Genomic DNA, 144,179 nt, shown 5'->3' with positions numbered 1-144,179 from the left:
ACAGAATCTCTTCAAAGGGATAAAGCTGCTATTAACAAGATGCCTTCTACAGCTGGTGAGCCATCTGAGGAATTTAGAGTAAATTCTGATGATGATGACTCTGTTTCTTTTGATGGAAGCATGAACTTAGGGGGAGATGAAGGCCCTAGTTCAATTCCAAATCTACCTGAATGGGCTTTGACAAAGGAGTATAGATCAGGGGAATTCAATGTCTCCTTAGTCAAACAAATCAACACTATTCAACAGGCCATTCAGAACACTTCACATGCAAGTATCAAGGCTATCCTTCAAGCTCACCTGGACTCACTGCATCTCATGAAGTTGCAGCAAGTAAAGCAGAATCTGAGTATGGATGATCTCAGGAAGGATATTGCTGACTTGAAATCCTACAGTTCTGAAAAATTGGATTCAGTCATGCCCTATGGTACATTGCAGGACTTGGTTTTGAGATTGAAAAAGGAATCAGTTACTGAGAAAAGGCTGGCCAAGTTGGAAGACAGAGTTCAAGTTATTGAAGATTCTGTGGCCACCATTCTTCACAACCAACAATCTCAAACCAGTCTCCTAATGCAGCTGGAAAAAGCACAAGGCTTGACCCCTCTCCTTGATGATAACAAAAAGGGGGAGAGTAAAAGGGAAGGGGAAGGAGAGCCATCTACAAAAATCAAAATATCTAAAGTGCTAGTTCCTGCCATCACTACTTCTCCAATCATTCAAATCAAAGGAAAGCCTGATGGAATTGATTTGATTCAGCTAGCAGCAGCTGAAATTCAAGTGAAAGAGCAAAGGAGGAGAATTGATGAAAGGTTGCAACTGTTGTTTGGCTCTACACAAGATAAATCAACATCTGTGAAATATAGCACAAAGATTGAACCAATCAACATGGAGCTCAAGCCAGTAGGGAGACATAAGGATGGAGAAGCTTCTTCCAAAGAACTACAAGCTATAATTCTCATGCCCAATAAAAGATCCAATAAGGACTCTACAAAGAATCCTTTAAAAGAAGTGGACTTTCCTCCTCCAAAAGCTGATGAGAACAAGCTTTTAGGTAGGAGTATTGCTTATCTCAAAGAGACCATGGATGAGGCTGTAAGGAGAAATAGGGCTATTATCTCTAGAGAGGGAAAGAGCATATGTGTGATGCAAGGACATCCCAAATTCTCAATAGCCAAGAAGGAAGAAGTCAAGCAACTAAAGGCTGACAAAAGAGCACAAGCAAAGCTTGAACAACAGCTAAAGTCAAGTCAAGTTGAAGAAGAGAAAGGAATTGAAGTCAGGGGTGAAGACAAGATTGCAAACCTAGATGAGGTTTTTGGGAGTATATTTGGTGAGAGTATGGAAGAAAGAGAGGAATGGCAGAAGGGAAACAGAAGAAAGGCCAAGGCATATAGAAGGAGTGAAGATAATATTGAAGTAACCAAATCTATATCTAAACCACTACCTTCCATACCTGAACCTCTTGTTGCTAATCCCACTATAAACATCCATGGTGAACCAATCATTCCAAAAGAGGAACCTATTGATTGGGACACCATCAAATTGCCTACCTTTCTAACCACTCTTCCACTACCAAAGAAACAGAAAAGAAAACCCAAATCTACACCTCCCATAACCTCTAAGAAATTCACTCAAAAACAAAAGCCTAAGCCTAAGCCATCCATTTCTAAAGATGATTATGTTCACATCTGTGACATAAAAGAAATTTCAGACATTGAACTCTATCTGGATGAGCTGGAGGATGTAAGAGGAATAGCTGCTTACAGACAGCTACCAGAGAGATTAGTGTTCAGATACAAAGGAGCTGGGGAAAGAACATGGCCTCTCCACAGGATTCTGAATGAAGGCTACTCTACCTTGATTAGAGTCTTTTCAGCTATACAAAAGGATTCTGGCTTTACCAGAACTGCCAAGACTGAAATTATCAACAAGATTGCCAATATAAGGAAAACTTGGAGGGAGCCCAATGCTTTACCCAGGACTTTACTCATTCAAGAAAGGGGAATTACAATTCACAAATCACCTCATTGGTTGATGGAATTTAGAGATGATAAAGGAGTCAGAAGATTTTTCAGACTTGAAGACCAACTCAAGATTGCCAGCAATGAAACTCTCAAGGAAATGCAATCTAAGTTGGATATCAGTGCTGAAGATGAAGCTGAATTCTTCAGACAACTCCAACTCCAAATTGAGGAAAATGACAAAGGGCTAGGAAAGAAAACCAGGGAACAAAGAAGAAAAAGATGATTTGCTCAGGCTAAAGGAGTATCCTTGGAAATACTGTAAATCTTCAATTTCCTCCTAGTACATACATTTTTGCAGCATTTTCAAATTTCTACTTAGTTTCAATTCATATATCTGTTAAGTGTTTTGTTATCATCAAGTTAACCCTGAATTTATGCCTACAATTCTTATAGACATAAATAGGGGGAGATTGTTAGGAATATATGTGCATTAGTTTGATGATATGTTTAACAAAACACTTAAGTAGAAATTCAGTGTCTGTAGCCTCAACGGATAAGACCACTTTGGCTATCCGTTGATGGTGTAGCTTTACTTAGAAATAAGTCTAGTGTTGTAGCATATTTCAGTCTCTGTATTTAAGATGTAATTCTTAGAAGTTGAGAGAAACTATGAGTCATGTTGACTACTAGAAGATATGCAGATAGGAAGGCCAATTGTAAATATTTCATGCCTTGTAATTTTGTATAAATGAAGTGGTATCAACGGATGACTTAAAGACCTTCAACGGATGAGAAGCTAAGCTTCAACGGATGTCTCTAAAGCTTCAACGGATAACATCCTTCAACGGATGAGTGCATCAACGGATGAAAGCTTCAACGGATGTTCTGTTGATTAACCGTTGATAAGTGGTAGTTGTACCTACAAACAGAGGCACGTGGGTGAACAGAGATAACTGAAATGTGGCAGCCTAATTTCAGGAACATCAGAAAAAGCAGCCGTTCTACTCTAGTATAAAGAGACATTAAGTCAACAAAGTACTGGAGTGAACTGGAGAAGAAACAAGTGGAGATCTTACTTTATTATTTTATATATCCTTGTCTTCACTTGTAAACTTGGTAATATATAAACCAAGTAGTAGCTAGTAATTAGAAAAGAATTTTTCCAGAGCTGTTTAGAAAAATCTTGAGAGAAAAATTATCTAGTTTGTACTAGGATGCAGCTGTGATCAAATTCTTAGATCACAGAATTTCTGAAATACCATCTCTGGTGGAACAACAAATCCACCAGAAAAGTTTTTAAAGGTTTATTGTGTTCTTTACATTTGTGTTTGAATATATATCTGTCTGTATCAGCTTAAAGCAATTCACACACTTGTTCATCTTGAACACACAGTCTTTATAAACTGCTCAAAACTTGAAAAAGTTTTGAGATTTACATTCAACCCCCCTTCTGTAAATCTCATTGTTAGTTCTCTAGAAATAACAAGTACTACTACTATGTGCACCAACAAATTATGATCTTTTGGGGGCCTGTGGTGGGCTAGTCGTTGCCCAAGTTGGCTGTATTTGGGACAGTAGGCTTCGACTTATTTCGGACTCGGAATCGGGACTTGACCCGATTTTCGAAAAAGGCTCGGGATTTGACTCGGGTTGTCATATATGGTATCAGAGCCGACTCTCGAAAGCTTGATGCGTCAAGTTGTCGGAAGTGGGGACACGAAGGCTGGTGGTATTATCCCACAATGGCAAGAGGTCCGGAGGTGGGGACACGAAGCCAGCCGGTATTATCCCATAATGGCTAGAAAGGTACGATCTGAGACTTATGGGATGTCTGTTTCGGTCCTGACGAGGACGTCAAGAGTTTAAGTAGGGGAGTTTGTAACACCCCGTCCCACATCGAGGAGATTTAGGGCTTCTGTTCAGTTTATAAGGTGAAGTACTACAACTATGTGTACCAACAAATCATGATCTTTTGGGGGCCTGTGGTGGCTAGTCATTACCCAAGTTGGCTTATTTCGGACTCGAAATCGGGACTTGACCTGATTTTCGAAAAAGGTTCGGGATTTGACCCGGGTTGTCATATCTGCAACACTCCTCATCAGGGGGCTCTGGATTTTTTAAATCAAGCCCATTAATTCATTGGAACAAATGGCCACCTATAGCAAGACTTTTGCTAAGAGGAACATACAATGCTATCGAGAATCACATAAGTTCTACTCTGAAGCGTCGGGTATTGAACTTGGCAGCTCTAAGTTGGAGCCTGGTAATTGGCCTCAAGATGCTATTTTAGACCAATCAAAAGCATCACCAGAAGAAACAGTGACAAATTTGACTTGCTTACAAGAACATGTGTTCCTACCCTCAAAACTATAATCGATGCTTTTAAATACAATTCAAAGCACATTGCATAAGATCATCTTAAGCAGAAAATAAGTAAAGATGCAATTAGTTGTCTCTCAATTTAATAACAACGGAGAAAGTATAGACTATAATAGATACTTTCAAACTTAAATTAATATACATTGCATACGATCTTCTTAATAAGAAAGCACTCAAACTTGTAATTAGTTGGCTGAAAAGGAGAACTAAAACAAAAGTTTTTAGGCTATTCGCCCAGGCCACCAGTTACGATTGCCGATAAACGCTAACCATAGACCCATTTGTTGCGGATGTCTTTCATGGTGATCAAAATTTTGGAGAAGGAAGTCATCTCTGTACATGCAGCCAGCCAAATAATCACTACATTTGACATACATTTCCAGTAGCTTTAAAAGGCAGGCATAATAATGCGACAAATACAAATGAGATATATCATTTCTCTCATGACAGCTGTAATAATCGCTACTCATGATTGGGATTAGGTTTTTATTACACATTTTAAAGCTATCTGTCAACCACTGAACACGGCTTACAGTAGAAAACAGCAAGAACCGGGCCAATCACAAGACATAAACTTTTATGAGATCTCCCTTTAATCTAAGTTGATCTGAAGTTTCATTATTCTTCTTACACAGCCTTGTCAGCATTTATTTCTCATAAGGAGATGTTTAATATTCTCATAGCAGACACTTTAAAACATAAAGTACGGTCATGAAAATTACCAACACAATTGTGCGGGAAGCCTTTAAAATCGAAAAACAAATAAAAATTAAAAGGTTCAAATCAACAATATTTATTAATTGTTTGACCGAAGAGTTTCAGAATGAAATAAATTTCACTGGTAGAGGCTATTTTTGCAAAATAATAAAGCAGTGTTTTTTTTAAATTTCAGCTCTCTGCAGCTAGCATGATGGGGTTTGATCTAAGGGGTTCGGCCCGCGACAATTTTGACAACTTCGATAACAGGGGATAACTTCCTCTTACGCTCGTTACTAGTCTTCGGAACACTGGTAGTCGAAGATCCTGCCAGACTGGGAGCAACCTGTAGGAAAGGACAATAAGAAAACACGAAAATGTGGTCATATTGGTTGGCATACTGGCTGAATGGAGACCACTTACTTGCGCAAGATTTTTAATTTTCCGTGCATAAGCAATTTACAGATCTTCCACAGGGGTGAAAATTGCTGACACCCAGTAATCTTGCAATCCGTCAACCAAATTATACTTGTTCAACTTCATCTTGGACACATATTCCTTGCCCAAAATTACCTGCAACTCAGGGGGGGGACCGAATCATCTCCAGCTGGCATTTCGTTCATTAGTTTCCAAGCTAAGGTGCTCAGTGAGCGCTTAACAGTATAATTGAGCAAAACAACAGTTGTAGTTCCTGTGCCATCCTCCACTTGAATATTAATGTAAAATTGTTAGATATATTTGATAATGTCATGGCTAATATGATTTATGTTTAGTTTTCAGATCTTACTTAACAGGACAAATAAGTACTTAACTGGAAATCAGTACTTATACTGGAAGTCAGGACTTAAGGATATCAGTACTTATATTATCAGGAGATAATCATCAGAAGATAGATATAAGAACTTAAGTGCTGAAGGACGTTCGGATAAGGACAGTAGCTGATTAAAGGAAAGAAGATCGAGATAAACATAAGAAGAGATATACATGAAGAAGGAATTCTATGAAGAATAGAATACTTGGAAGAAAAGATATCTGATTGATATATTTTAGGAAGTAGAATTATATTCCATATCAATTAGCGATTATCTTGTAACTGTGTAGTATATAAACACAGACATAGGGTTTACACTAAAAGTGTTATCATATTCGAGAAGATTATTCATTGTAACCCTAGCAGCTCTCGTGATATTTGTTCATCACTGAGAGGTAACAGTTCCATACTGTAACAGAGTTTATTGTTTCAATAAAGTTTGTTTTCTGTTACTTGAAATATTAAAAGTTCGATTTGATTGTATTTTACACTGTATTCACCTCCTCTACAGTGTGTGACCTAACAAGTGGTATTAGAGCCTATCTGTTAACACACATACAGTTAAAGATCCAAACACAATCATGTCTGACACAGAAACTCCAACTAAGCCTACCAAAACTGAAGAACCTCTAAAGACACAAATTCAAAGTCGGTATGAAACCATCAGAGTTCCCATACTGAGACCATCTGAATATGCCATATGGAAAGTGAGGATGACCATGTTTCTGGAAGCTACAGATCCAGGATATCTTGATAGAATCAAGGAAGGGCCTCACAAACCAACCAAGCTCGCAGTTGCAGTTGCAGGTGAAGCAGCAAAGACCGTACCAAAGGAGAAGAGTGATTATACTGCTGAAGATATCGCATCAATTTCTAAGGATGCTAAGGTACGACACTTACTGCATAGTGCCATTTATAATGTAATGTCAAATAGGATAATTAACTGCAAGATTGCTAAGGAGATATAGGATGCTCTGGAAACAAGGTGTCAGGGAACTGATACAATTAAGAAGAACATGAAGACAATACTCACTCAAGAGTATGAACATTTTGACTCAAAGGCTAATGAATCATTGACTGATTTATATGATAGATTTGTCAAACTCTTGAATGATCTGTCACTGGTTAATAAGGAGTATGATCTTGAAGATTCAAACCTTAAATTCCTGTTAGCTCTTCCTGAATGTTGGGATTTGAAGGCAACAACAATAAGAGACAATTACAATCTTGATGAAACAACTCTTGATGAAATTTATGGAATGCTCAAGACTCATGAACTTGAGATGGAACAAAGAAGCAAGAGGAAAGGAGGAAAGTCAAGGACAGTTGCTCTTAAGGCTGAAGAAGAATCCCTCAAGGTAGCTACCTCAAGGAAAGACAAGGGTAAAGCTCTTTTCACAAAGTCTGATACTGAGTCATCAAATTCTGAAAGTGATGATGACTCAGATTCTGAAAGCTTGCCTGAGACTGATGCTGATGAAGAGATGATGAAGCTGTGTGCTCTTATGGTGAAAGGGATCACAAAGATTGCATACAGAAAGTTCAGGAAGGGAAAGAAGTTTTCCAGGAAAGGCATAAGTTCTGATAAGAAGAATTTCAGAAGATCTGAAGGCAGAGGAGGAAAGTCTGATAGAGGAGATTATACCAATGTCAAATGCTATAACTGTGGTGAGAAAGGCCACATATCTCCTGATTGCAAGAAGGTAAAGGGTGACAATGGCAAGGCTCTTGTCACAAAGCAGAAAAGCTGGACAGACACCTCAGACTCTGAAAGTGAGGAGAACTATGCGTTGATGGCAAATGTTGATAAAGAAAGTACTGAGAGCAGTTCTGAAGCTGTTGAAACAAAGGTACCTCAGACTACTTATGCTTTTCATACTGATAATATTAATGAGTTGAGAAGATATCTTAAAACCATGTTTGTTAGTTATAGAGATCAAACTTTAACATGTGAAAGATTAACTTCTGAAAATCTTGCTTTTAAGAAAAGAAATGATTTCTTAGAAAAAGAGTTAGTTATGTTCCATCAAACTCAGAAGGATAGAGATGATGCTTTTTATGTTAGGGATGAAGTGCTAAAAATGAATGAATCTCTAAAAACTGAGTTAGAAAAGGAAAGAGAGATAATCAGGACTTGGACTAACTCTGGCAGAACAACTCAAAATTTGCTAAGTAGTGAAAATTGGAAAGAGGGCTTAGGTTATGGAGAGGATAAGAATGATAAAGGAACTGTAGAAATTAAGCCTGTTGTTAAGCAAAAGGCAAAGTTAAAACCTGTTAAGTTTGTAACTGTAAAGTCTGATAATGAGAAATCAGAAGTTAAAGTGGAATTAACTTCTGACAAACTAAAACAGGAAAAGACAGCTGAAGTAAACATAGGCTTAATGACCAAGAAGCAGCTTAAGCATAAGCTGAAAAATGTTAAGAATGCAAACAAGGTTAAATCACCTAGGAAAAATAGGAATGGAAAGGAAGGTGTGAATAAAAGCAATGATTATAAACCTGTTCCTGATGCTCCTAGGAAAACATGTCATAACTGTGGAAGTTCTAACCATCTGGCTTCTTTTTGCAGGAAGAATAAGAATATAAACTCCTTACCTTCAAAATCAGGAGTTAAGAGTCAGTCTGTTAGATATAAACCATAAAATCCTTGTTTTCATTGTGGTAGTTTATGGCATTCCATTTATACTTGTAAGGAATATCATAGTTTGTACTATGATTATTATCAATTAAAACCTTCTTTGAAGAAAGTTTCCATTGTTCCTTTTAGTGTAAATTCTGATTCAAAGTCTGATAGTATAAGTTCTGATAAGAAAAATGTTAACATAAACTCTGATGCTAAATCCGCTGCAAATGTTAACAAACTTGATAAGGCCAAAGGATCCAAGCAAGTCTGGGTCCTTAAAACTAATCATTAGTGGTCTTTGTGATTGCAGGGCAATAAAAAAAATATTCTAGTTCTGGACAGTGGATGTTCAGGACATATGACTGGAAATAAAGCCATGCTATCAGACTTTGTGGAAAAAGCTGGCCCAAGTGTTTCTTATGGAGATGGCAACATCGGAAAAATATTGGGATATGGCAATATCAATCTAGGGAATGTCATCATTAAAGATGTAGCTCTGGTCTCAGGACTTAAACGTAATCTGCTGAGTATAAGTCAAATTTGTGACAGAGGTTATCATGTTGATTTCTTTGAAGAACACTGTGAAGTTGTGAGTAAATCCAAAGACAAAGTTGTTCTAAAATGATACAGGCGTGGTAACATTTATGAAGCTAAGCTTTCAACAAGTACTGATGGTTCTGCAATCTGTCTGATGAGTAGAGCATCAATTGAAGAAAGCTGGAATTGGCACAAGAAACTCTCTCATTTAAATTTCAATAATATAAATGATCTAGTCAAGAAAGATCTTGTGAGAGGACTGCCAAAGTCAGTATTTGCTCCTGATGGCCTTTGTGATTCTTGCCAGAAGGCCAAACAAAGAAAATCTTCATTCAAGAGCAAGACTGAATCATCAATTCTTGGGCCTTATCATCTACTACATGTTGATCTATTTGGTCCAGTGAATGTCATGTCTATTGCAAAGAAGAAATATACGTTGGTCATAGTGGATGAGTTCACCAGATACACATGGGTGTATTTCTTGTACAAAAAAAGTGAAACTGCATCTATCTTGATTGATCATGTCAAACATCTGGATAAATTGGTCAAAGATTATGTGAAAACCATAAGGAGTGATAATGGCACTGAGTTCAAGAATTTGATAATGGAAGAGTTCTGCAAAAACCATGGAATTAAGCAGGAATTTTCTGCTCCTGGAACTCCACAGCAAAATGGAGTTGTTGAAAGGAAGAATAGAACTCTCATTGAAGCTGCACGTACAATGCTTGAAGAAGCAAAGCTTCCAACCTATTTCTGGGCTGAAGCTGTGCAGACTGCTTGTTTTACTCAAAATGCAACACTCATTAACAAGCAAGGAAAAACACCATATGAGATGGTGAAGAAAAAGAAGCCAAATCTGAAGTACTTTCATGTATTTGGATGCAAGTGTCTTATTCTCAAGACTCATCCTGAACAGCTATCTAAATTTGATCTAAAAGCTGATGAAGGAATCTTTGTTGGATATCCACTTTCCACAAAAGCCTTCAGAGTCTATAATTTGAGAACAAAAGTGGTCATAGAATCTATCAATGTCTCTTTTGATGATAAGAAAATTACTGGTCTTGAACATTTTATTGACCATGATCAGCTGAGATTTGAAAATGAAGACTCAAATTCTGATAATGAAAATCCTAACAGTCTAAGTCCTGATACTGTAAACTCTGATGGATTAAACTCTGATGTTATTGAAACTGTGGTAACTATGCCAAAGGAAGATGCACCTCTGCAGGGGGAGCATACTCAAGATCTTACCACATCTCAAGAAGCATCAGAACATACATCTGGCTCTTCAAGTTCTGATAAGCCAAGTTCTGATAGTGCTGAAAATCTAAATTCTGAAGAATCCAACTCAGAGAGCATAATTTCAGGGGGAGCATCAGAAAATGAAATTGAAGACAGCATGGATCATGGGGGAGCATCCAGTTCTAGAGAAAACCTTCCATCTGCAAAGAAGTGGACTAAATCACATACACCTGATTTGATAATTGGAAATCCTGATGCAGGTGTCAGAACTAGAACAGGTACTTCAAATGAATGTCTTTACAATTCTTTTCTCTCTCAGACTGAGCCAAAGAAAGTGGAAGAAGCTCTTCAAGATGCTGATTGGGTGCAAGCAATGCAGGAAGAGTTAAATAAATTTGAAAGAAACAAAGTCTGGACCCTAGTGCCAAGACCAAAGAATAGATCTGTTGTTGGTACAAAGTGGGTATTCAGAAATAAAACTGAAAGTGATGGCATAATTACAAGGAATAAGGCAAGGCTGGTTGCAAAAGGATATTCTCAATAGGAGGGAATTGATTATGATGAAACATTTGCACCAGTTGCTAGGTTAAAAGCCATAAGGATATTTTTGGCTTATGCTGCTCACAAAAAGTTTACTGTCTTTCAAATGGATGTGAAAAGTGCTTTTCTCAATGGAGAATTGGAGGAGGAAGTATATGTTGAACAACCTCCAGGCTTTGTAGATTCCAAACATCCAGATTATGTCTACAGGCTTGATAAGGCACTTTATGGACTTAAGCAAACTCCTAGAGCATGGTATGAGACTTTAGCTCAGTTTCTTCTAGAAAGTGGATTCAACAGAGGAACAATAGATAAAACACTGTTCTACCTCAACCATGGAAAGGACTTACTTCTGGTCCAGATTTATGTTGATGATATCATTTTTGGGTCTACAAATGACAGACTTTGCAAGAAGTTTGCCAAACTGATGCAGTCAAGGTATCAGATGAGTATGATGGGGGAACTTAGCTATTTTCTGGGCCTTCAAGTCAAGCAGAATGAAGAAGGCACTTTTATTTGTCAAACTAAGTACACCAGAAACTTGCTGAAGAAATTTGGAATGCAAGATTGTTCAAGTGCATCCACTCCCATGGCCACTGCAATAAAACTGGATAAGGATACTGGTAAATCAGTAGATATTACTGATTACAGAGGTATGATTGGCTCTCTACTCTATCTAACTGCTAGTAGACCTGATATCATGTATGCTACCTGTCTTTGTGCAAGATTTCAAGCAGATCCAAGAGAACCTCACTTAACAGCTGTGAAAAGAATTTTCAAGTATCTTAAAGGAACAGCTGATCTGGGATTGTGGTATCCTAGAGAATCAGATTTTAAACTAATAGGTTACTCAGATGCAGATTTTGCAGGTTGCAAAATTGACAGGAAAAGTACAAGTGGAAGCTGCCAATTTCTTGGAGGCAGATTGGTTTCTTGGTTCAACAAGAAACAAAAGTCAATTTCCACATCAACTGCAGAAGTAGAGTATATTGCTGCAGGAAGTTGTTGTGCACAGATTCTTTGGATGAAGAATCAGTTACTGGATTATGGGTTAACATATTTCAAAATCCCTATTTATTGTGATAATCAAAGTGCTATTTCTATGACAGGTAATCCAGTTCAACACTCTATGACAAAACACATCAGCATCAGGTACCACTTCATAAGGGAACATGTGGATGAAGATACAGTGGAATTGCACTTTGTTCCAACAGATCAACAACTAGCAGATATCTTCACAAAACCATTGTGTGAAGCCACTTTTACAAGATTGGTAAATGAACTTGGAATGGTTTCAGGTTCTTTCTCTAAATCTGCTTAGTTTTGTTCTGTTATATCAGACTTTATGATCAGTATTTATAGAATTTAATCTCTTTGTGTATTCTGTGCTTAATTGACAAATGTGTTTAAGTACTGACTGTTGTCTGATATATGTTTCTAAACTCTGATAAGTGATATGTCTGTTTAAGTAACTATTCAATCCTATGAGGATAACTGTGCTAGATGCTGACCCAGTAGTCTTCAATAAACAAGGAATCCCATGTAAGAAGTAATTATTTCTGTGGACATCTAATGACACAAGCAAATTCTGATAATTGAGCTTAGTTGAGTTTACTTTGTCTATCTTATTACTAAGTCATAAACTAGAATAATGCTACTCATCTGTTAAGTTCTGATGCTAGTAAATCTGTTGAATGTACTAAGTGCTGATAAACCTCACTTATCAAAAGAAAAAGCAAAAAAATCAAGGATTAAAAATCAGGTACTCCTTTGAGATCTAGAGTAAAAATGTGGAAGGGAAGACCCAAGTGCATTGCTGGTATTAAGTAATATGCATCAGAAAAGCAAATAAAATATTTTCTTGGTGACTTTTCACACTCTATGATTACTGGAGAAATACTCTGATAATAGCATAAATTCTGATAAGCAGTCGTGACTCACTTACACTGAGAAGCCACTGTAAAAAGGAATTTAAAAAGATGCACAAAATTAGTACACAATAGTTGAGGTGGACTCAAGCATGAACTCATTCATCAGTAGGTTTCAGGATAATGACAGCTCTTTAGCAAAGTTTTAGTTATGCTTTATTTCTAAGATGTACTGAAGTGAATCAGACTTTACTCTTTGTCTGATATTTAGCTTAATGCACACACTAATCACTCCATATGAATGATGAAAATTACTGTGGTGATCTATGTTGTTTTAGATAAACAGTCATTGTGTCACATTGCACAAATTCTGAGGACAAGTTCTGATTACATATTATGATGATTAAGTTCTGAAGAATATAAATCAGAATTTGTGAGAGGACTTACTAAGATAGGTATTTCTTTTTCAAGTTAAGAAATTATGTTCTGATGACTGTTAAGTTCTGATATAAGTCTAAGTTCTGATATTAACGTATGATTCCTTACTTGACTTATTTGTGGATAAAATTTGGAAACAGTCTCAGTTTAATCCTGAATATGTTGAAGTGGAAGATTAATAGTCACTATGGTTAGGGTTAGTGGTACTCGTACTTGAACAGTCAACTTTTACTTGCTTCTTGTGCGCATTAAATCATGTTTTCCCTTTCCAATGAATGTTTTTCTTTTTCCAAGTCCGGGGAGACGAGGTAAAATTAATTCTACCTGTCAGCATTAAATTTCTTTGCGTCTCCTGGCATTCTCCTGCCTATATAAGCAACCACTTCACTTCAGCCTTCCCATCAAATCTTTTCTCACAAACTCATCTTCATACTTTTTCTATCAAAAACACCATAGTCAGATATAATATATTTTTGAACTATGAAACCTTCAACATGGAGCTGAGCTGTGCCGATTGGCAGCAGGAATGGCACGTCACTGCCATTCCTGATGAGATATGGGACTCTGTCCCACAGGAGGTACTCACCCACCTACTGTTCTTCTACATGGACTACCATCGCCATCTGGAGTGATTGGAGGAGGAGAGGCTGGAAGCTCTCCGCCACCAAGAGTGAATCATTCGACTCACCATTCTGTTTGTCGAGAGTAGGAAGAAGAAATGATTTATTTTCTTCTTCCTGTTTTTCTTCATCATCAGCCTTGCCCTGCTTCCTGAGCTAGGACTAAGGCTGTTGATGTTAGGTTTAGCAGCTTAGGGAAATCTTGTATAAATTCTGATGTAATTTCAATTTCATGAATGTATTCTCTTGATATATTTATGAAATTTGTTTTTGTTTCAAAATTCTATCTCTAAGATATTTTGTAATGCATTGATAAATCCTGATAAATATTCATATTCTGATGACCATATAAATTCTGTTTTAATTTAAGTTCTGATTTTACTTTATCAGTACTTACTCATCTGATTTATTTTGGTCATTTTCACTTGATTTATTTTCAGAATATTAATGTTGCAGTGAAAAATAATTAAATAAGTGGGAACGGTTTCAATTTTGAATTAAAACTGTTTCACCTTGATTAATGGAATATCTGGGTAAGTGGAACGGTTTTTCCTTGAAAAACGGCAAAGTGGGTAAGTAATGATTACTGTTTTCTCGAGCCCAGTAACTATCCGTTATTACTGCATGTCTGACAGGTGTCCAACGGTAACATTTTTTTTCAAAGTATAAGTAAGAGAGAGAGAAAGGATTTTTTTTTAATCTTTTATTTCCCTTCATACTTTTTCTCTTTACTTGCTTTTACTCTCTTTCTTCTTCTCACGTTGGTTTTTCATACAGATATTTTATCAAACACCTAACAGGCACTCTTAAATCTCAATTTTTCACATGGCACCTAAGGATTTAATCATTGATGGAGCTAAATTTGTTCCAAATAACTATGCTGCAATTCTTGATCATGCTGAAGCTCCATCTGAACTGCATTTTGTGCAAGATCTTCTTGCACATAGTGAAATTGGGTATGCATTGACCCAGTCTTCAGTCTTTTCGAGCCAACAAGTTCTGACATTTTGGCGGACTGGGCACTTTGATAATGGTGGTACACATGGCACTCCCAGTATTGTTTTCGAAGTGGGTGATTCTTCATATGCAGTCACTCCTGGTACAATACGCAAGGCTCTACATCTCCCAGAAGGATGTACTTTTTCAATTCCAGAGAAATCAGCTCTTCAGGAGTTAATGGCCAGTTTGGGGTATGAACAGAGTTTGGCAAAGCTTGGGCAGTTGAAACGGGCTCATATCAGAAGGGAATGGAGCTTCTTCTTCGACTGCATCACTAAAGCTTTTGGGAACAAGTGTTCAAATTTTGATGCTATTCCTATTATGAGTCAGCACATCGGGTATGCAATTATAAACCAAACTCATTTTGATTTTGTAACTGCTATAATTGGTTTTATTGGGGATAGGATGACAGAGGATATGAATGTTGTTTACTTTGCTAGATTCTGTCAACTTATATATACTTTTTGTACTGATGAACCTCAATTAGTCAGTTCCTCAACTCCACCTTTTAAGGTTGCAAAACGCTACTTTAATGACCTGATAAATGCTGACACTAAGAAATCAGTGGTTAGACCTTTACAGATTCCTCAGTCTGTAAAACAGATCTTAGTAAATGCTGATCCTAATACTTATAGATCTGTTTATTCGGATGTCCAACCAACAACCATCCAAACACCACAACAACCATCAGCACCTACCACTCATTCTACTCAACCAACCCTCAGGCAATATATCAAATCCTATCTCTCCACTTCACAGACCGTTCAACCCTCATCCTCAGCACCTACTGTGAAGCCTTCATCTTCCAAACCTAAGAGGACAAAGACTGTTCCTCAAACACCTCAAAAGAAAAGGAAGATTGCTTTGAGAGATGAATCTGATACTGAGGAACAGGTTCCTTCTTTAGAACCTGTTGTTAAAGAAGCTGAGAAAGTGACTTCTCAGAAGGATTCTGAAATTGGGGGATCTAGGATTCTCAAGAGGCTTAGAAGAATGACAGTTCCTGAAACTCCCAAAGAATCCAAATCTTCAAAGAGATAACAGAAGCAGAGGGCAAAAAGACCTGTTTCAGATGATGAAGAAGCAGCAACTCAGGAAGGGGATCAGGAATCTCTGATCTCACAAGAAAAGGAATTTGCTAAAGTCACTTATTCTTCATCAACCCCATCTCAGGAAGCTGTTTCTGAAAAGGTCAACACACCATCTGTATCTCCTGTTGATCCAGGCACACGTGCTGATATTGATGTTCAAAACTTGGTTGTGCCTGAAGTACTTCTCTTAGAAGCTACAACAGCATATAATCCATCAACAACACCTGTTACTGATGTAGTTCAAACTCCAGAGTTATCTACTACACCTTCTCTGCATCTAGATGCTGATGATCAGAATTTAGGTGAGCATCAGGATATGGCTGTTGATCAGAACTTAGAACCAGATCAGCAATTAGAGGATGCTGAAGCCTCCATTGCTACTCACACTGTTGTTTTATCAGAAGATACTGATTCTGTAAGTTCTGATGCTACAAATGCTGGAGATACTGGTGATGCTGCTCCAAATGCAGATGCTGATGAAGCAGGTCCTTCAGGACATGCTCCTCAACAAACTATTCTTAAGTCTGAACTTGTTAAGAAGTTTGTTACCAGAGAAGCACCAGTGCCTTGGAGTGAAACTCCTGCAGGACAGGAGTGGACTAGGGAATGGAAATCAGTTTCCTGTGTTCCAACTGCAAAGCATTTTGCTGAGCACTTGACAAAAGCTGATGAAATGTTAAATTCTGATGATTTCAAAACACAACTTAGAGTCACTGCCTTGAGTACTAAACATCTACAAGGTCTTCATTCAACTACTCATGCAGAGCTATACAAGATTCAGGAAGAATTTATCAAACAGGAACAAGTTCAAAAAATTGATAAGAAAAAGTTCTTCCAACCTACCTTTGATAGGATTGCTTATATTGAGAAGACTCAAGATACTCAACAAGCTCAGATTGATGATATTCTGAAAAATCAAGCTTCTCATAATCCACCTCAGTGGAATTGCTTGTCTCTCTTCTACTACCTGCTGATGCCAAAAAGGGGGAGAAAGTAATCAAGTCCAAATGCAAGACTGACAAGACACTGAAAGGGAAGGATGATGAAAAGGATGATCAAGGAAACTCTGGAATGGGTAGAGGTCATAGTCAAGGTAGAGGATTCACATCAAGAAAAGCTGAAATCACAAGTCACAGGACAAGTTCTGATACTGGGAAAAGAATTAGTTCTGCTACTGGTAAAAGGATAAGTTCTGATGAACTTTTAGATCTTGATGAAGAAATGTCAAGACAGTTATTTCTTCAGGAAAATCCAGGAATGGACTTGGAGAGTTTAATGGAAGAAGAAGCCAGACTTAAATCAGAGAAAGTCACATCTAAATCTGAAGCTTCTGGTAAAAAGCCACTTCCAAAACTCAAAGGCATTGTGATCAAAGAAAGGACACATACTGAAGCAACATTGGCTAAATCACAACCGCAGATAGATCCAAGATCCAAGGGTAAAGAAAAGGTTGGTGAACCTATCAAAGTTTATGTGCCTCCTGAGAATGAAGAAATCACTGATGAAAAAGGATGATCTTTCTCTGACTTCAAGAAAAGTTCTTAAAACAACCTCTGACATGGCTTAAGTTTTTCAGAGTCAAGAAACTGTAAGTTCTGATATTCAAAAGAAGCAAGTAACCTCTGACACAGCTCAAGTTAACTTGATATCAGAAGATAGACCAAAGACACTCCTACCAAGTTTCACTAAAGCAAAACAGACTCAACCTTTGAAGACTGCTGCAAGTGGTTTTGAAGCAAGAGTAGTTACTGGAAAGGAAGCAAGAGATAAAACTGGATTGGGAAGTTCTGATGAAAGAAGAATATATAACACTACCAATGATCCAACTTCCTTTAGTGAACCAGGTATTGGAGCAACTCCTGAGAGATTGAATCAACTGGAATCTGTACAAATGGTTTACCATACCTACTTGAAAGAATACATCTTGTTGTACTTCATGACAGATGGTAGGGTTTATCATATAAGGCAAAATGCCATTCCATTGAAGTATTTTGAAGAATTGGAGCATGTACTATTCTTACTTCAAGTGGATGACAGATTGACAGGAACTGCTGCAAACTATTTGAAGGATCAGATTCAGAGACAGAAAAGGGTTTATTCTATTAAGTCTGACAGCACATATGTTCCAAAGTACAGAGATCACAGGGGTGATATAGTTGAAATGAAGCCCAATTCTGCTAAAATTATAACTACCTTTCTAGGTTACAGGGCTGTGGAATTCAATCTTGAGTCTGATAAAGCTTATTTGATCAGAATGGATCAGGATATAAGAAAAACAAAGATTAATGATCTCAGGGCTGCAATTTTTCAAATTGGTGAAGATAATGCAGAGTTTAAAGATGCTAAAAGGAGAATGATTGATGAACTTAGATATGCTGAGAGATGTTTGTTGAAGAACTATCTCAGAACAACTCCGGACATCAGAGAGATCAGAAGATGAAGCCAAGTCAAAGATCTACAACTGCTTAAATTCTGATATTTGTACAGACTGAAGTTGTTATCAGAAATTAAAGATTGGTAAAGCTTTAAGGACTGTAAGTTATAGTTATCTAGTCTAATTCTCATGCATTTGTACTTAATATTTTTGACATCATCAAATATCTGTTAAACTTGTATATTTTGCTAATTTACAAGTTGGGGGAGATTGTTAGATATATTTGATAATGTCATGGCTAATATGATTTATGTTTAGTTTTCAGATCTTACTTAACAGGACAAATCAATACTTAACTGGAAATCAGGACTTATACTGGAAGTCAGGACTTAAGGATATCAGTACTTATATTATCAGGAGATAATCATCAGAAGATAGATATCAGAACTTAAGTGCTGAAGGACGTTCGGATAAGGACAGTAGCTGATTAAAGGAAAGAAGATCGAGATAAACATAAGAAGAGATATGCATGAAGAAAGAATTCTATGAAGAATAGAATACTTGGAAGAAAAGATATCTGATTGATATATTTTAGGAAGCAGAATTATATTCCATATCAATTAGCGATTATCTTGTAACTGTGTAGTATATAAACACAGACATAGGGTTTACACTAAAAGTGTTATCATATTCGAGAAGATTATTCATTGTAACTCTGGCAGCTCTCGTAATATTTATTCATCACTGAGAGGTAAAAGTTCCATACTGTAACAGAGGTTATTATTTCAATAAAGTTTGTTTTCTGTTACTTGAAATATTAAAAGTTCAAGTTGATTGTATTTTACAATGTATTCACCTCCTCTACAGTGTGTGTGACCTAACAAAAACCTATAAGAAATTGGAGAGGCTAAAAATTTGGCTTAGTAAAATTATAGGTCATGACTGGACGCATGAGTGAGTGAAGGCAAATATGTTTCTTACATGGCCAGAGGGCGGTCTACCAGTTTGTTGCAAGAATTACAGACAAAAACCCCATCTCGAAGTGTGGCCTTCTTCACACATTCCTTGCACGACACATAATACTATTTGAAGCGATTATTGATGGCAGTTATCGTGGCCTTCAAAGTCACAACATCAACCTGCCATAATATGGAGAAGTTATATCACGAACCTGGGGTAATTTTTTGTGATGTACGTGGACATTTTTTAGGTCATATTTGGGTACTGTTATTTACCTTCAGCTCGTCAGCACAAGTAGCGCTCACCATGGCTTCCACAGTCATTCGATTAACGAACATAGCTTCCTCGGGAGGTAGTCTGACATATATATCCGTTTATACTTTTCTAAAACAGCAAAATGCAACATTTCTCCACAAAGATAGAGGGTGCAATTTTTTTGCATGAAAGCAGTACCAAATTTTAACCAAATGTTTGCAAACATGCAACAACTGAAAAGTTTAGCTTTGCAATAATTTGGAGCCTTTTTTAATTATAGATGTAGCCTCGCATGACTATTCATTTATAGCTTTGTAAAATAGTAAAATGCAACTTTTCTCCACAAAGATAGTGGGTGCAAGTTTTTCATGAAAGCAATACTAAAATTTTAACCAAATACGTGAAAACAAACATGCACCAGAAAGTATAGCTTTGCAATAATTTAGAGCCATTTAGTTAACATTTGTTTTTAAAAATTTTTTGCAGGTAATCCTAATCTATCAAAGGCATATGTTCTCAGCAAGCAGTGTTGAGTTTTAAAATTAGCAAAGCTTGATAAAGGTATGCTGTAATATATGTCAGCATCTTTTACACCTCCCCAACACAGAACATCTTAGGAAATCATGTCTTTTAATAAAATAATTTTTCCACTTGGAGTAAATAAAAGCAAAGTTGGGAACCTGGCAGTAACTGGGGCTTTCAGTAGTGACAATCTTTGGAGGCAAAATGGAGAACCTTTCTCGTATTCTCGTATAGAAGAGACCTTTCTCATATAAAAGAGACGTGGTCAACATCCGGGTTAACATAAATCTTGCTAGCGCTAGTAGAAGCAAAAGTCAGAGCACCTGGAGAACATTATTGGGTGTAAGCATCATACAAACAGAAGAACTGACTTTGCCTATAACACAAATATGTATTTTTTACAACTAAGGAGGTTATTTCTGGCGTTGGAAGGTGTTCACGGTAACAAAGGTCACAACAATAACATAGGGCGCGTCATCTCCAATGTATAGCGTGGGATCAAACATCTCGCCTAGCTTTCCCCATAAGGTAACCGTGCTGGTAATAGAACTAAAACAACATCAAGGGAGTAACATATGTCAGAGTGAATAAGCACCAAATGTTCAAAATTATAATGGGCAATTGTCACTTACTAATCAGTGAAAATTCTTATATCCCTCTTTTTGAAGCCAACCCCGACTACCTCAACCTGACCAAAACCACAAAAGCAACCCACTATGTCTGCAAAGTTTTGGCAGAACTGGTTAGAGAAGGACTATACTCAAATCACTCGGGTTTTAAACAAATACGCTTCTAAAATTGCACAAGAGTTAAATGTTTTAGAAATTATCTTGTTGTCAGCAAGAAGAACGCAACTTAAAGTTATTTTTTAATTATAGTTTTACACGAGTAGCATGCAACTCTTACCAACGAAGAAAGAGCCTACAAATTTTCCGACAAAAGGCAAAAGTAGGCAAAAATAGTACAAAAATTGTATCCAATAATTTGAAGCACTTTATTTAAGCACATACACTATAAGAGGAACTTGCAACTCTTATCCAGAAAAAAAGATCTCACTAGCTTGCTCCGCAGACAAGAGGAGCAACTAATTTAAACCACATGTTTTGACATAAATAGACAACAAAAAATTAGAATACAACACCAGAACTAAATTTAAGCCATATGTTTTGAACCAAACAGGCTATAAAAAATCATGGAATCCTTACTATCAGCAAGCGTGAAGCATTTAAAAGCAAATAAAAACAGCACAAAAATTTAGCCATAATTAAAGAAAATGAAAGAAGTTAATGTTAGAGATATGCCTGATAGAATGGTCATATCATTAGCACGGCTCTGAAGCACGGGCAGACCCACAAACTGGAAATCGTACTTTCGGATCGGTAGAACATCCTCCCCTAACTCTACAACCTCAGTTGTTGGCAAAAAAAACAGTCTTTTGTCGCTAGCAAGGGGCCTGTATTGGTTGGTATTTGGCGCAAGCTTAACATTCCTGAGGCTACAGACCAGCCCCTCACTAACAAGGTGCTTGAAGCGAGGGACCAAATGCTTACGGATAGCGGCATGCATAAGATCCCCTTAAACCCAAAACAAAATCACGCATGTTAAATGAAATAATAAAATTAGCACAGATCATCTCATCTGAGGGTCATAGACAGTACTTTTTTATCAATCAATATCATATCCAGGCTAATCAAGCTGTTCTACTTTGTGTTGTCAGCCTCCCACAACTTACAAACACGTACCTTAATCAACCAGTCCTCCGCATCACCCTCAATGTTGGGAAGATAAGAGAATTCCATAGCTATACCGGTTTAAAATAAAGCTTATATTATTTCATACTGCCATCGCCAAGTCAAGAGGCACAAACAAATAATAGTACTGAGCAGGTCCTGAGAAAATATATAAGCAGAAGCGTACCTTTTTTATGAGGCTGCCTCGTGAAACAACAGAATGAAAGACAACCACATAGATGGTGCCACACTTATATGCTGTAATATATAATAGATGATGTCAAAGCATTATGCCTCAGAAGAATGTTAAAGATTAATGGAGCTAATAATATCATCAACATCTATGATCTGAGTATATCAGAAGATCAGAAGAGTTGAAGGCAGCAGGCAAGAGCAGAATATCAAAGGATGGAAGATTTCTGAATATAAAAGCTGGCTCTTTGTCAAGTTAAAGGATAGGGATGTTAGCTAGATATCCTAAGCCAGATTTGCTCAAACTAATAGAGGCTCTAACTGACACCCCCATCCTAGAAGAATTGGAAATACTTGTGCAAATTAAGAACATAATTGAGAAAGAAGCAGACAGCTCAGTCTTTACTTAATTATTGTAAACTGTCAAATATTCATTGTACAAGTGTTGTATCAGCTTTTGTATCATTTTATTTTCATTCTTTAACTTGGGGTTAGTCTTGTTAACATGCATGAATTTGTGATAATCAATCTTCTCACAAATTGGGGGAGATTATTGTGCAAGACATGCCTGTATTATAACAAGACTAAGTCATACTGACAACCCTAAGATTAGTTGTATTGTAACCTTAATCTGTAATTCATACTTGTAACACTTAATGTCTATAATATGTAAATGGAGCAGACTGAAGCATTTTTCTCTTAACAGTGTCAAGCCTAAGAATTCTATCTGGAAGAAGATCAAGAAGATCATGCCTCAGAAGAATTATAAAGAAGTTTGGAGTTGAATAAATCTATTTGGTGTAAAACATTCTAAGTCAAGATCTCTACAAGTCACATAATTAGTGTTATAGAGAAATCATTCGAGAACTCTAGAATGACCTATCGAGAAGTCTTTTAAACTCCAGAGAGTACCGACGGATGAATAACATCTACCCGACGGATGAGCAATATCTACTCGACGGATGAGCAATGTCTACCCGACGGATGATCAATATCTACTCGACGGATGAGCAATATCTACCCGACGGATAAGCAACATCCACCAGGTGTAGAGAACTCAGGAATTGTTTGTCGAGAACTCAAAGTTATCGACAAGTATACATTCATTAGAGAACTCTGAGTTATCGATAAGCCAAAGTCCATTAGAGAACTTTGAGTTATCGATAAACCAAAATTCACTAGAGAACTCAGAGTTGTCGATAAGTCAAGTTAACAATGAAGTTTCAGAGATATCGACAAGCCAACATGCCTATCAAGATGTCGAGTTCTCTACAGCTTAATTGGAGATCTCGAAGTGAAGAAATTTCTCTAAGTACAGAATTACAGAACAGTTTAATATCCAAGGTTGCAAATCAACAAACAATTCACACGGCTGGATTGACAAGTCTACAAAAAGCAGCTTGAGAGATGTGCAAGATCAATGGCAAAGATTAACTGACAGAGGAGATTAAAGTAATTACGAGAAGCTAAAGATATGCTATGCCAGAAATGGAAGATTTGCTTTTCTATAAATAGAAATGACAAGTGACAGTTTAGAAAAGCTAATAGCATGTTTATTATCCACCGTGTAAACCAGCAGTTAACTGAGTTGTAAAGTTAACACTAGTCCTCTAGTTAATTAGAACAATCATATAGAAAAGTGTGTGTTCTCTCTCAAGAAAGAAGCTAAGTTCTAAAACAAGAACTTAGAGATTTTGTAGCAAAACACTGCTTGATTTTTAATATAAAATTAAGTGAGTTTTGAAGATCTTTGTTTTACATATTTGCACAGTTATTTATGTTTAACATCCATTCTACTAAATCATTAACAACAACCAACTGCTAAAGCCTAAGTCGATCGAAAATCAAACATTTAAGCCAAAACACATTCACCCCCCCTCTGTGTTGTATTCATACCTAACAAGTGGTATCAGAGCAAAATCTGAAAGTAAACAGATTAGATCTTGGAAAAATGAATACACAGAAAATCAGTAGTATCAAGATTCCTCCCTTTGATAAGGCCAATTACACTTTATGCAAAAAGAAAATGTTGCTGTTTATAATAATGGCCAATCATCTTTACATTGGTATCCTCAAGAATGGGCCCTTCACTTCTGTAGTTAGAGTTGAGGAAACCACATATGGAGATATGGTTATTCCAGCTCATTATGCTCCCAAGGATCCTTCTGAGTATACTGAACCTGAAAGAGAGAAAGTTTCCCTAGACAGTGCTTTGCAACTGATACTAATTGAGTCACTTGATAATGTAATGTATAATAACATTGTCAACTGTGACACTGCTAAACAGATCTGGGAAAAGATTGAAATACTCTGTGAAAGAACTGAGGAGGTTAGGTCAAATCAAAGAAGGATATTGATTTCTCAGTATGAGGGTTTTATGGATAAACCAAAGGAGGGTATTACTGATGTGTTTGAAAGGTTTAATAAGCTGATAAATGACTTGCAGCTTCATGATCAATTTTATGATGTTGAAGAAGTGAATTTGAAGTTCTTGCTCACTCTCCCTGACCATTTGGAACAAAAGATCTCTACAATCAGAGAAGGAAGGGATCTGAGTAGAATCACACTAGAAGTGCTCTATGGGGTTCTGAAAACTTATGAACTTGAAATGATTCAAAAGAAGTCATTAAGAGCTGGTCAAGGATATGTAATGGATGGCTCAAGTGCACTGATTGTGAATAATGGCCAGACTTCTAATGATTAGCAAAAATCCCCAACTCCAGCAATTTCTACAAGTGAGAAAAGAGTCAATGACACTGAAGAGCAAGTCATACTGGAATTGGATGAAGAAGATGAGTTCTACACTCTTGATGAGCTTGATGAGCTAGACAAATCAATGGCTTACTTGGCCAGAAAATTTTCTAATATTAGAGTAAAAAAACCAAGATTTTTCAAGAGCAAAGGACAGTCCTTCAACAAAGACAGCAGCTGGAAAGGAAAAGGAAAGTACACTCCTGATAGCAAAACTGGCTACAAAACTGGATATGTTGATAGATCAAAAATAAGGTGCTTTAACTGTGATGAGTTGGGCCATTTTTCTACAGAATGTAGAAACCCAAGAAGGCAAAGAAAGATGAAGCCTATCTTGAATTGGAAGCAAAGTATGATGCTCTTCTAAAGAAGCAATAAGGGAAAGCTTATATTGCTGAGGGCAAGAGCTGGGATGATTCAGATAATGATGAAGATGAAGAAGTTGGAATCTATGCATTCATGGCCTTGGAGCAAGGAGATTCTTCATCATCTAAATCACAGGTACCAACTCTTACCACAATTGGTTTAAATGTGAGTCAATATAAGGAAACTGTTGAAAAGATGAGCACAGAAATGTTCCACATTCATACAAGCACGGTTGCTGCAAATGAGGAAGTTAGCAGATTGAAAAAGATCAATGAAAAACTTGAGAGTGAAAAACAAGAGACTGAATTGTTACTGGTTGAGCTTGATACTGCTAAGAAAGAAAATGCATACTTGAAGAACAAATTAAAGTGTGCAAGTAAAATTGAAGCAGTATTAAGAGAAAAGCTGGAGAAGAATGAAGTGAAGCTGAAATCCTTCAAAAATGCTTCTGATTTGATTGGCCAATATCATGAAAAGAACAAGCCATATGCAAACATTGCCATTGGTCTTGATTATGAGGATTTGAACAACAAGAGGAAGTCTGTCAGTGACAAAGGGAAATCAACTGAAACTGAAGATGTCCCAATTATTTTGAAGAAAGTTGAATCACCTTTGTTCAAGGCATGTGAAGTGAACTTCAGTGAAGAAGAGTTGACCATCAAACATGAGATAGCTGATGAGGACAAGGAAAAGAAAAATGATGAGACAACTCAGTCTTCCATCTCTGTTGAAACACCAAAAGCCAATCAAGAAACTAAGGAGCCTGTGAAGGAGATTAAAGCTAAACAGGTCAAAAAGAAAAAGAAGAATAGAAATGGAAAGATTGGGATAAACAAAAGCAAAAATTTTGCTTATGCTGCAGATGCTCCTAGAAAGAGGCGTGAGAATTGTGGATCAATGAATCACCTAACTCATCTTTGTAAAAAGACTGTTAGCAATTCATCTGAAGGAGTCTGCAAGTACAATGAAGCTAAGGCAAATGATCCCTATTCATTATGTGACAAGTTTGACTGCATTCCCTGCAACATGAAAGTGATGAAAAGTTGCTACAAATTGAGAATTGATCTCATAGAATCAAAAGTTGGTTCTATATCTGAAAGGGAAAATGCTCAACAGTCTATGAATTCCATTTTATCTCAAAATTCTCATTGTACTTCTGCAAAATCAGTTAACAAGAAGAAAGTGCCCAACACAGCTTGGGTAGCTAAACACACTTAATCCTCATTGTGTGCAGGGCAAAGAGAAGAAGGTCATATGGATCATTGATAGTGGATGTTCCAGGCATATGACAGGTGATAAGGTCCTGCTATCACAATTTGAGGAGATGGCTGGCCCTTTGGTGACCTTTGGAGACAACAACAAAAGATTCACAATGGGATATGACAAGATTGTTTCTGGAAATGTTGTCATTGAAGATGTAGCACTAGTTGCTGGATTAGAAGTAAATCTTCTAAGTGTTAGTCAATTTGCAGACAGAGGTTTTCAAGTTGTTTTTAACAAAGAAGATTGTGCTTTTATTAGCAAAAAGACTGGTGAAATTGCTCTTAAGGGAGTAAGAAAGGGAAGTTTGTTTGTTGCAGACTTAGACTCAACAAATAAGGAAGGAGTGTGTTGTTTCTACACCAAGGCATCAGAAGAGCAAAGCAAACTGTGGCATCAAAAGCTATCTCACTTGAATTTCAAAGCAATCAACACCTTAGTCAAGAAGGAGCTTATGAGAGACATGCCCAGTCTGGAATTTACTCAATTGGAAGTTTATGAAGCTTTTCAGAAAGGAAAGATGAAAAGATCAAGTCACAAGTCAAAATCTGTGAATTCCATAAGTGCACATCTGCAACTTATTCACATGAACTTGTTTGGGCCAGTAAATGTCTTGTCCATTTCAAGCAACAAATATGCCTTTGTCATGGTTGATGATTTTTGAAGATACACTTGGGTTGAGTTCATGTACTCTAAAGATGAAACTCTAAACATTATAATTGAGCACATCAAGAAAATTGAGAAGCAAGCTGAAGGAAAGGTTAGTGTGAAAAGATTGAGAAGTGATAATGGAACAGAATTCAGAAACTCAGCATTAAGTGAATTCTGCAAAAGCAAAGGCATTGTTCAAGAATTTTCAGCAGCTAGAACACCTCAACAGAATGGAGTAGTTGAGAGTAAAAATAGAACATTGGTTCAAGCTGCTAGAACTTTGCTACAAGATGCTCAGTTGCCAACTAGTTTTTGGGAAGAGGCTGTTAATATTGCATGCTACACTCAAAACAGATATCTCATCAACAAAGTTCATGGCAAATCACCCTACTCAATCATGTCTAACAGGAAGCCTATAGTGAAGTATCTACATGTGTTTGGAAGCAAGTGTTATATTCTAAAAGACAACTGTGAATATGTGGGAAAATTTGACTCTAAAGTTTTTGAAGCAATTTTTCTGGGATATTCATCGGAAAGAACAGCCTATAAAGTTTATATGATTGATCGAAAGAAAATTATGGAAAGCACAAACTTTTGATGATGACAAGTGTCCATGCTTGGAATGCCTTGATGTAAATGATGCTGAAGCCCTTGCATTTGGAAATCTAACCATTGATAGTGATTCTGATGAGAAAGATGAAGTTGTGACACAACAAGAAACAAATGAAGAAACCTCTGAACAAAATCATGGAAATGAAAGCTCTCTTCAGACACCCGAATTTGATGGCACAAAGACACACACGAGAAAGTGGGATAGGAGTCATACAGTTGAAGCTATTATTGGTGATCCCTCAGCTGGTGTGAGAACTAGAATTGCAACTGCTAATGAATGCCTACATGCATGTTTTCTATCTCAAATAGAGCCCAAGAAAACTGAAGAAGCCCTAATGGATCCTGACTGGATATGTGCCATGCAGGAGGAGCTGGATCAGTTTGAGAGAAACAAAGTTTGGAAATTAGTCCCTGCACCAAAGAACAGAAGCATAATTGGAACTAAGTGGGTGTACAGGAACAAAATGGATGAAAATGGAATTGTTACTAGAAACAAAGCAAGGCTGGTTGCTAAAGGCTACTCACAAGAAGAGGGAATTGACTATGATGAGACTTTTGCTCCTGTTGCAAGACTAGAAGCAATAAGAATTTTTCTGGCATTTGCTGCACACTCAAATTTCAAGGTGTATCAAATGGATGTCAAGAGTGCTTTTCTCAATGGTAAACTAGAAGAAGAAGTTTATGTGCAACAACCACCTGGCTTTGAAGATCCAGAATTTCCTAACTTTGTCTACAAATTACTTAAGGCTCTATATGGATTGAAACAAGCACCAAGAGCCTGGTATGACACACTGTCAGAATTTCTACTCAAACATGGTTTTACCAGAGGTACTATTGATAAGACTCTCTTCTATAAGAAGCATGGTGAAGATATGATCCTAGTTCAAATCTATGTGGATTATATCATCTTTGGATCAACAAATGAAAAGTTTTGTTAAAGATTCTCTAGGCTAAAGCAGAGTGAGTATGAAATGAGCATGATGGGAGAATTGAGTTACTTCCTTGGCCTTCAAGTTAGTCAAAGAAGTGATGGTATTTTCATCAACCAAACCAAATATGTGAATGACTTATTGAAGAAATTTGGTATGGTGAATAGCTCACCAGCATCTACACCAATGTCTACTGCAACCAAGTTGGATGAAGACAAGAAAGGCAAGAGTGTGGATATTTCAAGCTATAGAGGGATGATTGGATCATTACTGTATTTGACTGCTAGTAGACCAGACATCATGTTTGCTACTAGTCTATGTGCCAGATTTCAAGCCAATCCAAAGGAATCACATTTGATGGCTGTCAAAAGGATTTTCAGATACTTAAAGGGAACTCCAAACTTGGGATTATGGTATCCTAAGGGAACTGGTTTTGAAGCTGTTGGATACACAGATGCAGATTTTGCTGGATGCAGGGTTGATAGGAAAAGTACTAGCGGAAGCTGTCAATTTCTTGGTCAAAGACTTGTGTCCTGGTATAGTAAGAAACAACAATATGTGTCAACTTCCACAGCTGAGGCTGGATATATAGCTGCTGGAAGTTGTTGTGCTCAGGTGCTTTGGATTAGAAATCAGCTAATGGACTATGGTCTAGTGTTACACAAAATTCCTATTATGTGTGACAATACTAGTGCCATATCTATAGTAGCTAATCCAGTTAATCATTCTAGAACAAAGCACATTGATGTTAGGTACCATTTTATCAGGGAACATGCTGCAAATGGTACCATTGAGCTCATTTTTGTTCCAACAAAAAAATAATTAGCTGACATTTTTACTAAACCTTTGGATGAAGCAACCTTCACCAGACTTGTGAGTGAAATTGGAATGCTCAATTCTTCATCCTAAGGCAAGAAGTCAGCTAATGTTTTGCAGCAGATTAATTTCTAATAAATCAACCCAGTTTGATTTAATTGGAAATTAATTGAAATATGAATTATAAATATTTCAGAATCTCTGTATATTTATTTTTCTTTAAAAACTCAAAAATTAACTTAGAATATTTTAAATTCTAAGTAAACTGCTTGGTTGTTAATTTACATCTTAAATGTGTAAAAATTAGTACAAGGCAGAAAAACAGTACTCAAAGGTATAGAGAACTGAGTTCTCGATAAGTCAAAATGACTTATCGACAAGTCATTTTGGAGTTCTCGAGTGAGTCCTCGATAAGTCAATTTACAGACTTCTCGAATGACTTCTCGATAAGCTCTATTATGACTTATCGATAAGACCATGTAGAGTTCTCTAATAGTGTTAATTCACAGAGTTCTCGACAAGAATATTTTGAGACTTATTAATAACTCAGAGCTAAAATAATTTAATTCAATGAATTATTTTAGACAAATACTTTTGGAAAATTTATTCTGATTTCAGTTTGATTCAATTCAAATAAATTAGAATTATTTCAGTCCTTTTTGGACAAACTGCGTATTTATCAGAGTTCTCGATAAGTCATCTTTGACTTCTCGTAAGTTTAATATCAAATGTTTATTTGACTTCTCGATAAGTATTTTACCTTTTTCTATAAATACCCAGACTTCTCCTTTAATATTAACTTGGAACTTCTCAAAATTCTAAGTAAACTGAATATTTATTACGTCATATCCTCAGTATGTGAACTTAATAAATAACAGATCAAAATAAGCAAAAAGTATGAAAAACTGAACAAATTTAATTCATAAATTCTGTTCATAAAAATACTTTTGACATATTTAGTCTCTAAATATCTCTGACTTATTGACACATTTACATGCTTATATGATTTCTTGCCTACGTGGAAATATGTTAGTCCAATGTTAGTAGACTAGTACATTATTTGTGTTGCTTTGCGTATGCTGATAGTGATAATTTTATCTGATTACTTGCTGATAGGGAGAGTTACTTTTTTGTGTAGGGAGTACACGCTTATTTGCATGGGGAATAGTTACTCTTTAAAATAAACTAATATTCTTGAGTACTTGCATGGGTAACAGTCACTAGTCATTTATAGCTGTCTAGTAGGCTTATGTGATTATTACTCTTATTATCCGGGTAACTCAAGAGTCTCTTGATTTCTATCTTTATTCCCTCTATAAATTAAAATGCTTCACTCTTTATCACTCATCACTCTCCTACTCTCAACAAAAACATCAAATTTCAAACTCACCTTCTGTTCATCTCTCTCTCTCATTCAAATGGATGCCCCAGTCTTCTACAAACTTGTAAATGGAGCTTATCAACCGGTCCATCATTTGGATGATGATCAAGTGTACTTTGATCCTTTCGGACTTCGTGTTCGCCTCAAGGGGGTTGTTTACAGTCCCTTTGATATTCCACTTGAGGTCTTTTACGGACTCTCGTGGGATGATCAAATAGACATTCTTTTCTTTGAGATGGAAGCCTCTTTCGAGCAGGAGAGGCGAGCCAGGGTGGCTGAGGAGCAAGGCCTTGCTGCTTTGGAGTTGCAGGAGAGGATCATCTCTCTTGCACACTCCATGTCCAGGGCTTACCAGCGCAGAGCAAGGAGGTTGGAGGCTGAGAAGAAGAAGTCTAAATTAGAGTAGTTAGGATTATGATTTACTTGATGTAATCTGCATCTTAATGTACTCTGTGTTTAATATTAATGAAATTATCTTCTTCTTTATCAATTTGTTTTTATTGCTTGATTGTTAATGTCATGATTGCCTTGTGTTTACAAATTAATTGATTATTAGTTTTCCTGTCATAATGCTTGCAACTGCATGTCTCAATGGTTATGCCTAATCAATATGCTTGCAACTGCATGTCTCAATGGTTATGCCTAATCAATACAGATAAATATGTTCAATACATTACATGTTCAACACAATCCACTCAGACAATAACAGGAGATTCAAATTTCAATCATCAGGTATTTGTGATAAATTGCAGCTAAAACATTTCAAAACCAAATTGCGGTTTACCCAGGCACAACAACATAAACACAAACTCAAACACAATCCCACTCAGGTAACTCTCAAAAGGAACCTGTTTTACAAAAGGACAAAATCCCCAAAATGTTCTTCAGTTATTTTGATTGTTTGAGAAAAAGGAACTGGTATCACAAACATGGAAATTTATCAACTTTTCATGAATATCACTAATGCACCTTCATGTGCACAAACAGTCTTCACAGACTGAAAGGTTTGAGGGTAGTACTCCTGAGGGGGAGCTATCTAAATCCTCTCCAATTCAATTGGAGGTTCCTCAAGAAGGAACAACTCCCCTCATAACTCTAGCAGAAGCTGTCTCATCAGTCAAAGCTAGAAGAATAATTGCCTATGACAATGTCATAAAAAGGGCAATCTTATCACATTTATGTGACAGTGCTCTGCAAGGTGCACAAAGGTTTGAGGCTGGTGTACATGACAGTAACCCAGTCAAATCCTCTCCAATTCCATTGGAGGTTCTCACTACAAGTGGAGGACAACACACTGTCACAACCACAGAGCAATCTGTGAGTCAAACTGTGACCACATTCATAGATGCTTATGCACTCATTTTTCTGGTGAAATGAGTATGATTAGCCCTATATGGTCTTCCTCTAATCATATGATCACAAATTACCTCTTCTCAGCCACCTCTTATTTCTGTAAGTCAAACAATATTTGAGCCTTTCATGTGAGGATAAGAGAAAAGATTGAGTGAAAAACAAAGAATAAGAGAGGCAGGATCCTTCCTGGCAAAAGGAGAGGTAGATGAATGTATGGATTTAGTAATCCTTGTGAGGGAACTTTGACTCTCAAAAGTCATGAGACTAGTGCAGTGAGAATTGGTGAGACTACTTATTCAAAAGAACAGAGAGCTTAGGACTTTTATCACTAACAGATTTTTTTGCAGATCTAAGTGAAACTTCTATTGTTTAAAACTTATCACCATGAATCTCAATGAAGCTTGAAGCTGCAGACAGTGTTCCAAATGGACAATAACAGCAGCTTGAACAATGTGCATTTAGCTGGATTTTTCTTCCTGGAGATAATGTCAAAAAGGGGGAGAATATATCTAAATGCCAAAACAGCTAATGGATGTTGAATAAATCTAAATGTAAATCAATCAAAGAAGACCTGATGGGAAGACTGGTTTTGGTTTCTGCATTTAGTTAAAGTTTTGACATCATCAATCAGAACTTGTGCATAATTTCATAATGAACAAGTTGGGGGAGATTGTAATATATAATAGATGATGTCAAAGCATTATGCCTCAGAAGAATGTCAAAGATTACTGGAGCTAATAATATCATCAACATCTATGATCTGAGTATATCAGAAGATCAGAAGAGTTGAAGGCAGCAGGCAAGAGCAGAATATCAAAGGATGGAAGATTTTTGAATATAAAAGCTTGCTCTTTGTCAAGTTACAGGATAGGGATGTTAGCAAGATATCCTAAGCCAGATTTGCTCAAACTAATAGAGGCTCTAACTGACACCCCCATCCTAGAAGAATTGGAAATACTTGTGCAAATTAAGAACATAATTGAGAAAGAAGTATGCAGCTCAGTCTTTACTTAATTATTGTAAACTGTCAAATATTCATTGTACAAGTGTTGTATCAGCTTTTGTATCATTTTATTTTCATTCTTTAACTTGTGGTTAGTCTTGTTAACATGCATGAATTTGTGATAATCAATCTTCTCACAAATTGGGGGAGATTGTTGTGCAAGACATGCCTGTATTATAACAAGACTAAGTCATACTGACAACCCTAAGATTAGTTATATTGTAACCTTAATATGTAATTCATACTTGTAACACTTAATGTCTGTAAAATGTAAATGGAGCAGACTGGAGCATTTTTCTCTAAACAGTGTCAAGCCTAAGAATTCTATCTGGAAGAAGATCAAGAAGATCATGCCTCAGAAGAATTATGAAGAAGCTTGGAGTTGAATAAATCTGTTTGGTGTAAAACATTCTAAGTCAAGATCTCTATAAGTCACAAAATTAGTATTATAGAGAAATCATTCGAGAACTCCAGAATGACCTATCGAGAAGTCATTTAAACTCCAGAGAGTACCGACGGATGAATAACATCTACCTGACGGATGAGCAATATCTACTCGACGGATGAGTAATGTCTACCCGACGGATGAGCAATGTCTACTCGACGGATGAGCAATGTCTACCCGACGGATAAGCAACATCCACCAGGTGTAGAGAACTCATGAATTGTCTGTCGAGAACTCAGAGATATCGACAAGTATACATTCATTAGAGAACTCTGAGTTATTGATAAGCCAAAGTCCATTAGAGAACTCTGAGTTATCGATAAACCAAAATTCACTGGAGAACTCAGAGTTGTCGATAAGTCAAGTTAACAATGAAGTTTCAGAGATATCGAAAAGCCAACATGCCTATCAAGATGTTGAGTTCTCTACAGCTTAATTGGAGATCTCGAAGTGAAGAAATTTCTCTAAGTACAGAATTGCAGAACAGTTTAATATCCAAGGTTGCAAATCAACAAACAATTCACACAGCTGGATTGACAAGTCTACAAAAAGCAGCTTGAGAGATGTGCAAGATCAATGACAAAGATTAACTGACAGAGGAGATTAAAGTAATCACGGGAAGCTAAAGATATGCTAAGCCAGAAATGGAAGATTTGCTTTTCTATAAATAGAAATGACAAGTGACAGTTTAGAAAAGCTAAAAGCATATTTATTATCCACCGTGTAAACCAGCAGTTAACTGAGTTATAAAGTTAACACTGGTCCTCTAGTTAATTAGAACAATCATATAGAAAAGTGTGTGTTCTCTCTCAAGAAAGAAGCTAAGTTCTAAAACAAGAACTTAGAGATTTTGTAGCAAAACACTGCTTGATTTTTAATATAAAATTAAGTGAGTTTTGAAGATCTTTGTTTTACATATTTGCACAGCTATTTATGTTTAACATTCATTCTACTAAATCATTAACAACAACCAACTGCTAAAGCCTAAGTCGATCAAAAATCAAACCTTTAAGCCAAAACACATTCACCCTCCCTCTGTATTGTATTCATACCTAACATATGCTGATACTGAGCAACCCATGGGTTTTTTAGTTAACTAAGAGTGTAACCGTAGGCGCTTGAATTTTCAAGATGAGAGAAGGCAAAAGGGTGCATGATCATTAACTGTAACATAATGCAGCATGACAGTAATGTAATGTAATGTAAGAAGACACAGAACATATACATATATTATACACAAACACTAACTCTAACTCTTTATATATATAATCATATAATAATAATTAAACCAATTAAACAAATTAAAATAAATAGGTAGAAGTTAGATTACGCCAGAAATTGGGAAAATTAGAATAAGTGCATGCAACTGCGCCACGTCATACACGTGTCATATCCCTTTATATATATATATATATATGATAAATGAAAATTGAGTAATACTTTATATTTAATAAAATTAATATTTAATGATCGCTACAAATATAACTAGATCATTAGATTAACAATGTTTTTATTAATAGCTCGAAATCAGGTTCTACTTGATTATTAACAACTCTTATGAATCGAGTAATTTGAAGTTTGAGTTTGACTCGATAAATAATTCGAATAACTAGAACTTGGTTTGTGCTTGATTAAGTTAAGTTCAAGTAGCTCAATAGGTCTTTAACCAAGAAAAACACCCCAATGGACCCACATATTAGATTCCATGCCCTCGTTTCCTGCTACCTAAATCACCCACCTTAATTTAAAATCAGTTTTTCTACCCTATACCCATGAGCACATAATAAATGCGGAGATTAATAAGTTTTGGACATTTTGATTAGTGTCTTTTTTTGTATGCAGGGGAAAGAAGGAGTCAATCAAAATAGCTTAAACATAAAAAATTTTGCGCTTATTGTGTGCCGATGTGCACATGGTAAAAAATTTGATTTAAAAATTAATGTGTTACGCTAAAATTTCTTCGGTTTGAAGAACAGCCTTCGGCCGGTCAAGAACGACATTCGGTTTCGACCTGAAAAGGAAGAGAGTGCGAGAGATTGTCCCCCTGATTTACCTCAGGCGTGAGAATTAGTAATCTGGATGTAAAGTAGGTTTTTGGAAATACAAGAATGTAGAGAGATTTATGAGAGTATGTATAAAGTTGTTTGTTTCTTACATTCCATGGGGTATTTAAGCCCAAACCTGTCATAAATTTCATCCATTATGAGTAAAATATGGACGAACGTTGAAGGAGCTTGAAGGGCGGGAGCCGTTTTGATTCTGCATTGATAAGTAGTTTGTAAAAGGCTAATTGGGCCTTCGGTCCATAAGTAATGTGGGCCTTAGGCCCAATGATCTAGATGCAAGATAGGCCTTCGCTCGTTGGGCCTTATTCGGCCTACAACTAACATGTCCCTCTCTTTCGACCAGTCAATCGGTCGGTCGATAGACATCGTTCCTGACCCATCTTGGGGTGAAAAACCCTAGGGTAATCCTTCGGTCTTTCCTCTGGTCCGTCCGACCACGTGGCAGCATCGTGGGGGCATAATAATGTGGACAGTTGTCACCCACGTCTTTTCGTGATTACATCGTGGCCGTTGAATCCCAACCGTTTCTATCTGGGCCGTTGATTTCAAAACTCCCATGGACGATTTTTGGCAATCAAAACGCTTGGGTTTTTGGGAGCCTTTATATGTACAAACTTCACAGTCACTTTTTCATTTTTATTTTCACATTCAAGCACCAACAACAGAAAAATTACTCTCTAGTTTCTTCAAGACGGGCAGTGTCAACTCTGTTTTCCGAGATCACCCGATCACAGTAGAGCAACATCTTGAAACCAGTAAGTGGTGTTTTCCCTTTTTTATTTACTTGAAGTGTCCTATTTATTTTTGCATGCAGGCTCTTGGGTTTCTTTGGTAATACATGTTTGTTTATTATCTTTGCTTGTGTTCATGGGGTATTTTCTGGGTAGATAACAGGTACCTTGTTTTTTCTTCTCCTTTTGGGGAACCACTGGGCTTAAAGATGGCATGCGAGGTGCTCTAGGGGCAAGAACTTCCTTCGGGAAATCTTGTATGTAGAACATCCTTCGGAAGCCGACCCAGAGTGTTCGGTTTTTCTTTTCTTTTTCCTGTTGAGTTTAAAAATGACATGCGAGGTGCTCTAGGGGCAAGAACTTCCTTCGAGAATTTTTTGTATAGAACATTTGTCGGGATCCGACTCTTGACATTTAACTTCTTTCTTTCGAGAGTCGTTCGGTCGGTCCCATGACATGTACTCAGTTTCTTTTTTGGTTTTTTAATTTTTTTTCTCATCATTTATCTAAGTACATGGACTAACCTGTCTCTTTATTTTCGAATACAGGGACAAGGACCGAGCGAACATTCTGACGGGGACCTCCACCTCCCAACCCAAACTGACAAAGATGAGACTCTTCAGTTCGATTGTTGTATGCCCAGCGGCCAACAACCGCTTGGAATTATCCGAAGAGAGGGTGGGGCGTATGTACTCTGACTAGAGGTTATTTTTGGTTGTACCCTATAGGTTATTTTTGGTTGTACCCCACAACCTCCCGTGAGCAGATTTACGATATTCCGCTAGTTCTGAAGGGATACGGGGACTGTGCCATTGGCATCACCAAAGTGGCGTTCAAGTGTGGCTTCAGAGTTCTTCTGTTGAAGATTCTGAAGCGACTCTTCAGTTAAATGGGCATCGCGTTGGGACATGTGGACCCGAATGGGTTTATCCATATAAATTGCTTCCACAACCGATGCCTTAAGGCCGACGTTTAGCCGCTTACCCGGCTCTTTTGGTTCCACTATGACTTCCGAAAGAACCCTAAGAGCCCGAATTTTTACAACATTGCTGTTTCTCTGCTTGTTCAATTTCTTTACCTTTGCCCTTCTCCGCGACTGATTTGTCTGTCCGGATCTTTAGAAGCAAAGCTTCTTCTTCGGGAGTCAACTTAATGACTCCGTCAACATCAACCAAGGAGGACGTCTGCCCCCCGTCGTGAGGAGTGAAACCAGGTGGTGATTGTTCGTGGATTGGGTTTGTCATTTTCTCAGTATCTCGTCACAATTCTCGTAGTTACCACAGATGATGCCAAATGTTACGTTCAGATTCCTTCAGTTTGAAGAACAACCTTCATCCGTTCAAGAACGACCTTCGGTTTCGACCCGAAAAGGAAGAAAATGCGAGGAATTATCCCCTCGATTCACCTCCGACGTGAGAATTAGTAATCTGGATGTAAAGTAGATTTTTGAAATTACAATAATATAGAGAGAGTTGTGAGAGTATCTGTAAAGTTATTTGTTTCTTACATTTCATGGAGTATTTAAACGTAAACCTGTCATAAATGTTCGTTTGTTATGAGTAAAATATAGACGAACATTAGAGGAGCCTGAAAGGGGAAGCCGTTTTGATTCCGCATAGCTGAGCAGTTTGTAAAAGGCTAATTGGACTTTCAGTCCATAAGTAACGTGGACCTTCGGCCTAATGGTCCAGATGCAAAATGGGCATTCGCTCGTTGGGTTTTATTGGCCTATAATTGGGCTATAGCTAACATATTGTCCGTTTGAGAAATCTTAAAATAAGTAACTTATGCCTTAAAATTAATAAGTGCTTTAAAAATAATAACTAGATGAATACTTATAAGTTACGTAAGTGTTTGGTTAATTTTACTTATAAGTCAATTTTTTTAACTTAAATGAACTAAAATAAATAATTTTTAAATATGATTATCTTAATTCATGACTTTTAAATTAAATTAACATTTAAAAATATATATTTAAAAACTAAAATTAATAAAAAAAATGAAAAATCAAAATAAGTTGAGAAAAGGTACGACATTAGTAATATTCAAATTATCAACTTATAAGTTATAAATTCAACTTATAAGTTAGGTAAACAAACAGTCCGGTATAAATACTTAGAACTAGCTAACCCGTAGGGGTAAATATTTAAATACACTATTGACGTTACTATATTTCAACTGTCAACATACATCCATCAAATAAAACACACGTAGCAGAATTGTCTAGAGCCCCGTCACTGCTTCGTTACACGCGTACTATTTTTAAGGACTGCACTGTTTACACACAGTCCTAACACACCTGACATAATGTCTCACCGTAAATCCCTCAACTTATTTCCTTTTTTTACCCCCTCAATTTATTTGAATATCTTTAGACAAAATTTGCTTAATTTGATAAGTCAACAAGAACGGTAATAATGGCAGAAGTCTTCGGAATCGATTTCAAAATCATTTTCAGATACTGAGTTGTCTGTATAATAACGATTATTCTCTCGTAAATAACATGATTCGTGCATCCATATTATTTTCACAAATAATTTTTTTTGATTTATAACATTTTTCTATAAAAAATTAATATTTTTGAAAAAGTGAAATTTCTAAACAAATATTTATAAATCTCGATAAATGAATAATCTCGAAACCCGAAAAATTGTTTAGAAATTTCAGGTAGGGCTGTAATTCGAGTTGGGCGGGTCGCGAGCTTGCCCGGCTCGAACTCGTTTAAATAGGCTCGACGAGCCGAGTTCGGCCGGAGGTTCCGGCTTGTGTAATTACTCGAGCCCGCTCGACTCGACTCGAATCGTGAAATTAAACAAACCAAGTTCGGTAGAGATTTAGACTCGATTAAGTATAAAACTAAACAAGACGGTTCGCACGACTCATTAAAATCGGCTCGTTTAGCTAAACGAGCCGGCTCAACTTAAGTCGATTAATGTTGGCTCGAATTACGCGACGCGAGGCTCGAAGCTCACCTTACTGTCCTGGGGCAGAAGACAGGAGAAAGGGCTTCCTCTTGCTGTTCTGTTTACTCCAACCGCCTTGTCATAAACACATGCACTCAACATCCACTTTTCTCATTCATCCTCTTTTTAAATTTTCTCATTCTTTTATTCATTTTCTCTCATCTTCCTTTCAACCCATGTGCTCTTTCCTTCTGCATTCATTCTAATTACCCGGAACATATCTAGCCCTATCTGATTTTCACGCCCTTTTTTTCATCAAAAAAAATAATCTTTTTTTTGTCAAGAAAATTTAGAAAACCCTAATTGGTTAAGTTAAAGATCTTTATCATTATTTGTGTTTTTATCCATTGTTCTGTGCTTTGTGGGTTGATTCTTGATTCAACATTTGATATATATGCACACACATATACATATATTATCTTACATAAAGCAAAGAAACATGTGGAGCTTAACAAGATTTTGTGAGAAAATATATACAATGGCAGAAGGAGGATCTGATTATTGTTCTAAAAAGTCCGATGATTTTTGTGGGAATGCTTCTGGTGAGGTAAAGATTTCATCTTTTATGAAAAAGATTCAATCTTTATGTAAATATAGATCTATTTGTTTTTTGATTGCATTGTTGGGATTTGTTTGTTTTTGACAATTTTTGATTTTTACCATCTGGGTTTTTCTTGTTATGTGTATAGTTTATGTGAAAACGCGTGGAATTTGAGCATGTAAAAGTCTTGTTTATGTATGTTGTTTTTCAAGGCCAAGTCAAAATTGAAATTTGAATAATTTTAATTGCTTAAATGGACTTGTAATTTTTTGTGTTTTTTATGAAGTATCTATGTTTATGTTGATTATTTAATCTTCATCATCTACGTACCTGTGTGAGTGTGTGTGTGTGTGTGTGAGAGAGAGAGAGAGAGAGAGAGAGAGAGAGAGAGAGAGGAGAGGAGAGAGAGGGAGAGAGAGAGAGAGACTGAGAGGGAGAGAGATTTTCTGGGGAGAGAGAGAGAGAGATTTTCTTGATCTAGGTTTTGTTTATGCTTAAATGTTGGGTTACTTGATCATATTCAAGTCCTATGCTCTGTCTTTTTGTAATTATAAATTTTGATACCTTCTTTGAACAACTTAGGATAAGTGTTCATCTTAGTTAATTTATTCCGAAGACAGGGGTTATAAGATGCCTTGTTGTTTGAGGTAATTGAGTTCTAATTTGCAAAATTTTGGTGTTTTTAATGGTGTCTGCATATGTAATTGTACTTGACCAGATTGACGTAATTAGTTATTTCTCTCTTTTTTGGGAGGAGTGGCTGTCTTTTAACTAGCTAAGTATATGCTTGTAAATCAGGCTGTGCTTTTTTGTTTCTTTTTCTTCAGCTAGTGTGCTAAAAAATATATTTGCTCTTAATGGCAGGACTCTGGCCGTGTTTTGAGCATGACAAGATTACGTTGTATTATGCGTGGTCTAGATTTGAAAATGTATGTCTTCCTACTAATATTGATTCCTATGTGTGTCTTTGGTTTATATCTGCACGGTCAAAAAGTGTCATACTTCTTGCGGCCATTATGGGAGTCTCCACCTAAACCATTTCATGAGATTCCTCATTATTATCATGAGAATGTGACAATGAGTAATCTGTGCAAACTTCATGGTTGGGGCACGCGAGAGACCCCGAGGCGAGTGTTTGATGCAGTGCTGTTCAGTAACGAAGTAGATTTGCTTACTGTGCGATGGAATGAATTGCATCCTTATGTAACAGAGTTTGTTCTTCTTGAGTCGAATTCAACTTTTACTGGATTAGCAAAGCCGCTGGTCTTTGCCAGCCATAGAGATGATTTTCAGTTTGTTGAGTCTCGTTTGACTTATGGACAAATTCCAGGCAGAAATAGAAAAGGAGATAACCCTTTTGTTGAGGAAGCGTATCAACGACTAGCACTCGATTATCTTCTTAGGAAAGCAGGTATTCAAGATGATGACTTGTTAATAATGTCTGATGTTGATGAGATACCAAGTAGGCACACCATCAATTTACTGAGGTGGTGTGAAGACATACCACCTGTACTCCATCTTCGATTGAAAAACTACCTGTATTCTTTTGAGTTTCTAATGGACAATAACAGCTGGAGAGCTTCAATTCATAGATATCAGAGTGGAAAGACAAGATATGCACATTTTCGCCAGTCTGATGACATCTTGGCAGATGCTGGATGGCATTGTAGCTTTTGCTTCCGCCGTATCAGTGAGTTCATATTTAAAATGCAAGCCTACAGTCATTTTGACAGAGTAAGGTTTAATAAATTTCTGAACCCTAAGAGAGTTCAGGCAGTAATTTGCAAAGGTGCCGACCTATTTGACATGCTTCCTGAAGAGTATACCTTCAAGGAGATCATCGGAAAAATGGGTGATATACCACATTCCTACTCTGCTGTTTATCTTCCAGGCTATCTTTTGGAGAATGCAGACAAATATAAGTTTCTTTTACCCGGAAATTGCATAAGAGAAGACGGTGGCTGACAACCTCTCATAGGAGTTTAGTTGTCCACATTTTGTAAACACTGGAGATGCAGCTAACATGATTGTGAGGGGGTTTTTGGTCCGATCAACAGATAACTGCAATGTGATCATTTCACACTACATTTTGTCATTACATTTCATTCTTTGCAAACGTTTCGAAGGTTCTATTATTTTCTGGAGTGCTATTTGTATATAACATCAAGAGAGCCGGTTTTGAGTTGGAAATGAGAATACCTCCCCCTCCCTCCCTCCCTCCCTCCCTCCCTCCCTCCCTCCCTCCACGGTGTAACACCGGAGCTTGTGATTATTGGCATGGTTGAATTGCTATGTGATGACTGCCGCTACAGCTTGAAACTTCCCTGATACCCCTAAGAATACACCTCTTGAAATTAACAACATTTTACAGCCCACTTTGTTTCTAGAAATTTTGAGACTAATCTATTCACATGATCTGTACTTTGGCTGTTAATTATTCTTATTATTGATCATGAGTGTGTAGTTGCATTAAGAGGACCAAGTTGTGTCTTTGAACCTCTTTTTTTACATGTTCTTCACAAAACACCTATTCTTATCTATCTTATTCCTTGGGTAACTTCTTCTGTGTGCTTGTGAGATTTGTTATTATACATATCAATGAGGCCAAGCTAGCAAACAGACATGGACAGATAGATTTAAATTATAAAATTGTTAAAGATGAGAAATGCGAATAAAAGGGTGAGTGATTAAGCAACTTGGCTGGCCTGTCTTGTTAGTCTTTTGATGTATTCGATTACCACTCAACTCCATGTGTTCTCCAATTCAGTCTTGTCAGACTCAAACGACTAGGTCAAGTCCTTGTTTTGTAGGTTTGCTGTATTCTTGAATTTGTCAATTTAGGGCGTTTTGCTTGCCATAAAGAAGATATCAAGATGATTTTTGTTGTTTTTTTAACATTTCAATCCAATTAATGAAACATGCAAGTGTGCAAGTAATTGAGAATGTCGAAACTTGGATAGAGACATTGTAATTCTATATGATACAAAAAATTACAAAGTTCTGAATTTGATTTCTCGCAAACCTCGAATTATTATGTATTTGATTTCTCGCAAACCTCGAATTATTATGTTTATAAGATTATTCAAAATAAGAGTTCTTTTTTAAATTTTGATTATTTTTTACATTATAAATGATAGATGAATTCTCGCGTTCACACCAATTTTATCAATAAAAAAATACCAAAAGCCTAAGAGTTAGTGCTCAGTGTATTCCGTGTACATGCTGGATAAAATTAAGAATTTTTTTAATTATTGTTTAATGAGGTGTCCACGACATATTGATGGAGAACGTTAATAATAATGAACCCTACATCCATAAAAATCTCCATCAATAAAATTTTAAAAACTCAACAATCACACAATTCAACGATTACACTTTCTTAGTCTGTGACCATTGTCCGATACTTGACAGACAGTAAAACTAAAAGATCGCAGTGTAAGATTTTCTATACACATAGACCATAGTTCTCGTCATTTGCAAGATTGATGCCGTTATAAAGGGGGTCATGCTAGCTAAGCCATTTAGTTAAAGACCGTGCAAAAAGGGAGCTAAAGGTTAATACCAATTTTTGTTTCGTATTTTACTTTTTTATTTTCAGCAGGTTGTAAATACTGCATAATATTAAAAGTTTGAGGCAGCTTATGGGGATGATGATGATGATGTTTTCTAACTCGGCCCCATAACCTGTCTGGCATTACTTAAATTATATTCTGCGCCTTGAGAATTGAGATGTTCAACATGTGCACATGTTCTTGTGCTGTTTTTTCTTCTTCTCATTTTACTACTTTTTTTATTTCAATTTTCATATAATAAGGGTGTTCAATAATTATAGAAAAAAGAGGTTGATCTTGCTTATTAATATAAGTACATAAGAACATAAAAATAATCCCACCAAATCTTGTTTTGAACTAGCATTAAGAACATAAAGTGGAAAGAATTATTAATACTAATATTTAGTTCTCAGGTGCAAATTGCAATGTAGCCATCTAGAACATATTGCTAGTCTTGGAATTTTAGTATAGATAAGAAAGAAAAAAGAGGCTGCATATACATGAGAACAGAATATAATCCACCAAATGGCGTCTTAATCTAGCATTAAGAACAAATGACATTTTTAAAATAAAGATCTTTAAACTGATTTAAATCTCTAATTAAACTGAAAAAAGATTATACTGCTAGAAGTCTCAATAGATATGTCCTCACTGCAATGATCCCAAAACCCTGAAAAAGTGCTGGTGTGTACATGCATTGCAATCTATTTCATTAGATTGTGTTCTGAAAAATTTAGGATCTAAGCCAAGCATAGGAGAGGGTCAACATCTAATTCTAAGATAAAAGCTTGATGATACAGGATTATATCAGTATCATTTGAAATCAAGCAGACTATCTTGTGACACTAGTTACCACTACTTGGCACATAGGATTTGTAGATATATGTAATCCTGGATATAAAAGCATAATTACAGTGTTTCAAGATGCTGTTGATAGATGATTCTTGACCATGCTCTAGCCTCTGCAAACAATTCAAATAAGACGAGTAAGTTACAAGCCAAAGTAACATAGATAGTAGTTACAGAAAAAACTAGATGAATATTATGGATTCTATGGAGAAAATGCCGCATGATACAGATGAATGGTGGCCTAACAGCCTTAAAGATAAGCATTCCAGATTCTTTCCAAAGGCCAGGAGGGGAATGAGGTTCCAAGGATCTTCTAGTTCGAATATGAAAAAAGATTTGATTCGTGCTACTTTCTAGCCATGAACAGACAGGCATTGGATGCTTCATATCTAATTAGAACTACAACGTAATACTATAAACTAATAAAATATAGAACTCAAAATCACGGAGAAAATGGAAGCCCAATTAACCTAATACTGAAAATGGTTCTACAAGCAGAGATCTTTCCTGTTGGCTACCAGCAAGAACTACTTGCAGGGTGGTTACCATTCTTTAGGCTGTGGCCATGGCCCAAGCACGCACATAGGACCTACTTCGTCTCCCATTACTTCTCATACGATTCATTTTGGTGGACATGGCCCATACCACCAAACCAATACTGAATTCTACAGCAATGGCTCACACTGGCGCATGTCATCAGCTTTTTCCCCTGGCAGCAATTTCAGCCATGGAATGCTGAGCGCCAGCTATGGAAGTTCTTACCAAGGGTCTAGCGGCAATTTTAGCCATGGAGTTCATACGAGCTTTGGAAGTTCTTACCACGGGGCTAGAAGCAATATAAGCCATGAAATGCCAACTGGCAACTACGGAAGCTCTTAACACAGGGCAACACACAGTTCCATGGGATCAAAGGTCAAATGGTAACGATTATATTATGGTCACCCAAGCATGCTCAATAGCCCTATGCAAGGCGGCCACCAGTCAGCACAGTGGAAACTTAGTCGATTGAAGACGATGACTAAAGATGCTATGATGCTTACTAATGCATCATGTCAGAAGTATGCAGAAGTAATACTTGGGAATGACTTGAGAGTCCTGACTAATTCTATGTGGTGGGTATATTAATATGTATTTCCCACACAAGCCAAGGATCATATAGATTCTAATTGTTATCTACTTGATTTGTGTACTTTGTTCCTAATACTACCATAGTAAGAAAGGTAGAAACTTAGAGTTGCTCACTGAAAAGTTGTGTAAAGCTTAACAGATTATAACTTATAAGAATAAGATAGCACACAGAAATCCAATGAAAGCTAAGCAGTCAGCAATAATATCATGACATGAACAAAACTGTATCTGGATTAACGAACGTTTTGTTACAGCTACTCTTCATGTCGAAACAATATAATTATAAGTTACAAGTAACATTTCAGTAATGAACTCATTAATATAGTTGATTATAAGGAAAATAGTCAGCAAATCAATAACATATAGGTTGATTGCAAGTAGTAGAATCATAAGCTTTCTGCTAAATAGTATAACGATTGGTATGTCTACCTACCTTGTATTAAAGAATCCCAGCAAGTAACATTGACACCCACTCTCTTCTATCATCACCAGTAAGACTGTAAAAGAGGTCAAGTTTAGGAGGATCACAGATAATTCTAGTAGCTGCTCGAAGCCTTGCTTGTAAGCTTAGGTTTGGCAACTTCATCAATTCTCCATTCAAATTTTCTCTTTTTTCAGCCAATGCCTTATCCACTGCTGCTTGTTGTCCTACATGTCCACATAAGAGATTAAATTGTTCTCCGTAGCTCTTGAGGAAGGTCTCGAGGATCTTGACCACTTCTTGACTTTCATATAATCTATCACTATACCTCCTCTTTCTGTTAGTTCTTATTTTGGATGAAGAGCCATCTTCATTATTCATTTGAGACCCTTCAGCATCATCAGAAGAAAGTTCAACATCGTCCGATCCATGTATCACATCCTCTGCAAGCTTTCTTCCCTCCTCAAGCGCTTGAAGTCCCATCTCCACTTCCACCAATCTACCTTTGTATCCCCCATTTGAGCCAAGCAAATTCCGAGCATTATTATCTGTTTTCTCACACACTATCTTCCTGCCACCGGATTCAGTCCTAACAACTTTACCATTGGCAATTTCAATTCCTTTACAGGCATTACTTCTGATCAGTTGGTCAGGACTGTTACTCTCCTCTTCACCCTCCAATACTTTATCTGCACCATTACCTTCCTCATTTCCTCGGTTTTTTCCATATATACTACACAAATCATTATAATGAGGAAAACGCTTATTTCTCAAACTTTTTGCATCAGGGTGATCCTACAAAAACAATATTCAACATATAATTAAAGACTAACAACCTATCATACAAATGAAACACGTACTTAACACATAATGAAAAAACGGTTAAATGAATATACCTTCACCCAATCCGCCCATACACGATCATTTTCACACCTAATAGTATGATTCTCATTGTTCCAAAAAATACCACTTGCACCTCTCATATCCGTAATTGCATCACAATGCTTCTTCAAAGTTTTAAGCCTCGAGTCAATATGAGGATTAGCCTTTAACTCGTGTCCAGGAAGCTTAGACCTAAGCTCATTCTCGAGAACACTAGTATAACCACTTCTAAAAGTATTATTACTTCTTTTCCAGCCAGTATCGCATAAATGCATGAGAGTAGCAACCAACACCTCGTCTTCGTTATCAGTCCATTTCCTCTTAGGAGCTTTTGTTCTTTTCACATTGTTATTAGCTTGTTCAGTTGATGCACCAACCATTGCTAAACACATTTTTCATTAACAGTTATTATGACTATAAATTTCGTAAGATACTCCCTCTATACCAAATTTACCGTCCTATTTAACTTCCTGCGGTCAATTTGGCTAAACTTTGACTGAAAATTAACGTGATTCATTCACAATTTCAAAAGGCTCAAAAATACATTTGACAGTAAATTCGATAATCTTTTCAATAATATAATTTTCGTAATTTTTTTAATCATCTAATATACCTATTTTTCAGTCAAATTGAGGGAGGGAGTATTTGCAAACATTAAGCTAAATTGCAGCATCCATACAAATAACACATGAAGTTGTAATTAATGTGTGTGTGTCAGTGTAAAAGAATTAATTTTTTACAGTGAAATAGAATGAGTGTAGGATCATAATTTTACGAAATTGAGAAAAGAGATAGGAAAAAACATACAGAAGCAGTTCATCGGAATGCAGTTGGTCGAAGGGATTAGGGTAAAGAGGCGGAATAGGAATGCAGTGATTGTAATTTCGATTCCGGGGTTGCGGGGAATAGAATTGTGCCCGTTTATAAACACAAAACACACATGATACACCCCCTCTCCCTCAAACCCATGCTATGCTTGTGCTTGGCAGGTTAATTGTGTGTTTTTTTTGGTTTTATATGCCAAAAAAGACACGGGCCAGGAGCCCGAATTTTTGAGAAATGGAACCGGACATGTATTTTCGAAAATCGGATCGGACTGGGTAGACTTTTCACAAAATATGAGCTTCATTTTAAGTTCGTGGGCCAAATTAAATCGAATTAAACCGAGCTTTTAACATTCCGACTTTTATTATTTAAATCCATACTTGTTTATATCATTTATATTTTGACCGAGATGAGTAGTTTGCATGATGAAAATTAAAATATCTTGAATTATGAGAGGTAGTTGTTTAGATACCGGAATAAATAATAAATAATTATTATATTCATGTGTCTTTATTTATTAACCTTAAATTCTAACAGTTATTAATCAAGGAAATATAACTCGTTCTGATTCTAATAGTACAGATTATTTTTAAAAAATTTATCAAAAGTATTTAGCAGACTTTTGATAAAATCAAATTCAACTTAACAGACATGCAAATTTATTAATAGTAGTGACTAAATTGTAAATATATTTGATTAAATTATGTTTTTGTGATTTGTAAGATATTGTGTGAGCCCGTAGGATTTACCAGTATATCCCCGAAAAGTAGCAGTTGCGGGTTATTTACGGAAGAAATTATATTTTTGTGATATTTTTTAAGTTTGACGATTAATTTGCGAGGTGATCCTTAGTCCAAAAAATGCCATTTGTCCCAAAAATTATTTCACGTAGCACGTGAATTGTTATGATTGACCGGAATTATTAAAGCATGATAAATGATTGGGCAGGAGTCATTTTAGTCCTAATTCAAATTTATAAATTGATTGAATGTATTTTTCCTTGCACTTTTGTCCATGAACTCAAAATTTACTGGAATGGTAATATATTATATATTTTTTATATTATTTAGATTGTAGGCGGGGTAATAATAAATAATCCTCACAGATTAAAAATTGAAATACACAAATATTGACCTTGTCAATTTATATGTCAACAGAAACCAACTTTAATTTACAAATATTAAGTTAAGAAAAGAATAAATGACAACTTTATGAATTGGAATCTTAAAAGACTTCTTCTTCTTTCTTCTAGTTTTGTTCTTCCATATCCAACAACTAATCTTTATCCAGTTGATACCTGAACAAGCCTGAGTAATTTCTGTGTGACTCAAATTCATTAAAAGAAGCAACATATGAATCTTTGTTAAAAACAAGTTACAATTTAATCAGTGGTGCTCATTAATTAATCTATACTATATTATAATAATCGAAATACATTATAATTTTTTTATATTTTTTTGGTTGGTTTGGTTATCCACATTTATGACCGTCGAATCTTTTTAATCAAGTGATCAGGACCGTTCGATTCAAAAACTAAAAAAATATACACTACTCAAACTTTTAGTTTCGAATCCCGTCAACAACAAATATTTATATTATTATTTTTATACAATACTAAATCTTTCAGGTTCTAACTTCACCAAAAGCAAATATTATATTAATAAAGTAATGATCCGAATTTTTTTTATTATAATTTTAAATAATATAAAATTATTAATGAATTGTAACACTAGTATTAATAATAAAAATATGCTATTTTCGAAAATGTTAAATATCTTTTTTTTTTAGAAATATGGCTTACAGCACAAATGAGTATCTGTTCTCATAAATCTCGGGATGAGCGAGGATCGAATCCAGTACCCGAGAATCGAATGGATAAACTCTTAAACACTTGAGTTATCCAACCGCGCTAAAATGTTAAATATCTTAGGTTTAACACCTGATCATATGTTTTTTGATCCATACTTTGTAATTCAAATGTTTATAACGTTGTCGAACCAAACTTAACTTTAGGTTTTTTAAGTTTAAGATTTGATGCTTTGTTCAAATTGAAACTTCTTCTGAGCCATTAGAGGTGTGTCAAATATGAGTTAGGTATTCTATTGAAATTTGAAGGAAGATTACTCAAAAATCACATGCTGCCTAAATAATGTAAAAGCTTTAAAGGAGATTATTCTCCCCAGTTTCAACCACAAGGAATAAATAAAGTTTGAACTAGTATCTGTTCTCCAATTATGAAAACTACCTTATCATTGTACTATAAATATGCACATCAACAACAATCAGTTATCATTCCAACATTCTTGCAAACATGACTTTCATAACCTCATACTTTGACAACAAGCACCACCACCACAATGGCAATGTCCATCACAAACTGGTGGAAACGCCACGCAGACTGGTCGATGCTCCTCCCTATTCAAGTATTTACGTGACAGCTCAAGGATTTGAGGCGCCTACACGAAGGAATCTACTGCTGAGTTATGAAAGTGCAAATCGCGGAAATGCTGATCATGGTGTCAAGGTAGGAAACAATATTGATGCTGAAGCTGAGGACTTTATCAAGCTTAAGCATAAGAGTTTTCTAGGTGGTGCTTGATGTTCTGCAGCATGCATTTAGCTGGATTAAAATGTGCTTAACTAAATAATAAGCTGTTTGTAACTTCTTCTAATTTCCTTCTCATATGATTTTAGCTACTAACTAATGTGCCTAAAAGCGGGGCCGGCCCTGAGATTCGAGGGGCCCTAGTCGAAATCAGTTTTTGGGGCCCTAATATACATATATCATGGAAATTCATATATATTTAAAGTTAGAAATTGTTGAGGCCCTTGTGTGTCGGGGGCCCTAAGCGCAAGTCTTGCTCGCCTATAGTAAGGGTCACCCCTGCCTAAAAGATCATTTGTATACTTGCTGTTTCTTCCTTAGAGCTAGTTTGTTTTGATTTTAGTCTCTGCAATTTCTACTCAGATTTGGGCTCAATGTGTAAAGAAACAAACAAAGGAAGAAAATGCTGCAATATAAAACTGGAGTTGAACAAAAATGTGAAAACCTTATGCATATTTTTGTAAATGACCTATACAAAAAGATATTGTAGTGGTAAACTCTCATTCTATCTACAGACTACACTACAAACATTGGATTTACAATCCTATTTATAAAATCTGACCGGGAAGCATGGCTCTGGTTGCAGATGCTCAACTTCTTGTCAGGATTAGTGCGATGTAGTATTGGAAGGATCTTTGTCCATAGAGTTGTAATAATCTTTTTCTGCATTTGCAAGGCGGTTTTGGAACATTTTCCATTCCAGTTTACACCTGTCCCTCACCTGCAACAGAAGAAACGTTACTGGTATGATAAAAAAAATCTTCATCTAGTAGATGCACGAGAAATGTAACTAAAGTCCGCGCACAAATGGAGTATGTTTGTATACTGTTAAAAAAAATAAAATAAAGCATACCCCTTGCCATGGTTGTTTCCCATCTTCAGCTTGCCCCTGCCAGGAACACGAATTTTTTTAAATACATCAGATCTATCACAGAGACGTATGATATGCAAATGTACACACGATCTGCGTTTTTGTGCAGATGCAAAATTCTTGCTGTTTCATTATACCTGGTTTCCGAGTGATGGAATGCCTTGATGGACAATCCATTGTGCATCTACAACTCCTATTTTCTCGTGAGCAGGCTATACAACAGAACCAGCATCAATGGGATTAGATTCTATGACATTAAGAAATCAGATACATCCACTTAATAATGAACAAGAGAAAAAAAGTACACGGAAATCTAACCTCAACACATTTTTGGAGGGCCAAATCGAGACCCCACCCGTGGACTAAGTCATTCTGCAAGGCCAAATCAAAAAAAGTAAATATTAGAAGTTAAAGGCTAAAAGGGTTAAATCCCGGAACATATCACATTCGAGTACATTTTGAACTATAATCAATACCTGAATCATATGCCACACACATCGCCATGCATTTCTAGAAAATACAGGAGCCATGATTTCCACAAACCTGCAACCAGTAGAGTTCAAAGAGTAAAAAACTCCAGACTCCTAAAGCATAACCTAACAAAACAATTGTATCATCTAGTAAAATGTAATGACAATGGTTACATACGCTGCGCAGGGAGGCAAATGAGGATCCTTGCACCATCCTGGTCTCTCCTCTGTTTCCCTATTAAATAGAAAGCAAAACAACACAAAACAAACAAAAGTTGCAATCAGCTTTGAATATTGTCATCTATATAAGAAGGTTTGTGCTTAGTGGGGGCTGCTCATGTAGAAGTGCTATCATGCTTACTTATGAACTTCATGATCTTCTCTTCTCTTTGTCATTTGCCATGTTAGTCCTCTCCGAGGGTCCAAACCAGGCTGTGAAATCTCCAAACCGTGTTTCTTCACAAGTCTGATGTATCTGGAAAAATCAAGTTATGAGGTGAATTAGTTGAATAAGAGTTGTGCCATAAACTGTAACCTGTTGCTACTAGTACTTACTCTTCAGCCATAAAATTTCCAACACCAAGATCCTCATCCCAGATAAATATGTAGTCATAAGCTGCAACAACATCAGGGTGAAGGAATCTTTTTGCATACCACCTTGCACAAAAAGCAGAGTTCAGTATATACTATGAAAGAAACACCTTAGAAAATATCAAGCTAAGATTCTAATAGTCACTCACCACTTTGTTTGCTTCTGGGCACTTATATGGATTGCCTTCTTCGACCATTCAAATTCATCCCATTCGCTTGCTCGATTATCATAATGAAACAGAAGGATGGTGAAGTTCTCTGAAAACTGCAACAGGAGGGCTTAGAGAGAGGGAGTAATTTTTTTTTTTTGTAAGTAGTAACTTATTATTTTTTTGGGGAAGGGGTGCTGCTAACCTTTTTAACAGCAGCATCAATATTCTGCCTCTGATTATAACCAACTGTAAATGTCACAAGATACTTTGGCTTGATAATCAGGTCCTGTAAATGGTATAGAGTGTTCAAACTACAGTTAATATTTTCTTGTTCGAGTATTTTTGCATTTGAGACTTGCAAATGAGGATAAAATGACAGAATTCACAGTACTACAACTCTACAGTTCCTTATTCACACTACTTCAAGTACTTCACGGAAATAAACTTATAATAAACAAGTTTCACTTATATATTCTGATATACTTATTGTGTCTACGATAGTAGCAGTTTCACTTATATATTCTGATATACTTATTGTGTCTACGATAGTAGCTCAGAATAAACCTTTGTTAGCTTCTTTCTTTTTCTTTTATGATACTTCTCGGTAATTATGTATCTTTCTAGTTTCTACAATGCTACATGTCTATTCTACAAAAGTATTCCTATTAATTTTCTAGTAAGAATGTAAATTCCCACAAAATGATCAAAGTAGCCCATTTCATATAAGGTATAGTTTGACTATAAATTTAAACTAGTGACTGTTATAATAAATCAGTGTACTGATACAAGATAATTACCTCACTGGGGTTACCATACAATCTGCGAAGATAAAGGTCTGAGTGAGGCACAACAATTCCAGGCGCTAATCCTTCTGCACCTCGTGGATTTGATGGGACCCAAATCTGCATAAGTTCAGTAGAAACGCAGGCATAGATGAGTGGGAATTATTTATAAAAAAAAATAGTTAACAGGCGTCAAAGCAATAGGTACACTACAACCAGGAAATTATACCAGATTGTGAGAAGCACAACTGGATACACATTTTCAACTTCTACTTTTTCCATGCCAGGATATAGCTGGTTTCATCTATAAAAATTGAGATTATCGATTTCTTTTTTGGTAAGTTCTATAATGAGATTCTGATCTTTCCTCAGTACCATGTCCATGTTACATTGACTTCCAAACATTTTAGCTTTAGTGCATGAGGAAGATATTACAGTTACCGGATCATGTGAACAGACCAACTACTATTACCTTAATTAGATAACATTGGCTAAAATTTTTATTACAGGTAAAAGCCTGCATATGAGTGATCCCGGTTACCCCTTCTTATCTCATTCGTTTTATTTCAAATTCACAACTCCATTCTTGCATGATCTACTTTTGATGCTTAAATTTATGAAGGACATTTCAGAAGTCCAAGAAAATTTAAAGATGTATACAAAATGATGAAGATTTTCAAAAAGTGTTCATATTATAGACGGTAATATGTTTCAATCAAATAACTGCAGCAAGTGTGATACATATAAATAACTAAATAGGCCTCTGACCACCCGAGATTTTACATGTCAGCTAGATTATTCTTAAGTTATATTTTGCCCTCCATGCTTCCACTTGTAAGAAAATGTTCCAAAAGACTGAGTATGTAGAGTAAGAAATTTATCACATGAAGCACTTTTATTTAACATAATTAAAATGAACTAGTTCAATGTAGACTTTGGTTCCTTGTCCAAATAACAGAGTAATACTAAATCATAACAGCATTTAGTAATAACCTACAGAACCAATATCCTCATTATAGTAACACAGTATACCTTCCGTTCATCATTGACATCTTGAGTTTTTGTTTGGGTAGAGATTGTGGCAGTCTCAATGTGAGTGCTAACGGGAAGAATAATGGTTGAAAGAGTCATCTGTCAATTGACAAGTTAGAACAAAATTTGGAATTTAGAGCTAAATGGTTCAAAACAGCAGCAAGGGAGAAAATTGATTCAGAATAGAAAGGGTAAAGAGGAGCTCTAGAACAATATGTCTGCATACCTTATTTGCCAGAAGTATAGGGAATGACACTCCAATCAAGAATCCGAAAATAACTCCAACAAATGTTATCAAGATTAACCTCATATTCTCGTTCTGTTTTTTACAAAAAGCACTGCGCCAAAGAAAGTTTGTTTACGATATTAGCCTACATATAAAACAATGATTTACATTGTTTTGACAACATTAGTAGCCTAAAGTTGCAAACCTGTGACTCAAGTGCTGCATGGAATCTAGAGTCTTCAAATACTTCATTTTCAACGCAAATAACGTGTGAGGGCTGCTCTGCTATGCGTAATCAATTGCAGAAGTAGTTCCTTTTAGGAAGATATAAAGGCGTCTGGGAAGGAAGGCTGTAATGGAACTAAATACAGTAGATTCTAAACAGAAAAATGAAAAAGATAGTTTCAGTTGAAATTCCCAAGTAGAACAGAAAATTATGGTAAAACCGGATTTCAAAGTATTCCTAATCTTTTCAGATCAACATTTTAAGCATAAAAAGATTGTATAATTAATTAGCAAAACAAGAAGATTATGTATATTTCTTACTTTTAGCAGCTACTACACTAATTGATAGTATAAGGTTAAGACAGATATCCTAGATTGTTTGTTGCTAAACCTATGTTATCGAAGATGTACATATCTACTTCTCTTGTGCTATGAAAAAAACCCCGAAAGAGGCAAGAATCACTCAAGTAAATGAACATAATTGCCTAAATATCATGTTATCTACAAAGAATCAAAAATTCAGTTAGGGACATACTGTTGTTTTATCTGGCAATCACAAGACACAGCTAGTTCTGCAAATCAGAAAGCTCGAAAAAGTCCAAACCCGGAAAATCACTATCTACAACTTGCTACATGCACTTTAGCATCCCCCACCAGAAACCACTAGCAAGTTGTTAAGAATATGGTTCCACACTAAATTCTTATAGTACCAAAAAAGCATTGACTTGTAAGTTTCAACTCGACCAATTCAACGACTTCTTCTAATTCTACGTGCTCTTATACGCCCCCTAAAACACTCCACAGATGACTCCAACACAACCTACGCAATCAAAACAAACAATAGTGTTCCACACTTTGAAAATTCTAATTCCAGTTCCGATTCCACTACCAGAAACTTAAGTATCCACACGTTACCATGTACATAATGCGTAACAAAAATAAACAAAAAAACATTAGTCAAGCCAACAAAGCGTGGGTGCACTGGTTGAGCTCGTGGGAGGTCACGAGTTCGACTCCCGTGCGTGAGAAGAAAACATTAGTCAAAAGATGTTAACAAAGCAAAACATGCATATTAACAGAACCAAACAGTACACATGTAAGTTAGTTCAAGAACACCAACTCTTACATAACAACATATGCATTAAAAAAAGAATGAAGTACCTTGAATTCGATACGCAGAACCTCGAAAAATCTTACGAGGGGCTTAATATTTTCTGCTAATATCACCAAAAGAAGTGGTTTCTTGAAGCAAAGAATGGTAGGAGGAAAAATGTAAGGAAAAAAAACAGAATCAATCAAATATGAATAAATAAATAAATAAATAAATAAATAAATAAATAAATAAACAGTTGGCTGGGGAGGAGAAGTTGAACAAGAATGAAGATGCGTGGTGCACCACGTTTGTTTACTTCAAATTTCTCTCAAAAACAAACAACTTGTTTTGTTCTTGCGTTTGTTTTGGAATTTGGAATTTTATTTTTTATATACATCAAACAAAAAGTTGCCGAGTCCGTGTCTGATTAAATATTTTAGTATTATTTTTATATTATTGAATTTAATATTAAAATTAAGGTATTATAATGACAGATTACCAATAACAGAAAGTTATCATTGTATTATTGTGATGATATATAATTAATAAAAATATACTATAATACTTTGGTATTAACAAGTCACCAACCTTACATCTGAACATGTTATGGTTGACTAAACAAATTACAATTTTTTTTTTTAATTTTTCTTGTTTAAGCCTAACATTACGTTTAGATATGGGTAGTAAAGTATTGACATGGACCTTAATTTGTTCTAGATATTTAATACAATTTTCCTCTAATACTCGAAGCTTAGTGATTAGGTTGCACGAGTTAATAACTGTAAGTTAGTTAATTGGTTAATTATTACTAGTAAAAAGTAATTATTGTAGTCTTTAAAGTAAATTAGGATTTTTGACAAGTCATAACAGATTTGTAGTTTAGTGGAATTTGGACACTGAAGTTTGTTTCATCATCAACTCCTCCTCGTAGCAGTTTGATTAAATGGAAGAAAATAATTAATGATTAGTCAAATTTGAGGGAGTCTCCTATTTCCAGTTGGAGCTAATACTTTTATTAACAAATATTGATAATTCTTATTTAATTATCCTAAATAACAAATATGCAGAGTCACTTCGTCTCTAGTACCGACCGACTAGATATATTAATAGTTACAGTTAAACCTCGATTAAGTAATATCCGATAAAGTAATAACCTCGCTTAAGTAATAATTTTCATCGGTCCCAACTTGGGCCAATGTTGTAAAGTAATATTCTCGCTAAAAGCATAAGATAATAAAAAATTTGAAAGTCATTAAGGGCCCAAGTAATATGTAAAGTAATAATTCCATAATTATATATATATATATACTGTATAATGTATATGATTACAAAATTTAATTCTTATTAAAATATGAATCTATTGTAGCTTGTTTCTTCTTTCCACCAAAGCCAAAATTAATCTCGTCCTTGACTTTATGTAAAGCAAAAATAACTCCTGGTATGTTTTGCTCGTGTTGTAACAAGTAATTGTTCAAAGTGGTGAGTGCTTGAAATGCTTCCTTTGATGACACGCTTGGGATGACATTGCTATCGTCGGGTTCAGGATCAGTCCCTTCATCAGTGCTCATTACCGACTCAATGATTTCTTCATCCGTAGGTGATTCCATAACCGCATCATTCTCGTTTGGATAGTTTAAGAGATGCTCGACATCCATCACATTCCTATATCGTAAATTAGAGATAACTTCATTTAATCCTTCGACACCTTCATTTATTTCTCCAAGTTCTTGTTCATCATTTTCTTCTGAACGAATCCTGCAATGCCGAAAACAATTTGCAATTGTGGTTGTTTTCACATCAATATTCCAAGCCATGTTAGCAAAACTAATAGCATTCAAGATATTAACTTTTTGGATATAAGTAATCATAATAAAAGTAATTTTAGATCAAATACATTGCATGTGATTAATTCTAGTTTTTATACGTACATTATATATTATACTGTACCACGTAAACATAAAAATTCGGTAAAGTAATAAAATATTACTTTATCGATAAAGTAATAAAATATTATTATATCGATAAAGTAATAAATTCGGTAAAGTAATATTTTTTCCCGGTCCCAAGGGTATTACTTTAAAGAGGTTTAACTGTAGTTTCTATTGTTAAACTAGTGTTTAAATATCAATGAAGTTAGACAATCAATATTGTTTCTTTAGCCAAGTTAGGCAATCAAAATTTGGTTAATTTAGGTACGTGTCTACCGAAAATTATCAGAATTTGACTTGTCTTTTGAAAAATTCATAATAATAATAATAAAAATAAATCATCAATCATTAATATAGGGGCTTGTAAGTGGTGCATCTCAGATCGTTTCATTCAATTTTTCTAATTTTCTCAATTTTTTGAGTTAATAAATATCAAAAATTATAATTACCTTATATTCTCCTAAATATATTATCACCATTCGTAATATTATCTTAAAATTTCTGTAAAATCTTTAATTAAGATTTTTGAAATCAACGTAACATCATAATAATCTCGTGGAACTTCTACTTTCCATTTAAATCAACTTACTGTATTGATATTCTCCTAAATTTCCTTTTAATATTAATTATGCTCTTTCTCCTTAAAACAAGTTATTGTATTTTATTATTCTATATCAAAAATTACAGTTAACTTATATTCTCCTAAATATACTCTCACTGTTCGTAATATTCTCCTAAAGTTTCTACAAAAACTTTAATTAAGATTTTTGAAATTAACTTAGCATCATAATATTCTCCTAAAATTTATCATTTCCATTTAAATCAACTTACCATCTTGATATTCTCATTAAATTCTTTTTAAATATCGTTTCACCCCTTTCTCCCAATATCAACTTACTATATTATATTTTCCTTATATTTTTCTTTTAATTTTTAGTCTATAAAATATTATAAAGGGAAGTATTTACAAACAAGTTTTCTCAATATTTTTTAAAATCATTATATTATTATTCTATGTTTATGTAAAGGAGAAGACTGGGCGGTGAGGTGGCGGCTCTCAAATTGTTTCAATCTATTTTTTTATAATTTTATAAAAAATTTATATTATTAAATAGAAAAAATATTACATTATTTATTGACTAATACATAATATAATTTTATGATAATTTGTGAATAATGAGAGAGCGACTCATTCGAATAAAATATTTAAAAAGAAAATAATTTTTCAAACTTTTTAATTTATTGTATTTATTTATTATTCATAATTTCCAAATGATAAAAATTAGATAAGAAAAGAAAAAGAAGGCAAAAAATTATTTTAAAATGCCGCTGCGAATCGCGGCTCAATAAACTAGTTCATAATAATAATAATAAAAAGTTAACATATACGGAAAAACAATGCCAATGTTGCTTGCACTAGTTAATCTTTACTAACATAATATAATTCCCTTCACTTGCAGCCTTTGCTCTCTATGTTACCTTCTGATGCAGGGCTTCATTCCTTGAACATAAACTAGGCTAGCCTTATAACTAAAACACTTGATTAACGCCCCTTTTTTGTTGCCAAAATCCTCAACTTTATTCAGTTCAGGATCATAGCACACAACTCTCTTAACTTTTTGCAGCATCAGAGTTCTAGAGTTAGATGCATACCGGACTTCTTCATCACTTCTATTGAACAGAATCATAATCTGGCCACTGTAAGTAAAACAATACGACAACTCTTTCACATAACAATTTATTGTCCCGACATTGTACATCTTTCTCCAAGCTCCACCACTGTCATCCAAACAATATGCATCCACCGAGCACCTGTAAGAGTGAATCTGATATATCAGTGCCGAAATACACTCCTTCACATCGACCAAAAGTAAACCATTATCTTCTGATTTATATTCAAACTCAGGCAAACATGTAAACTCATTCCTCGCAACATCAAACTTAAACGGCAGCACATATGTAATTCGCGCTTTCTCATAGGTACTGGTCCAATATGGCTCTCCTTTTACATTCACAGACGGCACGCAACGGTCACCAGGAGGATTCAAAGTAGAACTAGTGTGTAAAGTCCAACAATCAGATTTGCACGAGTAAACATAGTTTCTGTCAGAGAAAGACATCACCACTTTATAATCGTTGTCCACAGCATCCCAACCGAACCCTAAACACTGAAATCGCATTGACACTTTGCTTGGCATTTTAAATATCTTGGCTTGTCTAATAGCAGGATTCCATATTACAAACTCAGGTAGGTCGAGAAGACCAAGACAAACTAAACCATTCACAGAACCGATCAAACTTGTGTAATATGTAGTAGGGTAAGGGACAATATCACTTAATATTGTTTCTTTTGAATCGAATGAAGAGAGTATACTTAAGTCGTAGTCATTCTCATACTTGGAACCTAAGTGTCTAAGCATTAGGAGATTTTCATCATTCGGATTTTGCGAGGTGCAATCGAGATGAGATTTTACGAAGTCTGGCTCGAAAATTAGAGTTTTCCACAATTTACAAACAGAGCGGAATCGTAGGAGAGATTGAACACGTACCCGGGGAAGTATCTCTGTTTCAATTACTTCTACGGGCAGTGGCCTGGCGGTGGTCCCATATTCCTACAAGTCAGGTTGTTACTATTGCCCAACGCCAACCAAAACAAACAACACATGAACGGATCAAGTGCATTATTTGCTTAGAACCATCTTAGAACCATATACCGCTAGACATGGCCAAACGAACCGGCCTGGCCCGCCGGTTTGTCAGAGCGAATTCGTATTCGTACATGGTCCTGTAACAACGTGATTATTTTAATTAGATGAGATTTTAGATTTTTTTTCAATACAAATTTATATTCAATACGGATTTTAATTTTATTTTTTTTGGATTTTGAAATTTCACTTGTATTCTATTTTGAATTTTAAAAAGTTCATTAATAATTAGGGTATATTTGATTATAGATTTTTAAAAGTCTATTATAATTTGGGTGTATCCAGTTTAGATATTTAAAATTTCATTAGAATTTTGATAATTTTAAAAATTCATCAAATTGTTTGATTTAATAAAATAATGGATTTGAAAGATTTACTTGCATATCTTATGTAATTCGGTTAAATTTCATGAAATTCTAAAAAAATTCACAAAACCCATCAAAATAAGATTTAGTAACTCAATTGAGGTACTGCATTGGATAATATATGATCCTGAGAATTTCTTAGAATAAATATTCATTTGTAAGGACGCTAAGTCAGGAAAATAGCATTTGTCGATCAGTCATGAGTTGTAGGAAATTTTGTATATGATTTCGCAGGTGCATTTGATGTGATAAAAAATCTCGATCCAATACTCAAAAACATTTCACAGGTAAAGTAAATGAGGATGAAACCTCGGGCACCAAATTACTAAATAAGCATCGATGAAAAGAGAGTGACAGAATGTCACCCAGAACTGTTGCTGCTTGGGCTGAGTAGAGATTTTTCATATAGATGCATCTGCAATGCATATTAACACTGCAATGTTCTTTGCACCAGTTAATGTTCATTAACATAAGATGGCAGATGCTCATTATTGAATTTTTAGAATGAGTAATTATTCATACACTTCAAAATAAATAGAGCTAATTTCTTATGTCCGTAAGGTTTCAAATTCCTCAGAAGTCACATAAGCAAATTAATGTCACTTAGTTGATATCAGTAGTAGACTTCTCCAGTCGGAAGGAGCAGCCCCGCACACCAGAGTTATCAATAGTAGACTTCTCCGGTGCTCTCTTTGTTACCTTCCCGGGCTTCACGAGATGCAACTGGCTTCATTCCTTCAAGGTAAACTAGGCTAGCATTGTAACTAAAGCAGTTGATCAACTCCCCTTCTATGTTGCCAAGACCCTCAATTGTGTTCTTATTAGGATCATAGCACACAACTTTTTCATCTATATTGAACACAATCTGGCCACCATATGTAAAACAATGGGACAGCTTTTCCACATAACAAGTTATTCGTCCAACATTGTACATCTTCCTCCAAGTGCCAAAACCCTAATCTAAGCAATATAAATCTACCGAACACTCTGAAGAGCAAGTCTCGTACACCAGCGCTGAAATAGACCCCTTTACATTGATCAGAAGAAAACCATATTCAGGGAGTTCACATTCGAACTCAGGCAAACAACTGAACTCATTCCTCCCTACCTCAAACCTAAACGGCAGCACATATGTAGTTATTTTCTCAGAGGTAAGTTTGGAATGAATAGTAGTCCAATATGGCACTCCTTTTACAATCACACTTGGCAGCCAGCAGTGATCAATAGGAGGATCCGACGTAAAATTACTTTGTAAAGTCCAACTAGTGGATTTGCAGGAGTAAACATAGTTTCTCCCAATAAAAGACATCATCACCACTTTATAATCGTTGTCCACAGCATCCCAACCGAACCCTAAAAACGCATATTGTTAGAAAATTAGGATTTTAGAGCTTAATTTAATTATGTTCTTGATGTTAATCCTAAAATCTAATGATTGGAAATTGTTCAATGATATTTGAACTTAAATTTTCATGTATGGTTTTAAGAATTTTCTTAATGAAATCCATATGAAATGAGAGTTGAAAGTAGCTTGAAAAAACTTGGAAAATTTGAGAATGTTTGTCCCACATTGAAATAAATAAAGGGGGTTGTGTACTTTATATGGTATTACCCACATGAGTAGTATACAACTACTAAGGTGTGTGATGGTCCATTGTGTTGTTGTGTGCTTCACGCGCCCGCCCCGCCATGCACCGGACCGGGTCGAAGGGCGATTTGGGCGAATGTCTCGGTGTCTCGCGTACGTGAGGCGACCTGGGCGAAGATTTTATTTATTTGAGAATTATTTTAATTCGAATTTATTTATCGGTGATTGGATTATTGGGCTGGGTTCTGAAATAGGCTAAGTAGTCTAAATATATTGAACCTGCAAATAATCTGATCTGTAACAAGTTCTGATATTAGAATCAGAACTTAAGAACTGATGAATAAAATCAGAACTTAACAAGTTCTGATATCAGAATCAGAACTTAAGTACTGATGAGTCGAATCAGAACTTAAGTACTGATGAGTTAAATCAGAACTTAACTTAAGTTCTGATAATAATGTGGGTGTTAATGTGAAAAGCTGTTACAAATAATTTAAATTCAAAAGCTGATCAGTTTTGATTTTTTCATTAATGAATTCAAAATCTGATCAGTTTTTATTTTTTATTAATGAAGTAGTTTAATTCAGACATTAAGTGTGTTGACAGTTTCATTTTTCCTCTCCTATAAATAGAGGCTAAACTGAATGAATAAAAAAATACAACACACTACATTCTCATCTCTTCTCTTCAACCTCTCTGCATTTCTCTCCCACAAGAACTGAAGTGCTGATATTTTCCGGCGACTGAGGTGCTGGTCGAAGTGGAGGTTTTGTTGCTGCTGTTAACATAAACTCCGAGCTGTTTTATCCTGGTGGAGATATTGCGCACATCCCAAACGCAGCAGGTAGGGGGCAATAATCTCTTCAAGAGCAGCCAGGACTTCGAGCAAGGCCTGGTGACTCAGCTGTAATCATTTTCTTGGCGTTTTGTATCTGTAAACCTTTATTTCAGTCACTGTTGAAAGCTATGGTTTCGGGTACATCTTTCTTTCTCTCTACGTTATTTCAGTTACTGATTTTGTTTACCTGCATGTTTTGTTTTGTTAACTGTGGTCTTGGCCTAAACTTGTTAAATTCTTTATACACTTGCCTCTATGTTGCTATACTTGTTAGTGAGATTCTCAACATTCTTGAAGAGATTATTAGTTATTTAGAATTTAGCATAATGGTTAACGAAAGTGAGGTTATCGTTGGTGGTGGTAGCAGTTCGGGTGTAACTGCTGGGGCCATTGATTGGACCACCTATAGTTTCCCACAGGCTGTTGAACTAACCGGTTTACCGGAGAAATTCAACGGTGGCATTGGCTTTTCTCGCTGGCAGAAAAGGATGAAGCTGTGGTTGACTATAAAGGGTCTGTGGCCGGTTGTGGAATATGAGAAACCAGTAGTGGATCAAGAGAAGGCTGACACAGTTAAGGCTTTTGCGAAGTGGGCTGAGAAGGATGGAGTGGCTAGAGCGGCCATTCTTGCGGCACTAACAAACACTTTGTTTGATGTCTATTCTTCTGATGCCTACTCTGCAAAACTCTTATGGGAGAAGCTGGACCAGACACATAATACTGACTCACAAGGTCTAGAAAAGTATTCTGTGGCAAGGTTCCTCGAGTTCAAGCTGGTGGACAATAAGTCCATGACTGAGCAGGTGCATGAGTTCGAGATGATAGTGCATGCTTTGAAGGAGTCTGGAATGAATCTCCCGGAGAAGTTCAAGGTGATGAGTGTGATTGAAAAACTCCCGAAGTCTTGGGAAGAGTTCTCTCTCTCCCTGAAAAGACAGAAAGGAGAGATCACCTGGACCAACCTTATGCTGGACATCTCGGTACAAGAACAACACAAGTCCAAACAGGGACATGTGATGCCAACTGAACACGGTACCTCGAAGGTAAACATAGCAACTGTAGGACAAAAGAGGAAGGCTTTTGCTAAGAAAGCTAATAGTAATAAACCTAAGAGTGACAAGGACAAGGCCAAGAAACCCAAGGCAAACAAACCATGCTGGTCTTGTGGGCGGGTTGGGCACTAGAGTAAGGACTGCCCTACGAAGAAAGCGAAGAAAACCGAGGTAGCACAAGCAAATGTTGTGCTTGGAACCGCAAGTGGGCCTGTAGTGAACATGGTTGTTGGTGAGGCTACGGCTTCTGAAACCAACGTTGATCGGTATGTATCCTACAACCCTGTGATATTTTCTACCCATCTGTCAAATGAATGGTTGATAGATACTGGAGCTAATGTACATATTTGTGCTGATATTAGTTTATTTGTATCTTATCAACAGAGTCATAGCCTGACTGTGAAGATGGGGAATGCTAGTGCTGCTCAAGTACATGGAGTTGGAAACGTGGATCTGAAGTTCCCTTCAGGACGTATTCTATCTCTGACGAGAGTGCATCATGTTCCCGACATGCGTAGAAATAAAATAAGTGGAAGCTGTTTAGTTTCTAGTGGTTTTGAAATTTCGTTCAAGTTTAATAAAGTAGTTCTTATTCACACTGGTACATTCTTTGGCAAGGGTTACTTGTCAAATGGTTTATTTGTTATTAATGCGGATCCCGTTTTGGGAAGTTTGAATAATAATGTTATTCCTACTGTTAATTGTATTGAATCCTCAAATATATGGCATGCTAGACTAGGTCATTTAAACTTTGGTGCTCTTAAGAACATGATGAACTTAGAGTTGATTCCAAAATATACCATAGAAAAGAATTCTAAATGTCAAGTATGTGTGTCTGCTAAACAGATAAGGAAACCTTTTCATAACGTTGTTAGGGATTCAGACTTGTTAGATTTAGTACACACTGATATTTGTGAATTTGGTGGTGTGTTGACCAAGGACCAGTTTAGATACTTCATTACTTTTATAGATGATAGTAGTAGATATTGTTATGTTTATTTACTTAGACATAAGGATGAAGCACTTAGTAAATTCATTATATATAAAACTGAAGTAGAAAAACAAACTAGTAAGTTACTTAAAAGATTGAGATCTGATAGAGGTGGTGAGTATACGAGTAATGCTTTTAATGAATTTTGTGCAAACAATGGTATAGTTCATAAAGTTACTCCACCATACACACCTGAGTCTAATGGGGTTGCTGAGCGAAAGAACAGAACATTTAAAGATATGATTAATAGTATGCTTATTAACTCTGGGTTGCCTAAATACATGTGGGGAGAGGCTCTAAATACGGCTTGCCATATTTTGAATAGAGTCCCTCTGAAACACATGGATAAAACACCCTTGGAGTTATGGAAAGGCAGGATGACTAGTCTTAAGTATCTTCGTGTGTGGGGGTGCCTTGCTAAGGTGCTTGTTCCTGAACACAAGAGAAAGAAACTAGGTCCAAAGACTGTTGACTGTATCTTTCTGGGCTATCTTGAAACCACTACAGCTATGAGATTTTTAGTGTTAAAATCTGACATAGATGGTATAGTGGCAAACACGATAGTTGAATTTCGAGATGCGACATTCTTTGAGGATGTCTACCCTATGAAGACTGGAATACCTGAAACGACTTCTGAGGAAGATCCTACTCACACATCAAGTTCTATTCCTGATCATGTGGAAAAGATGACAAATGTGGGGGCGGAACCTAGTAGTAGCTCTATTCCTAAGGAATTAGAGGAACCAAGGAGAAGTAAGCGTGCAAAAATAGTCAAGGATTTTGGAGGTGATTTCATCACTTACAATATCGAGGACGAACCTTTAACTTTCCGGCAAGCTATGGATTCTTCTGAGTCAAGGCACTGGAAGGGCGCTGTCAAGAGTGAAATTGACTCTATTGTTTCCAATGGAACATGGGAGTTGGTTGATCTCCCTCCTGGGTGTTCTACTATTGGGTGCAAATGGGTCTTTAAAAGGAAGTTGAACCCTGACGGCTCAATAGATAAGTACAAAGCTAGACTGGTAGCTAAGGGTTTTAAGCAAAAGGAAGGAATTGATTATTTTGATACATACTCTCCGGTTGCAAGAATGGTAACAATCCGAATGCTTATAGCATTGGCTTCAGTCCATGGTCTTATCATTCATCAGATGGATGTAAAGACGGCTTTTCTTCATGGTGAACTTGAGGAAGAGATTTATATGGATCAGCCTGATGGATTTGTTACATCAGGAAATGAAAGGAAAGTATGTAAGTTGATCAAATCCATCTATGGCTTGAAACAAGCTCCCAGAGATTGGCATAAAAAGTTTGATGAAACTATATTGCCTTTCAGTTATAAGATTAATGAAAGTGATAAGTGTGTCTACACTAAAGTTAAAGGTAATGAGTGTGTTATCTTGTGCCTATATGTGGATGATATTTTATTGTTTGGAACCAATATTGAGATTATTAACGAGACTAAAGAATTCTTGAAAAGGCATTTTGAAATGAAGGATATGGGTGAGGCAAGTGTGATTCTTGGAATCAAATTGATTCAGTCCACTGAAGGAATAACCTTGACTCAATCTCATTATATAGAGAAATCTATACTTGAGAAATATGGTTATTCACAGTGTAGAATCGCTAGTACACCTTATGATTCGAAAGTTGCCCTTGTCAAGAATACTTCAGGAGTGCCTGTGTCTCAGTTAAGGTATTCTCAGATTATTGGGAGCTTGCAGTATCTTGCTAACTGTACTAGACCAGATATTTCATATTCTGTGTCTAAATTGGCGAGATATACAAGCTGTCCAAACAGAACTCATTGGGATGCTCTTGATAGAGTACTTAGATATCTAAAAGGCACAATGTACCTTAGTTTACACTACAGGAGATTTCCTGGTGTGCTTGAAGGGTACAGTGATGCAAGTTGGATAGCTAAGAAGTCTGGTTCCAATGGAGTGACTGGATACGTGTTCACCTTGGCTGGTGGAGCAATATCCTGGAAGTCAAGCAGATAGACTATTGTTACTCGGTCTACTTTTGAGGCTGAGTTGTGTGCACTTGATGCCACAGGGACGGAGGCTGAATGGTTACACGGACTTATGTCTGCAATACCTGTAGTAAGCAGACCGCTCCCTGCTATTGCTATTCACTGTGATAGTCGAACAACTATCGACAAGATTAGCAGTAAAAAGCATAATGCTAAAACTAAGAGACACATCCAAGTTAGACTCAAGTCTATAAGGGGTTTAGTGACTGATAGGATCATAGCTATAGAGTTCATAGGAACTCAGAATAATATAGCTGATCCACTTACTAAAGGACTGGAACCTGCAGTGGTCCTTAAGTCAAGGTTGGGGATGGGATTGTCAACCCATCATAATTCATCAACAGTGGGAACCCAATACACATGAGAGGAGATCCCTCGAAGTGTATTCAATGGGTAATAACAAGCTGTAAGGATGAGTTGGTAGTACCTCTGCTACATAGATGATACTATAGTATCTGAGTCTATCCCCTGTAAACCTAGAAGGTACTGACACTGCCAGAAAAGCAAGAGTGTTAAAACTCTGAATGGGATCAAGTCATTTGACGAGATAGAGGCAGTATATCTCTGGAGATGCCCAGCTAAGCGAATGTAATTGTGTGGTCGCAATTAGAGGATATGGTTAATCCTTGAAGCATTCGACGAACAGGATCGAGACATGACCATTAATGTCTCAAAGCCGTAGATTGGCACCATAACCTTTGACTTGTCGTCATCTATGGAATATGGTTATACTAAACGGATTAAGATTCAAGGTGAAACATTCCATCTGAGTCCGATAGCCATTGAAGTAGAGGAATTAGGAGGGTTCAAACCCGGAAGGGTACCGACTCTGAAAAACAAGTCATGATGGGAAATTGATCACATTTCTGTATGGATTTGTGGGGGATTGTTAGAAAATTAGGATTTTAGAGCTTAATTTAATTATGTTCTTGATGTTAATCCTAAAATCTAATGATTGGAAATTGTTCAATGATATTTGAACTTAAATTTTCATGTATGGTTTTAAGAATTTTCTTAATGAAATCCATATGAAATGAGAGTTGAAAGTAGTTTGGAAAAGCTTGGAAAATTTGAGAATGTTTGTCCCACATTGAAATAAATAAAGGGGGTTGTGTGCTTTATATGGTATTACCCACATGAGTAGTATACAACTACTAAGGTGTGTGATGGTCCATTGTGTTGTTGTGTGCTTCACGCACACACACGCGCGCGCCCGCCCCGCCACGCACCGGTTCTGATATTAGAATCAGAACTGATGAATAAAATCAGAACTTAAGTACTGATGAGTTAAATCAGAACTTAACTTAAGTTCTGATAATAATGTGGGTGTTAATGTGAAAAGCTGTTACAAATAATTTAAATTCAAAAGCTGATCAGTTTTGATTTTTTTATTAATGAATTCAAAATCTGATCAGTTTTTATTTTTTATTAATGAAGCTGTTTAATTCAGATATTAAGTGTGTTGACAGTTTCATTTTTCCTCTCCTATAAATAGAGGCTAAACTGAATGAATAAAAAAATACAACACACTACATTCTCATCTCTTCTCTTCAACCTCTCTGCATTTCTCTCCCACAAGAACTGAAGTGCTGATATTTTCCGGCGACTGAGGTGCTGGTCGAAGTGGAGGTTTTGTTGCTGCTGTTAACATAAACTCCGAGCTGTTTTATCCTGGTGGAGATATTGCGCACATCCCAAACGCAGCAGGTAGGGGGCAATAATCTCTTCAAGAGCAGCCAGGATTTCGAGCAAGGCCTGGTGACTCAGCTGTAATCATTTTCTTGGCGTTTTGTATCTGTAAACCTTTATTTCAGTCACTGTTGAAAGCTATGGTTTCGGGTACATCTTTCTTTCTCTCTACGTTATTTCAGTTACTGATTTTGTTTACCTGCATGTTTTGTTTTGTTAACTGTGGTCTTGGCCTAAACTTGTTAAATTCTTTATACACTTGCCTCTATGTTGCTATACTTGTTAGTGTGATTCTCAACACATATCGCATAAACTCTTTGATTGGCGGTTTGACTATCTTAGCTTGTCGAGTAGCAGGATTCCATATTACAAACTTGCGTATGTTCAGAAGACCAAGACAAACTAAACCATCCACAGAACCGATCAATCTTGTATCTTCTGTAGTAGGGTAAGGGACAATGTCACTTAATATTGTTTCTTTTGAATTGAAGCAAGAGAGTATACTTATTTCATAGTCATAATCATCCTCGGAAGGTAAGCGTTTAAGCATTAGGAGATTCTCATCATTAGGATTTTGCGAGGTGCAATCAAGATGAGATTTTACAAAGTCAGGGTCGGAAATTATTGCTTTCCACAATTTACAAACAGAGCGGAATCGTAAGAGAGATTTTACTGGCAACCGGGGAAGTATCTTTGTTTCAAATACTTCTACGGGAAGAGGGCTTGGCGGTGCTCCCATCTTCCTACAAGTCTGGTTGTTGCTATAGCAACGCCGACTAAAACAGCAACAAGAAGGTGAAGTTCATTGTTAGCTTGGAACCATATATATACACTGCCCGCCAGACGTAGTATTTCAAATCTTAATGGGATTACTCTGGTAGTCTGGTTAATGTAACAACAAAAATACGTAATAACATGGCTATTCTAATCACATGAGATTTTGGATTGCATAAATAAGATAATTCACATGTGTATCTGCATAAAAACACTTCAATGTTCTCTGCACTAGGTAATGTTCACTAACATAAGATGCCACATGCACATTATTGAACCTTTGAATGAAAAATTATATCGAATATTTCAAATTAAATTGAGTTTGATTCATAAATCCGTAAGGTTTCAAATTCCTCAGAAGTCACAAAAGCAAATCACAGTCACTTGGTGGACATCCTCTGGCAAGCTAGCTTTAACGGAATAGGAGGATCTGAATATGAACCATCAACAATTTTTTTGAAAATCCACTTGTTTGCTGCCTCGGTGAAGTGAGTTCCATCCCAGCTAACCCGATGGTATGGATCTTTGCAAGAGTTTGCAAGTACGGTCTCTTTGCCATTTACAATCTTCTTGCTCCCACATTTTATGAACATGTTGTAGTTATATTTTCCACCATGACCACAACAAGCTAAGAAAGGATTTTCAAATCCTGCCATATTTACATTTTGCAGTCGCAAGTTCAGAGCTTCTGATCATACTTATAAAACTAGCATTATATGCATATGGAGTTTGGGATGTAAAAGGAAAACCTGAAAACTACGCGGTTATTCATTTTAAAATTTTATACTTGTTCCTTTTGGAAAACATAAAAGGGTGAATATGAATGCAGAGTACTGGCAAATAATGGTCAGCGCCTTCTGGAGAAAATTAATAAATAAATGTCACTATCAGGTTATGATGTGTGAAAGAAATTACCGAGCTTTTTTGCATGGCTGATAAGATAATACTTCACCGAGTAGATGTCAACATAAGTGATGGCAGCTAAAGGAAGTTCCTCCCTAAGTACATGTACAGCTTTCTTTAATCTATGGTTGAAATTCTGCGCTACCTCGTTGAATGGACTGGCACAACCATACTTATCCACTTGAGCAGCTGTGATTGGAAACCGGTCCATAACATAAGGTAGGCATCCCACTGGTCCAGTATTATGGATCCAGAATGATCTTCCACCTTGAGCGTATATGTACTGCGTATGGGTTTAAAAATTATACAATACGTTTCGAGATTATTGTTAACATATTAGAAATGGAATGCAGCAAAGAAAATTTGAACTGACAGATGCTTTCTTACCTTGATAACATTTGTAAACTGAGCCAATACATCTGGAACATATGCCTTGACGTCTTCAGTTGACATATTAAGTTTGTAACCAGCAGTAAGATCATTTTGGCCGATGTCAAAGGTGTACAATGCACGAGAAAAATCACCCTTTTCTGGCAACAAACTTCGAAACACACCTCCTATCCAGAAGAACAGGGACAGTTTATGATAGTTTCTCATGTAATTTAGTGTAATTATCAATTTATCTTAATTGAAAACATCTTACATACCCTTTCTTCTAAATATCTGGGATCTTGTATGAAAATCAGAAAATTGAACATATTGCACATCTAATGAGATTGGACTAAAGCCACTCTGAGACTTGGTTGTATTTTGAGGTCTAATAGTTGAGCCAGCCGTAGCAAAATTGGCTCCATGACTGAAGTTTGAACCAACGGAATCAAGGTATGCACTAAGATAAGGCAATGTCAAATTCTCCGCTGAAATAAGAAATTAACATGTTTTAGTTCATATTCAAGGTAAGTGCTCAAATGTGTAGCAGCAATCCAGAAGATATATTTCACCTACAGTCATTTTAATGGAAGCAAAAGTTCGTCATACACTTAAACCGGGTAAAACCCCTTTCTTCTTATAAATATTAGAACACAAATCATATGTTTAGCCACTATACCAACTACTTAACGAACTCTGCTAGTTCTTATCCAGCTCTCCCAGCGGTGAATAACAAATTATAGTTTGCTGCATTAAGCACCTAAATAAACTCATTTTTGGGTGCATTCTTAAATACTTAATGCAACATACAATTAAACCATAATTAAAACCTCCGAAAACCCCCAATTTAGTATTAGTATCCGATAAACATATTAAGATACACAATAGCCCCAAAAATCAAAACGACAAAAATTTGCTTTACATGTGCACAAAGCTTCTATTGAAGCATGGTCCGGAAAGATTCAGATTTACTGTCTACGCAATCTTAGTACTTATTTTCATTAAACAATGCAGTTTTAACCTGTGGCAAAGCAAAGCCTAAAATGACCAAAAACAAAACGACTGAAACTCGAGTCCAACTGATCAAGACTTATCAAGAAATCTAAATCAGCATTATAAAATATTTGTACCGAAACAATTCATGAAAAAGATAGGCACTACAAATATCGAGAACCGATAAAAATAAAACCAGTACCTATAAAATCAATAACCAGACGACCATCTGAGTATCTGCCTGCAGGAGCATGAAAAAAAGTCTCTCCATGAGGTGGAGGGGCTTGTCCAAATGCAGCTGACAATCCACCAGTATCCGAATTCGAATCACCGAAGTTGAAAATTGCAGGGAAATCACAATGGTTCCAACACAAGATTAAATTTGGTAGCAAAAATGCAAGTGCAATAGTGAAAAAGAGTGTTTGAAGCATGTGAGTATCCATGAATGTAACTACAAATGTTGATTCCTGAGACGAGAAGAATTATAGTACTTGTGTAATAAAGAATTACATTAAGATATCATTGGTTGTAAGAAACTTTTGGACAGTAGTTTGGTTTTCTAAGTAGTATTAAAAGTACCAGTTGGACTTTGGAGTGCAGAAAATCTGTAACGAGATTTAAATCTTGTTATCAATCATTATTATTGGCGCTTTCTGTGGGGGATGTTTTTTTGGTGTTTTTTTTGTTTTGTTGCGTTTAAATTAGTGGATTGCAGCTTTGAAGCACGCTTCTGACTCCGTGGCCCAATGGATAAGGCGCTGGTCTACGAAACCAGAGATTCTGGGTTCGATCCCCAGCGGAGTCGTAGCTTTTCCATTTGTTTTCTTCTCCTTTTTCCCTTTTTTTTTTCTTTTGTTTAGTGTTGGGGCTCACAGTCACAGCTTCTCTTTTTTGATTTCATTTTTCACTTTCCTACGATCTATTTCTCATGGCAAGTTTTTCAGATGAGTAATACTAAAGGCAAAAAAAATGTTACAAATTTTTTTTCATAAAATGACATGGCATGACATGAGTAATACGGCACAATGAAATAATTCAATTAGTGTTATTAATGTAAATTCAAAGATCTATTTATATTTAGCCAATAAATATGTGATATTTGTAATTATTTTGGTAATTCATTTTATATCTTTATCATTTTCCTTTTCAGATATGTATGTGTTTGGAAGTAAAGCACTGTTTCCAATAAACCTCTCTTTATTAACACTATTTGTCAATTTCAAAGCATTGCACACTTTTCTTCGTGCCATTAGCTCCGGTGCCTGATGGTTGGAGGAATCTCTCAACTAATTCGAAATACTCTAGTTAGAGATGCAGAAAACCCGGATCAGACCGGATTCGTGACGGACTTTAAAGAGTTCCGTATTTTTTGGAATCGGGCCCAGCCGGATTTCGTTCAAAATAACTATGCATGCGAATCGGCTGTCGGAAATTTTTCAAGTGCCTAATATGTTTTAATGTTCTTTAAATAAAGACATTTAAGTAGAGGTTGGTTTGTCCAGTTATGTCACAGTATATTAAGCGAGTAAATTACAAGGATGTGGTTATGATTTACCCGTATTTTCAAAAAAATGGCCGGTTTCCAAATTTACAAAAAAGTGGCTGAATTTCCTTTATGCCTTTCAAATACGTGGCTCCTGTCAAGTGTAGCCTAACGGTTCTACCGGAAGAAGGATATTTTCAGATTTTTTATATTTATAATAATTATATTCTTTATACATTTAAAATATCATATCTTCTTCCCTTTTTTCCTCCCTGGTTTCTGCCATGTCCTCTTCATCTTTCATCTTTTAATTATCATCAACATCATCTTCTTTAATTATACTCGTTAACACCATCGCCGCCACTGGTAGCTTCACCCTCCTTCCTGTCACGAACATATACAATGTATACACCAACTCAACACACTACTTCCTGCCTCTCAATCTCTCTTTCTTCCGATAATCCCAGTTTATACACACAGACGACCATCAATCTCTCTCCTTCTCAGTCTCCGATCATTAAAACTACCAAGTAGCACAAACCTCCTTCTCTCCCACTATCCCTTTCTTCGTCTAAATTCTCCGGTCAACATAAACATCACAAACCCCTAACTTTCCGACCATAACCAAAGCGACTCCGGAAATAACCGCGACAACTATTTTTTATATTCTCTCTAATTGGACTTCGACTTGCACTTTTCTTAGAAGGGCCCTACCTGAACTCCGGTTGATGCTTCTTCGAGATGATCTAACAGGGATATGGGGATTGGGGGAGGGGATGGGGATGGGGATAATTGTTTTGTGTTTTTTGCCTTACCCACGGAAGTAATTTTACCATTATACCCCTTCAATATATGTTTTTTAATTGAGTTAACGGTGTAACTTTCCTGACAGGAGACACATTTTTTGAAGGCAGAAAGTAAATTCAACCACTATTCTGTGAATTTGAAAATTCTGCCATTTTTTTAAAAATACGTGTATACCATAGTCACACCCTGTAATTTATACTCTATATTAAGCCGACAACGTAGCAACCAAGCTAAAAATAATTAGTCATAGTTTTCAAAAACAACCTGAGTGAAGATTAGCAATTTCAAACGACTCACGAGCCGTAAGAAATTCGAAGAAACAAAGTTCAGCACAATAGTAAAACATAACTCCGAAAGTACACAACCAAATAAACAAGATAATCTCTAAAGTTTCTGTCCATTTTCTTGTATTAGTCAATTCAAATGCTCAAAGGGTTTTACCGATAAAGCACACACAAAGTTGGACAGAAGACAGGCATGTTCGCAGCAAATGTAGCAGATAGCAGCCAAAAAATTACATAAAACTTTGTGATAAACAATGCTACCTGGAATATTTAAGCAGCAGTGCAATTACACAACTAAAAACACCCTTACATTCAAAATTAATACTGTATTATGTTGATTACAATTCTATGCTATTTACACAACATCGTTAAATGTCTTTCCAAACATGGAGTTGTCCTGTGAATAAACCGCAAATAAAAAAAAACTCCAAAGTAAAAAGACTTTGCGTGTCAAAACCAATAAATAGACTCCCACATGAATTCAAAGAAAGCATTAAACCAATAAAAAAGCATAGCTATATAGAAAACATAATCTAAAATCATTATTTCCCACTTAGAAGTATCTCCAAACTCCTTAACCGTAAGAAAGAAAATCTATAAAATATACTCTGTGCAAGCCCTTTCAAACCTTTACTTGGTAATTCATATGTCTTATCAAACAATATCTAGCAAAATATAGAGATAGCAAACAATCAAAATAGCATAAATTTCTAAATTGAATCGACTGTTGTCTCAGCTGTTTTATATAGTCCACACCAACAAAAGTATTACGAGATAAAATTAACCTGTTACTGCAGCCAGAAGTAGCTATTGCAGTCCTATTTATACACAAAAGATATGTACCTCTCTTTTTCAATGGACACACACCGACACAACACGTAAACTGAAGAACAGACAAACTTACCAAATCAATTTAGTCAAAACAGTTTGCTACCGCTAAGTTCGGTTTTGTATATATTTGCCTTACTGAAAAAACCGAACTAAATTGGTCGTGTTCGGGGCTCATGCCAGCACAGCAGCACCGACCGAATAACCCGAACCGAAATTAATCCTATTAACCTAATAATTAATTATATCATGCACGTTAACCTAGCACTTAATACTCCCTCTCTCTCTCTCTCGCACACACACTATAATAAAAAACCAAAATCAACCTCCAATACTAGCCCTCTCTCACTCTCCTATCTCTTGCACAGCCTCTTTATCAAGTCATAATTTGCCTTTGCCTTCATTCTCTCAGTAAGATTCTACTAGTAAGGGCATCGGCCGTGGTCTTCATGGAAGTTGAGAGGCGTTGGGGAATCGTGATTTTGGTGGTGAGTGAAATGAAAATAGGAATAACTTTTTTCAAAGTTTTCAAGTTTTTGCTGTCACCAATACACAGCGATTAAATTTATATGTTGAAAGACTACTAATTATTTTGGCTTTTGTTACTTTAGTGTTAATGTGATGCTCGCTAGCTAATCTTCAATAAGGGCCGTCCTTATGATAAGATGGATACTTCTTGTGATGTTCAGTCAGTCTTTGATTATCCGGAGCTAAGAGTAAGGTCAAAACCAAAAACCGAGCATTCCTGCAGTCATTTAGTGGTTAAATTGTTTCTTACACCAACATTATCGCCGTCTGTTTAGTTCTAATGTCCTGAATAACGATCAATTTGGTTTACTTCCTATGCACTACACATACACAAATTAAAATTTAGTAGATATATAGAGTGTTAGAATATTAATATAACAGCTCAGTAAGGGTCTTTCTCTAATACCTCGACCCTCGACAGGTTCCTTGACACGGTATCAAAGGCGGCCGGAGGAGCATATGTATATATTTCAATCAGACTACATCCTAATTATGTTTACCCCTAAGTTAAATCACCAGAGTCTCATCAAGCTATTGCAAATTTGAAACTTGACAAGTATTGGAATATAATCTAAAAAATATGTTATAAGTTTCAATATAAAGCTTCTTATTAAGTTGAACAAAATAGAAATTTACCTCTCAGAGGACTCTCTGAAGGAGACAACATTTTCTTCCAGTTTCCGATAATCAACCTCCTGTTCCTTGCTGTTATACACAATTCGAGGCACAAATAAATTCAGATTATTTAACACATTTCAAACAAGTCCAAAATAAAAGACTACAAACACAAGAAGATAGAACACAGACAGTAAAATGTCCACTTCATTTAGCCGAGATTCCACATCTCGAAAGAACACATCAACAATTTCTTTTAAATATTCAGGATCAGGATCGTCCGGGTCTTGCATCCTGTGCAAGTCTATAAAGTCCTTGGCGAAAATCCCCTATTTTAAAATCAAAAAAGTAACAACCCATTACAAAAAATTCCAAAAGGATACATTAAAACAAATAAGTGAAATTACAAACACCCCACATTAAAATTTACCATAAATCAGTATTTTAGCCTGCTTCAAGTATGATATAAAAAACAAATTATTAGTAAAGGGATCCGGTCTAGACAAGTAATTGTTACACCATACCAAACAATGATTGTAAACAAGATTTTCAATACCAATTATTTGGCCTAGATTATCTTGAATAATAAAATAAAAAATAGTTGAAGCACTGACCTCGCGATAAAAAAAGGTACAAAGATCTGCATGTTGCGGCAACAACCGAGTCAGTGTGTTCACAGTCTCCATTCCGTACCCTCAGTTAGAAAGGAAATTTCGCCTCGATATATCCGCTAGATTTGTTACTCCTTTTTATGTCCCTTTTATTGTTGTGGTAAATAGGAGGCTTGAACCATTTTGAGAACTTCAGGGATATTAGTCTAATTAAATAAGTGAATTTTTTCAATTTACTTAAATTAATAAATATTTCTTAATGTTATTTTAAGTATTCAATAAATGAAAATAAATTATTATTTTGAGAATTGTATACGTTATAAAATTTTAAATAATATATCTCCATAAATTATTAAATTATTAATATATCGATAAATTAATAAATTATTAATTTATCGATATATTAATATTTCCATTAATTAATAACTTTTCATGGTCCCAAAAATATTAATTTATCGAGGTTTTACTGTATCAACATTTAAAAGTTATAAACCAATTAAAATTTGTCACATAATTTTTATTACGTAGCTATATGTGTATTAGAGAAAAATTGTTCTTTTAAATACATATTTATTCTTTCTGTTTTGAATTTTTTTAATACAATTCCCATATGTTTCAATTTCTAGAAACGGGTGAATATTAAAAAACTAGGAATACAAATAAAAACTAGAATCTAACATAAGCCTTTATATCAATCTAATGTAATGATTTCTATAGGCATCACTGAACAAAAATATACATCTACAACTAATCTCAGTTAAACCCATTTGATAAAAATTGTATATACGATTGTATATTAATTTTTGATAAAAATTATTTGGTGTAGACCATAATAAAATAAAAAAATAGTTGAAACTCCCGGTACAAAGATTGAAAAACAAGAGCTAGAACTGCAGCTTGTTGGTCTTGAAACAGTCAAACAAGAAAATGAGTACCTCAAGAACAAGCTTAAGTGTGCTAGAGAAGTAGAGACTGTGTTGAGAGAAAGAATTGAGAAAAATGATTTGAAGCTCAAATCATTCAAGAATGCATCTCAGTTGATTGGTTAGTATCATTTCTAAAACAAACCATGTGCTAACATATCTATTGGTTTGAACAATGAGGCCTTGAATTTTCACAAAAAAGTTGAAGCTGACAAAGTAAAAGAAATTGATAACCAAGATGTTCCTGGGATGCTGAAAATAGTAAATGAACCTTTGTTTAGACTTGTGCTTCAGTGAAGTAGAGTTGGAAATCAAGTAAGAAATTGTAGATGAAGACATAAAAAATAAAGATGCGTAATCCACTCCCATCACTGAATGTGAGAAGAAGCCTGTAGTGAGTTAAGCTACTAAGACCCCAATAAAAGAGATCAAAACTGAAAATACTGGGAAGAAGAAAAAGAAAAGAAATGGAAAAATAGGTGTAAACAAGAGCAACAATTATGCCTATGTTGCAGATGCTCCAATCAAATAATGTCAGAAATGTGGCTCAACAAATCACTTAACTCACCTTAGTAAAAAGGCTGTTAGTGAGCCAAAGTTTGGAGCATGCAAGTACAATGAGGCTCAAGCTGAAGATCCATATTTTTTCTGCGATAAGTTTGATTGCATTCCTTGCAATATGAAGGTTGTGACAAGCTTTCATAAATTGAAGAAAAATCTTAAAGAAGTCAATCTTGGATCTGCAATCAAGAAGGATAATGCTGATCAAACCATGTTTCGCTTATAATAATATAGTATAGATTCGGGTTTTCTCTGTCACCCCCAATATTTCTCACAATTTATTATGGACATGAAAGATAAATTAGTATCCCAAATATGGACTCCGTGATCCACTAGGGATGGCAATTTGTACCGAACCGATGGATACCCGATCTGTACCGATCCGATTGGGTTTTACCGAACCCGAATATCTCGGGTTTGGATTAGAGTTCGGGTTTGATTTTTAAACCCAAACCATTTTCGGGTCGAGTTTGGGTTTAAGGCATACCGTTCCGAACCCGACCCGAAAATCCGAAACCCGTTGCGTTCCCACCCGAACCCGAACCCGGTCCGAAACCCGTGTTAATACATAAATAATTTAATTTTAAAAGTAGTAATATAATATAGAATATAGTATATTTTAAAAATTATACTTTTACAAACTATTCTATTAAATTCGTTAAAATATGTTTTTAGCAATCATGTTCATAAAAGTATACTAAAGGTCAAGATTATTCCATTATTTCACTACAATATTTATTTATAGAGGTACGATCCATTATCTTCTCTGAACCCTCTAATTCAACTCCAAAAATTGTTTGTACAAATTAAGGTGCAATTTGATATTGATCAACAAACCCGAACCCGAACCGAACCCGATGGGTTCGGGTTTTTCCGGGTTCGGGTTTAGGTTCAGTAAAAATGATCTGGTTTGGGTTTGATTTTTGATAAACCCGTTTCGACCGACCCGATTGCCATCCATATGATTCACTCTTTAACCGATAAATAGGCTCTCGAGCGAGGGGGAGTGTTAGAATATAAGATCCTAAAAGAGGCTTCATCTAACAGCTCACAAAAGAAAAGGAAGTCCTGAGTAAGATCTTGTGCTCTTTAACATTTTATGGGCCATCAATGTGACTTCCATCTAACTTCGTATGTATGATATCTATGGAAGAGAAAGGTGCAGTTTATGCCACAATTTGCTCAATTTAACTGAGTCTCAACATAAGAGTTCATAGGCTTACAACTAACTGAATCACCTCAGAAAAACATCTCTAAATTGTGGCGACTTGCGAAAAAAGTGACTTGCACAAAGGTCTTGCCTTAACAGTTAATAGTTTAAAGGCGATAATAACATTATTGTCACCGCAAAAGTTGAATCAATACTCGAGCTAAATAAGAAACAAAGTTCAGCACAACAATAAAACATCACTCTGAAAGTACACCAGCAAATAAACAACTCCCCCAGCTAGAATATTCAAGAATTCTAAATTTCACTGCTCAGCTCTGAAGATCTACATGGGGCTTCTCAACCAAATCCCTGAACACTAACAGACAATAGACGTCAATCCCCGTAAACTCTCTGACGTTTAGGAATTAAAGTCCTCTTCATTTTTTCACGGGGATACTCAATGATTAGATATGTTCCCCCAGCAGCTAGAATTTGATTCTCCAGCTGCATTTAACACATAAGGATTTTTTTTAGAAAGAGAAGTAGGAAATGAAAAGTGAGTGGCAAATATTAAATACAGACAAAACTAGAAATGTTGCAATCCCATATACATATGATTTAGTAAAAGCATACTGGTTCATAATGAATTCACATAGTTGTAATACTGCCTAGCTTTTGATGTTCTGATTTAGAGGATCCAATAGACCTTTGAAAGACGAATAAAGATACTTCCGCAATTAAGATTCACATGATGTCGTGAGAACTTTAGTTACAAAACTATCACTGGTGCTAAATATTGAATAGGAATTTAACTTAATTAGCAAAAAAAAGAATTTAACTTGATTTAAAACTAGTCAAATTACAAATTTAAATGTCTCAAAGTGATGTGCTGTATACAAGTACAAGAGTTGATCTTAGAATCTGAAAAGGATGTAGATGTTGGCTCAAATTGCTTCTGGTTAAAGAATGAAATCTATGCGTAAAGGAAAGATGGAGTGTACTCACCTGAAGCAATGTCCCAAGATTCCTTTTAATGACATAATAGTCATATTTTAGATGTCTCAGGCATCGCACACACCTGCACCAGACACCTTTTGAGTGTCATCTTTATAATCAAAGTAGGTTGCAATCGCTAATGGAAACACCAAAACTAATGGATGACACCAGGAAAACACTGTGTTTTGAACAATAACATGTGTACGAACTTTTTTTAAGAAAATTTCCTCATGTTAATATTAGAAACACAATCTCGTCTATCAGAAATACACTAGTAAAAGTTGATGGTTTGGAATTTTTGGAAACCTAATATGAGTCAAGTTTCCCCACTTGGCCACTGCGCATCATTGTTCCTAAATTACACTTAAGAACAACTAATGTGCATAGTAGCAAAGAATTATGTGCAATTATGTTGTATAAACTCTACATATGAGTTTACAGAAGTCATCTGCAGTACCAGCGATTTTTAAATAGCGACTCAGAAAAAAACTGATATTGGTGTAAGTGGAAAGATATACTAACCCTTCAAAGTTAGCAGCATGGTAGCAGGTTATGAATGCATCACAAGTCATGACCAAGGTACGAAGACCAATGCTGTTACTCAAGATAAAGAAAAATTAGTCAAAACCTTACTAAATAACCAATAAACAAGATAATCTCTAAGGTTTCTGTCCATTTTCTTGTATTAGTCAATTCAAATGCTCAAAGGGTTTTACCGATAAAGCACACACAAAGTTGGATAGAAGACAGGCATGTTCGCAGCAAACGTAGCAGATAGCAGCCAAAAAATGACATAAAACTTTGTGATAAACAATGCTACCAGGAATATTTAAGCAGCAATGCAATTACATGATTAAAAACACCCTTACATTCAAAATTAATACTGTATTATGTTGATTACAATTCTATGCTATTCACACAACATCGTTAAATGTCTTTCCAAACATGGAGTTCTCCTGTGAATAAACCGCAAATTAAAAAAAACTCCGAAGTAAAAAGACTTTGCGTGTCACAACCAATAAATAGACTCCTACATGAGTTCAAAGAAAGCATTAAAACCAATAAAAAAGCACAGCTATATAGAAAGCATCATCTAAAATCATTATTTCCCACTTAGATGTATCTCCAACTCCTTTACCGTAAGAAAGAAAATCTATAAAATATACTCTGTGCAAGCCCTTTCAAACCTTTACTTGGTAATTAATATGTCTTATCAAACAATAATAAAATAGCCTAAATTTCTAAATTGAATCGACTGTTTTCTCATATGTTTTATCTAGTCCACACCAACAAAAGTATTACGAGATAAAATTAACCTGTTGCTGCAGCCAGAAGTAGCTATTGCAGTCCTATTTATACACAAAAGATATGTACCTCTCTTTTTCAATGGACACACACCGACACAACACGTAAACTGAAGAACAGAACGGACAAACTTACCAAATCAAACTAGTCAAAACAGTTTGCTAACGCTTAGTTCGGTTTTGTATATATTTGCCTTACTGAAAAAACCGAACTAAATTGGTCGTGTTCGGGGCTCATGCCAGCACAGCAGCACCGACCGAATAACCCGAACCGAAATTAATCCTATTAACCTAATAATTAATTATATCATGCACATTAACCTAGCACTTAATACTCCCTCCCTCTCTCTCTCTCTCACACACACACTATAATAAAAAACCAAAATCAACCTCCAATACTAGCCCTCTCTCACTCTCCTATCTCTTGCACAGCCTCTTTATCAAGTCATAATTTGCCTTTGCCTTCATTCTCTCAGTAAGATTCTACTAGTAAGGGCATCGACCGTGGTCTGCATGGAAGTTGAGAGGCGTTGGGTAATCGTGATTTTGGTGGTGAGTGAAATGAAAATAGGAATAACTTTGTTCAAAGTTTTCAAGTTTTTGCTGTCACCAATACAGAGAGATTAAATTTATATGTTGAAAGACTACTAATTATTTTGGCTTTTGTTACTTTAGTGTTAATGTGATGCTCGCTAGCTAATCTTCAATAAGGGCCGTCCTTATGATAAGATGGATACTTCTTGTGATGTTCAGCCAGTCTTTGATTATCCGGAGCTAAGAGTAAGGTCAAAACCAAAAACCGAGCATTCCTGCAGTTATTTAGTGGTTAAATTGTTTCTTACACCAACATTATCGCCGTCTGTTTAGTTCTAATGTCCTGAATAACGATCAATTTGGTTTACTTCGTATGCACTACACATACACATATTAAAATTTTGTAGATAGAGTGTTAGAATATTAATATAACAACTCGGTAAGGGTCTTTCTCTAATACCTCGACCCTCGACCGATTCCTTGACACGGTATCAAAGGCGTCGGGAGTAGCACATGTATATATTTCATCAGACTACATCTTAAATATGTTTACCCCTAAGTTAAATCACCAAAGTCTCATCAAGCTATTGCAAATTTGAAACTTGACAGGTATTGGAATATTATCTTAAAAAATATGTTTTAAGTCTCAATATAAAACTTCTTATTACGTTGAACAAAATAAAATTTACCTCTCAGAGGACTCTCTGAAGGAGACAACATTTTCTTCCAGTTTCCGATAATCAACCTCCTGTTCCTCGCTGTTAAACACAATTCAAGCCACAAATAAAATTCAGATTATTTAACACATTTCAAACAAGTCCAAAATAAAAGACTACAAACACAAGAAGATAGAACACAGACACTAAAATGTCCACTTCATTTAGCCGAGATTCCACATCTCGAAAGAACACGTCAACAATTTCTTTTAAATATTCAGGATCAGGATCGTCCGGGTCTTGCATCCTGTGCAAGTCTATAAAGTCCTTGGCGAAAATCCCCTATTTTAAAATCAAAAAAGTAACAACCCATTATAAAAAATTCCAAAAGGGTACATTAAAACAAATCAAGTGAAATTACAAACACCCCACATTAAAATTTACCATAAATCATTGTTTTAGCCTGATGATATAAAAAACAAATTACTAGTAAAAGGATCCGGTCTAGACAAGTAATTGTTACACCATACCAAACAATGATTGTATACAAGAATTTCAATACCAATTATTTGGCCTAGATTATCTTGAATAATAAAATAAAATATAGTTGAAGCACTGACCTCGCGATAAAAAAAGGTACAAAGATCTGCATGTTGCCGCAACAAGTGAGTCAGTGTGGTCACAGTCTCCATTCTGTCCCCTCAGTTAGTAAGGAAATTTCGCCTCCATATATCCACTAGATTTGTTACCCCTTTTTATGTCAGCTGTCATAAAATTCTCATGTATCTACTATATATTTTAAGACAAATATTGTGAATGGTCATATTATCTCGGGCCCACTAAGCATTAACTCTTATTTATTTTTTTATTTTTCTTCTTTTCTTCATTGGTGGAATGGGGGACGGATATACAGTTAAACCTCGATAAACTAATACTCGATAGATTAATAACCTCGTTAAATTAATAATTTTTTGTAACCCAGAGCCGGGTCATTTATGCTAAATTAATAATTCGCTAAATTTATAAGATAATATTTTTTTATTAATACATATAAGTCTCATATAATATATGAATTAATAATTACATATTATATCAAAATTATAAATTTCTAGGATGCACTTTTATAGTAAGCCTCAATTGTAACATGCTTCTTTTTAGAATTGATGTCGCCTTATACTTCATCTTGAATCTTTCTTAATGCATTATGGAGCTCTGGCTTAGTATGTTCATGTTACAAGAGGAAATTAAGTAACTTAGTTAAATAAGGTACCTTTTATTTTTGTGGTAAATAGGAGGCTTGAACCATTTTGAGAACTTAAGGGACATTAAGCAGTCTAATTAAATAAGTGAATTCTTTCAATTTACTTAAATTAATAAATATTTCTTAATGTTATTTTAAGTATTCAATAAATGAAAATAAATTATTATTTTGAGAATTGTATACGTTATAAAATTTTAAATAATATATCTCCATAAATTATTAAATTATTAATATATCGATAAATTAATAAATTATTAATTTATCGAAATATTAATATTTCCATTAATTAATAATTTTTCATGGTCCCAAAGGTATTAATTTATCGAGGTTTTACTGTATCAACATTTAAAAGTTATAGACCAATTAAAATTTGTCACATAATTTTTATTACGTAGCTATATGTGCATTAGAGAAAAATTGTTCTTTTAAATACATATTTATTCTTTCTGTTTTGAATTTTTTTTATTACAATTCCCATATGTTTCAATTTCTAGAAACTGGTGAATATTAAAAAACTAGGAATCTATACTATACTATAATAGCCGGAATAGAGATAATTTGGTTCAACGGTTTGGTTCAATGATAATTCCCTAATTTTGATTATTACAAAAATAGATAAATAGTGTTATATATCTAATAAACTACTAAATTATTAAACTAATACTAAATATAGTATACTTATTCTACTAAACTACGAATACAACTTATCCTATTATTAAAAGATATAAATAATAGTGTTATATATCTGCTAAACTACTAAATTGTTAAACTACTATAAATAGTCTATTTATTCTACTAAATTATGACCACATGTTATTCTATTATTTTTATTATAAATTTATAATCATTATATATTTATATAAATATTTTAAAAATATAATATAACTAGATAAATAAAAATTTAAAATATTAATGGGAACCCGTGCATCGCACGGGATTTATGCTAGTACAAATAAAAACTAGAGTCTAACATAAACCTTTATATCAATCTAATGTAATGATTTCTATGGGCATTACTGAACAAAAATATACATCTACAGCGAATCTCAATTAAACCAATTTGATAACAATTGTATATACGATTGTATATTAATTTTTGATAAAAATTATTTGGCCTAGACCATAATAAAATAAAAGAAATAGTTGAAACACTCATCTTCCGGTACAAAGATTGAAAAACAAGAGCTAGAACTGCAGCTTGTTGGTTTTGAAATAGTCAAACAAGAAAATGAGTACCTCAAGAACAAGTTTAAGTGTGCTAGAGAAGTAGAGACCGTGTTGAGAGAAAGAATTGAGAAAAATGATTTGAAGCTCGAATCATTCAAGAATGCATCTCAGTTGATTGCTAGTATCATTTCTAAAACAAACAATGTGCTAACATAGCTATTGGTTTGGACTATGAGACCTTGAATTCTCACAAAAAAGTTGAAGCTGACAAAGTAAAAGAAATTGAGAACCAAGATATTCCTGTGATGCTGAAAATAGTAAATGCACATTTGTTTAAAACGTGTGAAGTAAACTTCAGTGAAGTAGAGTTGGAAATCAAGCAAGAAATTGCAGATGAAGACAGACAAAATAAAGATGCGTAATCCACTCCCATCACTGAATGTGAGAAGAAGCCTGTAGTGAGTCAAGCTACTAAGACCCCAATAAAAGAGATCAAAACTGAAAATACTGGGAAGAAGAAAAAGAAAAGAAATGGAAAAATAGGTGTAAACAAGAGCAACAATTATGCCTATGTTGTAGATGCTCCAAGGAAGTAATGTCAGAAATGTGGCTCAACAAATCACCTTTGTAAAAAGGATGTTAGTGAGTCAAAGTTTGGAGCATGCAAGTACAATGAGGCTCAAGCTGAAGATCCATATTCTTTCTGTGATAAGTTTGATTGCATTCCTTGCAATATGAAGGTTGTGACAAGCTTTCATAAATTGAAGAAAGATCTTAAGGAAGTCAATCTTGGATCTGCAATCAAGAAGGATAATGCTGATCAAACCATGTTTCACTTATAATAATATAGTATAGATTTAGGTTTTCTCTGTCACCCCCAATATTTCTCACAATTTATTATGGACATGAAAGATAAATTAGTATCCCAAATATGGACTCCGTGATCCACTAGGGATGGCAATTTGTACCGAACCGATAGATACCCGATCTGTACCGATCCGATTGGGTTTTACCGAACCCGAATATCTCCGGTTTGCATTCGAGTTCGGTTTTGATTTTTAAACCCAAACCATTTTCGGGTCGGGTTTGGGTTTAAGGCATACCGTTCCGAACCCGACCCGAAAATCCGAAACCCGTTGCGTTCCCACCCGAACCCGAACCCGAACCCGGTCCGAAACCCGTGTTAATACATAAATAATATTTTTAATTTTAAAAGTAGTAATATAATATAGAATATAGTATATTTTAAAAATTATACTTTTTACAAACTATTCTATTAAATTCATTAAAATATGTTTTTAGCAACCATGTTCATACAAGTATACTAAAGGTCAAGATTATTTCATTATTTCACTAAAAAATTTATTTATGGAGGTACGATCCATTGTCTTCTCTGAACCCTCTAATTCAACTCCAAAAATTGTTTATACAAATTAAGGTGCAATTTGATATTGATCAACAAACCCGAACCCGAACCGAACCCGATGGCTTCGGGTTCGGGTTTAGTGATTCGGGTTTTTCCAGATTCGGTTTCAGGTTCAGTAAAAATAATCGGGTTTGAGTTTGATTTTTGATAAACCCGTTTCGACCGACCCCATTGCCATCCATATGATCCACTCTTTAACCCGTAAATAGGCTCTCGAGAGGGGGAGTGTTAGAATATAAGATCCTAAAAAAGGCTTCATCTAACGGCTCACAAAAGAAGAGGAAGTCCTGAATAAGATCTTGTGCTCTTTAACATTTTATGGGCCATCAATGCGACTTCCATCTAACTTCGTATGTATGATATCTATGGAAGAGAAAGGTGCAGTTTACGCCACAATTTGCTCAATTTAACCGAGTCTCAACATAAGAGTTCATAGGCTTACAACTAACTGAATCAACTCAGAAAAACATCTCTAAATTGTGGCGACTTGCGAAAAAAGTGAGTTGCACAAAGGTCTTGCCTTAACAGTTAATAGTTTAAAGGCGATAATAACATTATTGTCACCGCAAAAGTTGAATCAATCATCGAGCTAAATAAGAAACAAAGTTCAGCACAACAATAAAACATCACTCTGAAAGTACACCACCAAATAAACAACTCCCCCAGCTAGAATATTCAAGAATTCTAAATTTCACTGCTCAGCTCTGAAGATCTACATGGTTCTTCTCAACCAAAACCCTGTGAACACTAACAGACAATAGACGTCAATCCCCGTAAACTCTCTGACGTTTAGGAATTAAAGTCCTCTTCGTTTTTTCACGGGGATACTCAATGATTGGATATGTTCCCCCAGCAGCTAGAATTTGATTCTCCAGCTGCATTTAACACATAAGGATTTTTTTTAGAAAGAGAAGTAGGAAAAGAAAAGTGAGAAGCAAATATTAAATACAGACAATACTAGAAATGTTGCAATCCCAAATACATATGATTTAGTAAAAGCATATTGGTTCATAATGAATTCACATAGTTGTAATACTGCCTAGCTTTTGATGTTCTGATTTACAGGATCCAATAGACCTTTGAAAGACGAATTAAGATACTTACACAATTAAGATTCACATGATGTTATGAGAACTTTAGTCACAAAACTATCACTGGTGCTAAATATTGAATATGAATTTAACTTAATTAGCAAAGAAAAGAATTTAACTTGATTCAAAACTAGTCAAATTACAAATTCAAATGTCTCAAAGTGATGTGTTGTATACAAGTACAAGAGTTGATCTTAGAATCTGAAAAGGATGTAGATGTTGGCTCAAATTGCTAATGGTTAAGGAATGAAATCTATGCGTAAAGAAAAGATGGAGTGTACTCACCTGAAGCAATGTCCCAAGCTTCCTTTTAATGACATAATAGTCATCTTTTAGATGTCTCAGACATCGCACACACCTGCACCAGACACCTTTTGAGTGTCATCTTTATAATCAAAGTAGGTTGCAATCGCTAATAGAAACACCAAAACAAATGGACGACACCAGGAAAACGCTGTGTTTTGAACAATAACATGTGTACGAACTATTTTAAGAAAATTTCCTCATATTAATATTAGAAACACAATATCGTCTATCAGAAATGCACTAATAAAAGTTGATGGTTTGGAATTTTTGGAAACCTAATAGGAGTCAAGTTTCCCCACTTGGCCACTGCGCATCATTGTTCCTAAATTACACTTAAGAACAACTAATGTGCATAGCAGCAAAGAATTATGTGCAATTATGTTGTATAAACTCTACATATGAGTTTACAGAAGTCATCTGCAGTACAAGCGATTTTTAAATAGCGACTCAGAAAAAAACTGATATTAGTGTAAGTGGAAAAACTCAATGGACACACACAGACACAACACGTAAACTGAAGAACGGACAAACTTACCAAATCAAACTAGTCAAAACAGTTTGCTAACGCTTAGTTCGGTTTTGTATATATTTGCCTTACTGAAAAAACCGAACTAAATTGGTCGCGTTGGGGGATCATGCCAGCACAGCAGCACCGACCGAATAACCCGAACCGAAATTAATCCTATTACCCTAATAATTAATTATATCATGCACGTTAACCTAGCACTTAATACTCCCTCCCTCTCTCTCTCTCACACACACACTATAATAAAAAAACCAAAATCAATCTCCAATACTAGCCCTCTCTCACTCTCCTATCTCTTGCACAACCTCTTTATCAAGTCATAATTTGCCTTTGCCTTCATTCTCTCAGTAAGATTCTACTAGTAAGGGCATCGGCCGTGGTCTGCATGGAAGTTGAGAGGCGTTGGGGAATCGTGATTTTGGTGGTGAGTGAAATGAAAATAGGAATAACTTTGTTCAAAGTTTTCAAGTTTTTGCTGTCACCAATACAGAGCGATTAAATTTATATGTTGAAAGACTACTACTTAATTTTGGCTTTTGTTACTTTAGTGTTAATGTGATGCTCGCTAGCTAATCTTCAATAAGGGCCGTCCTTATTATAAGATGGATACTTCTTGTGATGTTCAGTCAGTCTTTGATTATCTGGAGCTAAGAGTAAGGTCAAAACCAAAAACCGAGCATTCCTGCAGTTACTTAGTGGTTAAATTGTTTCTTACACCAACATTATCGCCGTCTGTTTAGTTCTAATGTCCTGAATAACGATCAATTTGGTTTACTTCCTATGCACTACACATACACAAATTAAAATTTAGTAGATATATAGAGTGTTAGAATATTAATATAACAGCTCAGTAAGGGCCTTTCTCTAATACCTCGACCCTCGACCGGTTCCTTGACATGGTATCAAAGGCGGCGGGAGGAGCAAATGTATATATTTCAATCAGACTACATCCTAATTATGTTTACCCCTAAGTTAAATCACCAGAGTCTCATCAAGCTATTGCAAATTTGAAACTTGACAAGTATTGGAATATTATCTAAAAAATATGTTTTAAGTCTCAATATAAAGCTTCTTATTAAGTTGAACAAAATAGAAATTTACCTCTCAGAGGACTCTCTGAAGGAGACGACATTTTCTTCCAGTTTCCCATAATCAACCTCCTGTTCCTTGCTGTTAAACACAATTCGAGCCACAAATAAAATTCAGATTATTTAACACCTTTTAAACAAGTCCAAAATAAAAGACTACAGACACAAGAAGATAGAACACAGACAGTAAAATGTCCACTTCATTTAGTCGAGATTCCACATCTCGAAAGAACACGTCAACAATTTCTTTTAAATATTCAGGATCAGGATCGTCTGGGCACTACTAGAAAAACCGGCTAAATTCAACCGATTAAATTCAACCGGCCGTAAATTCAACCGGATCCAGTTGAATACGCAGTCAAGATGATATGAGCTTTGACCCAAACTTAATTTCAACCGGACAAATTCAACCGACACTAAATTCAACCGAATAAAATCAACCGATGTCAAATTCAACTGTATCCGGTTGATATTGGACAAGCAATTATTTCAGAAAGCGGGAAACTTCCCACCGAAAAGATAAAATCAACCGTTTAAATTCAACCAAAATAAATTCAACAGTTTCTAGTTGAATTTGTATAAAGCTCTTTTCGTTTAAGCGGGAAACTTCCCTCCAAAAAATAGTTTCAGCCGATTAAATTTAACTGAAATAAATTCAACCGTTTCTGGTTGAATTTGTATAAGACTCTTTTCATTTAAGCGGGAAATTTCCCACCAAATTGTAAATTCAACCAATACTAAATCTGGTTGAATTTATATTTGCGAGAGTCTTCCCTGTACTTTATTTTTGGGTTATAAAAACAACAGAATGTGGTTGTTTTTAATAAAAATGCTGATTTTATAAGAAATGACAAATAACTATATATTGATTTCTAAAAATAATGTACTATAAAAAAGACATCTAAATGTACAGTTTAAAATTATATGAGCCAATACTAACAATAAAACTAGTAACCTTTATAATTATGAATTTGTATTCAACTACTCAGTCAACTCCTTTAATAAAAAAATAGCAAGTATTTAATAATTTTTATAAATTCATAAAAAATTAGTATGGAGTTAATTATGCATGTGTCCCCTAAATAGTAACAAAGACTTGATTTTATAAAAAAATAAAATTTTTTAAGGTCCGTGTTACTATTTAAATATAAAAAATTATTCTATTTATTTTTAAAGTCATCAAGAAACCAAGAAATATACTTTAAAGTTTATTCTAACTAATAATAGCAAAAGGTATAGTAATTAGCTGCTCAATGAATCAGTGACACATTTATTTACAAGCCACCTAACCCTTATTTTCAACCATTTTTGGTTGAATTTATTTCATAAATTTGTAAACCCTACTGTATCCTTTCTTTTTCGTTGTCTCCATTTTCCTTTTGCCTCTTTACAATTTTCTCTCATATCTTTGCCTCCCTCAAACTTCAATTTTGTAAATTTTCATGTCAAGTAAGTTTTGTTTCATAATTATTTTAGATCTTGTTGTGATAATTGTATCAATTTTGTTAGTTATGCCAATATTACATGCTTTTTTGTATAAATTGATGTTGACTATCTTACTTAGATTGAAAAAATTATTGTTATTATTACTTGTTATTAAATATGTTAAAATAATTGAGAAATAATGAGCTATAAATTGATACTATCAATTATATTAATTATTGTGAAATATATAAGTTATTATTTATATAAATAAATAATAATTTATATATATAATAATTAGCTTCTTGGTTTTACTACAATTACTAAATTAAATTACATGCAATATTTTTAGATGTCATCCGATCGAAGATGGATGAATGAGAGGTTCGATGCAAGAAATAATATAACGGAGGAATACAAACTTGGTGTACAAAATTTTATTAGAGTTGCTTTAAAAGGGGATGTTGATTCAAAGGGGAGGATAAGATGTCCATGTAAAGAGTGTGGAAATATATGGTATAAGTTACCTGATAATGTAACTTATGATTTGTATCGACACGGCATTATGGAGTCATACACTAGATGGATTTTTCATGGTGAGAAGGATAGCTCCGGTGTTGAAGGCGAGACTTGTAGAGATGATGATATGTATGATGCGCATGACATGCTTAGAGACTTTGCAGATGCACATGAAAATTTTGGGAATGGTGAGGAGGAACCCAATGCAACAGCAAAAAACTTTTATGATATGTTGGATGGTGCTTCTGAACCACTTTATCCAAATTGCTCTAGTTCTACCACTTTATCATTCGTGAACAAGTTGTTGTATTTTAAGAACAAACATGGTTGTAGTAATAAGGGGTTTGATGAGTTACTTCAACTTATTGGATCAGTTTTTCCCGAGAACCACAATCTACCCGAGACCTATTATGATGTGAAAAAGATGATAAGTGGATTGAATATGGGATACGAAAAGATTGATGCTTGTGAGAATGATTGCATGTTATTTTACAAGGAAAACAGTAAGAAGACATGTTGTGACATATGTCATACAAATCGATTTAAGGATCTAAAAGATAGTGAGAAGAAGTCGATTCCAAGAAAGATCTTGCGATACTTTCCACTAGTACCGAGACTACAACGTTTATACATGTCTGAGCAAACTGCTAAGTGTATGACGTGGCACCATGACAGAGTTGTAGTTGAAGTCAATTATCTCATGCAGCAGATGGAGATGAATGGAAAGCCTTTGATGCTAGATTTCCGAGGTTTGCAAAAGAGGCACGGAATATCAGACTTGGCCTTTCTAGTGATGGATTTGACCCATTTCGTGATCCACTAGCAAGGGATTACACTGTATGGCCTGTGGTTATGGTTGTTTATAACCTTCCACCATCTATGTGCATGAAAGCTCCATACATGTTCATGCCTCTCATTATTCCCGGTCCCACTGATCCTACAAAAGACCTACATGTTTATCTCCGTCCGTTAATTGATGAACTGAAGATGTTATGGCATACAGGGGTGGAGACATATGATAGGTCATCACGCACAAATTTTCAGACGAGGGCAGCACTAATATGGACGATTAGCGACTTTCCAGCACTTGCAATGTTAAGTGGATGGTCAACAAAGGGTAAATTATCATGTCATGTATGTAGTGGAGACGTTAAAGGCTTTCAACTCAAGAATGGTGGTAAAACTTCTTTCTTTGGCACTGCTCGATATTTTTTGGAACCGGGTGATCCTTTGAGGAATAGCACAAAGTTTGGAAAACGAGAGGTACGATCTGTTACAGCTCGACATTCGGGAACAAGGGCAAAGACTACATGTGATCTTATACAGTTTCCTCCTCCGGGAAAGTTAACCAAAAGAAGACCCAGGGATTATGGTGTGGCTCATAATTGGACTCATTATTCTCCATTTTTTGAGCTCCCGTATTGGGAGACACTTAATCTTCGACACAATATTGATGTCATGCACACCGAAAAGAATGTGTTTGAAAACATATTCTACACAATGCTGAATGATAAGAACAAGACAAAAGATAACTTAAAAGCAAGGCATGATTGTGAGGAACTTGGTATTAGGCGTGAGTTGTGGACTCCGGATGGGAAGACAATGCCACCTGCTCCATATGCACTCGTGAGGGAACAAGTTGATAAGTTGTTAGGCTGGATTCTAACACTTAAACTTCTGGATGGGTATGTTTCAAATATATCTAGGTGTGTGAATCTTGAAAAACATACTATTCAGAGGATGAAATCACATGACTGTCATATTTTTATGCAAAAATTGTTGCCCATTGTTTGTCGTGACTTGCTACCAAGACAAGTTGGTGATGCCATTATTGAGTTGTCTAACTTCTTTCAAGATCTGTGCTCATCTACCTTGAGATACTCTGATTTGTTAAAAATGGAGAAAGATGTAGTGAGGATCATGTCTAAGTTCGAAACCATTTATATTCCTGGTTTCTTTGACCCGATGGAGCATTTGCCGCTACATTTAGCTACTGAGTGTAAGTTGGGTGGTCCTGTTACATATAGATGGATGTATCCTTTTGAAAGATTCTTGCATGGATTGAAGATGAAAGTAAGGAACAAAGCATATCCGGAGGGTTCAATGGCTGAACGCTACATCGAAGAGGAGTGTGTGCACTTTTGCTCACTATATTTTGAATCTGAAATTGAAGCAGTGCATAATCAGCTCCGTCGTTTTGAGGCACCTAAAAAGTGCATTGATCCCAACTTGTTAAGTGTTTACACACATCCCACGAAACCCATTGTAAGAAAAGGACATAGAATCTTGAGTGTGGATGAAGATAGACTTATCAAATACTATGTTCTTATTAATACACCGGAGGTTGCAAAGTACTTGAGGTAATATTTTTTAACTCATATTATTTTGTTCTTTTCATTTTATTTTATCTTATTAGTTATTGTTATTTTATAGTGAATTTCACAAGTTGGTGCACAAACAATACCCCGAATTTGATGATGTAGCAAATGAAAGATTTCAAAAAGATCGATTCACAAATTGGTTTGAAAAAAGGGTATGTGTCTAAATACATTTATACAAAAAATTTTATTATCTTTAAATAGTGTAGCGCACTTACATATATGGTTCATTCATTATATAACTAGGTAGCGGATTATCCAAAACTCAAACAAAAATTTAAGGATTTGATAAGGGGTCCAATGCGTGACGTTGATATTTATAATGGTTGCCATTGCAATGGTTATAAATTTGGATGTGCAAAGTCTAATGAACGCACTTCACCAAATTCCGGTGTGCTTGTTATTGGTAAGAAATATAATATATTCTTGAATTTTATTTAATATACATTATCATTTTATTATCTTACTCATTATATTGATGTATTATTTGTACTTAATAATGTATTCATTTATATGTAGGAACTTCTTATAAGGAGAGTTTTCAAAACAATTATGGTCGACTTGAAGAAATTCTTGAGCTTCACTACCATAATGGACATAAAGTTGTATTATTCAAATGTCATTGGTTTGATCATACAACACATGTCAAAGTGGATAGAAATAGGATGACTACGGTGGACATTAGATCAACGTTAAATGCCGAAGATGTGTTCATTTTGGCGAGTCAAGCTCATCAAGTTTATTATGCTCAAAGTATTTCAAGTGCAAAATCACCATGGTACACGGTTTTAACAACGAAAAGTCGTTTTGTCAATGAAGAAGTGGCATCAAAGAAGAGCTCGCTCTCAAATGACGATGCTTTACAAAATGATGTTTCAAATGCTTCATCATCTCACGTCGAACCGGTGGTTATTCATGATCCTAAGAATTTTTTTATTGACTTGAGGTTTGTTGAGAATGATTACTCCATGGATGACTACAATGAAGAACAAGATAATAATAAGGACGAATACGTGAATGTTGATGATGAAGAAAGTGAGAGCGATGATGATATGCCTTAGTCTAATTTCTTTTTAAGTAATATCAAATTTGTACTAAGACAGAGATTATTGCAATTATTTTGCTTAATGTTTAAATTTATATATTATAATGATTAGATTTATATATTACATGTATTATTAAACTAATTTATGTTTTTTTAAATTAGCAGGATACAACTTCCCGTAGCTATTCCAGGTTTATGTAGCATATTTAAAACAACCAATTTTGGTTGTTTTAATTTATTGATCTAAACAACTAATGTCCTGTACCCCTAGGTCATATATATTAGGCTTGTATCTTATTCGCCTTTCCTCTCACAGCGCCGCTCTCAAGAACTTTTTACAAATCTCTCTCAAATCTTCCACAAGCTTATTACAAACTTCTTCCAAATATGATGTCCGTCTCAACAGGTATGATTTCAACTTCGTTTTAATCACGATTTTGAATGGTTTTTTGATTTCGATTTTCAACTTCGTTTTGGTCACAATTTTTTTGGATTTGTGCGAATCAATTGGTGTAATAATGGGGTTTTAATTTATTTTAGCTAATTTTGAATTAGGGCTTTTAGCTATTGTTGTTTTATTCTCTAATTACGGATGATAGCTGATTTTATGGGTGTTTCTTATTAGTTTAATTAGGGCTTATGTGTTTTTGGTCAGGGGTGTATGTTTGTGTTCGTGTGTTTAGTCAGGGGTATAGTTTTTTTTATTTTTTATAACTATAAAATGTTTAAGTTGCTAAATCTTTTCTCATCCTGATTATTTTCTCATCTTTATGACAGTTAGGGCTAGTGCTATTGGGAGTGCTATGAGTAGGGTCACTGAAAGAGGGGAAGATAGAAGACAAAGCAACTATGTAGGGGGTCGGGGTGGAGGTCGGGGTCGGGGTCGAGGCCAAGGCCGGGGTCAGGGAGGCACTAGAGGAGTTGCTCGAGGTAATGAAGATGAGCATGAGGAGGATAGTGAAGAAGAAAATGATGACAGTGAGGGAGATGACCTAATTATGGGTAATGCTACTGCATTTGAAAGAGCTGCACGCAGGGTGTCTGATGGTGATTACAAAAAGAAGCCCAAACCTGGAGAACCCAAACTTGGAGTAGTAATCATCATAAACAAAAAAAAGTAATATATATTAAATTTTGCAAAAAATTATTACTCTAATATTTATAGAATTGCCTTTATTTTAACAGCATCAAGCAGTCTCGTTACAAGAAGACACTTAGGGCAATTGTAAGAACGCGTTGGGATTTTGATACTGCAAAACAAAAGGGACGTGCTCGAGAGATTTTTCTAAATGAGTGCATAAAGGAGTTTAAGGTATGAAAATATATACACATTTTCAGCACTTGTTATTTTTCATTTGTAGATTTAATAATGCTTAGCCTTCAAATATATTTATGTAGTAGATAGCATTATATCCTAAGAATTTTGTTTATGAACCTGGATGAATCTCTATATTTTAAAATGATTTGTTTACTACTTACAAGGTGTGTGTCTCTGTTATGTGAGTAGAGTTTTGTTTAATAAATCATATTCATTAAGCGACAGTGATCAAAATTCAAATGATATTGTAAGGTTTATATTATTAAGATATCTTTTTGGTAGTTAAAAAATTTTCTTGTTCCCATCTGTTTACTCTTTGCTTAAAACTGGTAAAATAACACATGGACTTTCTTTTTTAATATTTTTGTTTGAAAGGAATATTATGAGTATCCACCTGAATACAGAGGCGATGAAATTAAAGAGTTGGAAGGGGATGCAGTGGTCAGGCTGCATTTAAAAAATAATGTAAAATGTTATATGAATGCTTGGAAGGCTTACGGTTTGAAAATGGTGGAGGAGGCGCATAAAAGGGGAGACACAAGTGCAAACCTACGTAATTGCATCCCCTATTTCTTATCTGAACGTGCATGGAATGGTCTGGTTGATTACTGGGAGACAGAGGGATTTTCTAAGATGTCAGAAAATGGCAAGAAAAATGTTAAGCAATTAGAGATTAAGCACTGCACTGGAGCAAAGCCATTTGATCATCGTTATGAGGTATAATGTTATATAATTAGGTCAACTTATTACGCTTTTTTGTAATGTGTTTGTTCAAATTTTTTCAGGAACTAGAGGAAAAATTGGAAAGACCTCTCACTGTCTTGGAAAAGTTTGATGCTTCCTATAAGAAAAAAGGAAAAGCAGAAGAAATAGGGAAAAAACTTAAAGTATGTTTTTCCTGCACTTGTTTCTTTCAAAATTATGCTTCAAATTATTCCTCTGTTCTCTATTAGTACATCATAATATAATTTTATTTAATTTTCACATAAATCTGTGCAATCCAGATTTAAAAATTTTCCTACCTATGTGAGTTCTACTACACCTAATTTTTCCTACTGTTTCGGACTTCAGATTTTTAATTAACATTTAGTCCTGCTTATTCTAAAAAATATTGCTTACTCTAGGCTGTTAGTATGTGTTATGATACAATATATGCTCATGTACGTGATGGCTTCTGGTCCTCCAATTGTATTAATGGTTTATGTATTATAGGTTGTTATGGAGCGTGATATGCAAGAGGGAAGTTCTCAGGAGGGCAATGTACCATCTCAGGAATCTCAAAGAAAACGGGAAGTCGAGCAATTATTGGAGGTTAATCCTTCAAAAAAGGGAAAAGTGGTTATGTTTCCACGTCATTCACTTTCAGAGCTTCTTGGAATGGACGGGGTTGTCAAATATACAAATTCTAAGTCTACTCTAGCTTGCATTCCAGAACGCATTCCAAGCAGTGCATATAATATTATTGGGAAAGTCATGACAGAGGTGACCAACATGGTTGAGGCACTAGAGGAGATAGAGGTGACACGTGCTAGACTTGACAAAGAGGTGCAGAACTTGGCTACTCGTGCTTTTCCAAACAGAGATGATCCTGCTTCTAAAATTTTATGGGAAGAGTATATCCGTATAGCAGCACAAATGGCATCTCCTCTATTTGAGCGTTATAAAAAGACTATTCGAGAGGTAATGATACAAACATAATGCTTTTATATGATATTGTAGCCAAGAACTAGTTTTGCTACAAGGTTAATTAAATATTTGATTTAGCTAAATTATAAGCACTTGCAGAAAGATGAACATGGATATGCTTTCAGTTTGAGTTTGTCGTATTTATTCTTTTAGTTGTTGTTGTGTCTTAGAGTTGAAGTGTGATTCTTGCTCATACATGAAATAGTTTGTTAAAATGTTCGCATGTTACTTTAAAATAGTCTAACCTTTAACCAAATTGATCTCAATGTTAACTGGTACCTTCATGATTGAAAAGGTGATAATGTACTTCCATGCGAGAATATGTAATTAGCCTAACACCTTGATGTCATTTTACTTAAATATTAACTCTTTGCATAACCTGCCCCCCCTAACAACTAGTTTTGCTACTACGTTAAACATTTGATTATTATCTGATACATCGAAATTGTGAGCACTCGTAGAGAGATCGATGAACATGTATGTGTTTGAGTATGCCGTATTTATGCTTTTAGTTGCTGATTTGTCTTAGAGTTGAATAGTGATTTTTGGTGATACGCGAGATAGTTTGTTAAAATGTTGTATGTTGTTTTAAAATTAATCTAACCTTTAATCAAATTGATCTCAATGTTACCTCGTACCTTCAAGATTATAAATATAATAATTTACTTCTATCCAAGAACATATAATTAGCCTAGAACCTTAATGTCATTTCATAGCCAAGAACTAGTTTTGCTATTAGGTTAACCATAATGTTGTTATATGTTTTGTAGCCAAGAATTAGTGCTCATAGTTTTATATGATTTTGATATCTCCCTCGCTTTTATATGATTTTTACTAGTTAAATCATTGTGCATTATTTTTGTAACCTGGTTGAGTCTCACTGCTAATTTACCGGAACCAAGTTAATTAGAAGTTGTATTAACAAAATGCAATTCTGGTGTTCAAGTGATAAAGTCTGCATATTATTGTGTACAAAGTTAGTATTATTAAATTTGGAAGTTTTTGAATACATATTTGTGTAATTTCTGTAGTTGTAAAAAATAGAAAATATAATAAAAAGAAATAGAGGAGTTATTTAGGAAGGTTGTTAACAATATTTTCGCCTCAGTGTTAGAACAGATTTTCACTCCAGTGAGCAAAATCTGAGACACTTGGATTTTTAATTTTATTCAGTGAGCTCTAGCTGTTGCAGGTCTAGCTCTTGCAGGAGATATACATATATCAATTCTTTATGTCATTTTTTCTTGTGGTTGTTTTAATAATTTTGTTGTATTGTACATTTTTATTATTTTTTGACTACTGCTGCTTTAAACTACAAGCTAAATTCATTTAACCTGTATTATTTAGATACATATAAGTAGTTAACTATTTTGATGAATATGAGCAAAAGCTGTCTACCTTTATTGTTGGCAACCTAGTCTAAACAGATTGTCTGATTCTTATTTGCAGAATAATGCATCAGATCATGTGGAGCTGCAGGAAGATGACAATGATATCCATTTAGAGGAGTTGGAGACCCGCTTCCCTGTTTAGGCTGAAGATAATTGTTTGTGATATCTTTGGTCTGAGAACCTTTTAAAACATTTTCTTATGTTTAAAAAATTTTAGTACTTATTTTAATCTAGACATGGAAGGTATCGAGCTAATCCAACATTATGTATGATTTGGTAATATGTATGGATTTTATTTTGGACCTATTTCTTGATGGTTTTTGTTGCGGTAATAATCATGTCTTATGTATATATTAGAATTGTATAGGCATCAACTACAAAAAAATTATATGATGTAGTATATGGTTAAGCAACTTCAACATGATCTAGTTGAATTTAACACACGGGGCCTAAAAATTATCAATTACATTTGGTTGTTTTTGGGAGGACTAAAACCAACAAGATTTGGTTGAATATAATATACAGACACATGGTAAGATAATATAATCCACGAAAAGTGGTTGATTTTAAAAAATTAAAATTCAACGATTTTCGGTTGATTTTACCATCATTGGCGGGAAATTTTTTTCAGGGTGAAATTTAAATTTTGAAATTTAAATTTTGAAGTTCAATTTTTTTGAAATGACTAAATTTATTTTCAACTAGAGATGGTTGAAATAAGTCTCACTAAAATCAACGGGAAACGGTTGAATATAAACTTAAATTCAACCGGATTGCTAATTTCAACGGCCTTAAGTTCAACGGGAAGGTTCCGGTTGAATTTATATTAAAATCAACCACTTCCGGTTGAAATTATTCTAAATTCAACCGGATTTTTCCGGTTGCTTTTACCCGCTTTTACTGTAGTGGGGTCTTGCATCCTGTGCAAGTCTATAAAGTCTCTGGTGAAAATCCCCTATTTTGAAATCAAGAAAGTAACAACCCATTATAAAAAATCCAAAAGGGTACATTAAAATTACATTAAAATAAATCAAGTGAAATTACAAACACCCCACATTAAAATTGACCATAAATCAGTGTTTTAGTCTGCTTGAAGTATGATAAAAAAACAAATTACTTTTACTAAAGGGATCCTAGACAAATAATTGTTCCAGCATACCAATGATTGTATATAAGATTTTCGATAACAATTGTTTGGCCCATATCATCTTGAATAATAAAATAAATAATAGTTGAAGTATTGACCTCCCTATAAAAAAAGGTACAAAGATCTGCATGTTGCTGCAACAACTGAGTTAGTGTGGTCACAGTCTCCATTCCGTCCCCCTCTGTGGAAAGAAATTTTGCCTAGATATATCCGCTAGATTTGTTGCACTTTTATGTCCGCTGTCATTAAATTCTCTTAATATCTACTTTACCTTTTTAAGACAAATGTTGTGAATGGTAATAATATTTACGGGTCCACTAAGCACTAGCTCTTAATTATTTTTTATTTTTACTTTTCTTTATTGGTGGAATTGGGCAGGGTATATCAATATTTATAAGTTATAGATCACTTAAAATTTGTCACTTAATTTTTTATTATGTAGCTATGAGCGAAAAAAGTCATTCTTTTAAATACATATTTATTCTTTCTCTTTTGAAAAAAATGTAGTACATATTTTCTATATGTTTCAATTTCTAAAAACGGATGCATACTAAAAATCTATGAATAAAAATAAAAATTAAAAGCTAACATAAGTCTTTATATCAATCAAATATAATGGTTTCTATATGCACCACAATAGACAAAAATACACATTCACGTCGAATGTTAGTTAATCTCATCTGATAATAATTATATATAACAATTGTAAATAATATTTTTGATAATAATTATTTGGCCTAGATCATTTCCAATAATAAAATGAAAAAAATAGTTTAAAGCACTAACCTCCCGATAAAAAAGGTACAAAGATTTGCTTATCTGCATGTTGCTATAGCTACTGGGTCAATGGCGTCAGATCACCTCCAATGTTGCATGCCCACTTTCGATTTTTCTAAATCCCAATTAATGCCACGTAATAAAAAACTGGGCTCGTAAAAGAAGTGATCACTTCCATCTAATAACAAGCCTCATTTCACTAATAAATGGATCCTTTTTAAATTTAATTTATTTTTTCATTTACAATATGTTATACCTAAAATTTGACATTGGATCAATGTGGGTTAAACACGGGTTGATTAGAGTCAAACTCGGCACTGCGTTGTAAGATGGGTGAGGTGCCTAAGTCTATTGGACACGTCCACTTTGGTGGAAGCGTTTACCAAAGTGGTCCTTTGACAAAGGAGATAAAAGACGCGTCCATGTACGTAGGACGCACCCACATTTTGTGAGAATGTTTATTAAGGATAATTTTGTGGTAAGGAGTTTTGAAAGCACCTATCTAGTGTAGAACGCGTCCAGGGAGGTTGGACGCGTCCACCATGATGGAGGTATCTTGCAATTGTGGTCCTTTAGCAATGAAAGTTGGAGCGCCCAGAGGTTTAGGACGCGTCCTGTTCTTGTGGAATGTCATGAGAGGTAGTTGTTGGAAGAACAATACAGGCTTGATGAAAGTCAGGATGCACCCAATGTCTCAGGACGCGTCCTATATGTGGTAAATGCATTCTCAAGGGTGAGTTCAGGACAAAGCATGCATGAAAAGGAGCAATGGAGGGTTATTTCTACTGACGTATTTGTTGCAGGTACTCTTTGAAGAATTTCCTCCTTGAGACGGTCAAGGAGGGGGATGCCCGTGAAAAGCTTGAAGGCCTCCAGGGGTATGCCTGATGACTGAAGGCCTCCTCCTGTATTCAACGGGTGTCCTCGTTGGGGATGCGGGGTTAACTTTGCTGTGTGCTTTGGGAGCTCTGTTCTTGTATTCAACGGGTATCCTCGTTGGAGAACTTTGGTGTCATCCTGCACTTTGCACCCAAGAGCTTGGGATCACCTGTCCTGCTATCTGGTGGGTTATCCTCATTCGGAGGACAGGGCACGTCCGATATTTGGGGTGAACCGTGGCTATACCTGCGTCCGTAAATCAAAGGAGATAGCTGTAGCGGAGTGTTATCCTTGCGCAGGGAGATGTATTATCCGTAAAGTTCTACGATTGCGGACGAGCCTTGGGCCTTCGCGGTTGGGCCTCATAGTTGGACATTCCTAAAGCTAGCGGAAGATGGATTTTGGATGGGCTTCTTCCGGGCCTAGGAATAAGAAGTCTAAGCCCATTAGATTTCTTGTTCCCCAAGAACTACGTCAGGCTTGATCCCTATATAAAGGGTATGCGGGCACATTGAGAGGGGTAAGAAGTTGAGAGCTGATAATGGAGCCACCACTTACTCTGGTTAATCTCAGCCTAAATAACCATAAACCACCACACACTGCTTGATTTTTCGGCGAAGAACCACCGTCATAGATCTTAATTCCGGAAAAAAACCTCAATCTTTGTTGTTACCAGATTCCCCCGTCAACAAATTGCGCTAGAAGGAGGGGTGCTGATTAGGATCATAATCTTGGGAGGAAAAGATATCTTACAATCATGATGGAAGTTCTTATAATGGAAGTGATATCAGATCTGAAGGAGAAGGCGAGGGAGGCTACACTCGCAATGAACCCTACGTGCCCAGAAACATCGCAGATTCTCGGAGAGCTCCAGATGTGGGAGGAACGCCTCCAGTTCTTATCAGCAACGCTGATATCTTAGAGCAGCTGTACCGCATGGGGGATACTCTGAACAATTTTCACTCAAGGCTCAGTACGGTGGAGCGTCGCAGGATGAGGAGGGGTCGTCGTTTCCCCCGCCGTGGGGAAAACACCTGTAGTTGATGGAGATGCCCAGGCCAGTGGAGAAAACCCGCGAATCACTCCACGATGCTTGGAATATTCTGATGATGTAGAGCCTATTGTGGAGCTTGTCGATGAGGACACTGATGGTAGAGAAAGGCCTCGTCTCGGTAATCAGGTTGTACCACACTCACATAGGTCTGGGCGTACGATGGTCAAGTGTCGTCGTGCAGAAGACATTCAGAACCCAGATGAGGAAATAAGAGATTTTTCAACCTTAAAGAGAAGGCTTGGCATAAGGTTGGGAGACGACGATTTGAGAATGATGCTGGTAGAATGGCAAAAAGAAGGAAACTCTGGAGAAACGAGGTCCCGTGCTACAACGCGTGTGCCCCTTACATACCCAAGGAATTATAGGGTGCGGCACCACGAGCACGAGTGTGCCCCTCCATGAGGAAGGTTTGGAAATTATGGCCGAGGCTATCAAAGGAATGGACGAGGAATGATAGGATACCAGCATGGAAGGGCGCCATATAATGAAAGAAGAGATGGCGCGCCCTCCACTGAAGAAGCCCTGTCATTGTTCCTGTAGCTTACCACAGTGCTATGGGCAATGGATCCAGGACGCGTCCTCATGACCGGAACGGCGTGCGAATTCAAGAAAGGTTGCAAAACCATGATGAGATACCGAGACATGGTCAGGAGGAACCTCGTGTGCAAGGGAATGTTCAAAATCAAGATGGCAACATACCACAGCCGCAGCCTCAGGGCGAGGGGCGGAGAGATCCACCGGTACACCCGGGGGGTAACCAAGGGGACAACAATAAGTTGTGGAGCAACCTCAACAACTCAACGTTTAAACCATTCTTGGAGTTGGGACGTTTAATATAAATGATCTTAAGAGGTTGCTCAACCATCTTCAAGGAGGTAGGGTAACAGCAACTGCGCAAGCTCCATCCCCTTTTTCTGCTATTGTGAGGGAAGCGCGGCTGCCTGCAGGATATAAGAACACAACTAATGACTTGCTTTTTCATGGAAACTCCGACCCCGTGGAATTCTTGGGGCGTTTCAACATTTAGATGGATGTATATCAGGTACCAGACCTGGCACGGTACCGTCTTCTGGCGGCCACCTTTAGAGAAGGTGCTCAATAATGGTTCCAAAAACTTGGTTAAGAGGTGATCACATCTTGGGAACAGATAAAAACTTTGTTTCTTACTCAGTTCCAGGCTGCGGTGAAGTATACGCCACCTGTTACCACACTGGCAAATGTAAAACAGAAGGAAGGGGAAAGTTTGACCTCATACTTCAAAAGGTTCAATGCAGAGTCTACCTTAGTGAGAGGCACGAATGATGAGACACTGAAAATACTTCTTATAGCTGGTCTTCGGAGGACATCCATTTGTTGGTGAGAACAATCGGGCGTTGGAAAGGAATGGAAGAGAGGCAAGACACCCACGACTCACCAACATTCATGGCTTGGAAGATAGACCTCAAAAAATATTTAAAGGGGAATCTGCTGATATTACGTTCAGGGAGAGAGAGTCAAGGTGGGTACATCATCCCCATAATGATGCACTGGTAATAACTATGCTTATTGGGGCAATGAACGTGCATCGAGTCTTCTTGGACAACAGGAGCTTTGCGAACATCCTGTATTACAGCACGTACAATAAATTGGATTTCCCGGACAGTGATATGAATTTTGAAGATGCACACGTCTACGGTTTTACTGGAGAGACATTAAGAGTTATGGGTTCAGTTAGGCTTCCTGTCACGCTTGGGGAAAGAGCTCTATCTTTCACTCAAATGATAGACTTCAAAGTGCTGGATCAGGACTCCGCGCACAACGTGTTGGTGGGCAGACTTTGGTTGCGAGTGTTCAGGGTGATAAGCTCGATACATCACTTGATGATAAAATTCCCAACACCTAACGGAGTGGGCAGTCTGAGAGGGTCGCAATACGAATCACACGACTGCTATCACAAGGCTGTCACAGAATTTCGCAGGAGGAGGTATGAGGGAAAAAGTCTTCCATTTGAAGATGCAGCGGACATTCAGGAAAAACCAAGTGGAGAGGTTCATGCCCATTACTTTGTGGAAAAGCCAAAGGAAGAAGAAACTCATGTTACCGAGACCCATGCTTTGACGTTGGGGAATGTTTCGAGGATCCGTAGTGTGGAGGAAGTTGTTGTGAATCATATAGAAGGGATTATGCAGAAGGAGGTTAATGGAGAAAAGTTGGAGGGAAGAAGTGAAATTTTACAAAGTCTCGAAAGCAGCTCAAGGTGGATGCTCCTCAAAACGAGGATGCACCCTTGGAAAGTGAAAATGAAATTAAGGTTGATGCTCCTCAAAATAAGGACGCGCCCTCCACACCTGCACTGCACAATGCCATGCCTTGTCCAGAGGTGGATGCTCCCACATATAGGGATGCGGCCTCGGATGCAGGAATGGAGGTCGAGGACCCCCGGGACTTTGATTTTGATCTAGATCCCAGGATCCCTATGCCTGCAAAGAAAATGGGGCCGACCGAAGACACAATATCTGTTCCGATCGATAAGGATGACCCAAGCAAGGTTTTGAAGGTGGGATCTCAACTAAGTTATGAAATGAGGGAAAGGCTTACCCGTTTTCTGATTAAAAATCTTGATATCTTCGCATGAAATCATTTAGACATGGTGGGAATCGACCCAGGGGTAATGTGTCATCGGTTGAATATTTTCCCTAATTGCACGGGTATACAACAAAAATGTTGCCCGGTGAGCGGGGAAAGGGCGATAGCATTAAAAGAAGAGGTGGACCGGCTGTTGGAAGCGGGGTTGATCAAAAAATCTTACTATCCCGAATGGCTCGCGAATCTGGTGCTAGTGAAAAAGCCGAATGGGAAATGGAGGACATGTGTAGATTTCACAGATCTCAATAAGGCTTGCCCGAAGGACAGCTTTCTGCTCCCACGAATTGAACAGTTGGTTGACGTGACAGTAGGGCATGCCTTGTTAAGCTTTATGGATGCATACACCGGTTACAATCAAATTCCCATATACGATCCTGATCAGGAGCATACATCCTAATTATGTTTACCCCTAAGTTAAATCACCAGAGTCTCATCAAGCTATTGCAAATTTGAAACTTGACAAGTATTGGAATATAATCTAAAAAATATGTTTTAAGTTTCAATATAAAGCTTCTTATTAAGTTGAACAAAATAGAAATTTACCTCTTAGAGGACTCTCTGAAGGAGACAACATTTTCTTCCAGTTTCCGATAATCAACCTCCTGTTCCTTGCTATTATACACAATTCGAGCCACAAATAAATTCAGATTATTTAACACATTTCAAACAAGTCCAAAATAAAAGACTACAAACACAAGAAGATAGAACACAGACAGTAAAATGTCCACTTCATTTAGCCGAGATTCCACATCTCGAAAGAACACATCAACAATTTCTTTTAAATATTCAGGATTAGGATCGTCTGGGTCTTGAATCCTGTGCAAGTCTATAAAGTCCTTGGCGAAAATCCCCTATTTTAAAATCAAAAAAGTAACAACCCATTACAAAAAATTCCAAAAGGGTACATTAAAACAAATAAGTGAAATTACAAACACCCCACATTAAAATTTACCATAAATCAGTATTTTAGCCTGCTTCAAGTATGATATAAAAAACAAATTACTAGTAAAGGGATCCGGTCTAGACAAGTAATTGTTACACCATACCAAACAATGATTGTATACAAGATTTTCAATACCAATTATTTGGCCTAGATTATCTTGAATAATAAAATAAAAAATAGTTGAAGCACTGACCTCGCTATAAAAAAAGGTACAAAGATCTGCATGTTGCTGCAACAAATGAGTCAGTGTGGTCACAGTCTCCATTCCGTCCCCTCAGTTAGAAAGGAAATTTCGCCTCGATATATCCGCTAGATTTGTTACTCCTTTTTATATCCCTTTTATTGTTGTGGTAAATAGGAGGCTTGAACCATTTTGAGAACTTCAGGGACATTAGTCTAATTAAATCAGTGAATTCTTACAATTTACTTAAATTAATAAATATTTCTTAATGTTATTTTAAGTATTCAATAAATGAAAATAAATTATTATTTTGAGAATTGTTTACGTTATAAAATTTTAAAAAATATATCTCCATAAATTATTAAATTATTAATATATCGATAAATTAATAAATTATTAATTTATCGATATATTGATATTTCCATTAATTAATAACTTATCATGGTCCCAAAGGTATTAATTTATCGAGGTTTTACTGTATCAACATTTAAAAGTTATAGACCAATTAAAATTTGCCACATAATTTTTATTACGTAGCTATATGTGTATTAGAGAAAAATTGTTCTTTTAAATACATATTTATTCTTTCTGTTTTGAATTTTTTTAACATAATTCCCATATGTTTCAATTTCTAGAAACGGGTGAATATTAAAAAACTAGGAATACAAATAAAAACTAGAATCTAACATAAGCCTTTATATCAATCTAATGTAATGATTTCTATAGGCATCACTGAACAAAAATATACATCTACAGCGAATCTCAGTTAAACACATTTGATAACAATTGTATATACGATTGTATATTAATTTTTGATAAAAATTATTTGGCCTAGACCATAATAAAATAAAAAAATAGTTGAAACACTCATCTCCCGGTACAAAGATTTAAAAACAAGAGCTAGAACTGCAGCTTATTGGTCTTGAAACAGTCAAAACAAGAAAATGAGTACCTCAAGAACAAGCTTAAGTGTGCTAGAGAAGTAGAGACCGTGTTGAGAGAAAGAATTGAGAAAAATGATTTGAAGCTCAAATCATTCCAGAATGCATCTCAGTTGATTGGTTAGTATCATTTCTAAAACAAACCATGTGCTAACATATCTATTGGTTTGGACTATGAGGCCTTGAATTTTCACAAAAAAGTTGAAGCTGACAAAGTAAAAGAAATTGATAACCAAGATGTTCCTGGGATGCTGAAAATAGTAAATGCACCTTTGTTTAGAACTTGTGAAGTAAACTTCAGTGAAGTAGAGTTGGAAATCAAGCAAGAAATTGTAGATGAAGACATAAAAAATAAAGATGCGTAATCCACTCCCATCACTGAATGTGAGAAGAAGCCTGTAGTGAGTTAAGCTACTAAGACCCCAATAAAAGAGATCAAAACTGAAAATACTGGGAAGAAGAAAAAGAAAAGAAATGGAAAAATAGGTGTAAACAAGAGCAACAATTATGCCTATGTTGCAGATGCTCCAAGGAAGTAATGTCAGAAATGTGGCTGAACAAATCATTTAACTCACCTTAGTAAAAAGGATGTTAGTGAACCAAAGTTTGGAGCATACAAGTACAATGAGGCTCAAGCTGAAGATCCATATTCTTTCTGTGATAAGTTTGATTGCATTCCTTGCAATATGAAGGTTGTGACACTTTCATAAATTGAAGAAAAATCTTAAGGAAGTCAATCTTGGATCTGCAATCAAGAAGGATAATGCTGATCAAACCATGTTTTGCTTATAATAATATAGTATAGATTCAGGTTTTCTCTGTCACCCCCAATATTTCTCACAATTTATTATGGACATGAAAGATAAATTAGTATCCCAAATATGGACTCCGTGATCCACTAGGGATGACAATTTGTACCGAACCGATGGATACCCGATCTGTACCGATCCGATTGGGTTTTACCGAACCCAAATATCTCGGGTTTTGATTCGAGTTCGGTTTTGATTTTTAAACCCAAACCATTTTCGGGTCGGGTTTGGGTTTAAGGCATACCGTTCCGAACCTGACCCGAAAATCCGAAACCCGTTGCGTTCCCACCCAAACCCGAACCAAGTCCGAAACCCGTGTTAATACATAAATAATATTTTTAATTTTAAAAGTAGTAATATAATATAGAATATAGTATATTTTAAAAATTATACTTTTACAAACTATTCTATTAAATTCGTTAAAATATGTTTTTAGCAACCATGTTCATACAAGTATACTAAAGGTCAAGATTATTCCATTATTTCACTAGAAAATTTATTTATAGAGGTACGATCCATTGTCTTCTCTGAACCCTCTAATTCAACTCCAAAAATTGTTTGTACAAATTAAGGTGCAATTTGATATTGATCAACAAACCGGAACCCGAACCGAACCCGATGGGTTCGGGTTCGGGTTTAGTGATTCGGGTTTTTCCGGGTTCAGGTTCAGGTTCAGTAAAAATAATCGTGTTTGGGTTTGATTTTTGATAAAACCGTTTCGACCGACCCGATTGCCATCCATATGATCCACTCTTTAACCCATAAATAGGCTCTCGAGCGAGGGGGAGTGTTAGAATATAAGATCCTAAAAGAGGCTTCATCTAACAGCTCACAAAAGAAAAGGAAGTCCTGAATAAGATCTTCTGCTCTTTAACATTTTATGGGCCATCAATGCGACTTCCATCTAACTTCGTATGTATGATATCTATGGAAGAGAAAGGTGCAGTTTACGCCACAATTTGCTCAATTTTACTGAGTCTCAACATAAGAGTTCATAGGCTTACAACTAACTGAATCACCTCAGAAAAACATCTCTAAATTGTGGCGACTTGCGAAAAAAGTGAGTTGCAGAAAGGTCTTGCCTTAACAGTTAATAGTTTAAAGGCGATAATAACATTATTGTCACCGCAAAAGTTGAATCAATCCTCGAGCTAAATAAGAAACAAAGTTCAGCACAACAATAAAACATCACTCTGAAAGTACACCACCAAATAAACAACTCCCCCAGCTAGAATATTCAAGAATTCTAAATTTCACTGCTCAGCTCTGAAGATCTACATGGGGCTTCTCAACCAAATCCCTGAACACTAACATACAATATACGTCAATCCCCGTAAACTCTCTGACGTTTAGGAATTAAAGTCCTATTCGTTTTTTCACGGGGATACTCAATGATTGGATATTTCCCCCAGCAGCTAGAATTTGATTCTCCAGCTGCATTTAACACATAAGGATTTTTTTTAGAAAGAGAAGTAGGAAATGAAAAGTGAGTGGCAAATATTAAATACAGACAATACTAGAAATGTTGCAATCCCAAATACATATGATTTAGTAAAAGCATATTAGTTCATATTAATATGATTTAGGAAAACACTGTGTTTTGAACAATAACATGTGTACGAACTTTTTTAAGAAAATTTCCTCATGTTAATATTAGAAACACAATATCGTCTATCAGAAATACACTAATATAAGTTGATGGTTTGGAATTTTTGGAAAACTAATAGGAGTCAAGTTTCCCCACTTGGCCATTGCGCATCATTGTTCCTAAATTACACTTAAGAACAACTAATGTGCATAGCAGCAAAGAATTATGTGCAATTATGTTGTATAACTCTACATATGAGTTTACAGAAGTCATCTGCAGTACAAGCAATTTTTAAACTGCCACTCAGAAAAAAACTGGTATTGGTGTAAGTGGAAAGATATACTAACCCTTCAAAGTTGGCAGCATGGTAGCAGGTTATGAATGCATCACAAGTGATGACCAAGGTACGAAGACCAATGCTGTTACTCAAGATAAAGAAAAATTAGTCAAAACCTTACTAAATAACCAATAAACAAGTTAATCTCTAAAGTTTCTGTCCATTTTCTTGTATTAGTCCATTCAAATGCTCAAAGGGTTTTACTGATAAAGCAGGCACAAAGTTGGATAGAAGACAGGCATGTTCGCAGCTAAAGTAGCAGATAGCAGCCAAAAAATTACATAAAACTTTGTGATAAACAATGCTACCAGGAATATTTAAGCAGCAATGCAATTACATGACTAAAAACACCCTTACATTCAAAATTAATATTGTATTATGTTGATTACAATTCTATGCTATTTACACAACATCGTTAAATGTCTTTCCAAACATGGAGTTCTCCTGTGAATAAACCGCAAATAAAAAAAACTCCAAAGTAAAAATACTTTGCGTGTCACAACCAATAAATAGACTCCTACATGATTTCAATGAAAGCATTAAAACCAATAAAAAAGCACAGCTATATAGAAAGCATAATCTAAAATCATTATTTCCCACTTAGAAGTATCTCCAAACTCCTTAACCGTAAGAAAGAAAATCTATAAAATATACTCTGTGCAAGCCCTTTCAAACCTTTACTTGGTAATTCATATGTCTTATCAAACAATATCTAGCGAAATATAGAGATAGAAAACAATCAAAATAGCATAAATTTCTAAATTGAATCGACTGTTGTCTCAGCTGTTTTATCTAGTACACACCAACAAAAGTATTACGAGATAAAATTAACCTGTTCCTGCAGCCAGAAGTAGCTATTGCAGTCCTATTTATACACAATAGATATGTACCTCTCTTTTTCAATGGACACACACCGACACAACACGTAAACTGAAGAACGGACAAACTTACCAAATCAAACTAGTCAAAACAGTTTGCTAACTCTAAGTTCGGTTTTGTATATATTTGCCTTACTGAAAAAACCGAACTAAATTGGTCGTGTTCGGGACTCATGCCAGCACAGCAGCACCGACCGAATAACCCGAACCGAAATTAATCCTATTAACCTAATAATTAATTATATCATGCACGTTAACCTAACACTTAATACTCCCCCTCTCTCTCGCCCACACACTATAATAAAAAACCAAAATCAACCTCCAATACTAGCCCTCTCTCACTCTCCTATCTATTGCACAGCCTCTTTATCAAGTCATAATTTGCCTTTGCCTTCATTCTCTCAGTAAGATTCTACTAGTAAGGGCATCGGCCGTGGTCTGCATGGAAGTTGAGAGGCGTTGGGGAATCGTGATTTTGGTGGTGAGTGAAATAAAAATAGGAATAACTTTGTTCAAAGTTTTCAAGTTTTTGCTGTCACCAATACAGAGCGATTAAGATTAAATTTATATGTTGAAAGACTACTAATTATTTTGGGTTTTGTTACTTTAGTGTTAATGTGATGCTCGCTAGCTAATCTTCAACATCTAGAAAGAACATTAAAACAAATCAAGTGAAATTATAAAATTCCAAAAGGGTACATTAAAATAAATCAAGTGAAATTACAAACACCCCACATTAAAATTTACCATAAATCAGTGTTTTAGCCTGCTTCAAGTATGATATAAAAAACAAATATCTAGTAAAAGGATCCGGTCTAGACAAGTAATTGTTACACCATACCAAACAATGATTGTATACAAGAATTTCAATACCAATTATTTGGCCTAGATTATCTTGAATAATAAAATAAAAAATAGTTGAAGCACTGACCTCGCGATAAAAAAACCTCAGTTCGAAAGGAAATTTCGCCTCCATATATCCGCTAGATTTGTTACCCCTTTTTATGTCAGCTGTCATAAAATTCTCATGTATCTACTATATCTTTTAAGACAAATATTGTGAATGGTCATAATATCTCCGGGCCCACTAAGCATTAACTCTTATTTATTTTTTTATTTTTCTTCTTTTCTTCATTGGTGGAATGGGGAACGGATATACAGTTAAACCTCGATAAACTAATACTCGATAGATTAATAACCTCGTTAAATTAATAATTTCTTGTAACCCCGAGCCGGACCATTTATGCTAAATTAATAATTCGCTAAATTTATAAGGTAATATTTTATTATTAATACATATAAGTCTCATATAATATATAAATTAATAATTACATATTATATCAAAATTATAGATTTCTAGGATGCACTTTTATAGTAAGCCTCAATTGTAACATGCTTCTTTTTAGAATTGATGTCGCCCTCTGGCTTAGTATGTTCATGTTACAAGAGGAAATTAAGTAACTTAGTTAAATAAGGAAATTAAGTAACTTTTCATGGTCCCAAAGGTATTAATTTATCGAGGTTTTACTGTATCAACATTTAAAAGTTATAGACCAATTAAAATTTGCCACATAATTTTTATTACGTAGCTATATGTGTATTAGAGAAAAATTGTTCTTTTAAATACATATTTATTCTTTCTGTTTTGAATTTTTTTATTACAATTCCCATATGTTTCAATTGTTAGAAACTGGTGAATATTAAAAAACTAGGAATCTATAGTATACTATAATAGCCGGAATAGAGATAATTTGGTTCAATGGTTTGGTTCAACGATAATTCCCTAATTTTGATTATTACAAAAATAGATAAATAGTGTTATATATTTAATAAACTACTATATTATTAAACTAATACTAAATATAGTATACTTATACTACTAAACTACTAATACAACTTATCCTATTATTAAAAGATATAAATAATAGTGTTATATATCTGCTAAACTACTAAATTGTTTAACTACTATAAATAATCTATTTATTCTACTAAATTATGACCACATGTTATTCTGTTATTTTTATTATAAATTTATAATCATTATATATTTATATAAATATTTTAAAAATATAATATAACTAGATAAATAAAAATTTAAAATATTAATGGAACCCGTGCATCGCACGGGATTTATGCTAGTACAAATAAAAACTAGAGTCTAACATAAACCTTTATATCAGTCTAATGTAATGATTTCTATAGGCATCACTGAACAAAAATATACATCTACGGCTAATCTCAATTAAACCCATTTGATAACAATTGTATATACGATTGTATATTAATTTTTGATAAAAATTATTTGGCCTAGACCATAATAAAATAAAAGAAATAGTTGAAACACTCATCTTCCGGTACAATGATTGAAAAACAAGAGCTAGAACTGCAGCTTGTTGGTTTTGAAACAGTCAAACAAGAAAATGAGTACCTCAAGAACAAGCTTAAGTGTGCTAGAGAAGTAGAGACCGTGTTGAGAGAAAGAATTGAGAAAAATGATTTGAAACTCGAATCATTCAAGAATGCATATCAGTTGATTGGTTAGTATCATTTCTAAAACAAACAATGTACTAACATAGCTATTGGTTTGGACTATGAGACCTTGAATTCTCACAAAAAAGTTGAAGCTGACAAAGTAAAAGAAATTGAGAACCAAGATGTTCCTGTAATGCTGAAAATAGTAAATGCACATTTGTTTAAAACTTGTGAAGTAAACTTCAGTGAAGTAGAGTTGGAAATCAAGCAAGAAATTGCAGATGAAGACAGATAAAATAAAGATGCGTAATCCACTCCCATCACTGAATGTGAGAAGAAGCCTGTAGTGAGTCAAGCTACTAAGACCCCAATAAAAGCGATCAAAACTGAAAATACTGGGAAGAAGAAAAAGAAAAGAAATGGAAAAATAGGTGTAAACAAGAGCAACAATTATGCCTATGTTGCAGATGCTCCAAGGAAGTAATGTCAGAAATGTGGCTCAACAAATCACCTAACTCACCTTTGTAAAAAGGCTGTTAGTGAGCCAAAGTTTGGAGCATGTAAGTACAATGAGGCTGAAGCTGAAGATCCATATTCTTTCTGTGATAAGTTTGATTGCATTCCTTGCAATATGAAGGTTGTGACACTTTCATAAATTGAAGAAAAATCTTAAGGAAGTCAATCTTGGATCTGCAATCAAGAAGGATAATGCTGATCAAACCATGTTTCGCTTATAATAATATAGTATAGATTCCGGTTTTCTCTGTCACCCCCAATATTTCTCACAATTTATTATGGACATGAAAGATAAATTAGTATCCCAAATATGGACTCCGTGATCCACTAGGGATGACAATTTGTACCGAACCGATGGATACCCGATCTGTACCGATCCGATTGGGTTTTACCGAACCCGAATATCTCGGGTTTGGATTCGAGTTCGGTTTTGATTTTTAAACCCAAACCATTTTCGGGTCGGGTTTGGGTTTAAGGCATACCGTTCCGAACCTGACCCGAAAATCCGAAACCCGTTGCGTTCCCACCCGAACCCGAACCTGGTCCGAAACCCGTGTTAATACATAAATAATATTTTTAATTTTAAAAGTAGTAATATAATATAGAATATAGTATATTTTAAAAATTATACTTTTACAAACTATTCTATTAAATTCGTTAAAATATGTTTTTAGCAACCATGTTCATACAAGTATACTAAAGGTCAAGATTATTCCATTATTTCACTATAAAATTTATTTATAGAGGTACGATCCATTGTCTTCTCTGAACCCTCTAATTCAACTCCAAAAATTGTTTGTACAAATTAAGGTGCAATTTGATATTGATCAACAAACCCGAACCCGAACCGAACCCACGGGTTTTTCCGGGTTCGGGTTCAGGTTCAAGAAAAATAATCGGGTTTGGGTTTGATTTTTGATAAACCCGTTTCGACCGACCCGATTGCCATCCATATGATCCACTCTTTAACCCATAAATAGGCTCTCGAGCGAGGGGGAGTGTTAGAATATAAGATCCTAAAAGAGGCTTCATCTAACAGCTCACAAAAGAAAAGGAAGTCCTGAATAAGATCTTGTGCTCTTTAACATTTTATGGGCCATCAATGCGACTTCCATCTAACTTCGTATGTATAATATCTATGGAAGAGAAAGGTGCAGTTTACGCCACAATTTGCTCAATTTTACTGAGTCTCAACATAAGAGCTCATAGGCTTACAACTAACTGAATCACCTCAGAAAAACATCTCTAAATTGTGGCGACTTGCGAAAAAAGTGAGTTGCAGAAAGGTCTTGCCTTAACAGTTAATAGTTTAAAGGCGATAATAACATTATTGTCACCGCAAAAGTTGAATCAATCCTCGAGCTAAATAAGAAACAAAGTTCAGCACAACAATAAAACATCACTCTGAAAGTACACCACCAAATAAAAACTCCCCCAGCTAGAATATTCAAGAATTCTAAATTTCACTGCTCAGCACTGAAGATCTACATGGGGCTTCTCAACCAAATCCCTGAACACTAACATACAATAGACGTCAATCCCCGTAAACTCTCTGACGTTTAGGAATTAAAGTCCTATTCGTTTTTTCACGGGGATACTCAATGATTGGATATTTCCCCCAGCAGCTAGAATTTGATTCTCCAGCTGCATTTAACACATAAGGATTTTTTTTAGAAAGAGAAGTAGGAAATGAAAAGTGAGTGGCAAATATTAAATACAGACAATACTAGAAATGTTGCAATCCCAAATACATATGATTTAGTAAAAGCATATTGGTTCATAATGAATTCACATAGTTGTAATACTGCCTAGCTTTTGATGTTCTGATTTAAAGGATCCAATATACCTTTGAAAGACGAATAAAGATACTTACGCAATTAAGATTCACATGATGTCGTGAGAACTTTAGTTACAAAACTATCACTGGTGCTAAATATTGAATAGGAATTTAACTTAATTAGCAAAAAAAGAATTTAACTTGATTCAAAACTAGTCAAATTACAAATTTAAATGTCTCAAAGTGATGTGCTGTATACAAGTACAAGAGTTGATCTTAGAATCTGAAAAGGATGTAGATGTTGGCTCAAATTGCTACTGGTTAAAGAATGAAATCTATGCGTAAAGGAAAGATGGAGTGTACTCACCTGAAGGAATGTCCCAAGCTTCCTTTTAATGACATAATAGTCATCTTTTAGATGTCTCAGGCATCGCACACACCTGCACCAGACACCTTTTGAGTGTCATCTTTATAATCAAAGTAGGTTGCAATCGCTAATAGAAACACCAAAACTAATGGACGACACCAGGAAAACACTGTGTTTTGAACAATAACATGTGTACGAACTTTTTTAAGAAAATTTCCTCATGTTAATATTAGAAACACAATATCGTCTATCAGAAATACACTAATATAAGTTGATGGTTTGGAATTTTTGGAAAACTAATAGGAGTCAAGTTTCCCCACTTGGCCATTGCGCATCATTGTTCCTAAATTACACTTAAGAACAACTAATGTGCATAGCAGCAAAGAATTATGTGCAATTATGTTGTATAACTCTACATATGAGTTTACAGAAGTCATCTGCAGTACAAGCAATTTTTAAACTGCCACTCAGAAAAAAACTGGTATTGGTGTAAGTGGAAAGATATACTAACCCTTCAAAGTTGGCAGCATGGTAGCAGGTTATGAATGCATCACAAGTGATGACCAAGGTACGAAGACCAATGCTGTTACTCAAGATAAAGAAAAATTAGTCAAAACCTTACTAAATAACCAATAAACAAGTTAATCTCTAAAGTTTCTGTCCATTTTCTTGTATTAGTCCATTCAAATGCTCAAAGGGTTTTACTGATAAAGCAGGCACAAAGTTGGATAGAAGACAGGCATGTTCGCAGCTAAAGTAGCAGATAGCAGCCAAAAAATTACATAAAACTTTGTGATAAACAATGCTACCAGGAATATTTAAGCAGCAATGCAATTACATGACTAAAAACACCCTTACATTCAAAATTAATATTGTATTATGTTGATTACAATTCTATGCTATTTACACAATATCGTTAAATGTCTTTCCAAACATGGAGTTCTCCTGTGAATAAACCGCAAATAAAAAAAACTCCAAAGTAAAAATACTTTCCGTGTCACAACCAATAAATAGACTCCTACATGATTTCAATGAAAGCATTAAAACCAATAAAAAAGCACAGCTATATAGAAAGCATAATCTAAAATCATTATTTCCCACTTAGAAGTATCTCCAAACTCCTTAACCGTAAGAAAGAAAATCTATAAAATATACTCTGTGCAAGCCCTTTCAAACCTTTACTTGGTAATTCATATGTCTTATCAAACAATATCTAGCGAAATATAGAGATAGAAAACAATCAAAATAGCATAAATTTCTAAATTGAATCGACTGTTGTCTCAGCTGTTTTATCTAGTACACACCAACAAAAGTATTACGAGATAAAATTAACCTGTTCCTGCAGCCAGAAGTAGCTATTGCAGTCCTATTTATACACAATAGATATGTACCTCTCTTTTTCAATGGACACACACCGACACAACACGTAAACCGAAGAACGGACAAACTTACCAAATCAAACTAGTCAAAACAGTTTGCTAACTCTAAGTTCGGTTTTGTATATATTTGCCTTACTGAAAAAACCGAACTAAATTGGTCGTGTTCGGGGCTCATGCCAGCACAGCAGCACCGACCGAATAACCCGTACCAAAATTAATCCTATTAACCTAATAATTAATTATATCATGCACGTTAACCTAGCACTTAGTACTCCCTCTCTCTCTCGCCCACACACTATAATAAAAAACAAAAATCAACCTCCAATACTAGCCCTCTCTCACTCTCCTATCTCTTGCACAGCCTCTTTATCAAGTCATAATTTGCCTTTGCCTTCATTCTCTCAGTAAGATTCTACTAGTAAGGGCATCGGCCGTGGTCTGCATGGAAGTTGAGAGGCGTTGGGGAATCGTGATTTTGGTGGTGAGTGAAATGAAAATAGGAATAACTTTGTTCAAAGTTTTCAAGTTTTTGCTGTCACCAATACAGAGCGATTAAATTTATATGTTGAAAGACTACTAATTATTTTGGGTTTTGTTACTTTAGTGTTAATGTGATGCTCGCTAGCTAATCTTCAACATCTCTAAAGAACATTAAAACAAATCAAGTGAAATTACAAAATTTCAAAAGGGTACATTAAAACAAATCAAGTGAAATTACAAACACCCCACATTAAAATTTACCATAAATCAGTGTTTTAGCCTGCTTCAAGTATGATATAAAAAACAAATTACTAGTATAAGGATCCGGTCTAGACAAGTAATTGTTACACCATACCAAACAATGATTGTATACAAGAATTTCAATACCAATTATTTGGCCTAGATTATCTTGAATAATAAAATAAAAAATAGTTGAAGCACTGACCTAGCGATAAAAAAACCTCAGTTCGAAAGGAAATTTCGCCTCCATATATCCGCTAGATTTGTTACCCCTTTTTATGTCAGCTGTCATAAAATTCTCATGTATCTACTATATCTTTTAAGACAAATATTGTGAATGGTCATAATATCTCCGGGCCCACCGAGCATTAACTCTTATTTATTTTTTTATTTTTCTTCTTTTCTTCATTGGTGGAATGGGGAACGGATATACAGATAAACCTCGATAAACTAATACTCGATAGATTAATAACCTCGTTAAATTAATAATTTCTTGTAACCCCGAGCCGGGCCATTTATGCTAAATTAATAATTCGCTAAATTTATAAGGTAATATTTTATTATTAATACATATAAGTCTCATATAATATATAAATTAATAATTACATATTATATCAAAATTATAGATTTCTAGGATGCACTTTTATAGTAAGCCTCAATTGTAACATGCTTCTTTTTAGAATTGATGTCGCCTTATACTTCATTTTAAATCTTTCTTAATGTATTATGGAGCTCTCGCTTAGTATGTTCATGTTACAAGAGGAAATTAAGTAACTTAGTTAAATAAGGTTTTTTTATTGTTGTGGTAAATAAGAGGCTTGAACCATTTTGAGAACTTCAGGGACATTATGTAGTCTAATTAAATAAGTGAATTCTTTCAATTTACTTAAATTAATAAATATTTCTTAATGTTATTTTAAGTATTCAATAAATGAAAATAAATTATTATTTTGAGAATTGCATACGTTATAAAATTTTAAATAATATATCTCCATAAATTATTAAATTATTAATATATCGATAAATTAATAAATTATTAATTTATCGATATATTAATATTTCCATTAATTAATAATTTTTCATGGTCCCAAAGGTATTAATTTATCGAGGTTTTACTGTATCAACATTTAAAAGTTATAGACCAATTAAAATTTGTCACATAATTTTTATTACGTAGCTATATGTGTATTAGAGAAAAATTGTTCTTTTAAATACATATTTATTCTTTCTGTTTTGAATTTTTTTATTACAATTCCCATATGTTTCAATTTCTAGAAACTGGTGAATATTAAAAAACTAGGAATCTATAGTATACTATAATAGCCGGAATAGAGATAATTTGGTTCAACGGTTTGGTTCAACGATAATTCCCTAATTTTGATTATTACAAAAATAGATAAATAGTGTTATATATCTAATAAACTACTAAATTATTAAACTAATACTAAATATAGTATACTTATCCTACTAAACTACGAATACAACTTATCCTATTATTAAAAGATATAAATAATAGTGTTATATATCTGCTAAACTACTAAATTGTTAAACTACTATAAATAATCTATTTATTCTACTAAATTATGACCACATGTTATTCTATTATTTTTATTATAAATTTATAATCATTATATATTTATATAAATATTTTAAAAATATAATATAACTAGATAAATAAAAATTTAAAATATTAATGGGAACCCGTGCATCGCACGGGATTTATGCTAGTACAAATAAAAACTAAAGTCTAACATAAACCTTTATATCGGTCTAATGTAATGATTTCTATAGGCATCACTAAACAAAAATATACATCTACAGCTAATCTCAATTAAACCCATTTGATAACAATTGTATATACGATTGTATATTAATTTTTGATAAAAATTATTTGGCCTAGACCATAATAAAATAAAAGAAATAGTTGAAACACTCATCTTCCGGTACAAAGATTGAAAAACAAGAGCTAGAACTGCAGCTTGTTGGTTTTGAAATAGTCAAACAAGAAAATGAGTACCTCAAGAACAAGCTTAAGTGTGCTAGAGAAGTAGAGACCGTGTTGAGAGAAAGAATTAAGAAAAATGATTTGAAACTCGAATCATTCAAGAATGCATCTCAGTTGATTGGTTAGTATCATTTCTAAAACAAACAATGTGCTAACATAGCTATTGGTTTGGACTATGAGACCTTGAATTCTCACAAAAAAGTTGAAGCTGACAAAGTAAAAGAAATTGAGAACCAAGATGTTCCTGTGATGCTGAAAATAGTAAATGCACATTTGTTTAAAACTTGTGAAGTAAACTTCAGTGAAGTAGAGTTGGAAATCAAGCAGGAAATTGCAGATGAAGACAGACAAAATAAAGATGCGTAATCCACTCCCATCACTGAATGTGAGAAGAAGCCTGTAGTGAGTCAAGCTACTAAGACCCCAATAAAAGCGATCAAAACTGAAAATACTGGGAAGAAGAAAAAGAAAAGAAATGGAAAAATAGGTGTAAACAAGAGCAACAATTATGCCTATGTTGCAGATGCTCCAAGGAAGTAATGTCAGAAATGTGGCTCAACAAATCACCTAACTCACCTTTGTAAAAAGGCTGTTAGTGAGCCAAAGTTTGGAGCATGTAAGTACAATGAGGCTGAAGCTGAAGATCCATATTCTTTCTGTGATAAGTTTGATTGCATTCCTTGCAATATGAAGGTTGTGACACTTTCATAAATTGAAGAAAAATCTTAAGGAAGTCAATCTTGGATCTGCAATCAAGAAGGATAATGCTGATCAAACCATGTTTCGCTTATAATAATATAGTATAGATTCCGGTTTTCTCTGTCACCCCCAATATTTCTCACAATTTATTATGGACATGAAAGATAAATTAGTATCCCAAATATGGACTCCGTGATCCACTAGGGATGACAATTTGTACCGAACCGATGGATACCCGATCTGTACCGATCCGATTGGGTTTTACCGAACCCGAATATCTCGGGTTTGGATTCGAGTTCGGTTTTGATTTTTAAACCCAAACCATTTTCGGGTCGGGTTTGGGTTTAAGGCATACCGTTCCGAACCTGACCCGAAAATCCGAAACCCGTTGCGTTCCCACCCGAACCCGAACCTGGTCCGAAACCCGTGTTAATACATAAATAATATTTTTAATTTTAAAAGTAGTAATATAATATAGAATATAGTATATTTTAAAAATTATACTTTTACAAACTATTCTATTAAATTCGTTAAAATATGTTTTTAGCAACCATGTTCATACAAGTATACTAAAGGTCAAGATTATTCCATTATTTCACTATAAAATTTATTTATAGAGGTACGATCCATTGTCTTCTCTGAACCCTCTAATTCAACTCCAAAAATTGTTTGTACAAATTAAGGTGCAATTTGATATTGATCAACAAACCCGAACCCGAACCGAACCCACGGGTTTTTCCGGGTTCGGGTTCAGGTTCAAGAAAAATAATCGGGTTTGGGTTTGATTTTTGATAAACCCGTTTCGACCGACCCGATTGCCATCCATATGATCCACTCTTTAACCCATAAATAGGCTCTCGAGCGAGGGGGAGTGTTAGAATATAAGATCCTAAAAGAGGCTTCATCTAACAGCTCACAAAAGAAAAGGAAGTCCTGAATAAGATCTTGTGCTCTTTAACATTTTATGGGCCATCAATGCGACTTCCATCTAACTTCGTATGTATGATATCTATGGAAGAGAAAGGTGCAGTTTACGCCACAATTTGCTCAATTTTACTGAGTCTCAACATAAGAGTTCATAGGCTTACAACTAACTGAATCACCTCAGAAAAACATCTCTAAATTGTGGCGACTTGCGAAAAAAGTGAGTTGCAGAAAGGTCTTGCCTTAACAGTTAATAGTTTAAAGGCGATAATAACATTATTGTCACCGCAAAAGTTGAATCAATCCTCGAGCTAAATAAGAAACAAAGTTCAGCACAACAATAAAACATCACTCTGAAAGTACACCACCAAATAAAAACTCCCCCAGCTAGAATATTCAAGAATTCTAAATTTCACTGCTCAGCACTGAAGATCTACATGGGGCTTCTCAACCAAATCCCTGAACACTAACATACAATAGACGTCAATCCCCGTAAACTCTCTGACGTTTAGGAATTAAAGTCCTATTCGTTTTTTCACGGGGATACTCAATGATTGGATATTTCCCCCAGCAGCTAGAATTTGATTCTCCAGCTGCATTTAACACATAAGGATTTTTTTTAGAAAGAGAAGTAGGAAATGAAAAGTGAGTGGCAAATATTAAATACAGACAATACTAGAAATGTTGCAATCCCAAATACATATGATTTAGTAAAAGCATATTGGTTCATAATGAATTCACATAGTTGTAATACTGCCTAGCTTTTGATGTTCTGATTTAAAGGATCCAATATACCTTTGAAAGACGAATAAAGATACTTACGCAATTAAGATTCACATGATGTCGTGAGAACTTTAGTTACAAAACTATCACTGGTGCTAAATATTGAATAGGAATTTAACTTAATTAGCAAAAAAAGAATTTAACTTGATTCAAAACTAGTCAAATTACAAATTTAAATGTCTCAAAGTGATGTGCTGTATACAAGTACAAGAGTTGATCTTAGAATCTGAAAAGGATGTAGATGTTGGCTCAAATTGCTACTGGTTAAAGAATGAAATCTATGCGTAAAGGAAAGATGGAGTGTACTCACCTGAAGGAATGTCCCAAGCTTCCTTTTAATGACATAATAGTCATCTTTTAGATGTCTCAGGCATCGCACACACCTGCACCAGACACCTTTTGAGTGTCATCTTTATAATCAAAGTAGGTTGCAATCGCTAATAGAAACACCAAAACTAATGGACGACACCAGGAAAACACTGTGTTTTGAACAATAACATGTGTACGAACTTTTTTAAGAAAATTTCCTCATGTTAATATTAGAAACACAATATCGTCTATCAGAAATACACTAATATAAGTTGATGGTTTGGAATTTTTGGAAAACTAATAGGAGTCAAGTTTCCCCACTTGGCCATTGCGCATCATTGTTCCTAAATTACACTTAAGAACAACTAATGTGCATAGCAGCAAAGAATTATGTGCAATTATGTTGTATAACTCTACATATGAGTTTACAGAAGTCATCTGCAGTACAAGCAATTTTTAAACTGCCACTCAGAAAAAAACTGGTATTGGTGTAAGTGGAAAGATATACTAACCCTTCAAAGTTGGCAGCATGGTAGCAGGTTATGAATGCATCACAAGTGATGACCAAGGTACGAAGACCAATGCTGTTACTCAAGATAAAGAAAAATTAGTCAAAACCTTACTAAATAACCAATAAACAAGTTAATCTCTAAAGTTTCTGTCCATTTTCTTGTATTAGTCCATTCAAATGCTCAAAGGGTTTTACTGATAAAGCAGGCACAAAGTTGGATAGAAGACAGGCATGTTCGCAGCTAAAGTAGCAGATAGCAGCCAAAAAATTACATAAAACTTTGTGATAAACAATGCTACCAGGAATATTTAAGCAGCAATGCAATTACATGACTAAAAACACCCTTACATTCAAAATTAATATTGTATTATGTTGATTACAATTCTATGCTATTTACACAAAATCGTTAAATGTCTTTCCAAACATGGAGTTCTCCTGTGAATAAACCGCAAATAAAAAAAACTCCAAAGTAAAAATACTTTCCGTGTCACAACCAATAAATAGACTCCTACATGATTTCAATGAAAGCATTAAAACCAATAAAAAAGCACAGCTATATAGAAAGCATAATCTAAAATCATTATTTCCCACTTAGAAGTATCTCCAAACTCCTTAACCGTAAGAAAGAAAATCTATAAAATATACTCTGTGCAAGCCCTTTCAAACCTTTACTTGGTAATTCATATGTCTTATCAAACAATATCTAGCGAAATATAGAGATAGAAAACAATCAAAATAGCATAAATTTCTAAATTGAATCGACCGTTGTCTCAGCTGTTTTATCTAGTACACACCAACAAAAGTATTACGAGATAAAATTAACCTGTTCCTGCAGCCAGAAGTAGCTATTGCAGTCCTATTTATACACAATAGATATGTACCTCTCTTTTTCAATGGACACACACCGACACAACACGTAAACCGAAGAACGGACAAACTTACCAAATCAAACTAGTCAAAACAGTTTGCTAACTCTAAGTTCGGTTTTGTATATATTTGCCTTACTGAAAAAACCGAACTAAATTGGTCGTGTTCGGGGCTCATGCCAGCACAGCAGCACCGACCGAATAACCCGTACCAAAATTAATCCTATTAACCTAATAATTAATTATATCATGCACGTTAACCTAGCACTTAGTACTCCCTCTCTCTCTCGCCCACACACTATAATAAAAAACAAAAATCAACCTCCAATACTAGCCCTCTCTCACTCTCCTATCTCTTGCACAGCCTCTTTATCAAGTCATAATTTGCCTTTGCCTTCATTCTCTCAGTAAGATTCTACTAGTAAGGGCATCGGCCGTGGTCTGCATGGAAGTTGAGAGGCGTTGGGGAATCGTGATTTTGGTGGTGAGTGAAATGAAAATAGGAATAACTTTGTTCAAAGTTTTCAAGTTTTTGCTGTCACCAATACAGAGCGATTAAATTTATATGTTGAAAGACTACTAATTATTTTGGGTTTTGTTACTTTAGTGTTAATGTGATGCTCGCTAGCTAATCTTCAACATCTCTAAAGAACATTAAAATAAATCAAGTGAAATTACAAAATTTCAAAAGGGTACATTAAAACAAATCAAGTGAAATTACAAACACCCCACATTAAAATTTACCATAAATCAGTGTTTTAGCCTGCTTCAAGTATGATATAAAAAACAAATTACTAGTATAAGGATCCGGTCTAGACAAGTAATTGTTACACCATACCAAACAATGATTGTATACAAGAATTTCAATACCAATTATTTGGCCTATATTATCTTGAATAATAAAATAAAAAATAGTTGAAGCACTGACCTAGCGATAAAAAAACCTCAGTTCGAAAGGAAATTTCGCCTCCATATATCCGCTAGATTTGTTACCCCTTTTTATGTCAGCTGTCATAAAATTCTCATGTATCTACTATATCTTTTAAGACAAATATTGTGAATGGTCATAATATCTCCGGGCCCACCGAGCATTAACTCTTATTTATTTTTTTATTTTTCTTCTTTTCTTCATTGGTGGAATGGGGAACGGATATACAGATAAACCTCGATAAACTAATACTCGATAGATTAATAACCTCGTTAAATTAATAATTTCTTGTAACCCCGAGCCGGGCCATTTATGCTAAATTAATAATTCGCTAAATTTATAAGGTAATATTTTATTATTAATACATATAAGTCTCATATAATATATAAATTAATAATTACATATTATATCAAAATTATAGATTTCTAGGATGCACTTTTATAGTAAGCCTCAATTGTAACATGCTTCTTTTTAGAATTGATGTCGCCTTATACTTCATTTTAAATCTTTCTTAATGTATTATGGAGCTCTCGCTTAGTATGTTCATGTTACAAGAGGAAATTAAGTAACTTAGTTAAATAAGGTTCTTTTATTGTTGTGGTAAATAAGAGGCTTGAACCATTTTGAGAACTTCAGGGACATTATGTAGTCTAATTAAATAAGTGAATTCTTTCAATTTACTTAAATTAATAAATATTTCTTAATGTTATTTTAAGTATTCAATAAATGAAAATAAATTATTATTTTGAGAATTGCATACGTTATAAAATTTTAAATAATATATCTCCATAAATTATTAAATTATTAATATATCGATAAATTAATAAATTATTAATTTATCGATATATTAATATTTCCATTAATTAATAATTTTTCATGGTCCCAAAGGTATTAATTTATCGAGGTTTTACTGTATCAACATTTAAAAGTTATAGACCAATTAAAATTTGTCACATAATTTTTATTACGTAGCTATATGTGTATTAGAGAAAAATTGTTCTTTTAAATACATATTTATTCTTTCTGTTTTGAATTTTTTTATTACAATTCCCATATGTTTCAATTTCTAGAAACTGGTGAATATTAAAAAACTAGGAATCTATAGTATACTATAATAGCCGGAATAGAGATAATTTGGTTCAACGGTTTGGTTCAACGATAATTCCCTAATTTTGATTATTACAAAAATAGATAAATAGTGTTATATATCTAATAAACTACTAAATTATTAAACTAATACTAAATATAGTATACTTATCCTACTAAACTACGAATACAACTTATCCTATTATTAAAAGATATAAATAATAGTGTTATATATCTGCTAAACTACTAAATTGTTAAACTACTATAAATAATCTATTTATTCTACTAAATTATGACCACATGTTATTCTATTATTTTTATTATAAATTTATAATCATTATATATTTATATAAATATTTTAAAAATATAATATAACTAGATAAATAAAAATTTAAAATATTAATGGGAACCCGTGCATCGCACGGGATTTATGCTAGTACAAATAAAAACTAAAGTCTAACATAAACCTTTATATCGGTCTAATGTAATGATTTCTATAGGCATCACTAAACAAAAATATACATCTACAGCTAATCTCAATTAAACCCATTTGATAACAATTGTATATACGATTGTATATTAATTTTTGATAAAAATTATTTGGCCTAGACCATAATAAAATAAAAGAAATAGTTGAAACACTCATCTTCCGGTACAAAGATTGAAAAACAAGAGCTAGAACTGCAGCTTGTTGGTTTTGAAACAGTCAAACAAGAAAATGAGTACCTCAAGAACAAGCTTAAGTGTGCTAGAGAAGTAGAGACCGTGTTGAGAGAAAGAATTAAGAAAAATGATTTGAAACTCGAATCATTCAAGAATGCATCTCAGTTGATTGGTTAGTATCATTTCTAAAACAAACAATGTGCTAACATAGCTATTGGTTTGGACTATGAGACCTTGAATTCTCACAAAAAAGTTGAAGCTGACAAAGTAAAAGAAATTGAGAACCAAGATGTTCCTGTGATGCTGAAAATAGTAAATGCACATTTGTTTAAAACTTGTGAAGTAAACTTCAGTGAAGTAGAGTTGGAAATCAAGCAGGAAATTGCAGATGAAGACAGACAAAATAAAGATGCGTAATCCACTCCCATCACTGAATGTGAGAAGAAGCCTGTAGTGAGTCAAGCTACTAAGACCCCAATAAAAGCGATCAAAACTGAAAATACTGGGAAGAAGAAAAAGAAAAGAAATGGAAAAATAGGTGTAAACAAGAGCAACAATTATGCCTATGTTGCAGATGCTCCAAGGAAGTAATGTCAGAAATGTGGCTCAACAAATCACCTAACTCACCTTTGTAAAAAGGCTGTTAGTGAGCCAAAGTTTGGAGCATGTAAGTACAATGAGGCTGAAGCTGAAGATCCATATTCTTTCTGTGATAAGTTTGATTGCATTCCTTGCAATATGAAGGTTGTGACACTTTCATAAATTGAAGAAAAATCTTAAGGAAGTCAATCTTGGATCTGCAATCAAGAAGGATAATGCTGATCAAACCATGTTTCGCTTATAATAATATAGTATAGATTCCGGTTTTCTCTGTCACCCCCAATATTTCTCACAATTTATTATGGACATGAAAGATAAATTAGTATCCCTAATATGGACTCCGTGATCCACTAGGGATGACAATTTGTACCGAACCGATGGATACCCGATCTGTACCGATCCGATTGGGTTTTACCGAACCCGAATATCTCGGGTTTGGATTCGAGTTCGGTTTTGATTTTTAAACCCAAACCATTTTCGGGTCGGGTTTGGGTTTAAGGCATACCGTTCCGAACCTGACCCGAAAATCCGAAACCCGTTGCGTTCCCACCCGAACCCGAACCAGGTCCGAAACCCGTGTTAATACATAAATAATATTTTTAATTTTAAAAGTAGTAATATAATATAGAATATAGTATATTTTAAAAATTATACTTTTACAATCTATTCTATTAAATTCGTTAAAATATGTTTTTAGCAACCATGTTCATACAAGTATACTAAAGGTCAAGATTATTCCATTATTTCACTATAAAATTTATTTATAGAGGTACGATCCATTGTCTTCTCTGAACCCTCTAATTCAACTCCAAAAATTGTTTGTACAAATTAAGGTGCAATTTGATATTGATCAACAAACCCGAACCCGAACCGAACCCACGGGGTTTTCCGGGTTCGGGTTCAGGTTCAAGAAAAATAATCGGGTTTGGGTTTGATTTTTGATAAACCCGTTTCGACCGACCCGATTGCCATCCATATGATCCACTCTTTAACCCATAAATAGGCTCTCGAGCGAGGGGGAGTGTTAGAATATAAGATCCTAAAAGAGGCTTCATCTAACAGCTCACAAAAGAAAAGGAAGTCCTGAATAAGATCTTGTGCTCTTTAACATTTTATGGGCCATCAATGCGACTTCCATCTAACTTCGTATGTATGATATCTATGGAAGAGAAAGGTGCAGTTTACGCCACAATTTGCTCAATTTTACTGAGTCTCAACATAAGAGTTCATAGGCTTACAACTAACTGAATCACCTCAGAAAAACATCTCTAAATTGTGGCGACTTGCGAAAAAAGTGAGTTGCAGAAAGGTCTTGCCTTAACAGTTAATAGTTTAAAGGCGATAATAACATTATTGTCACCGCAAAAGTTGAATCAATCCTCGTGCTAAATAAGAAACAAAGTTCAGCACAACAATAAAACATCACTCTGAAAGTACACCACCAAATAAAAACTCCCCCAGCTAGAATATTCAAGAATTCTAAATTTCACTGCTCAGCACTGAAGATCTACATGGGGCTTCTCAACCAAATCCCTGAACACTAACATACAATAGACGTCAATCCCCGTAAACTCTCTGACGTTTAGGAATTAAAGTCCTATTCGTTTTTTCACGGGGATACTCAATGATTGGATATTTCCCCCAGCAGCTAGAATTTGATTCTCCAGCTGCATTTAACACATAAGGATTTTTTTTAGAAAGAGAAGTAGGAAATGAAAAGTGAGTGGCAAATATTAAATACAGACAATACTAGAAATGTTGCAATCCCAAATACATATGATTTAGTAAAAGCATATTGGTTCATAATGAATTCACATAGTTGTAATACTGCCTAGCTTTTGATGTTCTGATTTAAAGGATCCAATATACCTTTGAAAGACGAATAAAGATACTTACGCAATTAAGATTCACATGATGTCGTGAGAACTTTAGTTACAAAACTATCACTGGTGCTAAATATTGAATAGGAATTTAACTTAATTAGCAAAAAAAGAATTTAACTTGATTCAAAACTAGTCAAATTACAAATTTAAATGTCTCAAAGTGATGTGCTGTATACAAGTACAAGAGTTGATCTTAGAATCTGAAAAGGATGTAGATGTTGGCTCAAATTGCTACTGGTTAAAGAATGAAATCTATGCGTAAAGGAAAGATGGAGTGTACTCACCTGAAGGAATGTCCCAAGCTTCCTTTTAATGACATAATAGTCATCTTTTAGATGTCTCAGGCATCGCACACACCTGCACCAGACACCTTTTGAGTGTCATCTTTATAATCAAAGTAGGTTGCAATCGCTAATAGAAACACCAAAACTAATGGACGACACCAGGAAAACACTGTGTTTTGAACAATAACATGTGTACGAACTTTTTTAAGAAAATTTCCTCATGTTAATATTAGAAACACAATATCGTCTATCAGAAATACACTAATATAAGTTGATGGTTTGGAATTTTTGGAAAACTAATAGGAGTCAAGTTTCCCCACTTGGCCATTGCGCATCATTGTTCCTAAATTACACTTAAGAACAACTAATGTGCATAGCAGCAAAGAATTATGTGCAATTATGTTGTATAACTCTACATATGAGTTTACAGAAGTCATCTGCAGTACAAGCAATTTTTAAACTGCCACTCAGAAAAAAACTGGTATTGGTGTAAGTGGAAAGATATACTAACCCTTCAAAGTTGGCAGCATGGTAGCAGGTTATGAATGCATCACAAGTGATGACCAAGGTACGAAGACCAATGCTGTTACTCAAGATAAAGAAAAATTAGTCAAAACCTTACTAAATAACCAATAAACAAGTTAATCTCTAAAGTTTCTGTCCATTTTCTTGTATTAGTCCATTCAAATGCTCAAAGGGTTTTACTGATAAAGCAGGCACAAAGTTGGATAGAAGACAGGCATGTTCGCAGCTAAAGTAGCAGATAGCAGCCAAAAAATTACATAAAACTTTGTGATAAACAATGCTACCAGGAATATTTAAGCAGCAATGCAATTACATGACTAAAAACACCCTTACATTCAAAATTAATATTGTATTATGTTGATTACAATTCTATGCTATTTACACAAAATCGTTAAATGTCTTTCCAAACATGGAGTTCTCCTGTGAATAAACCGCAAATAAAAAAAACTCCAAAGTAAAAATACTTTCCGTGTCACAACCAATAAATAGACTCCTACATGATTTCAATGAAAGCATTAAAACCAATAAAAAAGCACAGCTATATAGAAAGCATAATCTAAAATCATTATTTCCCACTTAGAAGTATCTCCAAACTCCTTAACCGTAAGAAAGAAAATCTATAAAATATACTCTGTGCAAGCCCTTTCAAACCTTTACTTGGTAATTCATATGTCTTATCAAACAATATCTAGCGAAATATAGAGATAGAAAACAATCAAAATAGCATAAATTTCTAAATTGAATCGACCGTTGTCTCAGCTGTTTTATCTAGTACACACCAACAAAAGTATTACGAGATAAAATTAACCTGTTCCTGCAGCCAGAAGTAGCTATTGCAGTCCTATTTATACACAATAGATATGTACCTCTCTTTTTCAATGGACACACACCGACACAACACGTAAACCGAAGAACGGACAAACTTACCAAATCAAACTAGTCAAAACAGTTTGCTAACTCTAAGTTCGGTTTTGTATATATTTGCCTTACTGAAAAAACCGAACTAAATTGGTCGTGTTCGGGGCTCATGCCAGCACAGCAGCACCGACCGAATAACCCGTACCAAAATTAATCCTATTAACCTAATAATTAATTATATCATGCACGTTAACCTAGCACTTAGTACTCCCTCTCTCTCTCGCCCACACACTATAATAAAAAACAAAAATCAACCTCCAATACTAGCCCTCTCTCACTCTCCTATCTCTTGCACAGCCTCTTTATCAAGTCATAATTTGCCTTTGCCTTCATTCTCTCAGTAAGATTCTACTAGTAAGGGCATCGGCCGTGGTCTGCATGGAAGTTGAGAGGCGTTGGGGAATCGTGATTTTGGTGGTGAGTGAAATGAAAATAGGAATAACTTTGTTCAAAGTTTTCAAGTTTTTGCTGTCACCAATACAGAGCGATTAAATTTATATGTTGAAAGACTACTAATTATTTTGGGTTTTGTTACTTTAGTGTTAATGTGATGCTCGCTAGCTAATCTTCAACATCTCTAAAGAACATTAAAATAAATCAAGTGAAATTACAAAATTTCAAAAGGGTACATTAAAACAAATCAAGTGAAATTACAAACACCCCACATTAAAATTTACCATAAATCAGTGTTTTAGCCTGCTTCAAGTATGATATAAAAAACAAATTACTAGTATAAGGATCCGGTCTAGACAAGTAATTGTTACACCATACCAAACAATGATTGTATACAAGAATTTCAATACCAATTATTTGGCCTAGATTATCTTGAATAATAAAATAAAAAATAGTTGAAGCACTGACCTAGCGATAAAAAAACCTCAGTTCGAAAGGAAATTTCGCCTCCATATATCCGCTAGATTTGTTACCCCTTTTTATGTCAGCTGTCATAAAATTCTCATGTATCTACTATATCTTTTAAGACAAATATTGTGAATGGTCATAATATCTCCGGGCCCACCGAGCATTAACTCTTATTTATTTTTTTATTTTTCTTCTTTTCTTCATTGGTGGAATGGGGAACGGATATACAGATAAACCTCGATAAACTAATACTCGATAGATTAATAACCTCGTTAAATTAATAATTTCTTGTAACCCCGAGTCGGGCCATTTATGCTAAATTAATAATTCGCTAAATTTATAAGGTAATATTTTATTATTAATACATATAAGTCTCATATAATATATAAATTAATAATTACATATTATATCAAAATTATAGATTTCTAGGATGCACTTTTATAGTAAGCCTCAATTGTAACATGCTTCTTTTTAGAATTGATGTCGCCTTATACTTCATTTTAAATCTTTCTTAATGTATTATGGAGCTCTCGCTTAGTATGTTCATGTTACAAGAGGAAATTAAGTAACTTAGTTAAATAAGGTTCTTTTATTGTTGTGGTAAATAAGAGGCTTGAACCATTTTGAGAACTTCAGGGACATTATGTAGTCTAATTAAATAAGTGAATTCTTTCAATTTACTTAAATTAATAAATATTTCTTAATGTTATTTTAAGTATTCAATAAATGAAAATAAATTATTATTTTGAGAATTGCATACGTTATAAAATTTTAAATAATATATCTCCATAAATTATTAAATTATTAATATATCGATAAATTAATAAATTATTAATTTATCGATATATTAATATTTCCATTAATTAATAATTTTTCATGGTCCCAAAGGTATTAATTTATCGAGGTTTTACTGTATCAACATTTAAAAGTTATAGACCAATTAAAATTTGTCACATAATTTTTATTACGTAGCTATATGTGTATTAGAGAAAAATTGTTCTTTTAAATACATATTTATTCTTTCTGTTTTGAATTTTTTTATTACAATTCCCATATGTTTCAATTTCTAGAAACTGGTGAATATTAAAAAACTAGGAATCTATAGTATACTATAATAGCCGGAATAGAGATAATTTGGTTCAACGGTTTGGTTCAATGATAATTCCCTAATTTTGATTATTACAAAAATAGATAAATAGTGTTATATATCTAATAAACTACTAAATTATTAAACTAATACTAAATATAGTATACTTATCCTACTAAACTACGAATACAACTTATCCTATTATTAAAAGATATAAATAATAGTGTTATATATCTGCTAAACTACTAAATTGTTAAACTACTATAAATAATCTATTTATTCTACTAAATTATGACCACATGTTATTCTATTATTTTTATTATAAATTTATAATCATTATATATTTATATAAATATTTTAAAAATATAATATAACTAGATAAATAAAAAATTTAAAATATTAATGGGAACCCGTGCATCGCACGGGATTTATGCTAGTACAAATAAAAACTAAAGTCTAACATAAACCTTTATATCGGTCTAATGTAATGATTTCTACAGGCATCACTAAACAAAAATATACATCTACAGCTAATCTCAATTAAACCCATTTGATAACAATTGTATATACGATTGTATATTAATTTTTGATAAAAATTATTTGGCCAAGACCATAATAAAATAAAAGAAATAGTTGAAACACTCATCTTCCGGTACAAAGATTGAAAAACAAGAGCTAGAACTGCAGCTTGTTGGTTTTGAAACAGTCAAACAAGAAAATGAGTACCTCAAGAACAAGCTTAAGTGTGCTAGAGAAGTAGAGACCGTGTTGAGAGAAAGAATTAAGAAAAATGATTTGAAACTCGAATCATTCAAGAATGCATCTCAGTTGATTGGTTAGTATCATTTCTAAAACAAACAATGTGCTAACATAGCTATTGGTTTGGACTATGAGACCTTGAATTCTCACAAAAAAGTTGAAGCTGACAAAGTAAAAGAAATTGAGAACCAAGATGTTCCTGTGATGCTGAAAATAGTAAATGCACATTTGTTTAAAACTTGTGAAGTAAACTTCAGTGAAGTAGAGTTGGAAATCAAGCAGGAAATTGCAGATGAAGACAGACAAAATAAAGATGCGTAATCCACTCCCATCACTGAATGTGAGAAGAAGCCTGTAGTGAGTCAAGCTACTAAGACCCCAATAAAAGCGATCAAAACTGAAAATACTGGGAAGAAGAAAAAGAAAAGAAATGGAAAAATAGGTGTAAACAAGAGCAACAATTATGCCTATGTTGCAGATGCTCCAAGGAAGTAATGTCAGAAATGTGGCTCAACAAATCACCTAACTCACCTTTGTAAAAAGGCTGTTAGTGAGCCAAAGTTTGGAGCATGTAAGTACAATGAGGCTGAAGCTGAAGATCCATATTCTTTCTGTGATAAGTTTGATTGCATTCCTTGCAATATGAAGGTTGTGACACTTTCATAAATTGAAGAAAAATCTTAAGGAAGTCAATCTTGGATCTGCAATCAAGAAGGATAATGCTGATCAAACCATGTTTCGCTTATAATAATATAGTATAGATTCCGGTTTTCTCTGTCACCCCCAATATTTCTCACAATTTATTATGGACATGAAAGATAAATTAGTATCCCTAATATGGACTCCGTGATCCACTAGGGATGACAATTTGTACCGAACCGATGGATACCGATCTGTACCGATCCGATTGGGTTTTACCGAACACCGAATATCTCGGGTTTGGATTCGAGTTCGGTTTTGATTTTTAACCCAAACCATTTTCGGGTCGGGTTTGGGTTTAAGGCATACCGTTCCGAACCTGACCCGAAAATTCCGAAACCCGTTGCGTTCCCACCCGAACCCCGAACCAGGTCCGAAACCCGTGTTAATACATAAATAATATTTTAATTTTAAAAGTAGTAATATAATATAGAATATAGTATATTTTAAAAATTATACTTTTACAATCTATTCTATTAAATTCGTTAAAATATGTTTTTAGCAACCATGTTCATACAAGTATACTAAAGGTCAAGATTATTCCATTATTTCACTATAAAATTTATTTATAGAGGTACGATCCATTGTCTTCTCTGAACCCTCTAATTCAACTCCAAAATTGTTTGTACAAATTAAGGTGCAATTTGATATTGATCAACAAACCCGAACCCGAACCGAACCCACGGGGTTTTCCGGGTTCGGGTTCAGGTTCAAGAAAAATAATCGGGTTTGGGTTTGATTTTTGATAAACCCGTTTCGACCGACCCGATTGCCATCCATATGATCCACTCTTTAACACCATAAATAGGCTCTCGAGCGAGGGGGAGTGTTAGAATATAAGATCCTAAAAGAGGCTTCATCTAACAGCTCACAAAAGAAAAGGAAGTCCTGAATAAGATCTTGTGCTCTTTAACATTTATGGGCCATCAATGCGACTTCCATCTAACTTCGTATGTATGAATATCTATGGAAGAGAAAGGTGCAGTTTACGCCACAATTTGCTCAATTTTACTGAGTCTCAACATAAGAGTTCATAGGCTTACAACTAACTGAATCACCTCAGAAAACATCTCTAATTGTGGCGACTTGCGAAAAAAGTGAGTTGCAGAAAGGTCTTGCCTTAACAGTTATAGTTTAAAGGCGATAATAACATTATTGTCACCGCAAAAGTTGAATCAATCCTCGTGCTAAATAAGAAACAAAGTTCAGCACAACAATAAAACATCACTCTGAAAGTACACCACCAAAATAAAACTCCCCCCATAGAATATTCAAGAATTCTAAATTTCACTGCTCAGCACTGAAGATCTACATGGGGCTTCTCAACCAAATCCCTGAACACTAACTACAATAGACGTCAATCCCCGTAAACTCTCTGACGTTTAGGATTAAAGTCCTATTCGTTTTTTCACGGGGATACTCAATGATTGGATATTTCCCCCGCAGCTAGAATTTGATTCTCCAGCTGCATTTAACACATAAGGATTTTTTTTAGAAAGAGAAGTAGGAAATGAAAAGTGAGTGGCAAATATTAAATACAGACAATACTAGAAATGTTGCAATCCCAAATACATATGATTTAGTAAAAGCATATTGGTTCATAATGAATTCACATAGTTGTAATACTGCCTAGCTTTTGATGTTCTGATTTAAAGGATCCATATACCTTTGAAAGACGATAAAGATACTTACGCAATTAAGATTCACATGATGTCGTGAGAACTTTAGTTACAAAACTATCACTGGTGCTAAATATGAATAGGAATTTAACTTAATTAGCAAAAAAGAATTTAACTTGATCAAACTAGTCAATTACAAATTTAAATGTCCAAAGTGATGTGCGTATACAAGTCAAGAGTTGATCTTAGAATCTGAAAAGGATGTAGATGTTGGCTCAAATTGCTACTGGTTAAAGAATGAAATCTTGCGTAAAGGAAAGATGGAGTGTACTCACCTGAAGGAATGTCCCAAGCTTCCTTTTAATGACATAATAGTCCATCTTTTAGATGTCTCAGGCATCGCACACACCTGCACCAGACACCTTTTGAGTGTCATCTTTATAATCAAAGTAGGTTGCAATCGCTAATAGAAAACACCAAACTAATGGACGACACCAGGAAAACACTGTGTTTTGAACAATAACATGTGTCGAACTTTTTTAAGAAAATTTCTCATGTTATATTAGAAACACAATATCGCTATCAGAAATACACTAATATAAGTTGATGGTTTGGATTTTTGGAAAAACTAATAGGAATCAAGTTTCCCCACTTGGCCATTGCGCATCATTGTTCCTAAATTACACTTAGAACAACTAATGTGCATAGCAGCAAAGAATTATGTGCAATTATGTTGTATAACTCTACATATGAGTTACAGAAGTCATCTGCAGTACACAGCATTTTAAACTGCCACTCAGAAAAAACTGGTATTGTGTAAGTGGAAAGATATACTAACCCTTCAAAGTTGGGCAGCATGGTAGCAGGTTATGAATGCATCACAAGTGATGACCAAGGTACGAAGACCCATGCTGTTACTCAAGATAAAGAAAAATTAGTCAAAACCCTTACTAAATAACCAATAAAAGTTATCTCTAAAGTTTCTGTCCATTTTCTTGTATTATCCATTCAAATGCTCAAAGGGTTTTTACTGATAAAGCAGGCACAAAGTTGGATAGAAGACAGGCAGTTCGCAGCTAAAGTAGCAGATAGCAGCCAAAAAATTACATAAAACTTTGTGATAAACAATGCTACCAGGAATATTTACAGCATGCAATACATGACTATAAAACACCCTTACATTCAAATTATATTGTATTATATGTTGATTACAATTCTATGCTATTTTACACAATAATCGTTAATGTCTTTCCAACATGGAGTTTCTCCTGTGAATAAAACCGCAAATAAAAAAAATCCAAAGTAAAAATCTTTGCGTGTCACAACCAATAAATAGACTCCTACATGATTTCAATGAAAGCATTAAAACCAATAAAAAAGCACAGCTATATAGAAAGCATAATCTAAATCATTATTTCCCACTTAGAAGTATCTCCAAACTCCTTAACCGTAAGAAAGAAAATCTATAAAATACTCTGTGCAAGCCCTTTCAAACCTTTACTTGGTAATTCATATGTCTTATCAAACAATATCTAGCGAAATATAGAGATAGAAAACAATCAAAATAGCATAAATTTCTAAATTGAATCGACTGTTGTCTCAGCTGTTTTATCTAGTACACACCAACAAAAGTATTACGAGATAAAATTAACCTGTTCCTGCAGCCAGAAGTAGCTATTGCAGTCCTATTTATACACAATAGATATGTACCTCTCTTTTTCAATGGACACACACCGACACAACACGTAAACGAAGAACGGACAAACTTACCAAATCAAACTAGTCAAAACAGTTTGCTAACTCTAAGTTCGGTTTTGTATATATTTGCCTTACTGAAAAAACCGAACTAAATTGGTCGTGTTCGGGACTCATGCCAGCACAGCAGCACCGACCGAATAACCCGAACCGAAATTAATCCTATTAACCTAATAATTAATATATCATGCACGTTAACCTAACACTTAATACTCCCCCTCTCTCTCGCCCACACACTATAAAAAAACCAATATCAACCTCCAATACTAGCCCTCTCTCATCTCCTATCTCTTGCACAGCCTCTTTATCAAGTCATAATTTGCCTTTGCCTTCATTCTCTCAGTAAGATTCTACTAGTAAGGGCATCGGCCGTGGTCTGCATGGAAGTTGAGAGGCGTTGGGGAATCGTGATTTTGGTGGTGAGTGAAATAAAATAGGAATAACTTTGTTCAAAGTTTTCAAGTTTTTGCTGTCACCAATACAGAGCGATTAAGATTAAATTTATATGTTGAAAGACTACTAATTATTTTGGGTTTTGTTACTTTAGTGTTAATGTGATGCTCGCTAGCTAATCTTCAACATCTCGAAAGAACATTAAAACAAATCAAGTGAAATTACAAAATTCCAAAAGGGTACATTAAAACAAATCAAGTGAAATTACAAACACCCCACATTAAAATTTACCATAAATCAGTGTTTTAGCCTGCTTCAAGTATGATATAAAAAACAAATATCTAGTAAAGGATCCGGTCTAGACAAGTAATTGTTACACCATACCAAACAATGATTGTATACAAGAATTTCAATACCAATTATTTGGCCTAGATTATCTTGAATAATAAAATAAAAAATAGTTGAAGCACTGACCTCGCGATAAAAAAACCTCAGTTCGAAAGGAAATTTCGCCTCCATATATCCGCTAGATTTGTTACCCCTTTTTATGTCAGCTGTAAAATTCTCATGTATCTACTATATCTTTTAAGACAAAATTGTGAATGGTCATAATATCTCCGGGCCCACTAAGCATTAACTTTATTTATTTTTTATTTTTCTTCTTTTCTTCATTGGTGGAATGGGGAACGGATATACAGTTAAACCTCGATAAACTAATACTCGATAGATTAATAACCTCGTTAAATTAATAATTTCTTGTAACCCGAGCCGGACCATTTATGCTAAATTAATAATTCGCTAAATTTATAAGGTAATATTTTATTATTAATACATATAAGTCTCATATAATAATAAATTAATAATTACATATTATATCAAAATTATAGATTTCTAGGATGCACTTTTATAGTAAGCCTCAATTGTAACATGCTTCTTTTTAGAATTGATGTCGCCCTCTGGCTTAGTATGTTCATGTTACAAGAGGAAATTAAGTAACTTAGTTAAATAAGGAAATTAAGTAACTTTTCATGGTCCAAAGGTATTAATTTATCGGTTTTACTGTATCAACATTTAAAAGTTATAGACCAATTAAAATTTGCCACATAATTTATATTACGTAGCTATATGTGTATTAGAGAAAAATTGTTCTTTTAAATACATATTTATTCTTTCTGTTTTGAATTTTTTTATTACAATTCCCATATGTTTCAATTTCTAGAAACTGGTGAATATTAAAAAACTAGGAATCTATAGTATACTATAATAGCCGGAATAGAGATAATTTGGTTCAACGGTTTGGTTCAACGATAATTCCCTAATTTTGATTATTACAAAATAGATAAATAGTGTTATATATCTAATAAACTACTAAATTATTAAACTAATACTAAATATAGTATATATCCTACTAAACTACGAATACAACTTATCCTATTATTAAAAGATATAAATAATAGTGTTATATATCTGCTAAACTACTAAATTGTTTAACTACTATAAATAATCTATTTATTCTACTAAATTATGACCACATGTTATTCTATTATTTTTATTATAAATTTATAATCATTATATATTTATATAAATATTTTAAAAATATAATATAACTAGATAAATAAAAATTTAAAATATTAATGGGAACCCGTGCATCGCACGGGATTTATGCTAGTACAAATAAAACTAGAGTCTAACATAAACCTTTATATGAGTCTAATGTAATGATTTCTATAGGCATCACTGAACAAAAATATACATCTACGGCTAATCTCAATTAAACCCATTTGATAAGAATTGTATATACGATTGTATATTAATTTTTGATAAAAATTATTTGGCCTAGACCATAATAAAATAAAAGAAATAGTTGAAACACTCATCTTCCGGTACAATGATTGAAAAACAAGAGCTAGAACTGCAGCTTGTTGGTTTTGAAACAGTCAAACAAGAAAATGAGTACCTCAAGAACAAGCTTAAGTGTGCTAGAGAAGTAGAGACCGTGTTGAGAGAAAGAATTGAGAAAAATGATTTGAAACTCGAATCATTCAAGAATGCATATCAGTTGATTGGTTAGTATCATTTCTAAAACAAACAATGTGCTAACATGGCTATTGGTTTGGACTATGAGACCTTGAATTCTCACAAAAAAGTTGAAGCTGACGAAGTAAAAGAAATTGAGAACCAAGATGTTCCTGTAATGCTGAAAATAGTAAATGCACATTTGTTTAAAACTTGTGAAGTAAACTTCAGTGAAGTAGAGTTGGAAATCAAGCAAGAAATTGCAGATGAAGACAGACAAAATAAAGATGCGTAATCCACTCCCATCACTGAATGTGAGAAGAAGCCTGTAGTGAATCAAGCTACTAAGACCCCAATAAAAGCGATCAAAACTGAAAATACTGGGAAGAAGAAAAAGAAAAGAAATGGAAAAATATGTGTAAACAAGAGCAACAATTATGCCTATGTTGCAGATGCTCCAAGGAAGTAATGTCAGAAATATGGCTCAACAAATCACCTAACTCACCTTTGTAAAAAGGCTGTTAGTGAGCCAAAGTTTGGAGCATGTAAGTACAATGAGGCTGAAGCTGAAGATCCATATTCTTTCTGTGATAAGTTTGATTGCATTCCTTGCAATATGAAGGTGGTGACACTTTCATAAATTGAAGAAAAATCTTAAGGAAGTCAATCTTGGATCTGCAATCAAGAAGGATAATGCTGATCAAACCATGTTTCGCTTATAATAATATAGTATAGATTCCGGTTTTCTCTGTCGCCCCCAATATTTCTCACAATTTATTATGGACATGAAAGATAAATTAGTATCCCAAATATGGACTCCGTGATCCACTAGGGATGACAATTTGTATCGAACCGATGGATACCCGATCTGTACCGATCCGATTGGGTTTTACCGAACCCGAATATCTCGGGTTTGGATTCGAGTTCGGTTTTGATTTTTAAACCCAAACCATTTTCGGGTCGGGTTTGGGTTTAAGGCATACCGTTCCGAACCTGACCCGAAAATCCGAAACCCGTTGCGTTCCCACCCGAACCCGAACCAGGTCCGAAACCCGTGTTAATACATAAATAATATTTTTAATTTTAAAAGTAGTAATATAATATAGAATATAGTATATTTTAAAAATTATACTTTTACAAACTATTCTATTAAATTCGTTAAAATATGTTTTTAGCAACCATGTTCATACAAGTATACTAAAGGTCAAGATTATTCCATTATTTCACTATAAAATTTATTTATAGAGGTACGATCCATTATCTTCTCTGAACCCTCTAATTCAACTCCAAAAATTGTTTGTACAAATTAAGGTGCAATTTGATATTGATCAACAAACCCGAACCCGAACCGAACCCACGGGTTTTTCCGGGTTCGGGTTCAGGTTCAAGAAAAATAATCGGGTTTGGGTTTGATTTTTGATAAACCCGTTTCGACCGACCCGATTGCCATCCATATGATCCACTCTTTAACCCATAAATAGGCTCTCGAGCGAGGGGGAGTGTTAGAATATAAGATCCTAAAAAGAGGCTTCATCTAACAGCTCACAAAAGAAAAGGAAGTCCTGAATAAGATCTTGTGCTCTTAACATTTTATGGGCCATCAATGCGACTTCCATCTAACTTCGTATGTATGATATCTATGGAAGAGAAAGGTGCAGTTTACGCCACAATTTGCTCAATTTACTGAGTCTCAACATAAGAGTTCATAGGCTTACAACTAACTGAATCACCTCAGAAAAACATCTCTAAATTGTGGCGACTTGCGAAAAAAGTGAGTTGCAGAAAGGTCTTGCCTTAACAGTTAATAGTTTAAAGGCGATAATAACATTATTGTCACCGCAAAAGTTGAATCAATCCTCGAGCTAAATAAGAAACAAAGTTCAGCACAACAATAATAACATCACTCTGAAAGTACAACCCACCAAATAAAAACTCCCCCAGCTAGAATATTCAAGAATTCTAAATTTCACTGCTCAGCACTGAAGATCTACATGGGGCTTCTCAACCAAATCCCTGAACACTAACATACAATAGACGTCAATCCCCGTAAACTCTCTGACGTTTAGAATTAAAGTCCTATTCGTTTTTCACGGGGATACTCAATGATTGGATATTCCCCCAGCAGCTAGAATTTGATTCTCCAGCTGCATTTAACACATAGGATTTTTTTTTAGAAAGAGAAGTAGAAATGAAACGTGAGTGGCAAATATTAAATACAGACAATACTAGAATGTTGCAATCCCAAATACATATGATTTAGTAAAAGCATATTGGTTCATAATGAATTCACATAGTTGTAATACTGCCTAGCTTTTGATGTTCTGATTTAAAGGACCCAATATACCTTGAAAGACGAATAAAGATACTTACGCAATTAAGATTCACATGATGTCGTGAGAACTTTAGTTACAAAACTATCACTGGTGCTAAATATTGAATAGGAATTTAACTTAATTAGCAAAAAAAGAATTTAACTTGATTCAAACTAGTCAAATTACAAATTTAAATGTCTCAAAGTGATGTGCTGTATCAAGTACAAGAGTTGATCTTAGAATCTGAAAAGGATGTAGATGTTGGCTCAAATTGCTACTGGTTAAAGAATGAAATCTATGCGTAAAGGAAAGATGGAGTGTACTCACCTGAAGGAATGTCCCAAGCTTCCTTTTAATGACATAATAGTCATCTTTTAGATGTCTCAGGCATCGCACACACCTGCACCAGACACCTTTTGAGTGTCATCTTTATAATCAAAGTAGGTTGCAATCGCTAATAGAAACACCAAAACTAATGGACGACACCAGGAAAACACTGTGTTTTGAACAATAACATGTGTACGAACTTTTTTAAGAAAATTTCCTCATGTTAATATTAGAAACACAATATCGTCTATCAGAAATACACTAATATAAGTTGATGGTTTGGAATTTTTGGAAAACTAATAGGAGTCAAGTTTCCCCACTTGGCCATTGCGCATCATTGTTCCTAAATTACACTTAAGAACAACTAATGTGCATAGCAGCAAAGAATTATGTGCAATTATGTTGTATAACTCTACATATGAGTTTACAGAAGT

The 144,179-nt window shown here is 34.9% G+C and overlaps 6 protein-coding genes and 1 non-coding gene across 8 annotated transcripts; 3 read left to right on the top strand and 4 right to left on the bottom strand.

Annotated features, from left to right (window-relative positions):
• Nucleotides 1–39,225: 39,225 nt before the first annotated feature.
• LOC141667264 (uncharacterized) lies at nucleotides 39,226–42,266 on the top strand. The gene is made up of 2 exons (XM_074473680.1): nucleotides 39,226–39,715; nucleotides 40,574–42,266. Exons 1-2 carry the CDS (start codon nucleotides 39,563–39,565, stop codon nucleotides 41,672–41,674), a joined length of 1,254 nt encoding a protein of 417 aa, XP_074329781.1. The 5' UTR covers nucleotides 39,226–39,562; the 3' UTR covers nucleotides 41,675–42,266.
• A 1,468-nt stretch (nucleotides 42,267–43,734) lies between these two features.
• On the bottom strand, nucleotides 43,735–47,600 carry LOC141663561 (uncharacterized). Its single transcript, XM_074469342.1, has 4 exons — nucleotides 47,348–47,600; nucleotides 46,555–46,922; nucleotides 45,671–46,453; nucleotides 43,735–44,222 (listed from the first exon to the last, which is right to left on the bottom strand). Exons 1-3 carry the CDS (start codon nucleotides 47,358–47,360, stop codon nucleotides 45,677–45,679), a joined length of 1,158 nt encoding a protein of 385 aa, XP_074325443.1. The 5' UTR covers nucleotides 47,361–47,600; the 3' UTR covers nucleotides 43,735–44,222; nucleotides 45,671–45,676.
• Nucleotides 47,601–50,354: 2,754 nt separating this feature from the next.
• Nucleotides 50,355–55,611, bottom strand: LOC141668582 (uncharacterized). 2 transcript variants are annotated; one of them, XM_074475518.1, is made up of 15 exons: nucleotides 55,481–55,611; nucleotides 54,300–54,471; nucleotides 54,095–54,206; nucleotides 53,869–53,967; nucleotides 52,852–52,956; nucleotides 52,257–52,340; nucleotides 52,052–52,167; nucleotides 51,867–51,968; nucleotides 51,673–51,786; nucleotides 51,490–51,546; nucleotides 51,318–51,384; nucleotides 51,160–51,213; nucleotides 50,979–51,053; nucleotides 50,824–50,859; nucleotides 50,355–50,691 (listed from the first exon to the last, which is right to left on the bottom strand). In XM_074475518.1, exons 2-15 carry the CDS (start codon nucleotides 54,344–54,346, stop codon nucleotides 50,578–50,580), a joined length of 1,182 nt encoding a protein of 393 aa, XP_074331619.1. In that variant the 5' UTR covers nucleotides 54,347–54,471; nucleotides 55,481–55,611; the 3' UTR covers nucleotides 50,355–50,577. The 2 variants fall into 2 exon arrangements, with proteins under 2 accessions (XP_074331619.1, XP_074331618.1); XM_074475517.1 differs by lacking the exon at nucleotides 55,481–55,611 and adding an exon at nucleotides 54,855–55,420.
• A 14,042-nt stretch (nucleotides 55,612–69,653) lies between these two features.
• Nucleotides 69,654–72,221, bottom strand: LOC141667292 (GDSL esterase/lipase At3g26430). Its single transcript, XM_074473717.1, has 5 exons — nucleotides 71,842–72,221; nucleotides 70,925–71,134; nucleotides 70,665–70,834; nucleotides 70,290–70,560; nucleotides 69,654–70,023 (listed from the first exon to the last, which is right to left on the bottom strand). Exons 1-5 carry the CDS (start codon nucleotides 72,080–72,082, stop codon nucleotides 69,755–69,757), a joined length of 1,161 nt encoding a protein of 386 aa, XP_074329818.1. The 5' UTR covers nucleotides 72,083–72,221; the 3' UTR covers nucleotides 69,654–69,754.
• Nucleotides 72,222–72,371: 150 nt separating this feature from the next.
• TRNAR-ACG (transfer RNA arginine (anticodon ACG)) lies at nucleotides 72,372–72,444 on the top strand. The gene has a single exon. It is a non-coding gene; the product is annotated as a tRNA-Arg (tRNA).
• Nucleotides 72,445–79,822: 7,378 nt separating this feature from the next.
• Nucleotides 79,823–83,611, bottom strand: LOC141664544 (histidine-containing phosphotransfer protein 1-like). The gene is made up of 6 exons (XM_074470500.1): nucleotides 83,540–83,611; nucleotides 83,125–83,261; nucleotides 82,953–83,021; nucleotides 82,467–82,538; nucleotides 80,435–80,507; nucleotides 79,823–79,933 (listed from the first exon to the last, which is right to left on the bottom strand). The coding sequence occupies exons 1-6, from the start codon at nucleotides 83,609–83,611 to the stop codon at nucleotides 79,823–79,825; spliced, it is 534 nt and encodes a 177-aa protein (XP_074326601.1).
• A 7,947-nt stretch (nucleotides 83,612–91,558) lies between these two features.
• On the top strand, nucleotides 91,559–95,164 carry LOC141664542 (uncharacterized). The gene is made up of 5 exons (XM_074470499.1): nucleotides 91,559–92,228; nucleotides 92,432–94,085; nucleotides 94,159–94,258; nucleotides 94,350–94,509; nucleotides 94,623–95,164. The coding sequence occupies exons 1-5, from the start codon at nucleotides 91,559–91,561 to the stop codon at nucleotides 95,162–95,164; spliced, it is 3,126 nt and encodes a 1,041-aa protein (XP_074326600.1).
• The last annotated feature ends 49,015 nt before the right edge of the window (nucleotides 95,165–144,179 follow it).

This window comes from Apium graveolens, chromosome 6, assembly GCF_009905375.1.
Source record: "Apium graveolens cultivar Ventura chromosome 6, ASM990537v1, whole genome shotgun sequence".
NCBI lineage: Eukaryota > Viridiplantae > Streptophyta > Magnoliopsida > Apiales > Apiaceae > Apium > Apium graveolens.
This window is presented reverse-complemented; position numbering and strand designations above follow the sequence as displayed.

Coding starts and splice junctions, on each gene's coding strand:
- LOC141667264 (XM_074473680.1), top strand. CDS start 39,563: ATGCACACACATATACATATATTATCTTACATAAAGCAAAGAAACATG. Junction 39,716..40,573: donor GTGGGAATGCTTCTGGTGAG/GTAAAGATTTCA, acceptor TCTTAATGGCAG/GACTCTGGCCGTGTTTTGAG.
- LOC141663561 (XM_074469342.1), bottom strand. Junction 46,454..46,554: donor TATGGGCGGATTGGGTGAAG/GTATATTCATTT, acceptor TTGTTTTTGTAG/GATCACCCTGATGCAAAAAG.
- LOC141668582 (XM_074475518.1), bottom strand. CDS start 54,346: ATGAAGTATTTGAAGACTCTAGATTCCATGCAGCACTTGAGTCACAG. Junction 54,207..54,299: donor ATGCAGCACTTGAGTCACAG/GTTTGCAACTTT, acceptor TCTTTGGCGCAG/TGCTTTTTGTAAAAAACAGA. Junction 52,168..52,256: donor TTGATGCTGCTGTTAAAAAG/GTTAGCAGCACC, acceptor CTCCTGTTGCAG/TTTTCAGAGAACTTCACCAT.
- LOC141667292 (XM_074473717.1), bottom strand. CDS start 72,082: ATGGATACTCACATGCTTCAAACACTCTTTTTCACTATTGCACTTGCA. Junction 70,561..70,664: donor AGTTTACAAATGTTATCAAG/GTAAGAAAGCAT, acceptor ACCCATACGCAG/TACATATACGCTCAAGGTGG. Junction 70,024..70,289: donor CAGCCATGCAAAAAAGCTCG/GTAATTTCTTTC, acceptor TAAATATGGCAG/GATTTGAAAATCCTTTCTTA.
- LOC141664544 (XM_074470500.1), bottom strand. CDS start 83,611: ATGGAGACTGTGACCACACTGACTCACTTGTTGCGGCAACATGCAGAT. Junction 82,539..82,952: donor TTCAGAGAGTCCTCTGAGAG/GTAAATTTTATT, acceptor AAATAACTGCAG/GAATGCTCGGTTTTTGGTTT. Junction 80,508..82,466: donor CTGGCTGAACATCACAAGAA/GTATCCATCTTA, acceptor TGTCTGGTGCAG/GTGTGTGCGATGCCTGAGAC.
- LOC141664542 (XM_074470499.1), top strand. CDS start 91,559: ATGTCATCCGATCGAAGATGGATGAATGAGAGGTTCGATGCAAGAAAT. Junction 94,086..94,158: donor GAGGTTGCAAAGTACTTGAG/GTAATATTTTTT, acceptor GTTATTTTATAG/TGAATTTCACAAGTTGGTGC. Junction 94,259..94,349: donor CAAATTGGTTTGAAAAAAGG/GTATGTGTCTAA, acceptor TTATATAACTAG/GTAGCGGATTATCCAAAACT.